This window comes from Fundulus heteroclitus, chromosome 13 (assembly GCF_011125445.2).
Source record: "Fundulus heteroclitus isolate FHET01 chromosome 13, MU-UCD_Fhet_4.1, whole genome shotgun sequence".
Taxonomy (NCBI): Eukaryota; Metazoa; Chordata; class Actinopteri; order Cyprinodontiformes; family Fundulidae; genus Fundulus; species Fundulus heteroclitus.
In genome coordinates, this window is record NC_046373.1 from 36753644 (window position 1) to 36868714 (window position 115071).

The window sequence follows — 115071 nt, forward strand, 5'->3', positions numbered from 1 at the left end:
CTATTCCTTAAAAGCAATGGATGCGATGATTATTAAGAGAAGGTTTTTGAAAACCTGTTTGCCAAACCCCAATGGCATTTCAATGACTCCTCCTTCTTGTCTGCTCTCCTGGATGGTTTCTCTGCTTGTTCCAAGTCTCTTTTATCTCCGTATGTTTTAAATAAAGTTCAAAAAATAAACTTGAAGGCTTTCCCAACTCTAGTTCCCACTCCTGCGGTCACATGGTTCCACCCACCATCAGAACACCACTGTTCAGTCTGACAGCAAGTTCCTTTATACAACAGGGCTCTAGATGGCGCTGGTCCACCGTCCAGGTCTCGGTGGAATGAAGCTGAAAGGTAATGGAAACAGCTTCTAAATGTTTCCTGGGTAAAAACGAGTCTGAGGAAGATCTGAAAATTGAAACAACTTTCAAAAGAGTCATCAACTAGTGTAGAATTAAGCACAACGCACTTCAACTCTCTTTGATTACGTGGGTCAGACTCAACGCTGATATAGCGACACATGCCATGCCTACCATAGACTTATCCAGAAGAACCTGCACAGACCTCACATGTATCAGGCCACGCAGCGGTTCCCAGCAGCGGTTCCCAGCAGTTCTACTTTGAGGTCCCCACTAAGAAATTCTCCAGTCACCTCACAGCTGGGCATGCTCAACAGTAAGCTCACAGGGGAGGGCCCATCTTTTGTCTAGAGACTACAGTAGTTCTGGGCCCTTCTGAGGGATTTCTTTGGCCGTTTCAACTGCTTGGCTTTAAAACTGTTGAAACGGTCTGTCCATGGGGTTCCTCAATATGCCCTCAATATGTGCATTGGTAGCATGTAATCATTCATTTTAATCCTTTGGAGTTGTACTTCTCTTATGCCAAAGAACTCCATTCACACAATCCCTAAAGATCCATTGTGAGGCTGTTTATTTGACAAAGCTACAACATTTTAGCACATTGAGGGCCCCAGGGGTGGGGCCACAAACCACCATATCTTTGCCAAGAACCTTCTTCCCTTGGCCAAAACACTAGAGATGGGGCATGAATTGGTTTCCCAGCAAAACAATGGCAGGGAATAAGCCACCAAGGCAATAATCGCTGGCTACACTCTATGGTCACAGTGCAGCAAAGGCAGTCATCAGACCTCAGTCCTGTGGGGAATTGTTGAAGGGAGCTGAAACTTTAAATTGCCAAATCGTAGACAGGAAACCATTTGAGAGTGTCTGGAAAGAGCACTTGGCTATAACCCCACATCAAATTGTCATCAACCACATGGATGTCCTACGTTTCTCAAATCCCAGCTCCTCTAGTGTGAGTGTGTGTGAGTGTGTGTGTGTGTGTGTGTGAGAGAGTGTGTGTGTGTTATGTTAAAGGGAAATGGCCTGTAGCCCTTGAAAGAGTAAACGTCTCATGGGCAGTCTTGATAAAAGGACAGGAGCTGTGCTCAGAAAGTCCCATGCTGTATGGGAGTCCCACAGGTTAGTATACTGGGTCCATTGCTTTTTCTGTTATATATTTACCTTCCTAACATGTTCACTTACTCAAATACTTTAATACACAGATGATCCTGTTCTCTTTGTGTCTGGATCAAACACTGACTCAATTAAGTCGTTAATTGACCTTCAGAAATTAAATTACTGGTTGCAAGATCACCACTTGAAAATAAATGTCTGGAAAGCTAAATGAATGTTTTTTCTCCCTCCTCACCTAGAAGGCATCTTATATCAAAACTCATACTTTATTGAATAATCCTCTTTCTATTGTCACCACTTACAAATATCTTGAAATTATTTTAGACTCATTTGACTTATCATGATCATGGTCCTGCGATAGACTGGCGACCTGAGCAGGGCGTACCCAGCCTCTCGCCCACTGACAGCTGGACAACTTCGTGACCACAGGGATAGACATTAGAAAATGGATGGATGATCATGTGCAAACTTAAAGCACTAAGCTGAAACAAAAAGTATATGTTTACTCTAGAGTCAGATCACACTTGATATTCTCTGTTTCAAATACTTACCTACACACCATAATACTATCAGTGATGTCTTGTTTGCCTGTTTGGCTACTTACTACAAATTAAATCTTAAAACCAATAGTGAGGCTCTATAATAGGGCTTATAAAATTCACAGTAGACTCCGTGGCTGTACACAAGACTGTATTGCTGTTTTTAAGGCGTTAACTTTTGAAAACAAAGTTTTCTAAAATGGTTCTAAATTGTACTTTCAGATCCTTCATAACACTGATGGTGTGGCTTTATTTGCTTTATCTAAAAACCATGAAAATGGCTCGTCCACTCGGCCTATCACAAAGGGACATTTGCCTCTGCTCTGCCAGCTTTTAAAAACTGTTACAGGCAGAGATCATTCAGCTGTCTACACCAAAGCTTGGAATACTATCCCACAACATATAAAGACTGGAACCATGGTGGCACCCTTTAAGAAAACCCTCGTCCACCATCTGCTGGACACTTCTCACTGCAAACACTGTTAGGTGGCCACTGTGTGAGATTTTTTCTCTACAATATTATGATTACGGGACAGATTTCTTTTCCAAAAAAGAAACACAATGCAAATGTCTTCTCAGCTAACATGTTGTAAATTGTTACAATAACCACTGTAATGTACAATTTGAAATGTTCCAATACATATGGTCTATATCATTCTGAACTAGTTATTCCAAAAATAAAAATAAAGTGTTATCCTTTAACAAGGGTTACCTTTAGTCTCTGTGATGCCTCTCTAATTAATACCCTCCTGGGAGTTCTGGTGGTCAGAACTGGCGCACACACGCACACACACGCACACACACACACACACACACACACACGCACACACACACACACACACACACGTGTTTACTAGCCTTGTAAGTACATACCAGACACAGGAATTATGTTATTCAGACAATTTTATTCTTTCAGTCAGGAGTCACACTAAAGTTTACTCTAGAACATGCAGAGAACCCATGTAGACTTGCTAATCTGATTATCACAGCAGAGTACCAATGTAGCACAATAACTATTAGAACATGTTTTACAGTTTTATAAAGCATGTCTTTGAAAGATGTATGAATTTGTATGAGTCACGATGAACACTGAAGAATCTCAGTCACTAAAATCTTTAATGGACTGATTCCTTTGTGTGCCTAATGTGGATTCCTTTCAAGTAATGGCAAGAACTAACTTTTACTCTGTTGTCCCACTCTTCACAGTTGTTAATTATTCTAAACAGCTGGAATTTCATAACTTATTGTGTACTTGATGCACACAATATTGGACTGTGTAAGATATGTGCATTGTTAGATTAATTTGCTCTCATAACATCACTGAGTGACACAGAAACAAAGGGTTGGAAACTGGGGACACTGAACTGCTCCATATCAAAATTCTAGATTCACTTAAACCCGGATTTGGATTGCTGTTTTACCTGCATGTAGACTGGATGTGGTGAAGATCATATTTGTTAAATAATTTGTTAAAAATACTTTACACACACATACACAATAAGTGTTGTCTGGTGGCTTTTAAAAGCAGCCATTGAGTTATTGTGATCATTGAAACACAATCCAGACTAAATGTTTTAAATCAAGTCCGTCTGTGACAGTCAGTCACTATACTGCAGGCAGATTAGGAAATATAGGACAATGTAGCAAATAAAAGTGCTTTACAAATATCGGACGTCTTCTCAGGCCAGAGCTTCATTTTCCAAAGTCCGCTGTTGTAAATGTACATTACTGCTGGACGGCCAATAGGAAGTCAGTAAGGAAACAAAACATCCAGGTATTGTGGCTTGTGTTGTCATTAGAAAGCTGCAATACCTTTTCAACAAGACTGAATGAATTGCTGAATGATTAGTGTTGTGGTGTTCAGGGGTAGCAAATATCTTTAGGAAATGCTTCATGATCTAAACAGCTCCAGGTAGAAAATTCTGACAGTTTGAAATTAAATGCATATTTGCTTTTGATTACTTTCTGCTTTTGCTAGTTTGAACTTCCAATCACTTAAATAACACAAGTAGCATTTAAACATCGACAAACCGATCACTTTGGCAAATATCTTCCAAAAGGTCTCCCATCTAAAATAGGTGTTCAGAGACCTTATGCTTTTGGATGACTGTTGCAGAAGAACGTTCCACATTCATTTGTTTATTCCTCAAAACAAAACTGGTCATAAAGCTGACTAGATCCCTTCAAGATTTAAATATTGATTCCTAAGCTTTTAATGGTGAGATTTTTAAAATCTGGTACTTTCAATTGTTGTGAAAACACAGCAGGTTTCCCGTTAGTACAACCAACATCCATGTGATGTCAGCATCCAAAAACCCAATTATGTGTTCAAGTAGACAGCTGAACTAAAACAGGCAAAGCAGAGAAAAGTCCTGATTTTGTATCCAACCGACAGGCAACAGCAATCAAAAACAAATCAGTTTACGTTTTCATTTTAAGTGCTTTATAGAGGGAAGGGTGAATGGACAGGTTCAGGAACACAATAAACTTACAAACTATTTCTTCCACCTGCTTAGTTTTCTACTGTCAGTTTTTGTTCTGCCGCAATGAGGACAACAGGGGGGGAAGTAGGTTGAGAGCAGGTCTGTGTTCTTGCACCCCCAGCGCTACTAGAGCCCCCGTGAGGAGGGAATTAATCCTTGGAAGGACAGGAGGCTGAGCTGGCATCACCTGAAGCAGAGAGTGGGAGAGATAAAACAGATTAACTCCACATACAGAACCTTTCAACAAAACAGAAACCATTTCACTTCAACTTCTCTAGCATCCACAGTATAGATGAAAAATTAGAACTCCACCATTTAACAAAACTTTAAATTGCAACATTAACTACATTTACATGGACAAAAGTAACCGGAATAAAGGACCAGTCGGAATAAATGTAAACACACCAATCTGAATATTGTGATCAGATTAAACTCAATTGGAATGAAATTGTATTCTGAATGAGAGGGGTGGTTTATGCTGATGGATAATCTGATCAGCATGCATCTAAACACTGGTCAGGCTCAACTTATTCTGAATGTGGCAAACTGACCCGAGTGAACATGTGTGCCCGACATAAACGGCATTTCCAGCACTCAACAATGTGGAAATACGGGAAGCAAAGCTGTCGGAGCTCCCGATACAACCTTTGTATTTGAAACATTAAAAGAGCTCAAATTTGTTATTTATTCAGTAACGATTCAACCGTACTTAGAACCTGGTGCAAGTCCAGCCTGGGCGCTTGGAAGACAAACAAAGTCGTACACTACTGCTTTGTTTACAGTATTTTTGTTGTTGTTCAGCAAAGATGGAAGTTCTTCTTCTGTGGTTTTATAGGAAAATTTGATAGCTGCGCACGTCAGAGTCAGGGGCATATAAACGCACATTATGATTGGTTTTCAATCCAAATACATTTCAATCCGATCGTGAAATTCTACTTCTGTTTAGAACCTTTACACACATACATGTGAATACAGAGAAATATGAGTATTTTGAATATTTCACTAAAGAAAACAACCAGGGAATATGGACTGGAATTGATCGAGGTCAAGGTAACAAATCATCATCATCATCATAGTCTTATATAAGAATGCTTTATTTGAAAGAAAATCTTTGTTGCATAGTAAATATATAACTGAAGAAAAAAAATCTAGAATAAAAGCTTATTTGGCAGTTCACTGTTTACCATGACAGACAACAGAGGTTGTGGTTGCCAAAACAGAAACTTGAGACATGGGATGTCCAAATCTATCACTATGCACAACCACAAAGGGTTTATACATGTGTTTGGTCAAGCTGAAGTAGGGGGGCCTTCAGGGCTTGGTTGTCTCTGGGTGGGTGGAATTCAGAGATGCTCTGGAGGGAGACTTTGGTTGACCTCAGAGAAGATGTACATGTTGCACAGTTTCAGCTACCTCCTCTTAAGCCGGGCATACACTGTACGAGTTTTTCAGTCGTGGTACTTATATACATCTCAAACTGTGCGACGGAACCGCGGGGTTTAAAAAGTTCACCGCTCACGATCTGTGCGGCGCGACGCTCGGACGAGACCGGACTGCTCACACTGTACGTCGTGCCCCCTCTGGGACCGCTCGCTGTGGTGGCAGAGGCAGGCGAGCGACGGTAGGTGACAGGGACCCAGAGCAGGGGTTCGAGCCCAGCTCTGGCGAGGCCCGCAGGAGGCACCGGGCGTCGGGGGAACGGAGGGGAGAGAGAGGAGAGACGAGACGCATCGGCGGCCGCGCGGCACGGCAGGTCGCCTGGCCCGCACCCCCCCAGCAAACGGAGGAGTGCTGAAACAGGCGGCCAGCGCGTTGCGCGGACCGCGAAGGAGTGCCGAAACAGGCGGCCAGCGTGTTGCGCGGACCGGACGGCTCGCCCTCCCCAACACCGGCCGGAGGTTGCTTCAGGGACGCCCGCTTCCCTCCCTCCGCTGGCAGGGACGGAGAGGAGGGCGCCCCCTCGTAGCTCTGCTTGAACAGCAGGATGCGCTCACAAAAACCTCACGACAGCCGACTGAATTTCAAACATGTTTGATTTTCACGATCGTCCGATTCCTGATCGGGAGGTAGTCGTGAGAAGCCAGTCCCCCCTCCTCCCCCCCTCTACGATCAAGCTGAAATTCGGCCCGATTCAAAAAATGCTCGCACGACTGAAGAATCGGCCCGAAAAGGGGAAAAACTCGTACAGTGTACGCCCGGCTTTACATGTTGATGGGAGACGTCTGCACGGCACGCAGTCCCAAGATGCCTAGCCATCAGGTTAGTGAGTATGAAGTGCAAATGTGGCCCTAGTGTAAAGCAGTTTGAGTGGTCGATATGGCTAGAAAAGGTAAACTGGTATATTTTCAAGGGGTTGGTGGGTAATGGCACAGAAAGAGGATTATGTAAAGCAGTGAAAGGAGCACATGGAGGAGCTCCTCAATCTGGTTTCTATGTCCTCAGCTGTCCGGGAAGAGTTGGAGGTCTCAGAGGAAGTCTTGTCAGAATTTAAATGCAGGAAATTTAAAGTCATCCAGCTTTTGATGTCATCAAGACATGACTGCAGTTGAAGTAACTGATTGGATTTATCAGGATTTATGGATAAATATAGCTGAGTGTCATCAGCATAACAGTGGAAATTAATCCCATGCTGTCTGATAATTTTGCCAATCGGAAGCATATATATAGTAAATAGAATTGGTCCAAGGACTGAACCCTGTGGTACTCCACAAGTGACCCTAGAGTTTGAGGAAGATTTATTATTAACATGAACAAACTGGAATCTGTCCGACAGATAAGATTTAAACCAGCCTAATGCTTTTCCCTTAATCCCTACAGTATGCTCAAGTCTTTGTAGGAGAATATTGTGATCAACTGTATCAAATGCAGCACTGAGATCTAACAGGACAAGTATAGACACAAGTCCATTATCTGAGGCCATGAGAATATCATTGGTGACCTTCACCAGTGCTGTTTCAGTGCTATGATGAGCTCTGAAGCCTGACTGAAACTCCTCAAGTAGGTCATTACTTTGTAAATGTTCACATAGTTGATTAGCAACTACTTTCTCAAGAATTTTAGATAAGAAAAGAAGATTAGATATAGGTCTGTAATTTACTAACTCATCTTGATCAAGAGATGGTTTCTTAAGTAAAGGTTTAATAACAGCTACTTTAAAAGCCTGCGGTACATATCCATTTACCAAGGATAGATTAATCATGTCTAAAATAGGACCACTGATCAGAGGGAATACCTCCTTAAACAACTTGGTTGGGATTGGGTCTAACATACAGGTAGAAGGTTTTAGCCTCGTGAGACCATCCTGATCTCGCGAGCTTTCAAGGTTTCACTCGCAGATCAGTCTGGCTACTCTCCGTTAAAGAAAATTTGGAGCCGTTCACCAAACGAACGTCCAATCAGCGTTGGCTTTGAGGCGGGTTGAGGTGTGACGCAACGGGAAGCGCGACAGTTCAGTCTAAGGAACATGGCGGCTTCAGCCGATGAAACTAGCGTTAGCGTGGCTATCGAGCAAGTTTTATCGGAATTACAGAGTATTTCTCTGCTGAGCTAACGAGCCTTTACCTGCAGCAGCAAGAGTAGCTTGGCATGTGGTTGTGTTTTCATCGTCGCTCGTAACAGAGCGACGACGAATCCGATTGGTTTATTTGGCCCGTCTATCACCAACATAGGCCAATCAGCTAACCAGTATTTTCGCCCCTTCCCAAAAATACTTAAACGGAAGGTTTCCAGATGGATATGCGGAGCAAATCTATCTGGCGGAGTCAGGTAAAGAAGGTTTAGATGAAGCTAAAATTTTAGATAGCTCAGAAAGCTCTACTGCTTTTAAACAGTTCAGACACTGCACAGGTTCTAAGGATTCCTCCAATGCTGCCTCACTTACTGAGGACGAGGTAATCATGTTTGGGAGGATGCCAATTATTTTATTTTTAATGGAATCAATTTTATTTATGAAGAATCCCATAAAATCATTACTGCTAAGAGCTAAGGGAATGGATGGATCAACAGAGCTGTGGCTCTGGGTAAGTTTGGCAACTGTACTGAAGAGAAATCTAGGATTATTCTTATTCTCCTCAATTAATGATGAAAAATATGCTGCTCTAACTCTGCGAAGGGTCTTGTTATACAACAATAGACTGTTCTTCCAGATTAGGTAGGATTGCTCTTGGTGTGTAGAGCGCCATTTTCTCTCCAATTTCCTAACATTGTGCTTCAAGGAACGCAGCTCTGAATTAAACCAAGGAGCCAGCTTCCTGTGAATAATCACCTTCTTTTTCAAGGGAGCTACATTGTCTAATGCAGAACGCAATGACGAAGTCATACCATTTATACAAAGACATCTATTTGTGAATTGGAAGAAACAACATTGCTGCCATCTACAGGGCATTTCTGCAATACGGAGGATATTAAAAAGGGGACAGACTCTTTTAAGTTTTGATACAGCATTATCCGATAAAGATCTACTATAATGGAACCCTCTTTTGGGGGTGGAGAACTCAGTTAGATTAAACTCAAATGTTATTAAAAAATGATCAGATAGGACAGGGTTGTGAGGAAATACTGTTAATTCTTCACAATCAATGCCATATGTCAGCACAAGGTCTAAAGTATGGAGCCAAGAGTGCGTCGGTTTATGCACATTTTGAGCAAAACCAGTTGAATCTAGGATAGTTTTAAAGGCTACACTAAGGTTATCACATTCTGTGTCAACATGGATGTTAAAATCACCCACTATAATAGCCTTATCAGTATTTAACACCAAATCAGATAAGAAATCTGACAACTCATCCAAAAACTGAGTGTAAGGGCCTGGTGGACGATACAAAACAACAAACAGAAGAGGTTTTATTGCTTTGCAGTTTGGATGAGGGAAACTGAGGGTTAAATGTTCAAAAGAACTGTAGTTATTAATTGGCCTGGGACTAATTAATAAATCAGACTGAAAGATGGTTGCCACTCCTCCTCCTCTTCCCACAGATCTGGGAATGTGGAAATTTGAATAATTGGAGGGAGTTGACTCATTTATACTAACGTAGTCCTCTTGTAGCCAGGTTTCTGTGAGACAAAACAAATCAATCTGTTTATCAGAAATCAATTCGTTAACTAACAAAGTCTTTGGAGGGAGAGACCTTATATTTAATAGACCACATTTAATTGTTTTATTTTTAGGTTCAAGGTGAACCGTATTGATTTTTATTAGGTTTTTATGATTTGTTCCTTTTAGATAAGTTTTTGATCTGTTAAGTTTTGGCCGTGGGAAAGACACCGTCTCAATAGGATAATGGATGGGTAACAGTACAGAAGCTGCAGAGAGGTGTGTTAAACTACGGCTCTGCTTCCTGGTCTGGACCCTGGGTTGTCAGCATTTAGGAGGACTAATAAATCCGGCCAGATTTCTAGAAAGAAGAGCTGCACCATCAAAAGTAGGATGGATGCCGTCTCTCCGGATCAGACCAGGTTTTCCCCAGAAAGTTCTCCAGTTATCAATGTAGCCCACGTCGTTTTCAGGACACCACCTAGACAACCAGCGGTTGAATGATGACATGCGGCTAAACATGTCATCACTGGTCAAATCAGGCAGGGGACCAGAGAAAATTACGGAGTCCGACATTGCTTTAGCAAACTCACACACCGAAGCAACACCAACTTTAGTGACCTCCGATCGGCGTGATCGGGTGTCATTACCGCCAGCGTGAATAACAATCTTACTGTATTTACGCTTATCCTTAGCCAGCAGTTTTAGGTAAGATTCTATGTCGCCCGTTCTGGCCCCTGGCAGGCATTTAACTATGGTCCTTGGTGTCTCTAGTGCCACGTTTCTGACTATTGAGCTCCCAATAATCAGGGTCGGCTTCTCAGCGGGTGTGTCGCTGAGTGGGGAAAATTTGTTTGAAACGCAGACGGGTTGGTGGTGAACTGGGGGCTGAAATCTAGAGCTATGCTTCCTACGAACTGTCACCCAGCTGGCCTGCTTACCCGGCTGCTCGGGTGCTTCTGGAGGACCACTAAGTGAACTAACGCTAGGTCTATGTGGCTCCGCGCTAGCAGAGGGGCGGCTATCAGCTGGTCTTTCCATAGCACGGAGCCGGGACTCTAATTCTGACACCCTCGCCTCCAAAGCTACAAAAACACTACATTTATTACAAGTACCATTATCACTAAAGGAGGCAGAGGAATAGCTCAACATCTGACACAGAGAGCAGGAGATAAGGGGAGACTTAGTCAGAGACGGAGAAGCTGAAGTAATAGTAGGAGAGGAAGCCATTGTGGAGCTAAAGCTAGGCTAGGCTAAAGCTAGGCTAGCGCCCTTCTACCACGCCAAGAGAGCAAACCGTGAAACACGAGGAGTTCCCAAGCGTGATGTGCAGCAACAGAAAATGTTTTAAAAGTGCTTATGTGTTAGAAACACACTAAACTTTTCTCACCCTTCCTCAGATTCAGGGGGAGCAGCATGATTTATTTTTGCTTTTTGTGGTCTACCTGGTGCTCATATAAATACTAAATGGCTTGTACTTGTATAGCGCTTTAACTAGGCTGAAGACCCCAAAGTGCTTTACACTACAGTTCAGTCATTCACCAATTCACACCCTGACGGCGGTGAGCTATGGTAGTAGCCACAGCTGCCCTGGGGAAGACTGTCAGAGGCGTACAACGGCAACACCAGGCCCTCTGACCACCACCAGCAGGCAATTCGGGTGAAGTGTCTTGCCCAAGGACGACGCCTGAGATGGCCGGAGCGGGGAATCGAACTGGCAACCCGCCGATTGCAGGACGAGCTCCCTAAGTCCTGAACCACTGTCGCCCCCAAACCTAAATAAGAGCAGAGTTTGCATTCTCATCAGCAAGTTGAGATTGTTCACAGACTCTGCCAGAGCTGACCTCCTAGCTGAGGCCGTTTGTGGGGTTTATGGACAGGAGGAGCTTTATTTATGAGAGATGAGGGTATCTGGTTGGAGAACTTATAGGTCTCATCTTTGCTTTTTGTAGATTTTTTGGTTCTGTTGGATCTTCTATCCCTGTTCTTTAATCCAGTATGAAGTGACCAGAATGAGAGTCACCTCCTCTAAGTTTGAAGCGGTAGTTTTCAAAGAAAAAGGTAGACTATTCCCCCAGGCTAGGGTCAGTCTCTACCTCAAGCAAGGTAGTTCAAACCATCTAGAAATCTTGAACACAAATGGTTTTAGGATAGAGCAGAAGATGGATACACAGAGTTGGGCTTTGTCTGCAGTAATGGCAGCGCTGCTCCAGTCCATCATGGAAAAGAAAGAGTTGTGCTAAAAACCAAAGCTCTTGATGTACCTGTCCATCTACCGCCTCAGCTATGGTCATGAGATCTGGACCACACAGAAATCTTTAGGTGTTTCATGCTTCGATAACAACTCACATTGCTTTAATCCATGTTATTTATCAGCTCATGTATATTTACACCAATGTGTCTCAGTATTCACTGCTCTCGCATGGAACACACAAAATGCTCGCTCCCACAAGTGAGAAAGTACAGTTATAAGATAAGATTCAGAGGCAGACTCTTTCTGTATCATCTATCGAAGCTAATCTACCTGCTTTTAGTGACCCTAGATCCACTTGTTATTTTTGTGGTTTCATCTTGTGAAATGTTGTGTAATAAGTATTGAAACATTGAGAAGTTGGAAAGATGAATTTAAAAACTTGGAGAAGTCTATTCAGTTCATCTGTAAAAGGTTAAAGTGTATTGTAGGCACATCCTAAAACTTCAACAGCATGCCAAGTATTCCTAAACTTTCAAGAGTAGACTCCCTCCTCTGAGATCAGATTTGAGTCCAAATTAGGGCTGGAAAGCATATAGATAAAAAAAGAAATCATGTTGGATCGAATCAACAAATTCAAAACAGATTTTAAGTGCAGCCCTGACCATTTTATACTGTTGCGTAGCAGCCTATTTTTAGATAAATAACACACACACACTGAACTGAAAAAAGAAAGAACGCATGCTCTCTGAACTCTGGCATGGGGCGTAATGGCTGTAATATTAACCTACATGGCTATAATGCAAAAGAAAGGGAAACTGTTATTGTAACTTTTTATTAACGCTTTTTTCTATCATCAATATATGTCTATAGATCGATAAATATTGTTATTGAATTATCGTCCAGCCCTAGTCCAAATATGTAAGGGCCAATAGAAAAGCATCATCCGCCACAGGTAACTCCTTCATCTTAGACTGTAGGTGTGACATGACAACAAGAAGTAAGACACATACCTTTTCAACTTTGTGACAATGAATGAGTCCATCGTGTCCAATGTAAAAAGTCGAAAATGCATCATATGACCTAGAAGAGATATTAGGAATGAGTGGGATTAAAGAGAAAAATTGTCTTTAAACATCAAAATCTGACTTTTACAAGTGATTGTTTATCCAAAGAATTCCACCTATGTACTGCAGACCTTCTCAATCTTCAAGGAAAAAACAGCAGAGGGTAATAGAACATGACTGGAATCAGAGTAAAAACAAAATGCTATAAGCAAGAAGTTCTGAATATTTCTTCACTGGACTGAGTACAGTTACATCTAAAAAAATTAAATATTGTGTAAAAGAGCAATATTTTTGTCAGTCATCTCAGAAAGTGAAACTCATTATATAGAATCATAACACAGAGTGAGCCATTCTAAGCTTTCCTCCTGTCAAGCCACTTCATGCTTCCCTCTGCAGAAAAGCTGTATGGAGATGCTGATTTTATTCTCCAGCAGAACTTCGTACCGGCCCACACTGCCAAAGGTACAAGAAGCTGCTCCAATACCAATATTGTTTTAAAAAGAATGGTATAGAGTGGCCAATGCGCTTTTGGTTTAGTGCTATGTGTCAACATTGCACCAAGCTTTCTTGATGCAAACTTTATTTCTGAAAGCTGGCATCGCTGCTGGCTATAGATGGCCTGAATGAGCATAGGCCGCTTAGAGGGGCTAGTCTTTGTCTTGTTTCCCATCCAGCATGAATCAGGGAGAGACTATTTCAGAGGACATTTTATCAGCTCAGCATTGTTCCCATGTACACCAATTTAGTCCAGAAGCTTCCCCTACAAAAATAAGTGATAACACTTGCAACAACTGTACAAAAGGACCAGTGCTGGAAACTTTGGACATCCAGTTCAAGTGTTGGCAGTTCTTGAACCAACGAGGCACATGTCTTTAATTCTGGCAACAAAAACTCAGACTAAGCATCGCTTAAATGTGTGAGGAACATTCAAAGCCATCTCCTTTTTATGAAAGGGAGACCATTTGATTACTGAAAAAGGCTTGTGTCTCTAAGAGAAACTTTCAAAGAATGAAAATAAAATGCAATTTATGAATACTGTGATGACTGTGATCATTTCCCTCAGTTCCTTTCCATCACCACAATGCTCTCACCTACGTTCCCAGACTTTTTGGTCTTATTCACTAGGATCAACATCAATTGTTGGTATAACTGCTATGATATGTGCATCTAAGTGGCCAAAAGTATGACTGGAAAAGCAGAAGTTCCATATATAAAATATTACAGCGTAACAAACATTGCCTCCTAGCAGTCCTTAGCAATTCTCATATTACAATGATAACAGTGATTCGGTTTACTGTGCAGTTCTAATTAAGAGGTGTCACAACTTCTTTAAAGTCACCTAAAAACATGAATAAGTAAATGAATTAATTATGCTGCGATCAGACCAAACGCGATTTGAGCATCAGAGGCGCCTGGTTTAGGTACAAACTTAATGGTGGATGTATCTCTAGGAGCGTCGAGAGGTCCAGTGGCACGTTTCACACGTCAGGTGCAGCACGTATTGAGCTTTGAGTGTCCAGGGTGGAACACGCTAGGGCTGGGAAATCTGAACTTTTGCAGCTGGACACAGGGTGTCAACCAATTAGAGCGACTCCGCTATGTAACGTAGTGGCGGATTTTCCGACGGGAAGGAAGGACCATGAAAAGCCAGGAAATTAACAATGGAGGACTATCTCGTGCATCTATGATCGAGCTGTCACTACAGAGACGGGAAAGGACCTTGCCAGGAGGAGGATTAGAGAGGAAGATGGGATCTTGGATAACTTATTTAAATATTTACCATGTTAAAAGTTTTGATATGTCCCTGCAATTGAGGACAAAAATCGGGTAGCTCCTCCCAACGGCCGTCACGAGTCTGTCCATACTTTGCTCAGAGCGTCAAAAATGCTCAGCACAAAGTGTCCAAGTTGAGGCGTTGGACGCCTTTTTGAGGCTCAAATGGCATTCGGTCTGAACGCAACATTAGACATAACCAAGTAAAAGGCGGGGAATAGCATGGGTTCTGAACAAGCTGTCACCTGTACAGATGGGATTTGTCTTTCTGGTAGAAGCGCAGCAGAAAAGAGTGAAAGGGAAGGCCCTTGATCCTCCAGCGAGCCTTGATGGTCCCGTCCTCGATATGCTTGGTGAGCTTCAGCACATCCAGCCGAGCCTCAGCGTAGTAACACAGGGACAGGAAGCGCCACAGGGAGAGTGTGAGCCGGTACACCAAAAGACCTCTACATTAACAGAATAAGCAGAAATCTACTGTCGTTGTTCAGACCATACTGTATCAAGACTATCCAGACTGAACATACAGTCACCTGCTTCTGATGTTTAGCAGTCCATTGATGAATTCCACATCATTTGAGTACATTGTGTAGTCGTGATTCGTCATAAAGAAATTTGGAAGCTGCAAAAAGTAAAGAAATACAATTCTTAGCGATCAGCCACAGCATCCCTACAGTTTTCAACTTTGGTACTGGCATAATTTAATTGTTCGAAATGACAAACACTTAATCCAACACTTATGGCCAAAACTTTACTTTAATGAGCTGTTTGATTTGAGGGCCAGAGTCCTCAAAAAATAAACTTCTTAATCAATCACTTAATCTGGATGGCATTAACTTGGCCTCTGGTAATAAAGTCAAAAGTCTTGGTGTTGTTTTCGACCAAGACATGTCATTTAAATCCCATATTAAACAGGTTTCCAGAGTTTCCTTTTTTCACCTCAGGAATATCGCCAAAATTAGAAACATTCTGTCCAGGAGTGATGCTGAAAAACTAGTCCATGCATTTGTTACTTCAAGGCTGGACTATTGTAATTCTTTACTATCAGGAAGTCCACAAAATGCAGTTCAAAGCCTTCAGCTGATCCAAAATGTTGCAGCAAGAGTTCTGATGAAAATCAACCAGAGGGATCATATTTCTCCAATTTTAGCTTCCCTTCATTGGCTTCCTGTTAAATCAAGAATAGAATTTAAAATTCTTCTTCTAACGTATAAAGCCCTTAATAATCAAGTTCCATCATATATCAGAGCTCTGATTACCCCGTATGTTCCTTTTTTTTTTTTCCTTTCTCCAGTGTCCTGTCTAGCAATGTGGCAATAAGAATTGATGTCTTAATGCCAAATAGAGCTCGACAGATTTTGCTTTCACAAGTGGAGCAAACAGCTTTCACCATAATGCTCCGCTTGATTTGTGCGTGTAAATAGCTTTATTGTGATTCCTGCAGGGAGAATTTCAAATTATATGGACACTACAATGGGAAAGTAGGAGAGTAAAGGAAAAACAAGAAGAGAAAAAAAAGAAAGAGAAGAGGTGAAAGAAAGAAGAGATAAAAGGAAGAGAATGATAAAACGTCCTCTGTCTGCTCCATCACCTGGAAAGAGAGATGTAAAAAGAACAGCACAACCAACAGACATAAAGCAACAGATACAATCGTGTAACACCTAGATGCCATTGCTAAATCATATGTATTATTATTTAAGCTGACATGTGTAATGTGATACCTGAAAAAAGAAAGTAAAAGAAAATAAATAAATAAATTATAGCCTTTCTGTATATAAGTGAACATTTAATACCTGGGACCCAGCACCTGTGGGAGTTTGTGAGAGTGCACTAGTTTAGGTGAAAATTATCCAGAAGGAAATAGTTCGATAGTGGTTGTGGAGAACCCGTATGTTCCTAACAGAGCACTTTGCTCTCAGACTGCAGGTCTGCTGGTGGTTCCTAGAGTCTCTAAAAGTAGAATGGGAGGCAGATCCTTTAGCTATCAGGCTCCTCTCCTGTGGAACCAACTCCCAGTTTTGGTCCATGAGGCAGACACCCTATCTACTTTTAAGACTAATCTTAAAACTTTCCTTTTTGACAAGGCTTATAGTTAGAGTGGCTCATGTTACCCTGAGCTATCTCTATAGTTGTGCTGTGATGGGCCTAGGCTGCTGGAGGACATCAGGGTCTAATTTTCTCTCACTATTGAGTTCTACTGTTCTTCAATTATGCATTACGTGTTGTCATTTCTGCTTTAACTTTCTGTTCTCTCTCTTTTATCTTCATAGTAGGTACACCTGGTCTGACGTTCTATTAACTGTGACATCATCAGAGAAGACAGATCACCCGCTCCTACCATCTAATGTAAAACAGATTACTGGATCAATGTGTGCTTCTGTGCTTTTTGTCTCTCTTGTTGTGTCTCTGCTCTGTCTTCTGTAACCCCCAGAAGGTCGAAGCAGATGACCGTTCATACTGAGCCCGGTTCTGCTGGAGGTTTTTCCTTCTCGTTAATGAGGAGTTTTTCTTTCCACTGTCGCTTCATGCTTGCTCAGTATGAGGGATTGCAGCAAAGCCATGGACAATGCAGACGACTCTCCCTGTAGCTCTACGGTTCTCCAGGAGTGAATGCTGCTTGTCGGGACTTTGATGCAATCAACTGGTTCCCTTATATAGGACATTTTTGACCAATCTGTATAATCTGACCCAATCTGTATAATATGACTGAACTTGACTTTGTAAAGTGCCTTGAGATGACATGTTTCATGATTTGGCGCTATATAAATAAAATTTGAATTGAAAATTGAATTGAATTGATTTGCTTGAAGCAGGTTAAGATTACACAATACTGAAAGTTATACCAATGTCAGCATCATCATCCGCTACCCGATCAGAATGCGGGATATGGGGTGTAGAGTGCTACTTTTGAATCTAGTTTAAAGATCATCCCCATTTTGCATTAAATCAGGCATATCACTAACATGTCCAGAGAAGTCAAGCAACCCTGGCGGCATGTCAGCAACTGACCAGTCAGTAATCACAAATTACCCCCTTACATGTGGAAGCTGCTGGCCTTTTACCTCCAAAAATATTGTCCGATTTTGCACTAAGGATGCATTGGTGTCAGAGGGATTTCATTAAAAAAAATTGGGGAAAATAGCTCAACGTGTCAGTGGGAAAAATGCAATTCAGAACCACGTTATCTCAGATGTTTAAAGGGTAGAATACACTTTATTTTTTTCTCTAGACCTAAAAGGAGTCTAGAAAAATTAGACTGGATACCGATAAAGGCAGGCGGCCGACCTGAGCAGATGAACACAACAGTGATCGACGGGAACTACGTCATGTTTGTCTGTATGAAGGCAACTCAGTTTTGGCCATAATTACATTGTATGATTAGTGGTTAAATGAAAGGATAATGTGCTGTGTTTTGGATATATATACACACAGTGGTGTGAAAAAGTGTTTGCCCCCTTCCTGATTTCTTACTTATATTTTACATGTTTGTCACGCTCAGTATTTCAGAACATCAAACACATTAAAATATTAGTCAAAGGCAACACAAGTAAACACAAAATGCAGTTTTAAATGAAGGTATTCATTATTAAGGGAGAAAAAAATACAAACCTACATGGCCATGTGTGACAAAGTCCAAAGAACTTGTGCAATCAAGCCATGAGGAAAAATCCTCCATGCTGCTTTGTGTTCGTCTCCCTGTATATTTTGTAAAGCAGCAGCACCTAGACCAATGAGGTGAGTCAGATTTTGTATCATCATACGCAGGACATGGCTGGAAACAAATTTACCGTATTATTACATATAACGCACATCATAATTTACGAATTACATCAACATTTTAGATATTTTGGTTCTCACGAAATTAGGAGACTAGGTGCATCCCGCTTTAGCTCATTATGGGACACGTACTTCGGATTCTAAATACGAGACGACTCCGTTTTTCAAGGAACAGTTGACAACCCTAGATATTAATGTTTGTGTTATCCGGTCCGCTCATTAACACAAAATATAACTTAAAAGTCTTTTTTAAATTAGCAACAAATGTTGCTAGCATAGCGCTATTAGCTCCCCAAATAACATCAGTGTTACAACCGAGTCAACGCAACTACAGTTAGTTTTAAACAGAATGCTTGTTTTCGTTTCACTCCACCATCGTTGGATAGTGCTATGAGCGTTCATCATTCATAGGGAAGATTTATGTCGATTTAATGTTTTGTATGATTTAGGATTAACCCATCAAGTGGACGATCGCTACAGTGCCCCTAGTTTCCCGGATGAATAATTGCATTAATAAAATCAGTGTCCTAAAAGGTTATTGATTTTACAGAGCAAATCATTCTTTAAAATGGTATTTTCTCAAATAATGTTTTGTTTTTCTTAGGATTTGCATTGTGAAAGGGCTGAAACACATTCCAAATGTTGTTCTAAATTAGTTGAGCTAATCTGATCTCATTCCACATTGTTTAAGATTAAGGATCTACAGTGAACTAGGATTCACTGAATCATTCTGATAATGTTTTTCAACTATCTTATTTGTCTTCTTTTGTGTGTACAACATTGCTTAACTTCTTTTTATCTTCATTTGGCTTAGTAGTAAAGTTTCACTAGCCTAGTAGCGAGGATTTGTTGATTGAAATACAGTGTTAATTCAGATAAACAGCATTCTATTAGTGGTGCTCTCTGGATGTTCATTTTATTTCTGTTAATAAATTCTTGAACTTGAAGAATGCCAGTGCTCGGATCACCCATTTAACTATTGTCCTAATATCAGCTGATATTCACCAGACAACGCCTAATAGACCGACAGTTATTTATTAAGCATTAATTAACTTAACAACAAACTGCAGGCCTCACTGCCTTGCTTAGGGTCAGAGTTCATGTCTCCACCGTCTGAAAGAGATTGGGCCAAAATGGCCTGCATGGTAGAGGTCCAAGACCAAAATCACTGCTGAGCTAAAAGAACAATAAAGCTTGTCTCAGTTCTTCCAGAACACATCTTAATCTCCAAGACTTTTGGGAAAATATTCTGTGGACTGATGAGACAAAAGCTGAACTTTTCAGAAGGTGTGCGTCCCGTTACATCAGGCATAAAGGTAACACCACATTTCAAAAAAAGAACATCATAGCATAGGTGGTGGTAGTGTGATGGTCTCAGACTGTCCCAGGACTTGGGAGACTAGCTGTGATAAATGGACCCATGAATAAATGGACCCATTTTGCTGTCTACCAAAAAATCCTGAAGGAGAAGGTCCAGCCATCTGTTCCTGACCTCAAGCTGAAACCAACTTGGGTTCTGCCTGACCTGAATCCTATAGATGCTGTGGCCTGACCTTAAAAAGGCAGTTCCTGCTGGAAAACCCTCCAATGTGGCTGAATTCCAACAATTCTGCAGAGATGAGTGGACCAACATTCCTCCACAGGGCTGGAAGAGACTCCCTGCAAGCAATCCCAAACGCTGATTGCAGTAGTTGCTGCTAAGGGCAACACAACCAGTTATTAGGTATAGGGGACAATCACTTGTTTGTGTTTACTTCTCTGTTTAACTTGTGTTGTCTTTGATATTTACATGTTTGATGTTCTGAAACATTCAAGTGTGATAAACATGTAAAAAATAAGAACTCAGGAAGGGGGCAAAACAAATTTCACACCAATGTATGTTGTACCTTCTGCTTGAATGAGCTGAGCCTTTGTTAGCTACAGTCAGTTAACATGACTGGTTTTGCACAAAGCTTTTAATCCATAGTGTAATGGAAACTTCCCAATCATTAAGCAGACTTTCACAGTGAATAAAGTCCTCTGATGACTACCATTGTTGGTCTCATTACAGGTGACGACGAGACAGAGAACAGACAGCGGATAGAGAGCTTTGTAGACTGGTGCCAACAGAACCACCTTAGGTATAAGGCAAGGAAAACAAAGGAGCAGGTGGTGGACCCATCTCATTGAGGCAGGTGAACATCCAGGGAAATCTTGGTATTTATCTGAAGAATAAACTGGACTGGAGTCACAACTCAGATGCTCTTTACAGGACGGGTCAGAGCAGACTCTACCTGCTGAGGGGGTCTTTTTGACTGCATGGGGCTCATCAGCCATCTTCTATGGTGTATGTTGGAGCAGCAGCTTATCTGTAGCTGGGAGAAAGCTGGAGAAGCTCATTAGGAGAGCCAGCTCTGTCCTGGTATACCCCCTGGACCCAGTGCAGGTGGTGGGAGACAGAAGAACTGTAAGAAAAATATTTTCTTTGTCTCAAAGTCTTTGTCTATTCTGGTGGCTCACACTTGAGCACTTACTGATGGAAAATGTCTCCCACCCATGCATGGAGTTGTTGCAGAGCTGGAGAGCTGTCAGTGAGAGACTGCTGCATCCTAGATGCACAAAACAGCAGTGGCGCCGGATTGATTTTTAAGGCGGGGGGCCATGGGGATGTTTCCTCAACTTGCAATCTACTGGTAGGCCCCTTTACTGTAAAGACGCATGTGCTCATTGCTGTCACACATGTAGCCTTTTAATCAATAAAAGAAGTTGAAAAGTGACTCCCCAGAATCTTCCATAATAAGCCTTTTTTCCTTCTCTGGCAAAGCAGTAGCTGCGGTGAACTTTGTTCAGCACTAGGCTGTCTGCAGGAGTTTGTGGATGTGTAGAGCTGATTAAGCTTGTGTTTGGACGTGGTGACCAGGGGAAGCTCTTTGGTCGACGGAGGCTGAAGAAGCGCCGCTCAGCTGTTGCATTTGACATGAGTACCGTCACCGACACGCCAACTGGTACAACAATGATAAACAGGCTGCTTTCTTTGCCGATGTAAATCGGATTTGGCAGCTGTAAAATGTTATCAAATTTAAAAAAAGAAAAAGTTTTTTCTTCTGCTTTGTTGTAATGTTGCTGAACCGTCTTTGCTGAACGCTGACAAAACAGCTGTTTTTGTTTTATAATACAAAATAATGTATTTAATAAAAGAAAACGTGTCCTCGGTTTCTGACTGAGATTGTGTTCAAAAAATAAAATAATAACCTCGACAGGCTGCCACGGGTCCTGGTTAGATTGTTCTTCTATTATTTTAAAGAAGTTCACATGAACATAGAAGCTCATGTGCCTGCATTTTCTCCACATAGCGCCTGCCATCGGTGCACAATGCGCAGCACTGTGGCACATTGCAGCTGCCTTTGGGACCATAATGACAGACTAATGAGTGCAGTTATTTGCAGTCTTTGTCAATAACACACTGTGTTGTTTAAACATAACCTGGCACAGCTTTGTTGAAGCAGACCTGTTAACTGGACGCCGGGTGATATTTGCTGCTTCTTACCTTTTTGCACATGTCTCTAGACAGCAGGAGCACAACATAAACAAGGAGAGAGAGAGATCCGTCACAGCCTCTCGGCACAATCTCATCAGGCTTGGGCAGGTCCGTAAAAAGTATGTGTTTGTGTGTGTGTGTGTGTGTGGGGGGGGGGTTCCTCCCGGCTGCTGCAGGACTCTATAGTCTCTGCTGCTCACAACAGACTCGATAAGCGTTTACGACATGCGACATCTGATCAGGAATCATTTACACCGTCTCTCATGCTCATGTCCATTTGCACAAGCTTCAGCTAACTCTGGGTGTTGCTATACAATCACACATTTTGCATATTTGTTTTGCAATGTTGTGTAAATCGGCTGCTGTTTTTTTTTCTCCGTTTAACTTGAACATTTCAGTTTTACCTGAATATTCCATATTATCAATAATTGTGCAATACTTACTCTGATTATATTTTTAATTGATTTTCTCTGTTGCTGTAGAACTAACTTTAGATTAGGGTTTTTTTTTTTTAATAATTAATAATTCAGTGTGTAACTCTGGCTAAATATTTTCTCACTGCTGAATTTCCTCATTGTGGGACAATAAAGAAATTTCTTAATTACTGCCATGGATATGGCAACATAAAAAAAAAAACATCTACTGCAGTAACTTTTAAGGTACAAGTTTTAGGTATAAGTTGGGTATTTAAACCTGGGCTTTATCATCAGTTTGTCCAGGGTTACCTTAAAATATTGTGACTGACTTGATGTAGATTTTTTTTCCCCTGTCTTCTTTGCCTTAATGTCGGTAGATGATGCAAAAATGCCTCACCTCTGGAAATGCTCTGAGCTTCACCATCACTGCTATACAATGTTTCTGTTTGTTGGAGCTTAGATCTGCCTGGTGTACACCTCCACATTACAGAGCGATCTTACAGTTGCCGCCAGCTTCCTCCTGCCACATGCCGATGTACCCTTGGGCAAGGCATTTAACCCCTAGATGCCTACCGATCTGCCTATGGGTGTTTGAATGTGTGCACAAATGTGAGTTCAACTGGGTGCACAGATGGTAAAGTGGTGAATTGCAGCCAAACTGCATGAGGATTCCTCTCAGACGTTCAATTTCACTTCATATCAGACTTTAGTCATAGATCATCTACATAAGCATTTAAACCACCGTGTTATTCATCCTTATGCTGGTGACACTTAGATATACATGCATATGGGACATTTCAAATAAATAAAAAACGCCCATAAGCCATCACATTCCTCTCTCCAATGATCACCAGGGCGACGTGTACTACAGATTGATAGATCATTGTGATCAAATATTTCCTGGCCAATAATGAGGACTGGCCAATATGCCTCTTTAGACTCCTTCACAGGTGCTGAGAGAGAGCTCCAGCCCCCAGAGCACAAAGGAGGTGCGCTCACCACTCACAGCCAGGCTGCGCTCAGCACCCATCGGCTTCCTAAAATGCTGTTTGCAATTTTTATTTTTTATTTTTTTTGTGGAGGGTCCGTTAATAATCGCGAGGAAACCTATCATTCCTCTCCCTCCCTTCCTTCCTTCTCTGAATGTCGGTTTCACACGGCGTCAGCACATGGATCTGGATTCGCTGCCACTGGGAGGGATTTCAATACCACATAAAATGGACCAGCTAATCAGGATCGATGGGCGGGATTTTCGTAGATGTGACGTATCAGAGAGCGACTGTTGGCAGTGAGGAAGCAAACAGTAACATTGATGCTGCCATTTCATCAGTGTTGTCCAATCTACCGAATATTAATTCTTTAAAAGAACACCAGAGAACGGCTATGAAGGCTTTTGTTAGTGGAAAAGAAGTTTTCACCCTTCTCCCGCCCGGGTTTGGCAAGAGCTTGTAGCACGTCAGTAAAAACGACGGACAAGCGGTTTATCCAATCATATGCAAGAATTTTTATAAGGCCCCTCCTTGTGAAATGCATCTACAATGGAGCAATCCCAGATGGATGTGTGGAGCTCGGCGGAACGAGATCCATCTGGTGAGAGCCAGGTTATGAAACACCAGCAAAGCTGTTGCTTTAATTCTACTAATCAATATACTTAGCAGGTCAGATGGACTCTGGAGGATGATGCATTATTCTCTCTGTGTACACAGATGGACCAAACAGCTGTACTGTGGTGAGAGTCAGGTTAGATGTTTAAAGCACTCAATGCATTAGGACAGCAAGAATTAGGGTCATGACACAGAGCCCGGTCATGGGGAAATCCCAGTGGATCACCTTGTATAGAGGGAAAGGACAAGGTGATCCATGATGGTGGGTTTTCTGGGTGCGTGCTAATTGTGGAACTAAGGTGTGACAGCTTACCTCCAGCCTCAGTCTTTCGTACATCATGGCTAATTTCTCCTCTTCTTCGCCTTCTCCTTCACTCACTTGGCCCTCTGCTCTGCTCAGGCGGCTGCACAGAGAGGTAGGTGGCAGCAACAGCAGTTCAGCAGTCATCCTGTTGAGTCCATTGCTGTGGCAGGATTTCAGTATTCTACCAGTTCCCAGATGCGTGGCAGGACAATGAAAACAATAAAACTGAGAGCCAAACATGAATGGCACAAGACAATCCTCTGTTATAGAGCAGCTTTTGATGCAGCCATTGGGTCGCTTTAGAACATCTGCTCTTTTCATCTGGAGGCTCTCGATGCTAATGTCATCTTCTCTGCTGCCATCCACAGTTGTCAATGGAAAGGAAAACTCAGTGTCACTGCTGTGACTCCCCAGAGTAATCAGATCTTCTGGCTGAATGTGACTGAAGGCAGGGAGCTTCAGTAGCATGTGCATTTTGTTCAACCTCTCCTGTGGCACCAGTACACACAAGCTGTGGGACTCCTCCCAGTCCTCCTCATAGCAATTTTCGCTCTGCTGGCTAGCATGGTGGAGTGGATGGGACAGCAGTGGTCGCCTCATCTTCTGATATCTCAGGCTGTTAGGGGGGGCCAGGGCCCAAGCAGCACTGCTCAGTGGACATGTCTGACAGATCCGTTGCCAGTGAAACGCCTGAAAAGGAGCAATGAGCATTTAACACCATTTATGGAAAGTTTTCTTTACACAAAGCTTAATATGCAGACATATAACATCTAGGGTCTCATTTATAAAGCTTGCATATGCACAAAAAGGGGCCTGAAGTATGCATTTGCCACTTTTCGCGCAAAAAAAAAAAAAATTGATGGGAAAATGTGCGGTCCTCATGGCAACTCAGACCCATGCATATGCTCATTTTGGAGACAGGCAATATCGGCGACGCAGATGGTAAAGTGGTGAATTGCAGCCTAACTGCCCCATGATTCCTCTCAGATCTTCAATTTCAATCCATATCAGACTTTAATTGTAGATCAACTTTATCATAAGCATTCAGAACCGCAGTGTCACACATAATTACGCTGGTGACACAATTATACAAAAGGACCTTTCAGATTCAAATTCCATCCCCCACTCACAACCATTTCACTCAAAGTATTCTTGGGCAAGAAACTTCACCCGAATTGCCTGCTGGCGGTGGTCAGAGGGGCCGGTGGCGCCGCTGTATGGCAGCCTCGCTTCTGTCAGCCTGCCCCAGGGCAGCTGTGGTTACTAACATAGCTCACCACCGTCAGGGTGTGAATGGGTGGGTGAATGACTGATTGTAGTGTAATGCACTTTGGGGTCGTTGGACTAGTTAAAGCGTTGTACAAGTACAAGTCATTTACCATGGATTACAAGATTATTGGGAACTTGTGAGGCGATCACTTTAATTGCTGTATACGGTCAAATGCACTTGTGCGTAAAGCTGCGTGGTCACTGCTGGAGGACCTTGTAGACAGGAGAATTGGGAGGAAACACAGTTTCAGGGATCAAATATTTCCTGGCCAATGATGATGACTGGCCAATATACCTCTTCATCCGAGCATTGAATTTTGGTGTAACCTATAGGGAAAGTGGCTACACCTGCCTCCAGGTGCTGAAAGGCATCTCTCCAACCAGTGCAGCACAGCGCTCACACACCCATGCAGCCATCAACGACCATCGGCTGTCTAAAATGCTTTTTGCAGTGTTTAGTTTTATGTATTCATCGCGTCGACCTGAGCGCAAAGCCTTAGAGGAATTTCAACACAGAGCACGGCTTTCATCTGACGTTGAAAACAGCCAGTTTAATTTTTTTCTTTTAATGTGGGCAACATCTACGCTTTTACCTCTGATTTTCTCATTTAATAAATGCCTCTCTTTAAAAAATGTCTTTGCTTTTTCTCCATAGTTGTCACGTCACCATGACAAAGAGCTGACCCATTTTTAACACACATTAACGTTCATGAGGTGCTTTGCGTCGACCATTTATGGTTGAATGTGGGCGTGCAGAGGGCAGAAGACAAGGAGGAACCAGGTACAGCTGTGATCCATAGAGGAAAAGTGTGTGCTGGTGTGTGCATGCATGGTTTTAGAAATCACAATATTTTTTGGTGTACGCAATTTTATTTTTCTTGGTGTATGTGCACTTTTAGTATAGATTCCACAAAAATGTTTTATAAATGAGACCCCTGACCTTTTGCTGGTCTAAATATTTTTACCCCCAGTCATTAATTAAGCAAATACTCTGCACATTAAAGCTATAGTTGGTAATCTTTTTCAGAAACACTTTTTGTTATACTGGGTAAAATGGATAAATACATAATATATTCAGAAAAAGGAGGTTAAAAATGTTTACTTCTGTGAAAGCTGCAGGCCAGTAAGAACTCTAACCAATCCCTGCCATTTGGTCCGAGTGGCAGGAATTGGTTAGAGTTTTGCTCCTGCCATCACCCCCCTCTGTCTCTCAAGTTCCGTGGGGGATCACCTTCTCTACCGGTTCTCCCATATGCTAGTCATTCTGATACGCTCACCTAACACCAGAGTGCATAGTTGTTCCTTGTTAGTTTCTGTTTGCTGACTGCGCAGGCACACTTGTAGTGTTTATTTATTCAGTTAGCCTAGGGTTAGCCGTTCATTGTAGCTCCGCTGCTCACACCGTATACTTTGAACATGGCTGAGAGTCACAAGAAGCTTGCAAACCATGTACAAGTTGATGAGAAGAAGAGGAAGGCCTCAGTAGAAAGAAATAAGACCAGAGTGGATTTGGGAGATGGGTCTTGCGCATGTGTCGTTATTTAAAAAGGGACTTCGGGAAGCTTCCGGAAAAATCGCCGACTTTAGCTTTAAGGGTTCCTGCTTTTACATAGGACTTAAACATGTCCAAAGTTTTACTCAATTTATTAATATTATCATCCTCGTCATTAGTAGTAGCAGAACTAATAACTAACAATACTAGAGTGGAGTAGATATAGTAAACACAAGTACTAAAGCAGTGTTTCCCGCAGGAATTTGCTTAGGCGAGGCGGTGAGTTGGGGGGGGGGATGGGGGCAAGTTTTGCACGGACCGACTCGCGGAGCGTGGGGGGGGGGGGGGGTCGTATCCATGTGTTTTATTCCCCTGCCATTCACTATATGCACGCGCGACAGCAACAACAAAAAACACGTGTTAACGTCAAATAAGCACGCAAGCATATCGAGTTAGTTTTTTTTTTTGGAATGTTGGTGAGGCGGTAGCGTGAGTTTGGTGAGGCGGCTTTGCAGAGTAGAACAGTCTCTTTGTTTTAAGAACAGATCACCCCCCTCCCAAGCATGGGAGGGACGCAGCCTTTAAAAGATGTATTCAGAATAGGAAAAGTTAGACAGAAATCTTTACATCACCATGAGCCAGGAGGTCAGAGCTTGTACTGAATACAACAAAATGGTAATGCAAACTCTGTCTCCATTGGGAGTTCCTAATGAACTAAATATGCATCTTACAATGTTTACCTCTGATCAATGTTTTATTCATTTACTGCCAAATCTTAAACCAGGGTAAGAATGGGCCTTCAGAGCTAAGCAGGAGAAGGCCGGTACATTAAATTAACACTTACTAACAAGAAATACTGTCACTTTTTAATAACACCAGATTCTAGGCTAGTACTGACTGGAACAATTGGAAGGCATTAACTTGGCCTCATGATCACAGGATATTGTGAAGTCGCAGAAAACTCCCATTAGTATATCGCATGATTTACAGACTCACTGCTGCTGTCTTCAGTTGGTGCTTGTTTGTGGGCCTTTCTGCCTTACGTTTTGTCTTGAGCAAGTGAAATGCATGCTCGATTGGGTTGAGAGATGTTAAACTCATTAGCTTTTTAGGCATAAGATCTGTTTGTGCAGAGGTAATCAGAAAGAGAAGTGGGATAGTTAAGCCAACTGCGAGAGTTGACAACACTGCCTAAGCTCCAAATGATACAGAATATAAAGATAAAGCTATAGTAATTTTACAATGGAACAGATTACCTGACTGAGACTTCGGCTCCATTTTTGAATGGGTTTCCTACTGCTCTGGCTGCAGATACAACCGTTCCAGAAGGCTACACCTCCTCTGCTCAGAGCCATTCAGTCAGGGTCCAAGTTACCCCAGGCACCAGCTGAACATCACCCAAGGTCCACCAGAAAGCCGGACTTCCAAAAACACCGCCAGGTATCCTGGATTTCAAACACCTGAGAGCACAGAAAAGTGTAGGAATTTATCAAAATTAGGTCTACTCCTCAACCAGAAGCGTAAACACTTGATTTCAATATTCTCCATGCAGGCATTCAGACTTTAGCGAGTGGGCCAATCAGAAATGCACTCAATGATGTCATTCCATGACTTAACACTCCATCAGCCCTCACAGTTATCAATAATGGAAAAACAAGTACACCAGAATATAAAGAAGTCCGTTTTACTGCTCATGTTTTTTTTTTTAAGAAGGTTTTATTAGTTGGAAAACTGGCAAATAAAAGTGGCTTATTAATGAACATCCACCTAACTGCTACACCTAAAAGATAAGCCATTGTTTTATTACAGGTTCTGTTGAGTTTCCTCAATGCAGAGCATTAAGCTAAACTAAACTTTAATCTGGGATATTACGGAGGGATAAGAGGAAAGGTTTCAGCAGAAAGATATCAGGAAAAAACTGACCTACTCTGTTCCTTTGGTATTCTATAATGGGGGATGTACACTGATTAGTGCTGGGGACTCTAACCAAGTTCTTTTAAAGCCTGTGCTCCCCAAAGTTTCATAAATTCATTAAGTTCCCAACCAGAGACAATAATACATTAGGTCAAGCTTACTGGAACATCTCAGGAGCTTATACAGCTGCTGCAGCCCCACATTTTGGTTCATCAGATCATCTCTGTGGACCTGATTCCTGTCTACAAGCCACTGATCTGCAGAACCAGACCGGTGACAAAAACCATTTAGGTTTTGACAGAAGAGGCCTGCTCAGCTCTACAGGACTTTTGGAAATACTGACTGGGATGTATTTAAAGAGGGTGCTGACTTAGGAAGCTACACATCATCTGTGCTTTCCTATATCCACTTCTGCATTGATGCTGTCCTCCCCACAAAGACAATCAGAGTGTTTCCTAACCAGAAACCATGACTGGACAGCTCTGCGCCATCCCTGCTGAAGGCCCAGGATGCAGCATTCAGATCTGGAGACACACTGGCCTACAGCAGGGCTACAGGCGAACCTAAAAAAGGCATCCAGAAGGCAATGCATAGATACAAGCAGAGCATCGAGGACCACTTCAGCAGCAACAATCCACACGACATGTGGAGGCATCACAAACATCACAGACATCCGGAACAGCAACCAGCAGCTCAGCAATGACCTAGCTCTCCATGACACCTTAAACAGCTTCTTTGTACGCTTTGACTCTCTAAGCAGCAGGGAACCTGAACATCTTCCCAGCCAGAGGATCATCATCAGCCTCTCGTCCTGCTGCTCCACCAAGAAGGTCAACACCAACAAGGCCGCAGGTCCAGACATGGTGTCAGCCAGGACACTTAAATTGTGTGCTGACCAGCTAGCAGGGGTCTTCCTGGACATCTTCAACCTCTCCCTGCAGCTCTCCACGGTCCCCGCCTGTCTGAAATCATGCATTATCATGCCTGTTCCCAAGAAACCAATCATCACCTGCCTCAATGACTATCGTCCCATCGCTCTGACCCCCGTCATCATGAAGTGCTTTGAGAGGATCCTCCTGAAGTACATCAAGGACACCATCCCTGCTGGCCTGGAAAGCCTGCAGTTTGCCTACAGGGAGAGGAGGGCGCTGTCTTGTTAGCACTTCACTCAGCTCTGACTCATCTGCAGCAGATCAACACCTATGTTAGGATGCTCTCTGTGGACTTCAGCTCAGAATTCAACACCGTGCTCCCAGACACGCTGGCCCTGAAGCTCCACAACATGGGATTATCCACACTTTTCTGCTCCTGGATCAGTGACTTCCTCCCCAACAGACCTCAGGTGGTGAAGATTCGGAAACGCACATCTACTCCACTGATCCTCAACACAGGAACATTGCAGGGCTGTGTCCTCCGTCCTGTTCTCTTCACACTTTTCACCCAGCACTGTTCTGCTGTCCACCCCACAAACACAGTAGTGAAGTTTGTGGATAAGGTCAGCAATCTTCACACAGTGGTGCTCCAGGAACAACCTGATCCTGAACACCAGTAAGACCAAGGAGGTAATAATAGATTACAGGAGGTCCAGGAGAACTCAACAAGCTCCTCTCTACATACAGAGGGAGGAGGTTGGAGCATATGGACAACATTAGGTTTGTGGGCATCATATCTCCTCCGACCTCTGCTGGACTGTGAACACCTCCCACCTGGTGAAGAAGGCTCAACAACGGCTCTTCTTCCTCAGGAAACTGAAAAGGTCTAGACTTCCCTCTAAACTGCTAAAGAACTTCTATAGAGCTACCATAGAGAGTGTTTTATGTATCAGCATAACTGTATGATATGGAAGCTGCACAGTCCAGGAGAGGAAGGAGCTAGCACGGATGGTGAGAACAGTGCAGGGGATTGTGGGATGCCGTCTGCAGGGTCTAGACTAAATTTATGCAGAACGAGTCCAAAGAAGGACTACGCATCTCCACCAGTGACGTGCAGTCAGGGGAGGCAAGTGAGGCCAGGCCTCACTTGCCATCATGGAAAAAAAGAAAATATATAATAATGATAACATAATATAAATTGTGATTCAGTCTGTCATTTGTAATAAGCTTTTTTATCTAATTTTTTATGATATTTTCTTTAAAATCGCAGACTTTTCACTATTTTCCACGTAAATCCTTGGTATCACTTGATAGTGAAGCCGGTGAGGCCGCAGCAAGCTTGGCCTCCCCTGGGATTGCGCTAAGACCATGTTAACTGCGCTGGCTTCCATTCTGTGAATGCATCTTCCTGTCTCTAGATCATAAATCCAGTTGTTCAAACATTTATGAACTGATTTTCCACAATCTAACGTATGTGGATTACGAATGGTGTTTTGCTCATCATACTGTGTGCAGGTAACATGTTTTCGTGCTGCAACAATAATAGTAAAGACAACAACAACAACAACAAAAATAACAATTATAATAATATAAGGGGCAACATTATATTATACATAGATTCAAGGACAAGTCAGTAAACCAGCAGATTAAATTTACTCACAAAAAAAAGAAAATTACCAGCATTTTTTTAAATTCTAAAGATTTGACATAAGATTTTGTCTCATTTTTCCAATGAGATATGACTGGTTTACATTTTAAGTAACGGCATTTGTGTAAATAAAATGTAACTAATAGAATTAGAATATTAATACCAACTTTATCTTCAATTTTTGCAACTATACCAAATAAGGCTACTTTTAGAGTAAAATCAGGTAATTGAATTCCTTTAGATTGGATCCACATCAGAAAATCAGGCCAAAAGCTTTGGACTACAGTGCAGTGAAAGAAAAGGTGTTCCAGACTTTGAGATTCAATATCACAAAAAACACAATTTTCAGTGTCAAACTTACATTTTTCTCTTAGAAATTCATTAGTAGGGTAAAATCTGTTAATAATTTTAAATTGAATTTCTTTCATTTTTTTTTTTAGGTACTGGGTATGATAGGAATTTAGTTCTGATCATCTTTTTTGCTTCTGTATCGAAATCTTTGAGAACATATTCTCTCTTTACGTGGTTGGAAGATGAACAATATGTCAAATAACACCTCAAAAATGTATTGTTACATTGAGTGCTGAAAAAATTAACGTCATCCATAAATAATTGTTTGAGTTTTGGAGAAATATCAGAAAATATTAGATCTTGTCCAACCATAGCCTGAAGAGGTAAAGGGAATGTTTTTAAGGTCTGATTATATTTACTTTTAGTACAATGGATTTGATACTTTTCACAAAACTCCTGATGAAGTAACAGGTTACCTCTATTGTCCATGAAATGAGAAACAGCCCATATTTCTTTTTTATACCATTCGTTCATAAATATAGATTTTCTATTACTTAGAACGTATCTATTGTTCCAAACAGGGGTGTTATGGGGTGTAAAATTATGATTAAAGATTAATTTCCAATAGAGAAGAACCTGTTTATGAAAATCAGATAATTTAAGTGGTAATTTGTTTATCTCAAAATCACATTGTAAAAGAAATTGGATTCCACCTATTTTTTTGAACACTAAATTGGTTATATATGACCAAATTGAAAGATTAGTATTAGGCGCCTGCCATAGCATTTGCAATGAGGAGGCAGGCGCCTGGCAGTGAGCTCCACTGAGACTGAGAGACTTTTAAATCTGAAGAAGATAAAGAGGACCGTAAAATGACCGATATGTTTGTGCAGAAAGAGCGCTGCATGGACTTCATTTCTAAGTAGAGGTAAGACAGTGATAATTATTCATGTTTTGTTTTTGTAATGAAATGTGCGTAATGTAGGTTATAGTTTTTAAATGTGTTACAAATGCAGAAATCCATCATAACTCATAAACTGTCTATACCAATCAAATGACAAATGATTTTGTATTATTTTTTCCATGTCTCTTGGTGGTTTCCAGTCTCCTTCAGCACTTTGCAATGAGTCTACTCTGTAGAGTGGATATATCTGTAAATCTGACTCTGATGACGTCAGTGCCTCACCAGCTATGAACCCTACCGCACGTCACTGATCTCCACTGATCCCACCCACCCAGGTAATGTCCCTCTCCCATCAGGTAAACGCTTCAGAAGCCCCAAAAAGCCAAAACAAATAAACTTAGAAACAGCTTCTTCCCAAGAGCTGTGAGGGAAATCGGCCCCTGATGGGAGACTGCAGTCCAATACTTTTAAATCCCCCCCACTGTTACTAGCCCACCATAAGTTACACCTTACTACCTCATTAGCTGTTACTGTGACTCATGAACGCTAACATGTGTGTAACCCTTGTTCATCGCCTGGTTGTGCCTCGTTATGTGTAATGTGAACCGGAGTGGCCAAAGACAAATTTCGCAGCGGTGACACATAAATATTCTTGAAGTCCTAATGCAGGAGAACAGCATGCTGTTGCAGTATGATGACTGTTTGGGCTATAGACAAATCAATAGGGCTTGAGATTAAAGTAGGAAGCTGCTGTGTTTTCTCTAGTCGTGCATATCTGGTTGGTTATTTTGGGACACACGGAAACACCATAAGCATCCAGCCCAGCCCAGCAGAGCGGGAGAGGAGAGGAGAGGAGAGGAGAGGGGCGGTCAGGGACGGAGCCCCGGCGGCAGTTAGCTTGGTGCTAAGCTAAGGAAGCAGTTGAGTCTGGTTTACTGACCTCCTGCTCTGCTCCCTTCCACCAACGGAAGCTGCTCACATTCGTCTGGAGGATTTTGCTCCTACCCCAGGAACACCGCAGAATCAGGAGGGCAGAGGCAGCGAGAAGCTCGCTGGCTTTAACTTTAGCGAATGTCACTTTCCTGAGGGCGTCCTTGCACAACACAACAGAACGGCGGTGCTTTCGCTGATGTAGGAAATTTGTAACTTCTTCTTCTTTTGGTTTTTATGGCGGTTGGCAACTAACTTTAATGGTGCATTACCGCCACCAACTGGACTGGAGTGTGGTACTGGAGTCTAACCTTTCCTAATAGGTTGCAAACAAATAAAACAAACTAAACTAAACTAAACAAAACAAACAAAAAGATCATACTAAATTATTTTAATTAGCCCTGTATTCCTCAGGAAGCCAATTACATAGTTTAAACTCATTTCCCCTGTGGTTCTTTGCAGAATTTTTTCTAGGTTTAGCCTCATCTGTTCTCCTTGTAATTGTAAGACTAGTCTAGGACTTCTCCCATCTCCACTTGGATAGCTGTTACTGGCGTGGTTTTGACAGCACCACAGCATTAACCTGACTCGTGCCAAACGTATGTCATGCGTCTGGCTTGAGTCAGGTTACCACAGCATACCCTTAACGCCTGATTTTGGATCACACCCAATTTATTCAGCCATGTTTTGGCTGCAGAGCTTCTTCTTGTTCTTCTTTTTTTATAGCGGTTGGCAAGCAACTTAATGATGTGCATCATAGACATAATATATGTCTATGTGCATTACCGCCACCTACTAGAGTGGAGTGTGAATTTGCAACTTCTTCTTCTTCTTCTTGTGGATTTTATTAGTGGTTAGCAAACAACTTGTGCATTACTGCTATCATCTGCTATGGAGTGTGGGCACTGAGCTATATAATATAGCTCAGTGAGTGTGGGACTATTTATTCTGCTCTCTGGTTTCTGTAGAGTGAAGCTCAGTGCTGCCACCAACTGGAGACTAAATCTAGTGCAAATGTCAAAACACCTCGGGTCCGTTCTTCGTACGTCGCTAACTCAGTTAGCTGGAACAATAGATACGTTCTAAGTAATAGAAAATCCATATTTATGAACGAATGGTATAAAAAAGAAATATGGGCTGTTTCTCATTTCATGGACAATAGAGGTAACCTGTTACTTCATCAGGAGTTTTGTGAAAAGTATCAAATCCATTGTACTAAAAGTAAATATAATCAGACCTTAAAAACATTCCCTTTACCTCTTCAGGCTATGGTTGGACAAGATCTAATATTTTCTGATATTTCTCCAAAACTCAAACAATTTTTTATGGATGACGTTAATTTTTTCAGCATCAATGTAACAATACATTTTTGAGGTGTTATTTGACATATTGTTCATCTTCCAACCACGTAAAGAGAGAATATGTTCTCAAAGATTTCGATACAGAAGCAAAAAAGATGATCAGAACTAAATTCCTATCATACCCAGTACCTAAAAAAAAAATGAAAGAAATTCAATTTAAAATTATTAACAGATTTTACCCTACTAATGAATTTCTAAGAGAAAAATGTAAGTTTGACACTGAAAATTGTGTTTTTTGTGAGACTGAATCTGAAAGTCTGGAACACCTTTTCTTTCACTGCACTGTAGTCCAAAGCTGAAACAGGTGTGCTGAAATCATCTTGGATGTCTCATTTTGATTTTGGATGTTTTTAACTGCGTTGCACAGGTTCTTGATCAGGGGTCCATTCTTCGTACGTTGCTTAAAATATCTGAGATCAAATGACACATCCAAGATGATTTCATCCGGCTAATCATGATCCGGCTAATTGGTTTCTTCAAACACACCTGTTGTTTATGATTAGTATGGCTGGATTGAGTTATCTGAGACAACTGCGCGTTCATGCGTTTGTTTAAAAGGGGAAATGTATCGATAGTAGAAACAATGATCAGCAGCGCTGCTATTGGCACAGACATGAATACGTAGACGCCGCGTCGTCGGGTGAGAGGCGTGCCGACAGAGCGGCCATCTTAGGTCAGACCAAGCTGCGCTCAGAGAGAATACACGTCAATTCAAGAAAATGTACTTTATGTTTTCAGACACTCTGAATCCGATGAATTCTCACCCGATTTCCAGATAAATCAACTGACTGAAAACGTCACCCTTTAGGGGCTACATGGGACCCATTGATTGAATTAAATGATTGTCTAACTTAATAAATAATTTAGATTTTGTGTTGAAAGTAAGCAAACGTCCAGAGCTCCGTCCCAGGAAGCCCGACTTTTACTCCGCTTATGGGTGCGCAAATAAAAGGACACTATGAACTACTTCCCTATCTCCTCCACTTATACAGCCGTAATCTAATCCTGTTTACGTGAAATAAGCCTGCTCGCGAGCAGGTTTAAACTTGCGCACATGTTGCTATGGCAGCAAGTCCGAGATGACTTTCCAAGAACCAAACGATCCAAGATCATGCATAATCGTCAACAATCAAATCCAGCTAACTGAGTTAGCGACGTACGAAGAACGGGCCCCTGGTTAGGAATTGGAAGCATTGTACAGTCCAGAGTCAAATTCCTTGTATGTATACACATACCTGGCAAATAAAGCTGATTCTGATTCATTATTCCACAGTATTTTTGATATATTGATAAACTTAACTATAAATTTAGCTTTTTTCATTTATTAATCTTGTGTGTAAATCTAGTGTCTTCCGTCTACGGCCACTGTCTGTCACACCCGAATTTACCCATAGGGCGGGGGGGATAAAGATATTCTATTCTATTCTAACTTTAATCAAACACATACGACTTTATGTCCTCAATGGCTTTCATAAGCTACAAAATGAATAAAATGTTTTTTTTTTGTTTTATTAAATGTAAGTTTTAAAAAAGGTCTTTAATGTAGAATAGGGCGAAGATTGGGGGAGAGGGGCTCTATAGAAGGTGCCCAGGATGGCTGACATGAAAGAATAGCCAGTGGACACGACAATTATTTCTAATCATCATATTACAGCAACAGGTCCGTCTCAATCGGACGGTGGGTGTCTTCCCTTTCCAACATGGCGCCCACGTTGACGCGTCGCTACGATTTGAAGCACACGTATTTCCGCCCGAATGTACGTTTGGCGACCAAATATTGCATCATTGCGTTGTTAGGCCGCAATACACGTGAGACTAGCGAAGCCCGTTTGCTAGAAATTAAAACAACGGGATTTTCCGATATCTTCACAGTTAAATTAACAAAATGCCTAAAAAGGCGAAGGAAGAAACGGAATGGGTGGACACTGATGTCGCTCCAGGAGCAGGTGAGAAACCGGACAGTGCGATAAGTTGGCTGAAGGCTATATAGCATTCAAGCTAGCAAGAGGAGAGTAAAGAAAAGTCAGTCGATTTCATTCTGGAGTCATTGGTAGTAGGAGCTTTTCATTAACATTAACATAAATCTGGTCTCTGATTTTAAAACGTTTAAGAGTTTTTCTTTTATCTGTCAGGTAAAGTTCAGGTTAATAAAAAAGTTAAGTGGATCTTCTGGATATGTTCTTTGTTCACATGTTTAATCTCTTCTCCAGGAGACCTCTCCATTCAGTAGAGCTGTAGATCAACAACTTTTAGTATGACAATTTAAACTGGTTGTTCACATGCAAAAGAGGACCATCAGCCCACCAACCCAGCTGTGCGCTTTTTGTTCCCAGGGAGCTGAGTCATGCTCATAATTCCAGCACTGTAGGAGGGGAACAATAGGGGGTTTTCAGGTGACGTCACGCTCACGTGACTACTCAGCGCGTCCGCCATATTGGGTGGCAGTCGTTTGGCACCGTTGACCTGCGTTGTATGACGCCTTAGGCAGTATTGGAAGTGAACAATGGGGAAAACGTGTTTAATGGTTGGTTGCACGGCCCGTGGAGGTGGAGATCAACGATCTTTCTATCGCCTACCAGCCGTAATAGTGAATCAGTGTGAAAAAACAAAACAGCTCTCTGAACAACACCGTCACCTATGGCTGACACGGATATCCAGGTCTGATTTGGACGGTGTTAAGCTGGAATACGCCAGAGTCTGCGGTGCTCACTTTGTCACAGGTAATTAACTGTTAAGTATTTAAAACATATAAGAAGAATATATTAATAATAGGGCTTGGGCGTTATGACTTATTACTTTCCGCGGCTGCCATGTTGACTGCCTCCGCCGCCTCTACTGCCTATTACTACCGCATACTGTACTCCCTCTCTCAGCCGTGTTTTAATTTGATTAATTTCACCTTAACTTGATTTCAACCATGGTAAACCATTGCTGTGTTGTGGGCTGTAACAGCGCAACACATGATCGCCATGGGAAAAACATAGAAACAGATTAATTTTCCACCGCTTTCCTGCCTGGAGGCGCAACCACGGAGAACAACTGTTAGCTGATAACAAAGAGTCGTCGGCTCGCTTGGATCGCGGCTGTAAGACGACCGAACATAACTTTCCACAGTATCCCGATGTCAATGAGAGTGTGTTCTAAACGTTTGAAACACATAGCAGCTAGTTAAAAGTACATTACATGCGTGAGTGGTTGTTAGCGCTAACGGTTAGCATGTGCCAGAGCCCGTCTGAGCACAGCTTACCTTTGAACGAGTTACTGTGTTCCCACTGTTTGCTGGCTTTATGATCTGCAGCTCCTACCGGCGCCAATACGGTAAATACAACTTAATTTTGCGCTGGTCATTGTTCTGCTTAAATAATTAAAGCCGCGAGCGGCGTCGATCGGCCCTGCAGCCAAGCGCCTTCGCACACCGCCGGCCGCCAGCCACCGCAGAAGCATGCGACGCATTTGCGTCGGATTGTTTACATTTTTACCATCTTATTAAAACTCACCCGTCCACGTATGATGGCGATTTCCTTGACGTACATAACTTCGACATCTCGTACCCAACCAGATGTGAACTGGTTGTGAGCCTCTAGACCCTTGTAAGCTCTCATTTCCTCAAGAGTGTGCAGAGGGTTTTCACTGAACACCAGGTAACGCACTATGTCGCCGTGCTCTACATTTGGCCAATCATCTGGATTACGGCTAAACAAGGCACCGTGGAGGGCATAGGGGTCCATATGGTCGATCACGGAACATTTCCTCAGATATACGTCCTTATCTGGTCGCTCTAGCGTGCTGGCGTACTTATCCATTCGCGATACGATAATACGTGTACGACAACTAGAGATAAGGAAGTGTGCCACCCAATATGGCGGACCGGAAGTTGGCCAGTGACGTCAGTGAAAACCCCCTTTTGGAGCCTGGCTTCCAACCCCTGTTCAGTGACAACTGGTTTCTCTTGACAAAAATGGCTTCCGTTACTCCCCCCTCTAACCAATGTTCCTCTGTAGCCACGTTGAGAACAGTGCCAGCTGTAGGATCCTGGCCTGATGAATTGGCTCTTCTGTCCTGGGCCATCCTGTTGGTCAGTGGCTGCTTTGTTTCCCTGATGTAGAACTGGTCACAGTCCTCCTAAGACTTAACAACATACACAGCATTGCTGTGCTTGAGCCGCGCTACCAGATCTCTGGGGAGAACCATCTTTGTCCTAAGGGGCTTAGGGCTGGCGACTGGCCAGTCTAAACCTTTCACCATGGTCCCAGGTGAAGTCCTCTGTTTGTTTTTGGTCATTATTTTGCTGCATAATGCAGGTTCTTGGTTTAGTTCAGTTGGCACAGTTGATGCTGACTTCGCTGTGTTTCACTGATGAGTTTGTGCGATTGGGAACACAAGAAGATCCTTTCTTTCTCCCAACATCAATTTTTCCATCATTTTGTTAAAGGTTCGTCTAAGTCTCATAGAAACTGGAACATTTGCCATGTTCCAGTCTGGATCTGCTATTCTTGCTAAGAAGTGGTTGCTTGCGTCTTCTGATGTACTCCCTCTACCTTAGTCCATAAAGTCTTCTGTGAACCATTCATTCTTCAAACTCTCACAATGTTTCAGCGATCGCCTGCTGTTGTCTTCCTTGGTTCTTGTGGTTTTCTTTCTTCTTCTGAACTTTCTAAATAGTTGTTCTGGTTACGGCCAACGTTCATCATGGATTAATAATGGGTCTGTTTTTTTTTTTTCCTTTCTGCTTCTTTATTTCTCGTTTTTTACTTGTTTGCCTTACACTGGTCCCTCCTCTGACTATAAGTACAGTGAAAAGACAAAGTAAAACTGAGAGTAGACCCTTAGTGCCTTGCAAAAGTATTCACCCAACTGGACCAAAGGTTCTCCTTTCAGCAGGACCTGACCTGAAGCATACTGCTAAATCAGCACTCAAGTGGTTTAATAGGAAACATTGAAATATATTGGAAGGGTCTAGTCAAAGTTAAGACCTCAATCCGACCTAGAATGTGTGGTTAGACTTAAAGATCTCTGTCCACCAGTAAAACCATCCACCATAGAGGAGCTGGAGCAGTTTAGCCTGGAGGAATAGGCAGAAATCCCAAAAAGTGCTGGATCTGCTGCTAAAGGCAGCTCTAGAGGGTACTTACCTTTGGGGGCTGAAGAGTTATACACGACACGGTGATGTTTTCTGTTTTCTCCTGTTTGCTGTTTTCTGTGCATTATTGCATTATTCATCAACTTTGAGAACACAAGTTTATTGAACATAAACAATGGCTGTTAAACAACATTTTCGTTAGAATTTGAAAAATGTTTGAAAAAAAAAATAGACAAAGTGAAACTTGCAAATACTACTGAATAATAAAAGAGGAATATAAAGTGCAAAAATGTACCAAATAAAAGTGAATAGAAAATTATAAACCAGCTATGTGGTGTTGAACTTCCACAACCCACTCCAATTATTATTTTACAGTTATTTTATAGTTAAATAATCAAGTCCAGCCTTTTAACTAGACCACACAGTTGTCCAGTCTCAATATGTCCCATAAACATTTTTGCAACTATCAAACCATTTTGAGGTACGTAAATTTAACTTAGCTGCCATAAAAGAAATCTAACAAGACACTGAAAATAATCTTTTTCAAATGAATAAATAAAAACTAGCTGGCCTCAGTCCTATGATCTTACCAAAGCTCAACACAATATGGCTACTGTAACCTCTTAAAGGATTTTAGGCAGAAGCACTAGCCTGTTTACATCCTCTGGCTTCAGAGATGCATGCAGGCGGTGACAACATCTCCACCTGTGCTGAAGAGAAGACCCTTTCTGATGCTGCACTTGTGGCTGGGATTCAAAGATATTTCTTTGCTAGGATGGAGAATTGTGGGAAGACCTTCTGTGATTGCTTGCACCTCTCCAATGGGTCCAGAGTCCCTGCCTGGAGATAGGCTTAAAGCTCAGGACCTCTGGCCTTGTCCAGTTGCAAAGCATGTCCTTCACCTGGAACTGTGGTGTCAGGGACCTTGAAGAAACTGCTTAGGCCTTTCTTTCTCTTCGTCTGGTTTGATTCATCAGCAGCAACCTCAGTGTCACCAGAAGGAATGTCTGCCAGTACTGTTTCCTTTAAGGGGACAAAACAGAGAGGGGAACCTGTTTTATCGGTCTCCTGTTTTTGGTTTAATGTTTAAACCTAAAATGACATTGACATTTTACTATATAATAATCTCTTCAGTTGTATACTGTCAAATGTATTTGTTGAATTGTGTATTTTCATTGACATGAATCTGATTTTTAACATTTGTATATTTACCACGATGGTCTTCCTTTCTGTTGTCAGTCTGGCTTTAATTGACTCTCGGTTGGCCTCACTCACATATCTCACTTTAAACTTTGGGTCCAGGGCAGTGGCCATGTCTCTTTTGTTGGTGGGTCGCCATATTTTTCATTCAGGTACTCCAGTATCTTTTTCTTCACGCATTTTGAGAGGTCTGTGTCATCCTCTTGCTCTGTCAAGATTGAGTTGTAAAAGAGGCGTAGTGTTGGTTTTACAAAAGATACACTCACATATTTCTTTCCTGAAAGTGCGTCAGTGACTTCAGATAGTCTTGTTGATGGCCTTGAGGATGTCAATGTCCTGCCAAGAGGGGATAAGGTGCCTACTTCCTCGGTCTTGGGAGAGGACCTGGGCGATCGCCTTCTGTTGCTCGAGAACTCTCGAATCTGTTGCCTGCCTAGATCCCCATTCAATTCAAATTTATTTAAATTGCGCCAATTCATGAAACATGTCATCTCAAGGCACTTTACAAAGTCAAGTTCAATCATATTATACAGATTGGGTCAGATTATACAGATTGGGTCAGATTATACAGATTGGTCAAAAATGTCCTTTATAAGGAAACCAGTTGATTGCATCAAAGTCCCGACAAGCAGCATTCACTCCTGGGGAACCGTAGAGCCGCAGGAAGAGTCGTCTGCATTGTACATGGCTTTGCTGCAATCCCTCATACTGAGCAAGCATGAAGCGACAGTGGAAAGGAAAACCACCCATTAGCAGGAAGGAAAAACCTCCGGCAGAACCGGGCTCAGTATGAACGGTCATCTGCCTCGACCGACTGGGGTTACAGAAGACAGAGCAGAGACACAACAAGAGAGACAAAAAAGCACAGAAGCACACATTGATCCAGTAATCTGTTCTACATTAGATGGTAGTAGCGGGTGAGCCGTCTTCTCTGGATGATGTCACAGTTAACAGAACGTCAGACCAGGTGTACCTTCTATGAAGAAAAAAGAGAGAGAACAAAAGGTTAAAGCAGAAATGACAACACATAATGCAAAACTGGAGAACAGTAGAACTCTATAGAGTGAGAAAAATAGATCCTGATGTCCTCCAGCAGCCTAAGCCTATAGCAGCATAACTATAGAGGTAGCTCAGGGTAACATGAGCCACTCTGACTAGAAGCTTTGTCAAAAAGGAAAGTTTTAAGATTAGTCTTAAAAGTAGACGGGGTGTCTGCCTCACGGACCAAAACTGGGAGTTGGTTCCACTGGAGAGGAGCCTGATAGCTAAAGGATCTGCCTCCCATTCTACTTTTAGAGACTCTAGGAACCACCAGCAGACCTGCAGTCTGAGAGCGAAGTGCTCTGTTAGGAACATACGGGGTAATCAGAGCTCTGATATATGATGGAGCTTGATTATTAAGGGCTTTATACGTTAGAAGAAGAATTTTAAATTCTATCTGGTTGGACGTTCAGTTTTCAAAGATTGTTCAGGCAGCTTCAGGGTCTTCTGTGCCTTTTTCAGCTCCTTCTTTTTTTCTCCATCTATAGGAAAAGGTGCTGACCACTTTTTTGCAGACCCTCATCACATGAAAGATCATGTGATCTTTCATGACCCTCTCTATTATAAAAAAAACATTTATTTACAGGATGATTATTATTTAGTTGTGTATGACAGAATAAGTGACAGTGTAACTCAAATTAAATGTTTTTGTATGAAGTTTATAATTCATGGTTATACTGTGGTATATGGGTGTGGGAGTGTGTTGGAACTGCAGTGTTTCCCCTACCATTCTACCAGGAGGGCGCCCCGCCCCCACAACAAAACTGCCTGCTGTGGAAAATGTTGGAATATGTCAATAAGTGCGCTCAACTATGAAGTTTAAAATGTCCGCGGAAGAATTTGCCTTGGTAGATGTTTCTGCGTTTCGTAAACGGGCTAAATTTCTGAAGATGGTTGCACTAAAAAGTCCCGCGGAGAAATGCGTTCTTTGTCAGTTTTTTTCTATTGTTACAACTGAAAAAGGACACATTTGTTTATTCCACATGGTTCCCTGGTTACTTCAATAGACTGAGAATGTTTGCCTGATACAAATATGAAGATGATCTGTTTAAACTCGATTATTATACGCTTTAACGCTCAATGCAGCACGTTCTCATCAAGTAAACGGCTTTATGGTCATTTTCAGATGTCCTACAAAAATACCATTTGCTTTGATTGTCGCAAATCACCAAAAATCTGTCTGTTGGAAATAAAAATCCACCTTCCTGAGTCTATCCCTGAAAACAGATGGGTCCTTTATTCTATTCTTTAATATTTTTTTGCTAGTTAGACCCCATGAATGGATCAGAAGCAGATCCAAAATTTAATAAAATTAGAATTGAATGAAGTTACACTCAAAAATAGTATAAACTCTGGCAGATCTAGATTTTAAACAGCTTTTCATTCAAGAAGTAGGAAGGGAGAACGGCAGGTAGCCTTCTGAGTATAACCATGTATAATTTACATGATAGAGATAGAAACATAAAAACAGAAACAGATGGATAAATAAGAGAGAAAGAAGATGGTTGCTCATATAAAGCTGTATACTGTGGTATTAATGGAAAGCTAAGTGTAGCGGTTCTACACCAAATTTAGCTGGTGGGCCAAGGCGGGGCCAGTGTTTTTTTTCATGTGGGTACAGAACAAAAAATTGGCAAAATATATATTATTTGATATATTAAGTGAACCAAAGAGCAAATTGTGGCTGTTGAACTGCAGGTTGCAGACTTCTGATCCTATCTCAATACGGCTGGAGCTAAACGTGAAACAGCGTAATTGTTTTTATTGTTAAAGGTATACTATGCAACCAGGGTTGATTTTCCAGAGAGGCTCCCCCAGAGGGCGAAAGTAAAAGTGCACTGTCATAAAGTTGCTCAGCTGTTCTGGTTTCTCCGTCAAGCCAGGCGCGGTTGTTTTGAGCTTAGCAGACAGGCGAACGCAACGAAAAGTGGAAAAAACGGCAGTACAAACAATGACTAACACAGTGAAGGTATGAACATCAGGGTTTCCCGCAGCGCTATCTTGGCGCCGTGGCCGCCTCGCCGCGGCCGCGTCTCGCCAACATTCAAAAAAAAAAAAAATAATAATAATAAAACTCGATATGCTTGCATGTTTATTTGAGGTTAACACGCGGTTCTTTGTTGCTTTCGCGCGTGCATATAGTGAATGGCGGGGCAAAAACACATGGAGTTCTCGCCGTAAAGCAAGGCCGACTCTCGCGGTCTTGCACGAGACTTCTGAGCCTGTGTGTGCGGGCCGAGGGCTCCTGCAATGGCGTACCGCGCACGTGACGTCACCGACTCAAGAGCAACGCCCCTTTTGCCGCTTAGGTAGGGCATACAGGTAGAGAAAGCACGGATAACCCAGCTATTACACGCACAACAGAACCAGCGATATGACCGACTTTGCAGCCATTAAACTTTCCCAAGACGATGTCCCAGGCGCACGGATTACTGGTCGCACTGTCGAAGAACACACCAACCTTCAGCTCAAACGATGGCTTGAGGTTCGAGGGTTTAAAAAAACGGAAAACGGGCCGACTTGATCGAACGGTAAGCTTTGTTTTGTTTTTTTTCCTTCGCGGCGGTCATGGCGTCATCGGCCGTTTTTTTGTTTGTAATCACCGTCCAGGAATCGGTGTTTAATTTTTGTCTTATTTGAAATGTTTTTGAGTAAGCTATCCTGGTAGCAGGGTATCATGTTAGCGCCTGCTACCATGATAGCCTACATGCTATCATAGTAGCAGGCGCTACTTTATTAACATGTCGGCCACCAAAATACTCTTACCTTGACTTGATGTCGCTGGAATTGGGTCAGGATGTTCTTCGGTTGGGCCCTTTCCTCCAACAAAATGCTTGCTACATATGTAGGTGAATTTGGTAACTTTTTCCGGGTTGAACTGTTGTGTAGGCCGACCGCACCGGTCCCAGCGCACACATTTCTCCTTGGCAGTCTTGAAGAAAACATCCTTCATATGCGGCCGATCAGCGTACCTCGAGTCGCTGTTGCACGTTCCATAGCAACAATGTTTAAAAACCATGGTCTTAGATTTGGAAAAAGCAGTCGTTTACCGAGTAAAACCAAGGGTAACGCACGTCTCTTTTACAGCGACACAGCGGCGGACTATGCAAGCTTGCCCTACTGCGTACCACGTGATGTGATGTCATCGTGACGTTACGTTTCTAAAAATAGCTCGCTCGCGGTACGCCATTGCAAGTACGGTATTTCCCCCACAGACCACCAGGGTGGCCGAGAAAACCTTTGTTCGACCTGAAATGACTCATTTAATCATCCAAAACGGTATGGAACATATTAATTAACTGAAAAATGTTGCATAGTGTGCCTTTAAAGTAAAACTGTAATGGTAAAAACATAATTGGTCCAAGTGACCAACCAGTTATATCTTTATCAGCATATGTCATTGTAAGAAATGTGTTTAATATCATATCTGTAGTACAGAGGCCATAATGGTCAGGACCTTTTCTACAGGGACATTGGCCCCTGTCTACAACATACTTTTTATTCAGTGGTGTTTTAGCCTTTTGTAAATACATAAAGTTTTATAATGTCTTTATTGCTACATTTGTATAAAATATTTATTTTATACAAATACTTTTATGTATTTTGTTTACGAAATGTTTAAAAAAATAAACCAGTCAGTGATCATTATTTGTTTATTACCCTTTTGTTTGATTAAAAAATAAGTATTGATAATGGTACTGATAAAATATCGGATTGATAAGCAGTATTGTTAAGAGTAGTAGTATCAATTAATCCTTAATGATACCCAGGGGTGCCTGCAACTGTACGCACTGTGCGTAGCTTTGGATTTGCGTTTATTTTTTTCCATTTAAATTTTTGACTTATTGTTGTTTTTTTACCCCCTTTTATTATGATCAATATTTAAATTATAAAATGAATGATATTTTTTGTCCAACCACTCAGTAGGTACATATGTGTACGTCTGTGCGGTTGGGCGCATGCAGGTACATCTTAAATTGAAATTGAATTGGTTAGATGACTTTTATTTTTACCACAAGCTAAATGTGACTTTCCTGTGAAGCCAACTGAAATAAAAAAGCAGACTTTAAATAGTTAAATCTTGCTGAAACCTTTGCTAAAAACAATCAAAAAGAAGCAAATGTTATCGCCACCTCACAGCTACCGACATCAGTCATTTTGGGCGATGTCATTTTTTTGAGCCAACAGCAATAGTGATTTGAAATTCATTGCAATACACTCATTAAACCTGAGGAGGGCGCCACACAGACTGTTTTAGACAAAAGCAGGATTTCAACAAATGTGCAGTAAATTGACAAAATAATGACTGGGACATGTAGAGGCAACTATTAAACAACCATGTATACAGTTTATTACACCATTTAGGATTATTATCTGCAGGTTTTATATTGCTTTATTCAGTGTTTTTAACGATGTTGTGTAGATTGATTTCCTGTCGTATGTTGCTGCTTTCCTCTTGATACCAAACTGAAGGTCATTGTGTGGATCACGACATCAAAGTTTCTTGAATCCTTGAATTGAATTGGGTTCCACAGAACTTCACGTGAATTTGACCTGCTGGAGTGTTTGACGTTAAAAAGAACTGTTATCCTCTAGTCTACAATTTGTCTACGTCAAATTTGCATTGACTTACACGTGTAAAAAGGTACTTAGGTTTTTGTTTCTCTAATGGAGCAGGCAGATGCTCTATGCCAGATTAGCAGGCCTCCTGACACGTGTCACCTTCTGGTGACTAAAAGTGGATTCTCTGCTGTCTTTGCTTTTTAAGAGTCTAACTTTATACCAAATCTTCCCACAGAGAAAACAGTCAAAAAGGGAAAGAAAGACAAAAAGGGCAAAAAGAGTGTGAGTAAATCTTTATTAGCTTTTCAAAAGTTTGATAGTTGTTCTTTTCCTTTAAAAGCTTAATTTTTGACATTGACTGTATTGTGGCAATGTTTTTCCAGTTTTTTGAAGAACTTTCAACTAACAGCAAACCTGAGCAGGTTGAAGAGGCTGCAGGAAAAGACAGTAAAACCAAACAGGTAGGTAACTGTAGCTGTTGTGGGAGGGTATGTTTTCCATTTTCTTGTGATGAGGGGGAAAAGGCTTTGGTTTTATTGAGCTCCCTTGATGAGGATGCAAAGGTCAGGGCTTCTTGGGTTTTATCATTATTAGCACACCTCAATCCACTCTGGCTCAACAACTACCCAGGAGCCTCAGTGATCATTTGGGATCTCTAAGTGGTTTTCCTATGCATTCCATTTATTGCATTTCTAACATATATAAATATATCTAACACCTGTCAACCCTACAGCTGGGCTCACCGACATGGGCCAAACTTGGCACACCTGTCTATGCTGCATTCACTTGCATTGGGACAGCTGTTATTTACTTATTTAATCACTGGTTCAGACAGCATACGTTACACACCATGTGATTAAATGTGGTAACCTTTAAAACACTTTTTTCCCGTAATTAATCAGCCAAAAGTTACAAGTTAAACTTAAAGGTATACTATGCAACCGGGGTTGATTTTCCAGCGAGGCTCCCCCCAGAGGCCGAAAGTAAAAGTGCACTGTCGTAAGATGCTCAGCTGTTCTGGTTTCTCCGTCAAGCCAGGCGCGGTTGTTTTGAGCTTAGCAGACAGGCGAACGCAACGAAAAGTGGAAAAAAACGGCAGTACAAACAATGACTAACACAGTGAAGGTATGAACATCAGGTTTCCCGCAGCGCTATCTTGGCGAGGCCGCCGCACCCGCCGCCGCACCCGCCTCGGCAGTTTTATTATTATTATTATTTTTTTTTTTTATGTTGGCGAGACGCTACCGCCACCGCCTCGCCAAGCCGCAGCCGCCGCCGCAGTAGCGTCTCGCCAAAATTAAAAAAAATAAATAAATAAATAATAATAATAATAATAAAACTCGATATGCTTGCATGTTTATTTGACGTTAACACGCGGTTCTTTGTTGTTGCTTTCGCGCGTGCATATAGTGAATGGCAGGGCAAAAACACATGGAGTATTTCCCCCACAGACCCCCAGGGCGGTCGAGAAAACCTTTGTTCGACCTGAAATGACTCATTTAATCATCCAAAACGGTATGGAACACATTAATTAACTGAAAAATGTTGCATAGTATGCCTTTAAGGGAGACCAAGAGAGTGTAACTGTATGACCTCTAACCAACAGGCCATGAAAGAAAGTCTGAACCTTCAAGCCCTGGCAACTAAGCCACAGAAACACTAAGATTGTTAACCTAAAGAAAAGAGACAACTTTAACTTATGCTTCTGCAAAATGAAGGGTGCTTGCAGAATTTAAGGTCACGTGATTATAATTTTGTACTGTTGTTTAGATCAGGGGTTCCCAGAATTCCCCCAGAATTGCAGCGTCAGAGACTGGTGACCCCATTTTATCAAGCAATGGGGGGGGGGGGGGGGGGGGGGGGGGGACAAATGTTTTTATAAGAACTCATGGGAACCCCTGGTCTAGATACAGGGGGTGGGTCAACTTACCCCACTCTCCCCTACATGCTGTTTTTTTATTATATTTTCTTAAATCGGTTTCTGATGAAGCCAGAAATATGCTTTTGTTCTCCATTTGATTTCAATTTAAATGATAATAGTTTCTTCCTTTTTTCCTTTAGTGAAATATGTATTGGTTGTAAGGCTGGATGTTTAATTCTGAAAAGCCAACAGGCTTAAAGTCTAGTTTCTTAGTCCCTGTTGTAGTAGCAAGGCTTGGTGTCATGGCAACCCCTGATGTGTACTGTGTGAATATTCAGATGATCAGATTCTATCAGTGTCTGTTTGTAAACTGTTGTTTTTAGCCCCAGAAAAAAAAAGAGAGACGGAAAGGAAAAGGTGCAGATGCCGCTAAGAATGATGATGAGGATGTGATGCTGACTTTGAAAAATCTCTCGGTACAAGCAAGTGATGAGGAAGATGAAGCAGGTATGATGTTTTTGTCTGATTCCCAGGAGCTTATCAAAGTAGTCCATTGTAAACATTCATGAGCTTTACTTGTTTTCCCAGACATCATACCGAGCAAAAAGAACAGGAAAAAGGTTTGTGACAGGATAACTGCACCCAATGGCTGCTGTGATACATGTCAACATTAAAACGCCTCTGTGGTGTCTTCTAGACAGGGAACATCTTTGCTGCTCTCAGCCAAGATCAGAGCGACAACGAACAAGATCTGGATGATGATGATGATGATGATGATGATGAACCTGCAATAAAGGTACTAGTAACTGATGACATACCAGTTATTAAGTTTATGAACTTATCAGTGGGCATCAATTGCCTTCAAATGGTGACAAAAATATTAAGAGCAATACATCTTTTTTATTTCTCACCACTTATCAGTGGACATCTTAGATGGCTTCATATTTGGTTTGTGTCTTTTTTTTTTTCCTCAGTTACCATTCTTAAGACTCTATCACTGTTAAAAAAGTAATTAAAATGATCTTTGTCAATGCAAGGACATATACCCGTAAATCATTTTCTGTCTCCTCGTCTGATAAAGTATTTTTATGATTTCCCTCTGCAGTTCCTGGGCAGAGTGCTTACATTAATAAGCATGCACACATGCTTATTAATGTACATTTTCCTAGTCAAGTAAACCAATTAAACAAAACCTCAAAGGAGGTCATCATAGATGAGATGGTCCCCTCCGGTTAAGGAAAGCTTAGTCCACTAAGCTAACTGGACATTTGCTGTTAGAAAAGAGAAGAAAAGTACTGGTATCTATTTCTGCCTATTAAAATTAATGCTAGGGGTGGCCTCAGAATTATGTTATGATTATTTCCAAAATAATACTGGAAATGACATTAATAACTATACAGAAAAAATTACATTACAATTAATCTGAAAGAATAAATTACTTAACGCGGACTCAAATTACAAAACAAGCAAGGCTGGGTGGCTTAAGAAAGGTTGGCGCTTGGTAGGGCTGAACGATTTTGGAAATTAATCTAATTGCGATTTTTTTTTTCTTAATATTGCGATTTAATGCAATTTTTTTAATTTTATTTGTAGTTTAATTTATCACGTGTTTTAAAATGTATACAAACAACAACACGCCATGTGGATTAGTTGCTAAAAGACCCACAGCATCTAAACTCGGAGCAGTAATGATTGCGTTCTGCCTACAATATATTTCAACCAAAATTGCAATTTTGATTTTTCTCCGCATTAACCACAAGCAACAAAAATGGCCTCTAAATAAAGATGTTTGTAAACAAGGACTATTTTAAATATGAATTTTTAATGTTTCTATTGATCAGAATATTATTCAAGAGAACAGCTTTTAATTTATTTGGACATCAGTCCTTGTTGAACATAAAGTGCAAAGTCCAACCAACAAGCAAGTCTATGTATTAAACTGATTGACCTGTACTTAATGCTATGTATGATTATATAAACTCTAAAACAAGTAATAAAATTAAATTACCTCACTGCTGCAACTGCCTTCCCTTCCATATGGAGGAAAACCCACTTCAAACATTTTACTAACACCTAATGGACGTGTCTAATTCCCTGATTGTTACATAGCCAAAAATTGCAGACCTCTGTGATTTGGAAATTGCGTTTTTTCCAAATCACAGCGATTATATTGAAAATGCGATCAATTGTTCAGCCCTAGCGCTTGGACATGCTGATAATCTGGCCTTCGGGGTGTGGACCCACTGGTCGCAACAGAGCGAGAACTGCTGTGTGAGGTTGAGCAATACCAACGTTGTGGAGCTGTCATGGTTGACTCGTCTCTTCAATGTCACATAGGGGACTTGAGCTGCGTTCCATTTATCCTTGGAAGTATGAATATCCGACATCAGAGTAGGGAATGTCTACATTAGTAGATAAATGAGCAATGAACAACAGTGACGTGCGGTAGGGTTCATAGCTGGTGAGGCACTGACGTCATCAGTCAGATTTACAAATATATAAACTCTACAGAGTAGACTCGTTGCAAAGTGCTGAAGGAGACTGAGCCAAATCAATTCACCAAGAGACATGGAAAAATATTGACTAGAAGTGTGCATGGGCATTTGTAACACATTCACCCACGTAACCTACATTACGCACATTTCATTACAAAAACAAAACATGAATAATTATCACTGTCTTACCTCTACTTAGAAATGAAGTCCATGCAGCGCTCTTTCTGCACAAACATATCGGTCATTTTCCGGTCCTCTTTATCTTCTTCAGATTTAAAAGTGTCTCAGTCTCAATGGAGCTCACTGCCAGGGAGGAAAGCCTTCCTTGACCAGTCCTGTTCCAGCTGGATGTTTAGAGTCTTTTTAACTGCTTTACTTGTTTAGCATAACTCGCTAATAATACATCCATAACTTGCTGTTACTCTACAGTTTTAGGATCAGGAGCGGTGCGCCTTGAGCGCCCCCTGCCTAGAGGCCAAGGAACTGCCGCCTCACCTACAACCAGTTCTCTGCTGGTTATGATCGGCCAGCAGCACAAAAACATCTTACCTGCACACAGTTTGATGAGCAAAACACCATTCGTAATCCACATACGTTAAATTGTGGAGAATCAGTTCATAAGTGTTTGAACAACTGGATTTATGATCTAGAGACAGGAAGATGCATTCACAGAATGGAAGCCAGCGCAGTTAACATGGTCTTAGCGCAATCCCAGGGGAGGCCAAGCTTGCTGCGGCCTCACCGGCTTCACTATCAAGTGATACCAAGGATTTACGTGGAAAATAGTGAAAAGTCTGCGATTTTGAAGAGAATATGATCAAAATTGATTAAATTAGATGAATAATTAACTCTTTATTACAAATGACTGATTAAATAACAATTTGTATTATGTTATTATTATATATTTTCTTTCTTTCCATGATGGCAAGTGAGGCCTGGCCTGACAGCACGTCACTGATGAACAGTCGCCCCCTACTGTTGTTTAACATTTCATGTTTTGTTGAACAGTTCAGCACGGCTTAAACATGAAGCTAAAACGTGACTTTAAAAAGCATTTTCAGGTTTGCTCTATTTGTACGGTTAACAATGGCTTTGGTGTGAGTGTCCATGTTTTTTTCCTACTGTCAGACATGTGAGAAACTGGAACACAATAATCTGAGATGACATAATCTCCGATTTCCCTGTTTCGAGTTCTGAGGTAAATGGAATGCTGCCAGAGACTGTTCCTTAGGAGTGGTGTGAATAGTTGGTCTGAACTGCATTTCTTTATTCAAGGGGTGACACTTCTCAACTTCTATGGGATAACCCTCTCTAAGGTGATGGAAAAGAGGCTCTAAGGATCAGCTGACCTCGGTTTCAAGAGTAGCCATGTGACTTTTGTCCTGATCAGTGGCCTAGAACTTTACCGTTGCTGAGTTGGCCTCCGATGAGTCATAGTTGACCCGTATCATCATGTATAAATAGACGTTTATTAACTTTATGGAGCAAAATGCATTATACAGAACGTCTCTTTACATTTCACATATTTTTACTTCTACAGAAAGGAAAAGGAAAGGCAGCTAGGCAGCAACCAACTATGGAGGATAATAAGGATGAAGAGGAGGAAGACGGTGAAGAAAGTGACAATATGATGGTACGTTTGGCCCCCACAGCTCCTCTCTTACCTGCTTGTGTTCATTGTGTAATTGTTTCTTTTTCTGCTTTCACCAGCAAAGTGCTGAGGATGTAATTGCCCAACAGGCCAAAGAGGCAGCAGATGACCCGTTAGCTAATCTGAGCAAAAAGGAGAAAAAGAAGATAAAAAAACAGGTAGCTATCATAAAACACTTTTTATGAAACTTTTTATCCAATTCCATTTTCTTGGTCGTCTCCAAGTTGTTTCAGTACTAGTGTATGGAACTTGGCCGGTACTCCCTAGAACACGAGATGCTGTATCTCAATGGGACCAGCCTGGCTAAATAAAGGCATTATTGGTGTTATTATTAGTTATTTTCTGATCTGGAACAGCCACTCTTTGTGCTTGCTGGCTGTTGAAGCTGCGCAGCGCGAATACCCAATGTCCAATCTAATACTAACTTCACCGCAGTCTCACAGTAAACCCTTCCCAGCTGCCTCAAGATACTAACGGCAGGACAATTGGTTGCTTCCAGGTAAAGTTACCAACAATACATATAAAGTTAGTAGGTTTGTTTCTAGCTGCTTTTTTGAAAGAAAAAAGTCACTATAGGGTTTGAATAGTGCAACAGTGCTCTCTATGGAGGCACAAGATGGAGGGAGCTGTTTTTATCAGCAGAGCTGCCGACGTCACTAAAACAGAATTACGTCAGGTCGACCAAAAGCAATGTTCATTCAAAATTCACTACAAGACCACCATTTAACCCTAGGAGGGCACCACACTGACCATTTTAGACACAAAAGCAGGACTTCAACAAATATGCAAACATTTTTTTAAAATAATGACCAGGATATGTAGAAAGTACTATAAGAACACATGTTGACAGTTTATTGGCTAAAAAAGTTGATTTGGGGGTGAGTTACCCTTTAAAAGGCTTCTGGTGTTGCATGTCTCTGATGTTTCTCCGAGCGTCTTCTCTCACAAGGTGGTGGGGTTTAGGTGCTTTATGGATAGAAAATAGCCAGCACTGCAGTTGGTTTTAGCTTGCGAGGTTAACGTTCACCTGTTGTCATCAATTTTGTTGGTACAAATAACTCAGTCTTCAGAAGAGTGAGATTCACCTCACTTTTTCTGATGTTCTTTTGCTTTGAAATTACAGCAAACAGCGACACCATGTGGCATTGTCTAAAATTACACCAGTAAAACATAATATATTAAAAAACAACTTACGTAATGTTAAAGCTATAGTTGGTAATCCTATTCAGATACACTTTTTGTAAATTGTCCTTACATCCTAAAAGTAGTTGATACATGATATATTCACAAAAAGGAGGTGAAAAACAATCATTCTCTGTGGGAGCTGCAGGCCTGTAAAGACTATAATTAATCCTTGTCATTTTGTTTGTGCTCTCACCCGTAGACGTTATATACTAACCTCCCTCTGTCCCTCAAATTCTGGGAGAATCCCCATATCTATTGCTTGTCTCACGTGCCAATCATTCTGACATGCTCACTTAACGCCAGTGTCTGTGCTCTTTCCTTCCGAGTTTCTGCTTGCTGGCTGCACATGCACACTTCTAGTCTTTATGAATCCGGTTAGCCTAGCGGCTAGATTAGCGCTTAGCCATTCATTGTAGCTCCGCTGCCCTCGCTATATACTTTGAACAAGGCTGAGAGTCACAAGAAGCACGTTCATGTTTATGAAAAGAAGAGGAAGGCCTCAGTAGAAAGCAATAAGACCAGAGTGGAATTGGGAGATTCTTTTTACACGAACCCCCAGAAGAGCAGAAGAGCAAGGGAAGATGGTCTTGCGCATTCACAGTTATTCAAAAAGGGACTTGGGGAAACTTTCAGAAAAATCGTCCACTCTAGCTTTAACCTTCCTTTGTTAACTCTGTAAGTTCCAGTCCAGTAGGACCTAACCGTGTCATCAACCCAGCATGCATTGCGCAGGTGAAAAAATGCTGATGCGTGAAAAAATAACAAAGAATATACAATTTTTAAAATAATTTAGTTTTTACATATCACAAACAGCAATTTTTAAGTTAATAGGAAAATTACAACATATTTGGACGAACATGTTAAACTAGTCATGGCTCTCTTTAAGACTTCTAATGAACCAAGAGGTTTTTTGTGCTTATAAAAGGCTTAAAACAACAACATATTTTTTTAAGTAAAGGCGTTTACTTATCTTAAACAGGTGGCAGCAAACAGATTCTGCTTAGTATAAACTAATATAATTTAATTAAAACCTTGAAAAAGTCCTAGAATTTGATGTGCAAATACCCCATTTCTACTACCCCTTTTTAACCGAGCCAAGACCAGTTCGAGCTCGGTAACTGAGATAACTATCGAGTGTAAATGGAACGCAAACTGAACTGAACCGAGCCAGACACAACCGGACCGCGCTAAATCTAGACCAACTCTCGATTTGGATGTTCCTGCTGTACTACCTCGCTACCAGAGCCGATATCTACCCAGAAAACTGTGGAACTATTCATGTGAATCTGCAGTTGCAACAGCGTTTTCGTGTCGGCACATATGTGTGCCGAATAAATGCAGGCATAATGTTTTTTTTTTTCTGAACTGAAGAGCAGAATTTGGCTGTGCTAAGAAGTGACACTAAAACAAAGCAGAGAAAACAGCATTTTCAGCCACAAAAAGCCCCTCCCCCTACACAAAACTAAATGACTCACCAGAGCCAACATCCGGCTGAGCACACTTGTCATCATTGGTACGAAGAAAAGGAGGTTGAAGAGAAATCCAGCTACCCGTCACAGTCAACCAACCCCAACTACCAGAGAAGTTCTCCTGGCAGCAGACAGGCCATCGCACACAGCGACCGGGTCGATGTGGTTGTCTGGTGAGAGCGCTTTCCCAGTAGGTTTGCTTTTTACACTGTATTACAGTACAACTGGTACACTGGATTGTTTTGTCAAAACAACTTTAAGGTGATTTGTATGTTTTTCTACCAAATTTTGATGTTAAATGGCTTGTACTTGTATAGCGCTTTAACTAGTCTTGACGACCTCCAAAGCGCTTCACACTACAGTTCAGTCATTCACCCATTCACACACACATTCACACCCTGACTGTGGTGAGCTATGTTAGTAGCTACAGCTGCCCTGGGGCAGGCTGACAGCGGCGAGGCTGCCATGCACCGGCGCCACCGGCCCCTCTGACCACCGCCAGCAGGCAATGCGGGTGAAGTGTCTTGCCCAAGAACACAACGACAGAGACAGTCAGAGCAGGGGATCGAACCGGCAACCTCGACAAAACCTCGACAAACGGTTGACGATTTATTATTTTTTTCCGCTGAGTTTTGCGGGGTTTTTTTTCTTGTATCGGCATTGGTCGATATGTACATGCATTGGCCAATCCATTGGAACATTTAGCAGCCATGCCTTAACGCCACGTGAAGCACATACATTGCTGCTTCCTCCCTGGCAGAGAGCGGCTGGTAATGTAAGACTGGTTGTAAACCAGAGTAATTTCTTAACTTTTATTGTATTTTTAACGGTCTAATTTACCTGTATTTGCCCTTTGAATGTCTTCATCTGTCACTGGAGGACACAGTGCCTATATCACTCATCCGAGCGGTGCAGAATTTTTTTACTTTCACTTTCACTCATGAAACTTGCCTGTCAAAATGTCAATATAAAACTCCTTTCCCACTGTCTAAAAGCTGACTATCTCCAGCTGGCCAGCTGCCACCGCGTTGCTATGGAGAATAATACATGTGCATGAAAACAATACCAACCACTACTCATACAGCATCTAGGTTTACAGAAAATGTCCATATGCAGCGGTGGGGGGATTTTTCTCCACTGAACAAGAAGTTTGATTTCTCACTGTGACAGGTTCGTTAATTCTCGTTTAAGAGTTGTAACGCAGAGTTTTTTCTGTGCGACTCGTTGAAGCTCATTGGCGACAGCTGGGCTGTGTGCGGGTAGTTGCATGCGTGCGTCCATCTCTCTGTTTCCGTCGTAGACGGTTCTTTTGCTTTTTTTGTGTCCTGTCTGGCAGTGTGGTAATAATGCCAAAAAGAGCCCAACAGATTTTACTTTCACTTTCGCCATAGTGCTCTGCTTGATTTATATATATGCAAGAAGCTTTATTAGAATATATGCTGGGACTATTTTATGTTTAATGGACACAGAAATGGGAAGGTAAAAGAGAGAAAAAAAGGAGGGAAACACATAAGACCAAATGCAAAAAGGGAGAAAAGGTGAAAGAGAAAGAGGAGAGGAAAAGGAGAGAGTAATCTAGCATCCTCCAATACTGGACCTGCGTGTGTTAAACGGATGTTTATGCAAGCATACATTCAGGATGCTAATACATAAAACACTGTGCCGCTCTATCCGTCTGGGAGATTGGTTTGTAACCATCAAAATCACAGACGCATACTTTTACATCTCCATTTACCCCTCACATCAAAAGTTTCTCAAGTTTACTTATCAAGGCGCAGCCTACGAGTTTAAAACCATCCCGTTCGGGCTGTCATTTGCCCCAAGGGTGTTCAGCAAGTGTGTGGAGGTGGCGCTGTCTGAGGACTAGTGGAGTCAGAATATTTTCGTCCATACACGACGACACACACTGGATTGTGAAGGCTATATCTCTGGCATATAGGTGTGCCGGCTCAGAGCCCCCTAAAGGGGTGAGGGCCCATTCTAACAGGATCATGGCCACCTCTTGGGCTTTGTTCTGCCGTGTGTCTGTACTTCAGCCAGTTGGGCTACACCGCACACATTTGTGAGGTTTTACAGGCTGGATTTGAACCAGCCATCGCTAGTGCACACAGTGCCTGGTGTAGGGACGTCAGGGTAAACCTGAGGCCTGGATTGGGATTCCTATCATGCAAGGCTTTGGGGTCAGCATGCAATCTGGGAGTGGGCCACATCTTCCATAGTGAAGTGGGGAGTGGGAGAGACTGCCACTCTGGCTCCCTGAGCAAGACCCTTAACCCCAGATTGCTCCCCGGGCACCGCACAGTGGCAGCCCACTGCTCCCCAAGGGGATGGGTTAAGATGCAGAAGTGAATTTCTCCATTGTGAGATGAATAAAGTTCAGTTCATTATGTTCATATTATTAGGGTTCCAAGCCCACAGCACAGGCGAACGGCTATGCTGTTCGTCTGCACAGAGAACCCTATTGTTTTTCGTCTGTTTTAAAATTATTTATTATTATTATTATTATTATTATTAATAATAATAATAATAATAATAATAATAATAATAATAATATTGTTATTATTATTATTATTATTATTATTCTCCGCTAAAACGCGTTGTGCGGCCCAAGTGGACTTGTAACAAACAGTAATCAGGTATCCAAGTACAGAATGCGCACCGCTACTCAAACCCAGAAATTCAGACCCCTCAACAACTAGGGGGTGCTATAACAAAGGACAATGCGTTTCGGCCTATAACCACCAAACTACTTGTCCCACACTCAAAAACTTGACATCACTTTGTTTATTGGATGATTCTGCAAAATAAAGGGAATTGGCACACCTTTCGTTTCCCAGCTAGTTTTCGCACTACATGGCTACAAAGGTTAAACCTTTCTTGTTAAACTCCTCCTACATTTTTGTGCAATCTGCGCAAAACTCCATATATAACCGTGTCATGGACAAATAAAAAAGTTAACACTGCAGATTTTTTAATTTTGACTTTTTCGAAAAATAACGCTAAAATACGTGATTGTTAGCTAGCTCTAAATGTAATTGCTGATTATTCTAAAACCATAACAGATTTTAACATGTCCTTCATAACCCATAGTCCAAATAAGATTTTGCACACCTGACCCGCGTTTGAGGATTGTCCATCTCTAGGGGGCGCTGTGATGTCAAGAAATCTACTACGCAAGAATGGCTGATCGGATTTTTACAAAACCTTCTTCCTTCCCTTCCAGTCATAGCCCTGAACTAAAGTATTAAATATGGTAATGATTCAAACAAGTGGGCGGGGCCTATTTCCAAAAGTGTGAAAAAACCTGGAGAATAATAAATACAATAAAGAAAACAATAAAAAATGCTTTAAAATCAATTTTTTGAGCTCAGATTTTCAGGATGTATTCCTTGAATAAGGTGTAACAATTCTCTCACTGCATGTATTGAGGTTTTTGAAAGTTGCACACTCTGTTTTGTTAAAGGTTTGTAAGATGGAGAAATCAATGTATTTTCCACAAATATTGTTCTAGGCCAATGGAAATGTGGACATTTGTTGATCATATGGAGTCTAAACATGGATTTCAGTTTGGTAAAAATCCAGGTGATTTTGAACTATTTGCAATTAATTGAAATTTACATGTAAAAGACTATAAAGTTAATTTTTTTTTCTAAAACCATTTTATCAATGACTATGAATATAATCAAGTGCTTAGAGAAGACATTCTTGGAGATCCGTTAATATTTTCAGAATTTTAGAGCAAATCGTTGATTTTTAATGAATATTTTCCATATTATGTACCAACATATCAAAAAAATAATTTTCAGAAAATGTTGGCTGACACCTGCTGGTGAAACAAATGTAATACAATTGGTTGCCGCATGCGGCGGGTGCACACTGCACCGTCAACCAAAGGATTCCGGAAAGGTAGAAATTAGTGCTGTCAGTTAAACGCGTTATTAACGGCGTTAACGTAAACGTAAACCCATTTTAACGCCGACAATTTTTTTGTCGCCGTTAATCGCGCGTCAAAACACACACACCGTTCCCTAATGTTTTTCCCCCCGGCGCTCTCTCCGGACTGTGTTTCTTTTACCCTCGGCGCTTTCCGTAGTTTCAAGAGTGCTAGAAAACTGTAGCAAAACAGACCAGCGCTGCGCTCACTGTTGCCAACAGTGAGCGCGGAGTTTCTTTTACCCTCGGACACATGCGACTTTGGGCTTCTTTTTTCTAAAAGGGCTTCTTTTGCCCAACAAAACCAGGGTTGCGGTTTTGTTGGGCAGGTTTCTGAAAGTGAAATCGCTTATTTGTGCTCAAAAATAAGTCACGACATAGGGGTTATTATGAGACCTGCCTGCACTACATTTGAGTGTATCCAGCTGAAATATCCCTCCGCCATAGGAGCCGTCGGTAGTAAAGGCAGACAGAGCAACTCTGCCCGTATTTTCTGCAGTTTACGGTGCAATAACCGGTGATAACTGCTGAAAGTAGATTACATGGTGCAGATCACCATTTTGAGCAGACATTGGTTCTGAAGATGAGTTTTTACACGTTGATAACATTGCAGAAATCCAACCCATAAACCGTACTTTAATGCTTATTAATTTGTTTTCCCTGTATTTGACAAACCAAGGATGAATTACGTTGCCAAACGAAGGACCTGGAGTTACTAAACAGTTGCTAAACAGTCTCATTCAGGGTATTAAGCTCCTGCCCAGTTACAAGCAAAGTGTAAGACTGGAATGACCTGGAGATTTAAAACCTTTTTCCAGGCTTAAACTCTATGAATATGGATATAAACAGCAAGCAAAAATATTCAAAGAAATTATTGTTGTTGGTGTGAAAGCTCAGAATTAGATGAGAGAGAGAGAGAGAGAGAGAGAGGAACAAAACTTATGACTTTATTGAAATGTACAATTTTTATTAATTTATATGTTTATGCATAATACCATGTCTATCTTTGTTTAAGAGGAAAAAAAATATATCGGCATGAAAACAGGTATTTATTTGTTTACACACTGTGTAAACATCAGGGCATCATGATTAGTCATTTAGCCATTATAGTCCAGAGTTTAACATTTGGCACCAGGATGTTTTCATTCCAATTCTGAAAAGTGCTTGAAAAATAACAAAATAAAAATATTTTTTGTACAAGCATGTATTTTATTAGTGTCATTTATTGCAACATTGCATATTAAAATGCCCAAACAGGCTATTACACTTTCAGAAATAAAAGGACAAAACATGCAATTAATTTGCAATTAATCTCGAGTTAACTATCAACATTATGCAATTAATCGCGATTAAAATTTTTAATCGTTTGACAGCACTAGTAGAAATACAATGGATCCTATTCTGGTATTGGAACATGAAATTAGAAAGGCACAAGTTAATAAAGACAATGTGGTAGATATCTTTTTTGGCAGTTTGTCTGGAATCAAGCTGCTGCCGCTTTGCATTCTCAGACGGTCAGTCTGAAGAACGCATGCACGGCTCCTATCTTCGCACTCTGTGCTCCATTAACCAGCCTTGGAAACCGTGACGTCAGACCACTGTTGTGAATTCGTATTCTCAAAGAAAAAATCTGTATTCTCAAGCAGCCGCTGCTGTTTGTGTTCATCCATCTATCCATCCATTTTCCAAACCGCTTAATCCCTCATGGGGTGCGGGCGTTGCTGGTGCCTATCTCCAGCGTTCACTGGGCGAGAGGCGGGGTACACCTGGACAGGGAGAACATGCAGAAAGACCCAGGGGTGTACTCTAACCCAGGAACTTCTTGCTGCAAGGCAACAGCGCTACCCACTGTGCCACTGTGCAGCCGCTGTTTGTGTTCATAAAGAGTAAAGCACAAATTTAAACTTGAAATTTGTATTTATTAGTTATTGAAGTTGAAACTATTTAAACTGTATTTTGTATCTTTTGAATGCGATTTAAATTATTATGAGTTTACAAATGTTTGTTATGCACAACTTCTGACTAATATGGACACAACTATCCTTTTGTGTACAAGTCTATTTAGGAAGTGATCTTACCCCATACATCAGCTTCAAAAATCGGGCCAAAAAAATCGGCTCCAGGTATCATATATCGTATACATGTATATATTTGCCTGATGTCAGAATAACCTGTATCGGCCTTAAAATAACTTGTATCGGTTAACCTCTACTGCAGACATTTTGAAACTGGCCATGTTTTTGAAAGCTAAAACATTTTTTATGAGATCCAATTTTTGCTAGGAAAGTTTGACATTCTTCTTTGTTTGCTGTTGAACAAAATGTAAAAAGTTATACACGTATGTTATACTATCAGTATTAACAATTAAAATATGTATAGATACATTTTCTATGCAACAGCTACAGTTCTACCCACCAATTTTATCGTAACGTAAGCCTATAGAGGACAGTCACTAAAAGTGTGATTTTTATTTATTTATTTCTTTTTGTACCTACTGTTACACGCCTAAATAATACCAGAGGGTACATTCTTGCCTTAATTTGGTAAACTAAGAAACTTTTGAACTAGGTTGGTAGGTTAATGGAAATGTTGGTCAGCTGTTTCTCCAGTGCAGAGGTTATCAAATAGTGGGGTGTGCCCAGCTAGGGGGGTGTTAAGGCATGATGGGGCGAAAACATTTTTCATTCTTCAAAGGGGGAGTGTAACAGAAGATATTTGAGAACTACTGCACTAGAAGCATTGCTGCCAGCTTAGCAGTTAGAACCCAGTGAGGCTCTACATTCAGGCTGAAGGAAAATAGCTGACTAAGGAATCACCCATATCATAGAACAGCCAGAGATGCTGCTCCTGCCACAGGTGGTGTTTGATCTCCTGACACAGGAAGGAAGATACTGTTTCATTAGCATTGGGATTAGATAAAGACCTCTTGGTAATGTGTTGTCATATTTCTTCTACAGATGGAATACGAGCGTCAGGTGGCAAGTGTTCGAGCTCAAAACGCTTTGGAAGGAGATTTCTCTGTATCTCAGGCTGAGATGTCCTCCAGGCAGGCGATGCTAGAGAATGCATCAGACATTAAGGTAATATATTTACCTCAGCAACATGTTAACCTCATTTTCCCTTGCAGTTTGTAGATGGACGCAAGTTAAGACATTTATGTAAATCAAATCTATGTAGGGCAATGTAGATTTTTCCTAAAATTCCTAAAAACAAAACAAAAAAAAACAGTTATTTCTCCACAAGAGAAGGTAAAGATTATCTGTACACTGGCAGCAGTCCTGAGCTTTTGTTGAAGGTTTCTGTGTTTTCAGCTGGAGAAGTTCAGCATATCCGCTCATGGCAAGGAGCTGTTTGTCAATGCAGACCTTTTGATTGTGGCAGGAAGACGGTATGGTTTGGTTGGACCAAATGGGTAAATACCTTTCTTCTATTTGATGTTAAAATTGAGCTGTGTAAAAGTAAGATCATTAGAATAGAATACAAATATCCTTTTATTTTCAATGGGTTTGGAAGAAAATCCTTTTTTGTTTTTTTGCTGCTAGGAATAAAATAAAAACATTTTCTTGACTAACAAAATACATTCAACCCAAAAAGTCAGGAAAATGTACTACTTTCCAAATGTCTAAGACCCTTTTTTTGTGCATACAGTGATTTGTTCTTTTCTTCTTTGTTTCATTAAATATTGCATGTTTAATTTATTGCTGGGTAAACAGAAGAGCATTTATTCCCAAATGATTTAGTATTTTTAAGTGTAAAATAAAACGAAGGCCCGCTGAGTACTTTCAGCTTGGTGATTTTGGCCCAGGGTGCAGAAGGCTTGGAGCCACTGCTCTGAGGTTGTGTTTAAAGCTGAAGATATCCCTGTGGTGTCAAAGACTGATGCAGGTTTTCATGTGGTAACCTGGAGCTAGGCTTCAGGGGGGTTTAAATGCAGTCAGTTGTTCACTTGATTTTCCTAGTATCTTATTCAGGACCTTTTTTGTCTTTTAGCAAAGGAAAGACCACATTATTGAAACACATAGCAAACCGAGCTCTCAGTATTCCCCCCAACATTGATGTATTGCTGTGTGAACAGGGTAAGTGAACTGTCCCCGCGTGTCTTGGATCATTCTCTCCTGTCCCGACGCATCCCGCTGACTCGGTGTGTTTTTGTTAGAGGTGGTAGCCGATGACACTCCAGCAGTGCAAGCTGTGCTGAAGGCTGACACCCGCAGGTTGAAGCTCTTGGAGGAGGAGAAGATGCTCCAGGCTCGTCTGGAGAAAGGAGAAGACAGTGTGGCGCAGAGGCTGGACAAGGTGACTGTTTTCTGCTAGAAGACCTTTGCATACATTCAGAAATGTTGCTATTTCTATTTAACTGTTTTTTTTCACACCAGTAAATCATAAATCTTTGGAAATCCAAAATGAGCTCTTTTGAAATTTAGCTTGAAATGAGTAGAATGCCCTCTGATAACTTAGATAGCCATCAGATGTTCGTCGTGGACAGCACAGTACAATGATGGTAAGCACTGTGGCCTCATGCCAAAAAGGAAGGAAGCAGCCATGTTTCCACTGAGAACCTGAACTTTTCCCTCAGAACTCTTTCTTTTTCTTTTTCTTTCTTTGTGGACGTTTTAACCGTGTAGTCCAGACCAGTACCTTGCATGTAAAATAAGTCCACTTATCATAAGCTGATAGGTGACTCCTCCCACCGCAGCAGCGTAGGCAGTTGTCCTGTTCAACCATTGAAGAGATTGTGATTTTCACCAGTAAAACTAACCACCGTTTCTGTCACAGTGACCACGCCTTAGTTGTCATGAAGAAGGTCTGAGGGATTTGGGTTTTATACTAGGGTGACCAAACGTCCGTATTTCACGTCCTGTCCCGGGCGTCCCGGGTTTTTTTAGAAAGTGAGGAAATGTCCTGTTTTTTTTAATTACCTTCATTGGACCATTAAATTGACAGGCACTAGGGCACTGCGCACGGCGCTGCGTGTGACCTAATCCCTGAGCCGCGTCAGTGCGGGCAGCCCTGTTCTTAATCAGAAGATAGATAGCGTGGCTGTCAGTACGCTAACAACATACCAAAGCTCAAATGTATGTTTACCGACGATTTACAAAAGAGTTTCCCCGCTTTCAGACCGGGTCGAGACAAATGGGAGGCCTTTATTGTGCTATTCATTCATTACAGGAATTGTTAAGCATTTTTTAATAAATACATTTTGAATAAAATTATCATTTGTTATTGGAGTTATTGCTGTTGACTTTTACTGAAAAGCATTTTTAATAAACCAACTGTAAATATCATGTTATTGTAGGATTACGTAGGCCTATGTTAAGTGAGTGCATGCCACAGACGTCTCTATGCATGGGAACAGAGATCCCCCCCCCCCCCACCCTGCTCCAAGGTGTCCTGGTTTTCCCAAATGAAAATATGGTCACCCTATTTTATACTAGTTGTCATGAGCTGCTTTTAACATGTTTGTTTATAACATGAACGTGTTATGTTGAGAGCAGTACCAATTTATTTCAGTCTATAGGCTGTCATGTGAGTGCTGCAAGCTTGTAAAAGTTGTAACAAGATAGATCTGACTGATTTTCTTTTCTGAGCCTGAACCTTGGTCTGTACTCTTTATGGCAGCTTTGATCATTTAAAGACAGAGGGAATAAAACATTCCTATACAGTCTTAAACCTAGAGTCTGTGATTTCTTTTTTCTGGCAGTTTCCCAAGTCCTGTTTTGAATAACTGAATGCACAAGACGTCTTACCTTGCTCTTCTGCTCTTCAGGAAGTGACCGATCACTTCTCTTCGGTTCAAATGGCTGTGATTGGTTAAAGCTTTTACAGGCCTGCAGCTCCCACAGACATCCATTTATGTTTTGTACCTCCTTCTTCTGAAAGTTTTTGAACAGGATTACCAAGTATAGCTTTTATGTATAATAACCTCACAAATGCTCCTTGCTTTTCTCAAATTTGAGCTGTGTTGTATTTCTTGATACAAAACCTCCTTTCTTCTCGTCACTAGGTCTACGAAGAGCTTAGGGTGATTGGAGCTGCAGCAGCGGAGGCCAAGGCCAGAAGGATCTTGGCTGGTCTGTCATTCACTCCTGAGATGCAGAATAGAGCCACTAAAAGGTTCTCTGGAGGGTGGAGGATGAGAGTTTCCCTAGCTAGGTATGCCTAGGTCCTGCACACCCTGTTTTTCTGTCCTGGTTCATGTTCTTTTTCATTGAACTCTTCTTAATCTGTGTATCTGCAGAGCTCTTTTCATGGAGCCCACTCTACTGATGCTGGATGAACCCACCAACCACCTTGACCTGAACGCAGTAATCTGGCTGAACAAGTATTACAAGCTTTCCTTTGATGTGTCTTCTTGACTCATAGCAGATCTAAAGTTATGTTGGAGTTGTTGACAGGAAGCCAAATTGTATACACTTGCAAAGGTCTTCATACCCTCTGAACAACAAGCACAGCTTTTTAGATTTTCTGATGGTGTAACTGAAGTGGAAGGGTAGTGAGTGTGCATTCAGATGCAAGCCTGACTCAATACAAGGAGTCAAGAAAGTTTTTTGTACGCTTTTTCTGGGTTTTTTTGTGGCACTCGTTTTTTCAAAGTAGGCCTCCATCCCTCTTCCACTGTGGTTTTTGGGGCAATGCGCATGGTTAGATTCCTCCTCCTATTATTTTACATGTAGGCCAAAGTGCACCATCTTCCACATTTTGTGCTTATGCACGACTTGTTGCAAACTTTAACTGGGCCTTATTTTAGCTTTCGTTTCTTTCTGCCACTCTTCACAAAGAGCGGATTTATAATAGTTGACCTGTAAACAGATTCTTTCACCTCAACTGTGGATCTGTGCAGCTCCTCCAGAGTTACCTTCATCTTCTTGCCTGCTTCTCTGTTTGCTGCTCACCTTGTCCAGCCTGTCAGTCTAGGTGGACATCCGTGTCCTGGTAGGTCTGTAGGCAGTCCATCCTCTCCATCTTCAGTTGATGGATTAATCAGAGCTCTGGGAGATGTTCAAAGCTTGGGATGTTGTAGAACCTGACCCTACTTTAAGCTGAACCAGAACTCTCTCCCTGACCTGCCTGCTGGGTTCCTTGATCTTCAGAATGCTGGTTGTTCTCTAATGTTCTCTAGCAAACCTCGGAGGCCTTCATAGAACATCTACATTTATATTGAGATCAAAGTTGACTGATCTTTGTCTGGTGAAGCCATTTGGTTTCACTGGATTTTCTTTAAGGGTATCAGAGTAAAGTGGGTAGAATGCTCCTTAGATTTATTTACTTTTGTTAAAATTTTTAAGCTAAGTATTTTCTCTCTACTTCAGAATGATGTTCAACTTTGTGTTGGTCTGTCAGATAAAATCCCAATAAAATACCTTGTGGGATTTCAATGTGAAAAGGTTCAGAGGGTATGTATATTTTTGTTTGCCACTGTCGGGCACTCTTGAATTTAAATTTAAACCAAACAACACAATCAAGCTAAACTTACTTTGAGTACAATCCGTAACTTTTTTTGCCTGCATAACAATCTAGTCAACATAAACTTCTTTATTTGAAGCAAAAGGATTTATTTTTCCCCGTTCGATTCATCCATTAATCGTAAAAATAATTGACCGATTAATCAATTATTAAAATAATCGTTAGTTGCAGTTCTTTCCTTCCTTTTTTGCTGTGAATGTGAAAACCCATCTACAGCTACCTTCAGAGCTGGAAGAAGACTCTCCTCATCGTGTCCCATGACCAGAGCTTTCTTGATGATGTGTGTACTGATATTATCCACCTAGACAACCAAAAGCTCTACTATTACAGAGGCAACTACTGTAAGTATCACGTCTGCCTTATTCATGACTACATCTTTCTTTCCTCAGCTGTTTTTGGTAGGCTTGCTGAGTAACTAATGTCTGGCAGAGGATGATTTCCTTGAAATATCTTATTCCTTCTGTGTTTTAGTGACCTTCAAGAAGATGTATGTGCAAAAGCAAAAAGAGCTGCAGAAGCAGTATGAAAAACAGGAGAAGAAACTCAAAGAGCTGAAGGCTGGTGGCAAGTCCACCAAGCAGGCTGTGAGTAGTGGTGTCCTCAGAGTTGTATATGATTGTCCTGCAGTTTAATGGTTAGAATTTCATACCATAGAGAAATGCAACATGATCTAAAAGTTCATCTCTTGTTAATTAGCTTGTCAGAAAATAAGTTCCCTTCATATAGTTCTATTTGCCCTCCTCCCCCTGCTGAGTGTTTCCGTTCCACTCACTCTGTCATGTAGTACCGAGCTTTGCTACATGGTTCTGGTTGCCTTTGGCTGCTGACGCTTTGATTTCATTTTTTAGGAGAAACAGACTAAGGATGCTCTGACCAGAAAGCAGCAAAAAGGCAAAAAGAAGGGCACTCAAGAGGAGGAGAGCCAGGATGCTACAGAGCTGCTGAAGAGGCCAAAAGAGTATACTGTCAAGTTCACCTTCCCCAACCCTCCTCCACTCTCCCCACCCATACTGGGGCTGCACAGTAAGAACCTCCTTCTGCAGACCAGTATGGCGCACCAGTCCTGCCATAATTAACAAGACTTATACAAAGAAAGAAAAGAATGTATTTTAGGGGGAAAATGTGTTGAATATTTTGGTTGGTAATAATAAATAGTTAGGAACCTTTATTCCTAACTTTTTATTTAGGTAATAATAAAAGGGTTAGGAAAAATAAACAGCAACAGCATTGCTTGTAATAAAGGAAACATACAGCTTTGAAGGAAAACCACGGTTAGCCTTACAGTTAGCCAGCCTGCACTCTGCTTAACAGACATACCACTCTAGACTTTAAATATTCCCACCTCGGTTAAAAAAAGGCATTACCATAGTAACTTTGAGTTGTGCAGCATTTTATTCAAACGATTTAAAACAGTGATAGTGGTAAAACTAAACATTTAAATGTTCTTAAAACTATATATTTTTCAAAGCATAAAAAATAACGAAAAATGAAAAATAATCAGAGGAGGGAGGACAGATTGTGGAAACATGTTAATATGGGAAAAAACAAGTTTGTTTCTGTGTGCTTACCATGCCATTTCTGTGTGTGTGTGTGTGTGTGTGTGTGTGTGTGTGTGTGTGTGTGTGTGTGTGTGTGTGTGTGTGTGTGTGTGTTTCTGTATACAGGTGTTGACTTTGGCTATGAGAGCCAGAAGCCTCTCTTCAAAAATGTGGACTTTGGCATTGACATGGACTCCCGGAGTGAGTATCCAAATTCTGTTACTCATATTCAGATACCGGTGCTACTTAAGTCTTGATTATAGAGGCTGGACACTATGTATGAGTTACCACTTTATTTATAATAAGGTGAAAATGGACGTTGTGTACCAAAGCATTTTGTTGTTTGATTTGCTCTCCCCTTACTTTTCTTTACCTTTTATTAGTTTGTATTGTGGGACCCAATGGTGTTGGGAAGAGTACCCTGCTACTGCTGCTCACAGGCAAATTAAACCCTGTAAGACCACGTCTATGAAAGGCTAAGCTTAAATTCTACCTCTGTACATTGCTAAATTAACAGTAGACTTGTCTTTACAGATTAAGGGTGAGATGAGGAAGAATCATCGCTTGGTGAGCAACTTTTGACTTTAAATCTATGTTTTAGATTCAGACACACTGGGTGTGAGCATCTTTAAGCTGGCGGTAGAGATGAGGGCTCACCAGTCCATCATGTCCCGGCATCAATTAAAAACCAGCATGCACATCCATACTGTGTCCACAGCCAGTGCACTCTACAGCCAGTTTGCTCTGACAACACGGATATTCAAAACAAACGACATGCAAGCTCCATTAAAGTTAGCCAGCTGGGATATTAAGCAGCAACCTTCAAGCTGGTTAGAAACTGTGCCAACCACCAGAAGCAGCAATGATGAGCCCAATATACCGTTTAGCTTTAAGGAAACTTCAGTCCATACCTGCTTTTGCTAACGCGTAACTCTTTTTGTTTGCCATCTCCTCCAACACTCTTGGCTAGAAAAAGAAATGATCCCAACAGCTTGCTGTAAACTTCAGCAGAAGCTGGTTAATGTCAGTCAGTAGAAACTGGGTGCAGGGAGGCAGGATATGTCTAACATATGCAAGAGAGTATTTGATGAGAACTAAACATTAGTTGTGACTAATCCTGCCGTTTTTCAGGATGTTCTAAAGGATGGGATGGGTGTAATGTAGCTACTAATGTCCTTTTGTTCTGGTCTCAGCCTTCCCAGCCCTTGACTGTTTGCTCCTGTCTTTTTGTCTCCTACAGAAAGTGGGCTTCTTTAATCAGCAGTATGCTGATCAGTTAAACATGGAGGAGACAGCAACAGAGTACCTCATGAGAAAGTTCAATCTTCCATACCAGGATAGCAGAAAGTGCCTGGGACGTTTTGGTCTGGAGAGTCACGCACATACCATTCAGATTTCTAAACTTTCTGGTATGGACCTAAACAGCTGCCACATATTAGTTAGTTTGAAAGGAGCTATTTTAATCACATCTTGGCTTTCTCCTAACAGGTGGTCAGAAAGCCAGAGTTGTGTTTTCTGAGTTGGCGTGTCATCAACCAGATGTACTTGTCTTGGTAAGAGCTGCTTCCTGTCTAAATGTCAAACTTATCTATGGTTGTGATCAGCTTACAGACGGTGCTACATGCTGTCACTGCACCAACCCTGCTGCTGACTGTGGAGAGCAGGATGTGCCTCATGCACATGTCTGCTGGCACTCTCACAACTTGTCCCAATTTTGAAAAAGAAATTGAGAAGATATTGGGGTACAGCACCCCAAGAACAATACTGGCATTATATTTTGGTTATGTAATGGGAGCAGGGATTCAGAGAAAACTTTGAGATTTACCTATTTAAAATTTTGCTGGCAGCAGCAAAAAAGCCATCACATGCCATTGGTACAAACAACAACCCCCTACAGTTAAAAACTGGACGGACACTGTCAAAGGAATTTACAGCATGAAAAGACTTACTTTTCAAGCAAAATATGAAGATTTTTGGAAAAACTGGACAGTGTATATTAATGTTAACTGACCACCGCTTCTGTGAACGTTGTTTTGTTTGTCATAAGTTGTATCTTTACACACAATAAAATACAAGTGAGAGAAAAAACCCACTTTGATGCTGAATAAAAGTGTCCCAGTGACATCCTCAGTTGATGGCACCAGAACACACAACAGTGTCCCCACCTGGAGTTAATGCTACTTAGGAGGATAGATGTTAGTTGCAGGTCTGAATGAGGTCAAATAAACAATTCTCTGTTGTATTTTTCCTTTTAGGATGAACCTACTAACAATTTGGACATTGAGTCAATAGATGCCTTATCAGAGGCCATTAATGAATACAAAGGAGGTGAGTGGAATTATTTTTTATTGGCAAAGCTGTGAGGAACTGTGTAAGGTGTTTCTGCAGGAAAGGAGTGGCTATTTTCCAGAGTAATTCAAATCAATTTAGATAAGTTTATTAAATAGCCCAAAACCAATGTCAGTCAAATCAAATAATGGCCCATTGAAAGCAAAAACCCTGAGTACTCTTACCAGAAACAAGAAAGGAACAAAGTCTCTGAAGTATAATGGCTGAAATTTTAGGTTCAACATAGCCCAAATATGGTTTCCAAGCCTCAGGGAAAAAATCTCCAACTATTATTCTAATCTTTTGCCAATAGTAAAATATCAAGTTTTTCTGCTCACTTATATCACTGCCACATGTAGACCTGGCAGTTTTGCCTGGTCTAAACTGGAGCCAACAAAAGCACATTAAGCAATAGATTTAAAGCATAGCTCTGGTCTAAAGGCGTCCATTTCTCACAGGGAAGTTAGATTATAGAGCAGTGTGGACATGAAGCCCAGCTTCACAAATACTGCCACTGTGTGTGAAGTTGCTTAAAAGCTAGAAAACAAGGAGCAGGCCTTGTAGTTTTAACACCAACAACAACTGTAATCATGATGGGCTCGGAAGACGTTCAACTGAGAAGTTCAAATGACTGAATGGGGGGGGGGGGATTTGTCAATATAATTTAAGTTTTAAAACAGCTTAGTTTAAGAATCTGTCGTCTGAACAATGCTGCTGTTTAAAAGGCACTTTACCTTTGAAGGAAAAAGTAACTCCTGCAAAAACGCATCAAAGGGGTTTCATAGTAGAACTTTACAATAACTAAACTTTGAGATTTTTTTAAATTTTTTGTTAATTTCCACCTAGTTATTTATCTACAGGAGCCTGCTCATTCCCCTTCAATATAAACAAGCTATCTTGAAGCAGAGAATCATTTCAAACACCCAGGCCAGTGTGCCTCAGCAGGAGGTTGAAAAAAAACCCTAATTATATCAGTGTTTTAAAAAGGCCTTCCCTGTGTTAAAGGATGCCGTCTGATTCTGCTCCAAGCTGGTGAAATTCTCATTTCTACACATTACTGGGGCCCGTGGTCTGGGATGCCAGAAATCTGCTTTATATCCAGTCGTTTAGAGCTGTGTCTGTCTGTCTGTCTGTCTGTCTGAGAGAGCCCCACTTTACAACAGTGTTTCCAAGCAATATTCCTTATGCTTTTGTCATTTAATTGACCATTTTAATATTCATGAGTAAAGGCAAACCAGCAGTCATGGTAAAAAGAAAGCTCACCATGTTAGTCTCAGGCTCTGGCAAACACTAGCTGGTCTCTATCTACAAAACTCACATCACAGATCCATCATCTCCTTTATTAAATAAGGATGAAACCAAAGTAAAAGTTAGTTTAAAAAAGTCCACCCTAAAAGCCTGGGAATGAATGTGGCGTATGTTCTTTGTTAGCGTAACTGTTGTAACGTTGTAACGTCATAACGTTGTAACGTAACGTTGTAACGTAACGTCGTAACGTAACGCAACGTCGTAACGTAACGTCGTAACGTAACGTAACGTCGTAACGTAACGTTGTAACGACGTAACGTTGTAACGTAACGTCGTAACGTAACGTCGTAATGTAACGTAACGTAACGTCGTAACGTAACGTTGTAACGTCATAATGTTGTAACGTTGTAACGGGAGCACTAACAGCGTGGCCCTCTCTGAGCAGCTGTGATCATCGTGAGCCACGACGCGCGGCTCATCACCGAGACTCAGTGCCAGCTCTGGGTGGTGGAGGACCGAACAGTCAACCAAATCGAGGGAGACTTTGATGACTACAAGAGGGAAGTGTTGGAGTCCCTGGGAGAAACCATGGTCAACAAGGTCAATCCATGATGAAGTCCCTCACCTCTGGATCATTTACAATCATTCCTCCCTGCTCACATATGCAGGAAGATTAACTATAGGATCTGCTGTCAAAGCTTAACAATAAAACAAGATTTTAAATGCCTCCTGTGTAATTTGCTTTATTTGACAGCTTCCAGGTTTTGTACAATGTTCAAGCATGTTGAAGTATATGATTATCAACATCTGTACAGAGTCTTTAATGATTCTACGGCTTTAAATAAGCCTTGTATGTCTTCTTGACTTGATCCACCTTACTGTCATCCGGCGTTATTTCTGCGTACCATTTATACCAGGGTTGACTGGAGATGAGGAACGGTGGAGGCGGCGTGACTCCAACAGCATCATGACTGTTGGAGTAGTCCTCCCCTGAAAACTCCACACGTGGAATATGAAAAGCAAGTAGACCTGCAAGGAGAAATGCTCATTATTTAATTAGGTTTTTCAGCTGCTTGTCACAAAGTTGCTTTTCTGTAACTTCCACTTTTCCATGACACTCCAGTAAAAGGTTACTCATAGAAACTAATAGTTTTACCTACATATTACCATCATATACTTTATGAAAGATTTGATTTATTTTGACAGGTTACAAGCTAATGAAAAATATTGTAGGTTGTGTTTGTACGTTTTCATATTTTCCAATCAAAGCACAGGACTTCTGCCCTCCCTCAGCTGATGCAGCTGCCGTGTGACTTGAGGGAAGCAGATGGCAGCTCCAGATCAGCCTCCCTGCATCAGTCGCCACCGAGCGCAAATCTCCAATATTCCACCTCAAACTAACTTCACCAAAGAGGGGTGGGAAAAAAACTCCCTCGCGAAGGACGAGACGATTACAGAAGAGTTACTGAAGACTTTTTAGTGACCGTATTAAAAATAAACCTTCTGTATGAAAACGGACGGTGGTGACCACACCGCTGTCATCACCCATAAGCAGACCTCTGGACTTTCATCAGAAGTTAAAAGTGACATGTTAATTTTCAGGGGGCAGGATTGAGCGGACCCTGAAGGAGCGCTCCAGTCAACTGTCTCATTTTTACCTGACCACACATGGAAGTAGACATGTTTTACTTTGGTTAAAAAGTGCAAGAGAAGTGTTAACACGTTATTGTTCAGTTAGTGGGTTAAAACTAAAAAAAATGTTTTAAATAATACTGCATAAAATAAAGTAGTTTTATGTTATTGGCCTTTTTAGGAATGGAGAACTGCTTTTATTTTCTGAAAGTGTCCGATGCGTGCAGAGTGCCTTAAGGCTCCACTGTTGGCTTCCTCTCTCTTTACCTCATCCCTCAGGAGTCGCTTATAAGGAACACGTGTTTAGCCTTCTGTTTTAAGCAGAAGACAGTCTGCCTAAACAGTTGCTCTAAAATAAACTCAAACGTTTATGTTGTTTGGCTGCAATGATGTCTCTAACATCAGTGTTGACCTGGGTCCTTAAAGTCAGTGTCTGACATGCTGCTACAGACCTGAGAGTAAGACTTGAGAATAATCAGAACTTTGATGCTCAGTTAAAATCTGTGGTTCAGTTCAGCTTTTTCACACTGAGACAGCTGACTAAAGATTTCAATCTATGCTTTAATTCAAACTTGCTTCCATTACTGCTCTGCACTTCACTCTGGGCTTAATAAAACTCTAGTTGCTAGACTGCTGCTGCTCTTCTTTTAACTGCTACCAGTAAATGAGAGCACATTTCTCCACCTTTAGAAGCAATTACTATTGGCTACTGGTTCCCATTTGAATTGATTTTAAAATGATTTTATTTGTTTTTAAATATCATCATGGCCTTGCTTTCCAGTATGTGTCAGACCTGCTTCTTCTGTTTGCTCAGGTCTGCAGAGAAGTTCTTCTTAGTCATCCCAAAAAGAGTGCAAACAGGCAACACTCTGGATTCAGGCCGGCCATTTCACTTTCTGGGTTTAATGTTCCCTTAAAACACACTTTGACATGTTAGCTTTAGAAGTTTTTATTGTTTTTGTGGATCTGCATTCTGTTTTACATTTTGCTGTCTTTAACTTTTCTGTTTTGAATTACTAGTTTATATATTGTATAGAGAATGTTAATAGGTTTTAAAAAGGGGGAAATATGGTTGCTTTGCAAACAGAAGTTCTTCAAAAATGGCTCAACACCATAAAAATCTTTTTTTCACTGACTTTAACAAGAAAATATTGTAGATGATTATGAAAGGCACAATCTGAATGATCAGATTCACATCCAGGCAATGAAAACACTACAGATTATCATTAATCTACAGATTTGTTTATCAATGTAGGTGTATAACCTCATTGGTGAACGAGGCAGAGTTTCATCAAACCTGTATGCTTCCACATTTTCCCCTCAGCAGCAACACTTGAAGCACTCAGAGGTCTTTATGCATGATCCAGCTGCTGATGTCTCCCTCTTTTCAGCTCCATGCACTTCTAGCCTGTTAGTTTATAATCATCATCATCACCCTTCACAGCGACAGGTTTCCCATCTCCGTTTCCACGCTGACCAGGCAAATCTCCTTTATGGCGCTCTAGTGGTTAATTAGGCAAGCCGGGCTGACTTTGAACTTGTTCTCTGAGCACGTTTTGTTTGTGCTTGGAGCGGACAAAATTACTTTCTGCTTCGCTTTTAGCCCACTAATAGTCTTCAATGGGGAATCCTATAGGAAATATAGAACTTTTTATGCATTGCAACACCAGCATTGATGAGTATAGGCGTAGCTTTTCAAGCTCTGCGATCACTGGTTCCTAAGTGACGGTAGAACAAAACGGCTTTTTTTTTTGGTAACGTCTGGTACCAGCATAATTTATACTTATTGATAGCGGTTTGAGGCGGTGAGGTGGGCGGATTTTACCCCCGTTGGTGCGCTGCATGCTAGGGATAAACACCGATGAAAAATGCAGATATAAAGACTGTAAAAGCCTCCTTTAGAGGGAAGAGGAGGAATAATGGGTCTGAGCTGAAGCCCCTGATGTTACAAGTTCCTTAAAATGACCATTAAGAATGTGCACCTACATTAAAAATGTGCACCTACATTAGGAATGTGCACCTACATTAGGAATGTGCACCTACATTAGGATTGTGCACCAACATTAAAAATGTGCACCTACATTAGGAATGTGCACCTACATTAGGAATGTGCACCTACATTAAAAATGTGCACCTACATTAGGAATGTGCACCTACATTAAAAATGTGCACCTACATTAAGAATGTGCGCCTACATTAGGAATGTGCACCTACATTAGGAATGTGCACCTACATTAAGAATGTGCACCTACATTAAGAATGTGCACCTACATTAAAAATGTGCACCTACATTAGGAATGTGCACCTACATTAGGAATGTGCACCTACATTAGGAATGTGCACCTACATTAGGATTGTGCACCAACATTAAAAATGTGCACCTACATTAGGAATGTGCACCTACATTAGGAATGTGCACCTACATTAGGAATGTGCGCCTACATTTGGCAATTGGCACCTGGATTCAAGCACAAGGCAGCACGCCCACTGAAGCACCACTGGTTTTGTGTGGTTAAATAAATAGCATAATAAGTGATGGCTCGTCTTGCTCCTCTGTTAACATGAATAATTACTGATGGCCACAAACTGTGAAAGCAGCTGAACCAGCTTGGCAGAAGGCGGGGTTTAGACAGAAATCTTGATGGACAGCTGTGAACGCATCATCAGCAGCTCAGATGGCCTTCGTTATGTTGATGGGTGAGAAATGCCATGTGCTGCGTGTGAAGGAAGTGAAATGTGTGTGTCACACGGCCAATACGGGAGAGTTGAGAGCTCTGCCCATAAGTTTCTTTCATTTCTAAATACTGTCAAATGTCAGAAAGGTGTGATTGTAAGTGAAAAATCTGTCCAACATCCTGCAACACAAACACTTCCACCAGGCAGGATAATGGATTTGGCCTGACAAACAACAAGCTGATGAGATTTTTGAAATGAAATTCTTTATATTGTTTGGTGTTCCATTTTTTACCAGGCAACCATAGAGTCCTTTCTTATATATGGGATTACTGGTTAGTTTGGAAAGCTCACAGTTAAATCAGAACCCAAATGGAGAATGTGATGAAGATGTAAGATCATGAGCACCCTGCACTAATTCTCCCTACATCTGTTAGAGCAGGCGACCATCAGGCAAGCTGAGAACATCACATGTGCTTACATCAGAATATGTTCTATGAACTGGGGGAGGAGGTTCAGAGTTCCTCTGTAAATACAACCGCTCTGATTAATACAGCCTGATTAATGAATGATTAGCTGGACCTGAACAGAGAAATACCAGTGTGTGGATATTATGCACCTTTTCTCTTAGTTCACTTTCTGGATTTATTGTTACCCATTTTGTTTGAATTATTGTTTGTCTCTGTTGTGTTGCAGCGTTGTCCGTCTTCTACGACAAATTTCTTTCATGGGAGTCAAATAAATGATCTCATTTCAGATATTAAGGACCCCTTCAAATCTCCACTGCAGTCAGTGGTAGAAACTTTTTTTAAGCACTACATAACTTATAAGACAAGAAATTTGGATTTTTCAGCAATTAAATACGTTTTACTTAATGTCAATTCATAAAGGCTTAGAATTTCATACCATCATCTCTTGCTTTGTCGATGGCTTTGTTAAGCTTCTTCTGCTGTTTCATACACACACCTGAGGAAAGAAGACCCACAACAAGTGTAAGTGTATAATCAGCTGCTAGACAATGCATCAAAAGATCAAAAGACAACTTACCAGTTAGAGTGGGATCATACACCATTCCTGTGTGGGGACTGATGAACTGCTGGAGCAACTTGACATTCTACAAACAAAGATGGCAGGGCTTATTTTGGTCCCTACCACCCCATCACAACCCTCTGGTGCTCTAACCAATCTGTTGGAACTACAATGTCTCCTCCTGCATGATGCTCACACCTGCAATCTGGAATCTGGCTGCTCCTCTTTCCACGCTCACCTCTTCATAATCTTAATGCAAATGTTAAGTTAGGCAAGCTGAGTTTCATAACTCTGCTCTGGAGAACTTTTGTTCGCGACTTATGGAATTTACGGGCAACTTTAGGAAGAAAAACAAGCAGACAGTACCACAAACGAGTTGACACGGTGACCGTAGCTAGCAGCTAGCAGCAGCTTGGTACCAAATACATTGACGACATGTTTATATCGTCACATTTATGACACTCCACTGCTTCGGTAGCAGTTATTATGCGTTTATATTTCAGTTAGCACACCACTAGATGGTGCACCAGTGTGAAAATCTAACACACTGGGGCTTCAACATATAAAAAGATTTTTATTAAAAGACAGGAAAAAATGTCTCCAGTGTAAAAAAAAAATTTAAAAATGATATTTCTTCTGTATAAATGCAGAGAATGTGATTTGAATTGGTTAAGCTGAATAGATTTGTGTAAATAGGCCTGACCTCCTCCTCTATAAACAATCCAGCAAAAACCACTGTGTGATATCCATAAAAGTCAGCCGTGCGCTACAAGAGGAGCTGCTTTAAAGCGTTGAGGTGGCATCTTCCAAATGAATGGGGCATCAAAGCAGTTTTATGTAAAAAAAAAAAAAAAAAAAAAAAAAAAAGAGTAACTTAAAATAGAAAAATGGATTTAATTAAGGAACAAATTCAAATCTGGAGATAAATTCACAGATGTTCACCTGAAGCATTAACAATTTGTGAAATAATGTATTACATAAGCAGAGAAATGTCACCTACCTGATGATGGACAATAATGTTAGGATCTCTACAAATTGGACAGGGGTTCCCACATATCTTGTGTCCTCTCTGCAAAAAAAAAAAGAAAAAAAAAAAGACTTGTGATTTGAAATTAGAGAACCTAGAGAGATAGTTGGTGCTGGGGAAAGCGTTACAATGCAGGTCTTGCGTGTGGTCTGGGGGGGGATGCCTCCTTTATGGCTCCTCCTGTAGCCTGTCCACACCGCACTGCTGCCATAGCGCTCAACATACTCTGCCAAAAACACGGAAACACTGTACAGCCAACAGGAGCAGCACTGGCCAATCATCGCTTTCCTTTTCAGTACCTTCGCTCTCCACGTAATCCCACGGTCTTTGCTTGTACCGATCCAAAGCCTGAGCGGCCTGGACCTCTGCGTCCTTCTGCCGGAATGCCGCTGAGCTCCCAAACGGATGTGAGAGCAGCGCAGGCTGGGGGACCGGCCTCTGCAGGGGGACCGGTCTCTGCAGGGGGACCGGTCTCTGCAGGCAGGACTAAAGGAGACAGGAATCACATGAGAACCACCTCCGTCTAAGCCGCCACGGAAACCTTTTCACATTCACTGAGCACATAGACACATCATACCCGACACTGACGAAACTGGAACGAAGCTGATGTCAATTGACCAGAAAAGATCCTGAACATGTTCAACATGTGCGCGGCCATTTTGTCTTCACGCGGGGTTTAAGGTGAAAGGTTAAAGGTCGTGCTAAACAAACAATTATCTAAAGCTTTATTTAGAAGAAACGGGTTTTACTCATATTTATTGTCCGATAAAACAAACCATGGTTATCTGTGAGGTCTGCTGGCAGAGAATAATGGAGGTTGTTTCCTGGATGACGTATCCGCTTTCAGCCAGGGGCTGCGCACCATTTTTTACCCGGAGAGACGATGGATGCGGCGGGAAGGGGAGGTTTGCACAGCCACAAACCATAGACATATATAAAGAGTAGACCCCGCATCGACCGCTCTCGCCTATAGGCGCTGACAAGATTTAGGGGCGCCATCTTGGAGCGGTCAACAACTCCGCTCAGTGTAATGTGTTAACCAGGGGTCCGTTCTTCGTACGTCGCTAACTCAGTTAGCAGGATTTCATTGTTGACGATTTGGCATGATCTTGGATCGTTTGGTTCTTCGAAAGACATCCTGCACTTGTTGTCATAGCAACATGTGCGCCAGCTTAAGCCTGCTCGCTAGAGCAGGCTTATTTCATGTAAACAGTATTATATCGCAGCTTTAGAAGCGGAGGAGATGGAGAAGTCTGCCGTAGCCATGTCCATTTTTACAACAGCAACCTGTTGCGGAAGGTGCAAGAATAATTTGCAGAGTTTTTCGAATTAATCGCGTATTGCGCAATAGACAGGATCCTTTAGCGCAGCGCGACAGTGTAATTGTAGAGAGATTTTTCTTGATGGCTGTTATAAACAGACAAACACATCATTTAACAGTGGCTTTTAAAGAGGTAAAAGTGATGTTAGAGACATAAATCTAAAATATTTAAGTTATTTGATGATGTTTGCTTTTTATTTTTATCATATTCAGTAAGAAGATTTGTTCAGGCCATTTTATTGTGAAGTTTAGTTTTACTTTGAAAGGCTTGCTTCCTGTCGAGCCGTATATTGTATTAGAAAAAACTATGGACGGATTATCTAGCCACGGAGCAATACAGTTTTACCGTGTAAACTGTGGATGACTTGGAAAAGGAAAATTTTAATTTTTTATGGATAAAGCCTTTTTTTTGTTAAAATTCCCAGTTTGCATGCGTCCTTTACTTCCAGTGTCTAAGGAATGACACTGAAATTTGGATCTCTTGACATAACAATAAGTGCCTTTTTAAAATAAAGTATAATAATTAAAGGCTACCATTTTGTAGAATATTCTTGTATTTCACTTTTACTTGTCCACATGTTCTAGTGGGTCCCATGGAGGCTCTGATATATAAGAACAAAATAAATATGAGATTATTAAAATGCAAAAATTCATACTGTAGAAAGTGATAGAAACATCTATCATGGACAGTATTTACACATTAATTTGTCTGCTGCTTTTTGCCAGCCCTCTCTCCTGGCTTTAACAGACTTTGAGGTGTTACCTGTCGTTTTAATTAATGACTCAAATTTGGCATATATGAGCAGCACTCTCCCGCTCCCCCTCCCCTCTCGTACATGGCTCAGCGGCGCTAGCCAATCAGCACGCAGGCTCAGCCTGGCCCGCCCACTCAGCTCTCACACAAACTTAATACACAAACAGCTGAGAGAGACCGCAGCAGCGAAAAAAAACATGAACAGGGGAAGTAGCACCGTTTGGCTTTATTTTAATACCGTAAATGAAATCAAGCTGTATGTTTTGTAAAAAGCCGGTTCATTTCAGTGGAAACACAACAAATTTATCTAAGCACGTGAAAAAACATGAAAACGTCGAGCCCCAGAAACGGAGAGAGGAGACGAAACTTCTCTCATTGCCCCGACAGACCCACAGACGTCTCTGACTGAGGCGTTTCAGTCCTCCAGAACATCCAGGTAGATCAGTGGATGGATGGATGGATGGATGGATGGATGGATGGATGGATGGATGGATGGATGGATGAATGGATGTTACTGGAGCCCACACATAACATGTAATTAAGACCTTGAAAGAACCCAGTACATATATTAAAAAGTGTTATTTAAGATAACATTAGCTAATCCTTTTTTTATCCCACGATGGGGAAATTTATAGGATTAAAGCAACAGGCAGGTGCACACAACACAGACAAAATTACATAAGGATTGAAATATATAAGAGGTGGATTAGCGAAAAAACACTGAACATAACATTATTATTATTATTATTATTATTATTATTTAATTGTAATAATAAAATAAAAACCACAAAACCCAAAAGGTCAACAGTTTCATGATACATCAAGCTTAGGGACTGGCTAATATACAGCAGGTCAAAAAAGGCCATATTTTGGCTGCAGTGCTTGCTGTTCTCTTATGAAGAAAAGATCAACTAGTGCACTAAATTCAATAGATGGGTTGAAAATATCCAGTATAAAATAAGTGCTACAAATGTTACAACACTTTTGTTCATATGGCAGCAGAACATTAAAATAAAAGTGCTCTTTACACTACTTTTGAATTCATTCTTGGAGTTTGTAAATACAATGCGATTAATCGCGATTAATCAGGGCGATTAATCGCGATTAAATATTTTAATCGTTGCCCAGCCCTAATATATATATATATATATATATATATATATATATATATATATATATATATATATATATATATAGATAGATAGATAGATAGATAGATAGATAGATATAGATACAGATATATATATGTATATATACATATATATATAGATAGATAGATAAGAGGTCGGACACTGAACGTCTGCCTGCTGAGTTTGACATTACGTAACAATGCTTTAGTGCGGGGAAAAGCCATGTAGATTTGACCGATGCAGTAAAATGCTAACCAACCAATGGGAAGAAGTTGAGCCCTTAAGACACAGCCCCTCCTCATTTGCATAATGAGGCAGAAATGCATACAGAAATGTAAAAAGGACAGGCAGAAATAAATGCCATCACAGAAATATATAGGGTAAAAAAATACAAATGAAGAATGCACATAAATAAATGCTTAAAAAAACAAGTAATTCATAAGTAAAGTTGAAGATTATAATGGACAATAAATAAATAAGGTAATTATTACAAAAGCGAATAAATAAAGAAGCTAATTAAAAGAGATATATACATTTTTGTCTCACTGTATAATTTAATTTCTACCTACATTTATGTGTTTATTGTATTTTTGGTGGCAATTCTATGCTTATTGAACATTTATTTATTTCTGTATTTATTTTTAAATATGGAAGACTTGGGGTCCGTTCTTCATACGTCGCTTAAAACATCCAAGATGATTTCATCCGGCTAATCCTGATCCGGCTAATTGGTTTCTTCCAACACATCTGTTGTTTATGATTAGTATGGCTGGATTGAGTTATCTGAGATAACTGCGCGTTCATGCGTTTGTTTAAAAGGGGAAATGTATCGATAGTAGAAACAATGATCAGCAGCGCTGCTATTGGCTGTTCAGCATGGCCAAAGAACGCCCACAGTTTTTCTCCCAGCAGAACAAGAGCTTTTAATGGAAGGTAATGCTGAATTTGAGTCATTAATTAAAACGACAGGTAACACCTCAAAGTCTGTTAAAGCCAGGAGAGAGGGCTGGAAAAAAGCAGCAGACAAATTAATGCGTAAATACCGTCCATGATATATGTTTCTATCACTTTCTACAGTATGAATTTTTGCATTTTAATAATCTCATATTTACTTTGTTCTTTTATATCAGAGCCTCCACGGGACCCACTAGAACATGGGAACAAGTAAAAGTGAAATACAAGAATATTCTACAAAATGTAGCCTTTAATTATTATACTTTATTTTAAAAAAAAGGCACTTATTGTTATGTCAAGAGATCCAAATTTCAGTGTCATTCCTTAGACACTGGAAGTAAAGGACACGTGCAAACTGGGAATTTTAACAAAAAATTATTTATCCATAAAAAATGAAAATTTTCCTTTTCCAAGTCATCCACAGTTTACACGGTAAAACTGTATTGCTCCGTGGCTAGATAATCCATCCATAGTTTTTTCTAATACAATATACGGCTCGACAGGAAGCAAGCCTTTCAAAGTAAAACTAAACTTCACAATAAAATGGCCTGAACAAATCTTCTTACTGAATATGATAAAAATAAAAAGCAAACCATCATCAAATCACTTAAATATTTTAGATTTATGGCTCCAACATCACTTTTACCTCTTTAAAAGCCACTGTTAAATGATGTGTTTGTCTGTTTATAACAGCCACCAAGAAAAATCTCTCTACAATTACACTGTCGCGCTGCGCTAAAGGATCCTGTCTATTGCGCAATACGCGATTAATTCGAAAAACTCTGCAAATTATTCTTGCAGCTTCCGCAACAGGTTGCTGTCGTAAAAATGGACATGGCTACGACAGACTTCTCCATCTCCTCCGCTTATAAAGCTGCGATCTAATCTTGTTTACATGAAATAAACCTGTTAGCGAGCAGGTTCAAGCTGGCTCACATGTTGCTATGACAACAAGTGCAGGATGTCTTTCGAAGAACCAAACGATCCAAGATCATGCCAACTCGTCAACAATGAAATCCTGCTAACTGAGTTAGCGACGTACGAAGAACGGACCCTTGGTCCTCCATAATCAGTGCCGACTGACTGTATACATATACACCTGTCTCTTTCCTAATCACCTTCATTCCTCCTAGCTGAGATCCTGCCGATATCTATTTGTCCGATTGTTGAAAACCATTGTGCGAGTCGCTGTCCAATGTTGTTTACGTTGTCATCTTCCTGACCCTGTGCCTGTTTGCTGGATTTTCCTGTTTCATCTTACCCTTGCTTGGGCAGCTCATTGGCTCTCTGATTCTGGACATGACCTGGATTTTTTTCCAACCACCATTCTTACCCTGCCCAATGGACCTGTCTGCTATTCTCTGCCCGCCTTCTCTATGTAAGGCAAGGCAAGGCAAGGCAAATTTATTTATATAGCACAATTCAGTACAAAGACAATGCAAAGTGCTTTACATGATTAAAATATAGGAAAATAAAACAGAATAAAAGCAAGTAGGAATAAAATGTAAATAGAAAATAGAACATAAAAAACACTAGTGGTGTTTCAGTTAACTAGAACAGTCAAAGGTAATTTTAAACAAATATGATTTTAATCTCGATTTAAAGGAACTCAGGCTTTCAGCACTTTTACAGTTTTCTGGAAGTTTGTTCCAGATCAGTGGAGCATAGGAACTAAATGCTGCTTCTCCTTGTTTAGTTCTGGTTCTAGGTTCTGCAGAGCAGGCTGGAGCCAGAAGACCTTAGTGGTCTGGAGGGTTGATGCACTGATAACAAGTCTGTGATGTATTTAGGTGCTAATTCAGGGATTTATAGACTAACAGAAGTATTTTAAAGTCTATTCTCTGAGATACAGGGAGCCAGTGTAAGGACTTTAGAACTGGGGTTATGTGCTCTACGTTCTTAGTCTTAGTGAGGACGCGGGCAGCAGCGTTCTGGATCAGCTGCAGCGTTCTGATCCACTTTTTAGGCAGACCTGTGAAAACACCGTTGCAGTAATCAATTCGACTAAAAATAAACGCATGGATTAGTTTTTCCAGATCCTGCTGAGACATCAGTCCTTTAATCCTAGAAATGTTCCTCAGGTGATAAAAAGCCGACCTTGTAATTGTCTTTAGATGCTTTTGGAGGTTCAAGTCTGAGTCCATCACTACACCCAGGTTTCGGGTCTGATTAGTGGTTTCTAGCTGAAGCGACTGAAAAATCAGTGGTAAATAAATTAGCATAATAAATAAGCTGTATGTGTCTGCAGCTCTGCATTAGGTCCCCTGTGTACAAAGCAGCAGTAACTGGCATACCTCGCCTCACCTTGTTGGAAACTAGGAATCTTTAGTTTCCAATGGGCAGCAAAGCTGTGGAGCGAAGCTCCTGTGGAGCAGGTCTGACAGAGTCAGCAATGTTTGATAGACAGTTAAATAGCATCTTGTGTGTGTAAAGTGCTGTAAAACAGAAACTATTAGTGGACAATAAATATGCCGACTTGTTTTAGAGACATTAAAGCTTCGTCCTTTGAGGAATTCAGGGTGGGGAAAAAACCTGACCGTTTCTGACCTACTTTTAAAGCATGATAAAAAATGGGCAGGCATAGCTCTGCTCACACTAGTACCGGTATGAACTGGTTTAACAGGTGGTGATCCAAAGTTACATTTCTTTCAAGGTTTTTTGATGTACACTGCTCTGTCTGAACTGAAGGTAACAGTGTTATATGCTGCAGACTGTTTGACTTTAATTACCGCATTATTGTGTTTTTGTATTATTGTATAAATGAGTACATCATGCGCATTGTACAATTCAGAGTGAAATTTGCATATATACCATGCATACTACGTCTAACCTGACAACAGCCAGATGTGTGTCGCTCCGCCTAGCTCCACTCACATCCATCTGGGACCTCTCCATAGGAATTGCCTTTACTGAAGGCTGGGCCTTATCAAAAATCCTTGCATATGATTGGATAAGCCATTTGTCTGTCATCTTTATCAACGTGCTATTTCAACCACTCACACCGAAGCTAACCCGTGACGCTGTGAGAGCGACGCAGGAAAAAACAAAACTTTTTTTTTAATGTGTTTGTGGCTCTAGTGGCACGTGTTTTATTGACAGTGAGCTGACAGGAAGAGGGGGGAAGACAGGCGGCAAAGCCGTGGGTCGACTCCGACCCACGGCTTTGCCGCGTCAAGAACTAAAGGCCTCCTAATATGGTTCACGCTAACCGCTCCGCCGTGGGCGCTCCCCGGAAAACAAAACTTGCCAAATCCGGTCGGGAGAAGGGCGAAAACATGGTTTCCACCAACAAAAGCCTTCAGAGCCGTTCTCTGATGTTCTTTTAATGAAACAATATTTGGTAGATTGGACAACATGGAAGAAATAGCAGCATCAATGTTAACGCTTGCTTCCTCGATGCGAGCCGCCATTGCTATCTGAATCAAAACAGTCTCACGTCACGGTCACTTCTCCACTACGTCACATCTATGAAACTCCAGCCCTGCGTCCTGATTGGCTAGACAATAAAATTGGTTGGAGAGATATTATTGTCCATTTATCACAGCAGGCCATACATTGTTTGTGGTTTACAGGTTTTAATAGGACATGTTCTGTTGCCATGTAGCCAAGTGGTTCAACATCATGACTTCTTGAAAGCAGACTCATAGTTTATTTGTGAAGATGGACTCAACAGTTAACTTCTGCGGCTCTGCCCCTTAGTGAATGTGGGTACACACAAGGAATTTGACTTCACATTCCAACGCTTGCATCACGTATAGAATAGGCAGAACAGCAAACTACAATCTGTAACAGAAAAAAATAAAATTTTACTGGAAAAGGTAAGAACAGGGGCAGTACAAGAGCATTTTGTTTTTTTCCACATAAATATCTGTAAGTATGTGTATTTATATATCGGTAGTAGGTACACATATACACACAAGGGATAAAAAGCTGCCGATATAATGCAGTTAATTTTTCCCCCTTGGGGATATAAACTGGTTTGGTGTTGGCTCGTTTTAGTCATCAGCACTCTGTAGCGCCACACTGAGGGTAAAAGTCTGAATGACCTATGACCAGGATGTGTTGGACCGACAGCTACTGTATGGTAGCTGCCCGTTTTACTGGTCCTGGACCTGTAGCTCACGAATGGAGGACAGGTCAGTCCTGATGAACCTCTCTGGAGCTCTAATTGTTTGTTGTAGTGTGGATTTGTTTTTGGTTTTTGTTCTTTAGATGAGCTTATCCATACAGAGATGGATGAGCACAAGATTAACTGAATGATGGTACTGTAGAAGATGATCAGTAGCTCCTGGGGAAGGTTGTACTTCTAGAGTTGCCGCAGGAAGTCCAGTCTCTGCTGGATCTTAGCTCAAGAATATTTGCAGAATGGGATAAATGGATATCAAGGTTTATATGGAAAGGGAAGAAACGTAGGCATATCAATCCTTCAGTTCTCAGAGGACAAAGGAGGTCTGGCTTTACCCACACTCGAGGAATATTTCTATGTGGAAAAAATGTAACCCCTGAAATGCTGCTGAAATTATGAATATGTCTCAAAATGGAAAAATCTAGAAATGGGTATAAAAGATAGGCAAGAAAGAAATATAACAGCACACATAGATAAATTAAGTAATAAGTTGGACTTAGTAACTAAAACTACAATTGAAATATTGTAGAAGTAGTTAATTTTTGCAAATTAAAGAAAGAAACAAGGAGCTTGAGTTGGTTTGTGTGGGACTCAACGTTCAGAACCAGTGTTTATGATAAAGGGTTTAAACAGTAGGGTGATAAAGGAATCACAGGGATCTTTTAAATGGTAGAAATGTGTAAGTTGCAGAGTTTTAATAACTTATAGAAAAAACATTGGTCAATATTTATATTTACAGATAAGAAACTATTATGAGAAAGCGACTAAATCAAACACAAGCAAAATTATTGAGATATTTTTGAAGGCCTACGATGAGAAAAATGCAAAGTAGTGTCTGGTCTGTACCAGGAGATGATGGCAGGTAGGAAAACATCTACTGTATATATGCAAGACAATTGGAAAAACAACTGGAGGAAAATATAAGTGAGGAAGAATGGTTTGTAAATCTATAAAACAGTGCAGGACCGCTTTAGCAGAGAATCCAGTTAGAAAAATACAATTCGATTTTTCATAACGATTCAGAAAGATGGTGTCCAGCCCAGCCTTGCTGGAGATCTTGTGGCAAGATGGATGTGGATCTCACACACACATATTCTGGTCTTCTCAACAGGTAACAGGATTCTGGGATGAAATATGTTTTTTTGTGAAAAATAACCCATAACATATAGAACACTCTATTTTGGGTGTGTCACACATGAGAAAGATTGATATTGTTATCAGCTAGAAAGAAAGCTATTACAAGATTTAGTATAAAGTAGAACCACCAACAGTGGAGCAGTGTGGACGAGATAGCTGTGATGGGAAAACGTATAAAATGAGATTGCAAGAAGGCCAGTTTTGTCACGTTCTGGTTTATGTTTAAGGTATTTTGCCCTCCTTCCTTAGGTTCTCTGGTTGCTTTGAGTTTTGTCTTGTCTAGGTTCTTGTTTACTGTTAGTTTATCCTGTTTTGTCATCAGTTTTAGTCTTAGCTTTATTTTCTGTTTTAGGTTTGTACTTCAGGGTTGTTTTGTTCTTTATTAGATCGCGTGTGTGTAGTTTGTTTCTGTCCACTTGTCTTGTCAGCTATTTATATTTGTCTGATCTGTTCTTGTTTTGAGCCTCAGCACTGATGTCTGGTCTAATTACTTATTCTGCACACCTGCCTAACTCCACCCCTGCTGCAATCACTTCTCACCGGTTTCACCTGCTTCCACCTCCATATAAACTGTTGAGACCAGACATCAGTGCCAGGTCGTCTGTTTGAGTATAGGTGAGTCTCCTCCTGCAAGTTTGTTTATTGGTTTGCTTTTGGATTTTTGACCACTTGTTCCCCAGAGATCTGAGCCACCCTGTTTGTCTGTTCCTGCCCAACTGGACTGTTGGTTTCTCTGCCCTTTTTGGTTTTTGTTAATAAATATTATTTTACCGAACCTCTGCTGGCCTGGCTGAATTCTGGGTCCCTTGCCTCCGATTCATGACACAGTTTGATGAAAAGTAGGAAAATTGTCTGATTATTGAACGGAAGAAGACACCAGCACCACCACCAGACAATTTGGACATCAAAACTGAATATTTGTATAATGATGTAATCATGCTGTTATTTCTCCACTGTAATTGTTCAAGAAAAAGTTAAATAAAAATAAGAAAAAAAAAGACAAAAACATAAACATTGTCAGGGTTTTGTTTACCGATGAACTCAGGACGCACACACGGGACTAAAAGTTTGAGTTTTTATTGAAGGAAGTATGCTGGGTGGTGAATGATGAAGACTGGAGGTTCAGGACTGCAGAAGGTCAGGGATGAATGTGATGGCAGGAGCTGACGGCCCGTAGACAGTCCACACTTGCTAGGTGCTGCTCGGCTAGCAGGCCTCATAGCACTCAGGTTAGCAGTTCATTGGAGACACCAGGGCACAGAGCTGAGCTTCTCCAGGGCGGCTAGTCAGGTTAGCAGAACTTGAGAGACACCAGGGCACAGAGCTGAGCTTCTCCAGGGCGGCTAGTCAGGTTAGCAGAACTTAGGAGACACCAGGGCACAGAGCTGAGCTTCTCCAGGGCGGCTAGTCAGGTTAGCAGAACTTAGGAGACACCAGGGCACAGAGCTGAGCTTCTCCAGGAACAAACAGTGAACGAACAGTCTTTAGAGTGACTGGCAGGACTAACCTTAACAACAGGAGCACAACAAAGCTTCCAAGGCAAAACTGGGACTGGCATGGAGAGGTGTGGAATGATGACGGCCCAGTGCTGAACTGAAGACAGAGGGAGGTTTAAATAGAGCGCTTCACAGGTGGAACAAGGGTCTGACTAATTAACTGGTAATGATTATCAGGTGTGACTGACTGCTGAGGAGGTGAAGTGAAAATTGACAGAAAATAACTGATGACTGAAAACTAACAATAAATAAAGTCAAACCTAACCCAAAAGAGATGAAAAAAAAATGAAAATAACAGAAAAACAAAGCCAAACCAAAACTCAACCATGACAAACATGATAACAGGAAGATCCTTTTGTTGTATTCAACATCATTGTCTCTAAGGCTACTTTTTATGTTGTAGTTTTATCAAATGGCATTATTTTTATTTCATAAAGAGGGGACTGAAAGATTTATACAACTACTTCTTATATTTTTGGTAAGAAATGTTTAACATCTTAATACCAGTATACACAAACATATTTTGTATTGACTCTGTCCCCTTATTCAAAACCAGACTTAAAGGCATACTATGCAACATTTTTCAGTTAATTAATATGTTCCATACCGTTTTGGATGATTAAATGAGTAATTTCAGGTTGAACTAAGGTTTTCTCGGCCGCCCTGGTGGTCTGTGGGGGAAATACCGTACTTGCAATTGCAGGAGCAGTCGGCCCGCAGTCACAGGCTCAGTAGTCTCGTGTGCATCGCGAGAGTCGGTCTTGCTTTACGGCGAGAGCTGCTACACGCCCGCAGTGAAAGGCATGCTCGTTTGTAGCGCAGTGGCGATATTTGTGCAGTTATCATGGCGGAACCAGTGAGAAAACAGCGAAAGCCCATGTTGGAGCAGGCAAGAAAGAGGAAAAGGGCTCTGGACAGAGAGAGGAGTCGTACACGGGTAAACATAGAAGGCTGCAAGGCTGACGCGGACCTCGCGTTTCTGCTGATGCAATTGTAAGTAACATTGTAGGGTTTCCCTCACGCTACCGCCTCGCCGACATTCCAAAAAAATAATAATAAAAAAATAAAACTAACTCGATATGCGCGCCGCTCCACTCAGCCGGTCAGCGGCGCAAAGTTTGTCCCCCCCCCCGCTCCGCTCCGCTCCGCTCAGCCGGTCAGCGGTGCAAAGTTTAACGTCAAATAAACATGCAAGCATATCGAGTTTTATTATTATTTTTATTATTATTATAATCTTTTTTTTATGTTGCCGAGACGCTACCGCGGCGGCTGCGGCTTGGCGAGGCGGTGGCGGTAGCGTCTCGCCAACATAAAAAAAATAAATAAATAATAATAATAATAAAACCGGCGAGGCGGCGGCGGTCGCGGCTTGCGGCAGTTTTATTATTATTATTATTTTTTTTTTTTTTACGAGGCGGCCGCCTCGCCAAGATAGCGCTGCAAGAAGCTTGATGTTCATACCTTCACTGTGTTAGTCATTGTTTGTACTGCCGTTTTTTCCACTTTTCGTTGCGTTCGCCTGTCTGCTAAGCTCAAAACAACCGCGCCTGGCTTGACGGAGAAACCAGAACAGCTGAGCAACTTTATGACAGTGCACTTTTACTTTCGGCCTCTGGGGGGAGCCTCGCTGGAAAATCAACCCCGGTTGCATAGTATACCTTTAAAAGCCACCTGGGGTCCGTTCTTCGTACGTTGCTTAAAACATCCGAGATCAAATGACACATCCAAGATGATTTCATCCGGCTAATCCTGATCCGGCTAATTGGTTTCTTCCAACACACCTGTTGTTTATGATTAGTATGGCTGGATTGAGTTATCTGAGATAACTGCGCGTTCATGCGTTTGTTTAAAAGGGGAAATGTATCGATAGTAGAAACAATGATCAGCAGCGCTGCTATTGGCTGTTCAGCATGGCCAAAGAACGCCCACAGTTTTTCTCCCAGCAGAACAAGAGCTTTTAATGGAAGGTAATGCTGAATTTGAGTCATTAATTAAAACGACAGGTAACACCTCAAAGTCTGTTAAAGCCAGGAGAGAGGGCTGGCAAAAAGCAGCAGACAAATTAATGCGTAAATACTGTCCATGGTAGATGTTTCTATCACTTTCTACAGTATGAATTTTTGCATTTTAATAATCTCATATTTACTTTGTTCTTATATATCAGAGCCTCCACGGGACCCACTAGAACATGTGGACAAGTAAAAGTGAAATACAAGAATATTCTACAAAATGGTAGCCTTTAATTATTATACTTTATTTTAAAAAGGCACTTGTTATGTCAAGAGATCCAAATTTCAGTGTCATTCCTTAGACACTGGAAGTAAAGGACACGTGCAAACTGGGAATTTTAACAAAAAAAAATCTTTATCCATAAAAAATTAAAATCTTCCTTTTCCAAGTCATCCACAGTTTACACGGTAAAACTGTATTGCTCTGTGTCTAGATAATCCATCCATAGTTTTTTCTAATACAATATACGGCTCGACAGGAAGCAAGCCTTTCAAAGTAAAACTAAACTTCACAATAAAATGGCCTGAACAAATCTTCTTACTGAATATGATAAAAATAAAAAGCAAACATCATACAAATAACTTAAATATTTTAGATTTATGTCTCTAACATCACTTTTACCTCTTTAAAAGCCACTGTTAAATGATGTGTTTGTCTGTTTATAACAGCCACCAAGAAAAATCTCTCTACAATTACACTGTCGCGCTGCGCTAAAGGATCCTGTCTATTGCGCAATACGCAATTAATTCGAAAAACTCTGCAAATTATTCTTGCAGCTTCCGCAACAGGTTGCTGTCGTAAAAATGGACATGGCTACGACAGACTTCCCTATCTCCTCCGCTTATACAGCCGCGATCTAATCCTGTTTACATGAAATAAAGCCTGCTCTAGCGAGCAGGTTCAAGCTGGCTCACATGTTGCTATGACAACAAGTGCAGGATGTCTTTCGAAGAACCAAACGATCCAAGATCATGCCAACTCGTCAACAATGAAATCCAGCTAACTGAGTTAGCGACGTATGAAGAACGGACCCCTGGGTGTACTCTGCCTCCCGGTTAATGACTGCTGGAGAGACAAAAGACCCTGTGACCTTGCCAGGACAAGGGGGTAAAGACCCTGTGACCTTGCCAGGACAAGGGGGTAAAGACCCTGTGACCTTGCCAGGACAAGGGGGTAAAGACCCTGTGACCTTGCCAGGACAAGGGGGTAAAGACCATGGATGCTTCAGGTTCTCTCTGTAGATAACTTTATCCGCTGGAAATACGGCAACCAGCAGAGGACGCACTCAATCACACTGAATCTTCTTTTTTTAAAAACAAAACAAAAACATATTCAGCATTTTTGTTGTATTTACTTAGTTTTCTTGATATATCAATACAAAAACATACATTTCCACAACTGTTCACAAGTGTACAGGCCTGCATGCTGCAGGGCCAAATGATACAATCAAATCCAGAATAGACTAATTTTCGGTTAATTTCCGCCTCCATGAGAAATTTTGTTTCAGAATGTTCCATGTCAGCAGCTCCTCTGACAGATTACGCAGTAATTAAATTGACTTTGGTATTCGTAAAGGTATAGTAGGATATTGGAAATTTAATTCAAGCTTACTTAAAAACAAAGATTTTGAAAGTGGAATTCTTTCTCTGATCTCTGAGGTAATGTCAGATCTGTCTTTATCTTCTCAGTCCGCCAGATGGGAATTCTTAAAATTTAGAATACGCAAATTTTGCATTTTCTTTGCGAAAAAGTTAAGTAAAAATGGTAGGCTTTCTGAAATGAGTTTAATTAAAGATATAAACACTTATTGCAGTAAGACTTCTCCTACTGAAGAAGATAAACAAATATTACAAAATCTGCAGACTAAGCTGGATGGAATTTATCCTCATAAGGCGAAAGGCGCCTACATTAGATCTCGTGCTAAATGGATGGAAGAAGGGGAAAAAAGTACCTCTTATTTCGGTCAGCTTGAGAAAAGAAGGCAGGAAAAAAACTCTATTAAAGCCTTGAAGGTGCATGACCAAATTATAACTGACCCTATTTTGATTTCCAGAGAAGTTTTCTCCTTCTACAACCATCTTTACTCCTCTTCATATTCTTCTGATAATGCTTCTTTCTTTTTCAGTCACATCCTGAATCTTGTACCTCGCATTGATGAAGAGTTTGCAGTTTTGTGTGATGCTGATATCTCTATCAATGAGTTGGATGTAGCTGTCAACAGTTTATCTTTGAACAAATCTCCTGGGTGTGATGGTCTTACATCCAATTTTTACAAACATTTCTGGAACCATTTAAGAGAACCCTTTTTTAATATGGTTAATGAAGTGATGGACAATTTGGCTTTCCCACCAACTATGAAACAAGGAGTAATTATTTTAATCCCCAAACCTGGTAAAGACCATAGAATTCTTGATAATCTCAGACCAATCACTTTACTAAACACTGACTACAAGATTCTTACCCTAATTTATGCCAACAGGCTGAAATCAAATTTGCATAAAATTATTAGTGAATCCCAATCTGGTTTTATCCAGAAAAGGTCCATTCACAATAATATTCGCTTAGTACTTGATCTCCTAGATTATAACTATTTAATAAAAGATGATGGCTTTATTTTGTTTCTCGACTTCTATAAAGCTTTTGATTCCATTGAACATCAGTTTATCTTTAGCTGCTTAAAATTTTTAGGATTTGGTCCCAAATTTCAACATATTATTCAATCTCTTTATAAGGACACAAACAGCTCTGTCTCCTTACCAGGTGGTACCTCGCCTCGTTTTACTATAGAACGCGAAGTGAAACAAGGTTGTCCCATCTCCCCATTTCTTTTTTTAATTGCTGCGGAAATGCTTTCAATTTTTATAAAAAATTCTAATATTGCTCCTTTAGATGCTCTTGGTATGCCTTTACTTATTAGCCAGCTAGCTGACGATACTACCATCTTTATGAAGCAGTTATCAGAAGTCCCAAAGATACTGGAAAGAATTCACATATTTTCTAAAGCTTCAGGGTTGAAACTCAATTTAAATAAATGTGAATTGATGCCTATTCATCAAACACAACTTCACCTAACAGAAGCTTATGGCATACCCATAAAATCTACTGTGAAATATTTAGGTATTACTATAACCAAAAACTATGCTGACAGAGAAAATGAAAATATTTGGAAAGTAGTAGATAATTGCCAATCTAAGCTCAACTTGTGGCTGCTGCGTGATGTTAGTTTACTAGGTAGAGTCTTTTTGACTAAGATGGAAAGTATTTCAAGATGTATCTTTCCAGCATATTCTTTAGCGATCTCCAATAGAGCTATTAAAAGAATAAATCAAATTAATTTCAACTACATTTGGAGGAAAAAAACACATTATATTAAAATGACTTTATTATCTAAGAAATATGAAGATGGAGGGTTAGAAGCCATTGATTTTGAGTTCATGAATGGAACTTTGAAAATTAACTGGTTAAAATCACTTTTAAACACAAATAACATCTGGTTTCATATCCCCAGGCAAATCTTTAAGATGCTGGGAGGCATTGATTTCTTACTTAAATGTGATTACTTAATTCAAAAATTGCCCATCAAATTATCTCTCTTCCACCAACAAGTCCTTTTATATTGGAAACTTCTATACAATCATAATTTTACTCCACACAATACCCCGATTTGGAATAATAGATATGTTACTATTAGAAACAAGTCTGTATTTTATAAGGATTGGTTAGATAATGGTATTTGGTCTCCAATTCACCTTGTAGATAATAGTGGCCAGCTTTTAGCATTTAATGACTTCTGTACTAAATATGGTAATTTTACTAATCTAAAAACATTCAAGCTTATTACCAAAGCTATTCCACACTCTATTTTGATCTTGATTAGAAGTGTTTTATCAACATCCACTAACCTTATCCTTCCTCAACTTCCTCTAATCTTAATAGGTGATTGTGATTTCAGAGAGACTCCAATTCAAAATAAAACTATTCGTTACTTATTCACTCGTATTTTGTTTCCATTTCAATCTTACAAAAATTCTATCTTAGAATTCTTTCCTAAAGATATTGTGCCCTGTTTGAGAACACAGTTTTTGAAATTTCCTATTCCCCCCAAAGCGAAAGAAATTCATTATGGTACGTTGAATAATATATATCCCTCCAATGACTTTTTACATAAGCGTTTTGGATTTGAAACCAATTGCTGTTGCTTCTGCAATACAGATTTTGAATCTACTGACCATGTATTTTTTCTCTGTAATTTCTCTGATGCTTTTTGGCAAAATGTTTTCATATGGTTACAACCTAGTTTTCCTCAGCTGGAGATTTTTTGTCAGAAAGACATTATTTTTGGTCTAATCTTGGACTGTAAAAAAACATCCCTTCTGATAAATACTATCATAATTCTTGGAAAGTCATACATACATAAGTCCAAATGTAAGAAAATGCCTCCTAAATTTTGTACTTTTTTCAATGAGTTTCTACTAAAAGCCCTTAAAATAATGGTGACTCCTATTGCTAAAAAACTTCTCAACATTATTGTAGAACATAAGTTAGCAGTCTTGTAGTTCGTAACTGCCTTGTTTTCAACGGTTTTAATGTATTCTTTTTTTTTTTGTTGTTGTCTGTCCTTTTGTGGCTGTTCTGCATCCATGCCTCTCATTTCTGTTTTGTATTGAAACACCTTCTGATTTGCTGCCTTGTGGTTTGTATAATTCTTTCAATAAAAAAAATAAAATAAATAAAAGTAGACGCCTGATTACATGCTGGAGCGCATTCTGCGTTGCCGCCATGTTGGATGGGTCTCTCTTACGCAAGGCTGGCATAGCAGCCAATCAGAGTAAATGCAGAGGGAGCAACTTGACTGGATTTTCTGCAGTTTACGGTTGCAATAACCGGGGATAACTATTAAAAGTATATCACGTGGTATAGATCACCATTTTAAGCTGAGATTGGTTCTGAAGATGAGTTTTTACTTGCCGAGAACAACGCAGAAACCCAACAGATAGACCATAAATACGCAGTATTTGACCAACTAAGGCTGAATCATGTTGCCAAATTAAGTGCCCTGGAGTTACAGAGTGCCAGCAAATGCAAGAAGCTGCTTTAAACAGTTATTTTTTAAAGTTCTTAAGCTCCAGTCCTAGTTGCAAGCAGGGTAGTGTAAGACACTGGAATGACCTGGAAATTTTAAACAACACTTTTCCAGGCTTTCAAAAAAAAAAAGAAAAAAAAAAAAAAAAGAAAAAAAAAAAGAAATTATTGTTGTTGTGTAGAGAAGGCTAGGGATTGTACATGTGAGAGAGAATGAAATAAATTTAAATGAACAATCCAACTTCTCTCTATATTAAAATGTACAATGTTTTAATTCATCATTATGTAATACCACACACCTCTTTGTTTAAGAGCATAGAACAGTATCTCAGCATGAAGCACATATTCATTTACATATTTAATAATATACCATAGCACATGTCTCTATTTGTTAAATAGCATAAAACAAAGTAGTTCAGTATGAAATCACATATTTATATATTATATGCCATATGTATGTAAGTTGAAGACCATACATTTATGAAATATGTTATTAAAATAACATATTGGAGCATGAAAACATGTTTTTATGTGTAACACCGTCCTGTATCATAAGAATATCTCTGCCAATTGTAACAAACCTAACCGTGAGAAAATCGGTTAAAAATTCAGGGAGTTATGATTTATTTTAGTAGGGCAAACAGCTTCCTCAGTACAAATAAATGCACTGGGGTCGCGTGAGAGACCCATCCAAAATGGCAGCCGCACTGAGCCGTCAGCTGGGGCGTCTACATCTATGTATGTGACGACCAAACCAGTCGCCATCTTGAAACGACATTATATACTAAATTTCTATATGAAATCTTGATTACAACCTCGATGCAATCATCAAAATATCAGAGTAGTTTTATTGGGTACAAGATATTTCAAAAAGAAGCAGGTTTAAAATGGTGTCTAAGCCTTTGAGAATGTTTTTTTTTTCCACCATGTGAGATACGCCATTTCGTCCTTGAGCAAAGAGGCAAGGTCGGTTTTCCACCATTTTGTTTTCGCTGCTCTAGACAAAAACCATTGGTCGTGACGTCAAAAACGTCATGCAGTATAAAACGTAAGTCCCTCCTTTTCAAGCTCATTCCTGGATTTGGTCAAAGGTAAGTGAAGACAGCAAAATATGGGGAACGAGAAGGCGTCAGTGGTTTTTAAATACGAAATATACCGCTGATCAAAATAAAATATCTTAATGTTATACAAAGACGGGGTTGTTTTAACATTCAGTTGAACGTGAATTTGTGTGTTTTTGTGTATTTCTGCAGGTTTGAATTTGCTTTGCCGAAGACTAAGCCGTCGAGGACTTCAAACAGCTCATCTCAATTTCAGTTTTTTTCCCTTCAAGTAATGGACATTTGATTACTCTTTTTGCCTCCAGTTGGTCCAGAAGAAAAGGCTAGCGTTTAGCTAGCACAGCCCAACCCATAAGAAGTCTTTGATGATAATTAAAACCATGAAGGTTGACGACATATAAATGAATTATGAGCTATAAGTGCTTGAAAAAGTACATCATAATATAGCCGAGACGCTGAGGATCTATAGTATCAATAGTAAGTTGACTTTTGAAGTTAAATCCAATGACATTGTTGTAGGTTATGGCTAGCTGTCGGTAGCTAGCTACCAGCTCGTCTTAATAGTTTGGTTCTAGTATGAGCTCACACACTAAAGAGGACGGCCGCCATTGCTCCGCTTCTTTGTGTGTGAGACAGGATGGACAAATTGTTCTAATAAAAGTTTAAACAGGATATTTGTAGTATTTTCATAAGCAATCTGTTTATAAAGATTGCCCCAAGCATAGAAGGAAAGCAAATTACACGAATTCGGACATTACTTGGGAAAAAAATCGTTTCATAGAGGTTCTTCCAAGGATCGAACAACTACCGCAATCTGCACATAAAGATTGCGGTAGTGTTTGGGTTGTGGACACAATATAAAGCCTTTTGATAAATGTAGGACATGGACACTGAGCATGGTGTAGTCGGCAATCTGTGGATAAAGATTGCAGCGGGATGGTGACCCAGCCGTACATCGAAGCACAAACATTTGGATTGGCCAGTATTTGCTTTCCGTCCTCGGACAACTCGCCGCTAACTTTCCGGAGGAAGATTTTGATGTTTTTTTTTTTTTTCTTAAGGTTTTCGGAACGAGCATAGACTTCTCTGGGGTGTAGTTCGCTGATCACTGGTATCGGCCATCCCCGTGTTGGCAACGTGAGCCATTATTTGTGAAGGGACTGCTGAGCGGCGGAGGTGGTGGAGGGGGCGGGGCTTATGGCGCTCAGCCTGCTGAGCAAGGGGCAGGCTGCTGCTGCTAGGCTGCTGGGGCAGTCAGGGCAGCCCCAGCCTTTACAGGATAGGAGCATGGAGCTTCGTTCACTGTAGTTGTTTGATTCTATGTGTCAGGGGAAAACAATCATTTGTCTTGATGTTTTAGCCATTCTAATTTTACAAACTACTAAGGTTTATACAGTTAATCCACCCAGATTATTGAAATAAGTGCAGTACCTTCACGGTGTGATCCAACTTTTCCCCACCTAACTGGGTCATGTTTTTTTCTCACAGTGGCATTATGCATTTGTGTAACAATTGTGACATTTACAGGGTGTCAGGTATTTGCAGTGTTGTGGAGATGTGAGACAATATAAAACTTCTACTACAACAGTAACACGGGTAAGACCTGATTAATAGAATCTGACATTTCCATTTCAACTAGTTTCCTGCAGGACTACAGCTTCTGCACCTGTAGACGTCTGCACAAAATAGTTAAGTTATGAACAATCAGAGACAAATGCATGCTTTTGAAGCATCACCTGCATAATGACATCTTATTTTAACGTTGTCAAATCACTTAAAAACCCTACTTTGGTTTCTAAATAGGTATGGCAGCTATTCATTTGAGGCTTTTTAGACCGTTGCCTTGAAGTGTTTCACTGCAAACTACATTGGGAGTTACTTACTGTGTCCCTTTAACATGTACACTAAAGTTGAAAAGTATTCATACTCTTGGCAGATGAGATTTTAAATCATTTTTACCTGACCAAGAAGTTTGTTGAGACTGGTGTTGCTTAACAGATGAAAAAAAGTGTAAAAAGCAGGAATTTTGGAAAAGAAAACCTTTTATTTAAAAAAAATAGCATGTTGAACACTGTTATTAATCAGAAAACTTGTTGGCATTGCAGTAATCAACCAGTTTAATTGTTGGCCTGCTTTTTGTAGACTTCCACTGGTACTTTTCCCACTGATCTTTGATAAAAAAGCCAACTGTAAATGTGCCTGGAGTGTGGATCACTTGGGCCTAAACTAGGTGGTGACAACAATTTCTCTCTATTCCTAACAGTAACTACGAGGCACTGTTGCGTAATGTGGATAAGCATTCCTCCTGATCACAGCAGACTCGTACAGTTCCTGATCACTTTAAAATGGTAATTATCAGATCAAAGTGGTAGATCAGCGGCCTTCATGCTACCACAATCTTTATGCAGGCCGCCTGTGGGACCCATCTGGTTTTCTCGCCCTGCCGGTCTGAGTAGCTGTCAGACCAGCAGCACTAGATGTGTTCAGCTGAAAGAAACCCATTTCAGCTTAGAACTTGTTTATTAGAGAACTGTCAGTCATTTGTTAGCGTTTTACATCAAAACTCAGAACCATTTAGGCATTAAAACTTAGCTGGGAGGTGTGCCGAAATTCTTGTCCTTGTATCAACATAAAGAGTGAAAATAGATATATTTTATTCTTGAACCTTCTAAATAAAAAGTAAGCTCAATAAATGTATGTTTGTTGGATGTGATTCATGGATTGGTTTTCTAAACACTGCGTTGTCTCTCATTTTGTGCGTTTAACCTAAAGTGGAATAAAAATGGTGCTGTCTCTCTCACACACACACACACACACACACACACACACACACACACACACTGGATGGGTTGCTCTCTGGCAGCAGAGATGGGGCGGTGATCTGGACCGCTTCCTGCTCAGCTGATTTTCCTAGAGTTTAGGCAACATCTGGGATGAGCTGTAGCACGAGGCAACGCTGCAGAGTGTTGTCAGCAGCAGGGTGTTATGGCTAGGATGGAAGAGCTGTCCGTGGATGTTTCCCCTGGCTGGCATTTAGATGCTGCTGCTGCTGTGTGTGACCGGGAAAGGCTCTGTGTTTTAGAGGGTTGGTCTTGTGGAAGGTGGATCCACCGTGGCACCTGCTCTGAACCAGAGGGGACGAGTTGGTGCGCTCAGGCAGCCTCCATCTTTGGGTACCGATGGATTCTCTGATGCTGACATGTTATTCTGTTCTGGTCTCGGTCCGACTGACTGCTGGCTTTTGTTTGTTTTACACAAAGTTGTCTCTATATGCTGGAAGAGAACAAGATGAACATTTTCCATCTATGGTCATACATATTTCATTTATAGTCTGTTTATAGCATGTTTGGCAGGATATAGCCAAGAATCCTGTGTGAGCCGTTCAACATTTGCTGCTTTTTCCATGTTGCCGCCTGTATTTATTGTGTGAAGTGTGTGTTTCAGACATGGCGAAGGGACCCGTTGACCCCAGGGAGATCTTGAAAGGTGTCGAGGCCCTGCTGGGAAAGGACGGAGAGCTCCGCAGCCTGGAGGGCGTCCCCAAGGTGTTTAGGTGAGGAGCTCACCCCTCCCTGACGTAACTGATCCCTGCTCCGGCTGTTTCAAAGGGGCCAACACCTTTTCACTGCTTTGTTTTTCACTGCAGCTTGATGAAAGCCTCTACTAAGATGGTCAGCAGGTGTATGTACCTCAACGTGTTGCTGCAGACCAAGTCCCACGATGTTCTGAACAGGTATGACTGCTACACAGGCTATCTCCTGCCAATGATAATCCTGCATAAGAGGAGCTGGCTTCCTGTCGCACTGAAGCACTTCCTGCAACAACAGCCCATGTAATCCTGTTCACCGTCTCAGCCGTGATTTTAAAACGAAGCCCTTCCTTCATCCAGGTTCATCAGAGTTGGCGGCTACAGGCTGCTCAACTCCTGGCTCACCTACTCCAAGACCACCAACAACAGCCCTCTGCTGCAGCTCATCCTGCTCACGCTGCAGAAGCTGCCTCTCAAAGTAGACCACCTGAAACAGGTAAAGCCTGCTTTGGCCCACGGCCGGCCTCAGGTCCAGCCACATCTAGGTATCTCATCAGCGTTCCTTATTTTCCAGAACAACACCGCCAAGCTTGTGAAGCAGCTGAGCAAAAGTGCAGAAACTGAAGGTGAGTTTACTGTAAGGCTCCATACTAAAGACATGTTGGTGTGTGTGTGTGCTGCAGCATAATTTACCAGAACCTTTGTTTTCAGAGCTGAGGAAGTTGGCGGCTGTCCTGGTGGATGGGTGGATGGCCACCATTCGTTCCCAGAGTGTCTTGAGCAGTGGCACATCCCCTGCTGGTACACACCCACTTCCTTTTGGTTCAACCGCAGACTGAAAGCTCTACCGCCCATAACACTTTCCTGCTGTCTTTAAGATAAGAAAAAGAGGAAAGAAGAGAGCAAGGTGCCGGTGAGGGATGTGAAGGAAAAGAGTGGAGATGAGAGCAAGAAGAAGGAGAAATCCAAAGCTCACGCCCCTAGCCATACAAAGATCCGATCCATAGGTACGCTTGACTTAAGCAACAGTGATGCTGTGGGATGTGTATATATTTTTTGTGTCTAACAATGATCTCTGTGTGTCTTTGTTGCTCAGGACTGGAAATGGAGGCTTCTAACCCAGCCCCCCCTAAGAAGACGCCCTCCGCCCCACAGCTGGGTGTGAAGTACATCATACGCCCCCCCCTGCTGAAGAGGCCGAGGTAAGGACCCGTCCAGCTGCTGGCTTGTTGTCTCGCTTCATTTCTGGATGGCGTGTTGTCATAACCAATCTAGTTCTACTGTCAGTGCGCTGGCTTCACCGCTGATCATGTTTCTGCTCACCTAGCTCTGGTCCTTCAGACGCTCCGCCGCTTGAGAAAAAATACAAGCCTCTAAATACGCCCTCAAACTCAACCAAAGAGATCAAAGTGAAGATAATTCCAGCTCCACGTACGTTGAACACACAAAGCAAAGCAGCTTGTGATTTCTAGTTGATGGAGTAGATGTGTTGATGGGGTGGTTTGGTTTCATTGCAGCAATGGAAGCTACGGGCTTCCTGGATGCCCTGAACTCAGCCCCAGTACCTGAGATCAAGATCAAGAAGAAGAAATCCGTGGGTTCTACTAGTCCTGCTAACACCAAAGCTGTCTCACCAACATCCACCAAGGTACTGACTAAGTGTCCTAAAGCTGCACACATGTGAGCTGGCCATCAGCCCCAAAGAGCAGAGCACATCTGCTGCTGCCCCACATCTGGCAGGGAGTCTGAAACACCCAGAGTTAAACCCGTCCCCCCGTCCCGTCCCGTCATTTGGACTGTCCTTAAAAACTCTGAACTAAAACTTGTTTTTACCACCAGCTGCTCACGCCTTCTTCTGTCCTCAGGCCAACCCATTGGACAGCAAAGCTGCTGGCTACCCTCCATCCTCAGCTAGACCGCCATCTCCAGAAGCAGCTGCTTCCACCACCGCTGCTGATGAGAACCAGGAACCAGAGCAGCCTTCCACCCCCGTTCCTGCTGAGGACCCAGAGACCGCCGACAACAGTATGGCCCAAACCATTTCATCCATGTTATCAATGTGTGCTTTGACCCGGAACCACCTCAGTCTAAAAATGATGTCAGAACAAAGCCAACTACCTGGGTGGACCCTTGGTTTGTGAAAGCCTGCTGGCTACCAGCCAGGGATAAAAAGCAAAATAACATAGCCTGTCTGTCTGTTGTAGCTGAGAAGCCCAATGCCCTGGCAGAACCCCGCCCAGAGGAAGAGGGCCTGACCAAGAAAGGCAAGAAGAAAAAAACGGTTCACTGGGCTGAGGAGGAGCAGCTCAAGCACTACTTCTACTTTGACTTGGATGAGACAGAGAGAGGTGAGACATTTGTGTGTGAATAAAAGCGATTTTGCAGCAGCAGCATAGGAAGTACGTGTCCTGCTGCTAATGGCTGTGCTGGAGTTCTGGTCCTTCAGTCCCTTTAAACCATGCAATTACGTTTCATTTCTAGTCAACGTTAACAAGATTAAGGATTTCGGCGAGGCTGCGAAACGAGAACTTATGATGGACAGGCAAACCTTTGAGATGGCTCGTCGGCTTTCACACGATGCCATGGAGGAAAGGGTCCCCTGGACCCAACCAAGACCGCTGACCCTGGCTGGCAGTTTGGTCACCCCTGGAGCCAACAGCACAGAGAAACACACCCAGAGAGAGCGTGAGATGGGCATCCTGCAGGAGATCTTCCTTAGCAAGGAGAGGTACGGGCACAGCTTTTAGCCTTTTTAATCAATATACATCTATAGAGTTCATACTGAAGAGTCTCTACATGTCTTTTCTTTTCATTAGTGTACCTGACAGTCCTCATGAGCCAGACCCAGAACCATACGAGCCCATGCCCCCCTGTCTCATTCCTCTGGACGAGGTTAGCACACAGGTAACCAGAAATAATTCTTTATTGTTGGCATTTCTTATCTAGTCCACTAAATGCTGCATGTGGTCTTCCCTACAGGACCCCTCTATGGTGGATGACGGCTATGGTGAGCCTGCAGACTCGGGACTGCAGCAGGCCCAGAGCGAGCGGTCCAAGCTGCCGCCTGTCCTGGCCAACCTCATGGGGAACCTGAGCAACAACTCCCGCAGCCCCCAGGCCTCCACTGCCACCGCCAACCCCGCAGCTCCAGTTGTCAATGTTCAGGAGTTGCTCTCATCCATCATGGTACACAGGAGATTTTACTAACATGCTAGTTTTCAGCTCTGCTCAGGCGCCACCACACGGTGGTCTCAGTGCGGTGCAGAAGACGTGGCTGTGTCTCAGGCTAACACCGCTTGTCTGTCCCCAGGGAGCCTCTGGGAGTCAGTCTACCGAGGAGCTGATAAAGCAGCCAGACTTCTCCGACAAGATAAAGCAGCTGCTGGGTTCTCTGCAGCAGAGCCAGAGCCAGAGTGAACCACCTCCAGGTAAACACACTTCCTCATGGCCCATCCATGCCGTCGCCCTCCAGGCACCACCTAATGTTGGCTTCCACCTCTCCAGTCAACCAGGGGCTCCTCGGACACGGCCCGGGCCCCAACAACATGGCCAACATGCACATGCAGGCGCCCATGAACGGAGGCTACCCGCCCAACAGCTCGCCAGGTCCTCGCTTTAACCACCCCCCTCCCCCACACAACCACGGCCCGCCTTTCAACAATGCCGGAGGTCCCCGCATGATGGGGCCCCGCCCGGGACAGGGTAGAGGAGAGAATGGAAATTACTGGGGAGACGAGCCCATGAGAGGAGGGCCCCACAGAGGAGGACACTTCCACCGAGGAGGCCGGGGCCGCGGAGGAGAGCTGGGTTTCAGAGGCAGGGGCCGCGGAGGGCCCAGAGGAGGACACAACAACATGAATGGTATGTGGAGCCAGGTGATGGCAGCAGAGAGCAAGTCAGCCTTCTGTTTGCCTTCTGCTGACGCTGCTCTGACATGTTCTACTCAGCGTACAGCAGATTGAGCGAGAGAATTACGAACGGCCGCTGTCTTGTTCTAACCGTCTCTTCTCTCACAGATATGTCCAAACGGCCCATATGTCGTCACTTCATGATGAAAGGAAGCTGCAGGTATGAAAGCAACTGTGCCTTCTACCACCCTGGCGTCAACGGCCCACCACTACCACCAAACTATTCTAACCAGCACGGCCACTAGGTGGCACTGTTGCTGGCCCAGTTTTCCTCTGAACACGCAGGAATCACCAAGATCTGCATCTGCTGACGGCAGCCGTGAGCAACAGCAGCTCTCCCAGACCTGCAAGATGACCAGAGAAGAGACTACAGCCTTCTGGTTCTCATTGTCGCTTTTTTTTTTTGAACTGAGACTGAAACAGCCCCCCCCCCTCCACTGACCACTATGTTTGAGTCGCTGCAGCTATTTATTGACTTACCCTGCTCTGCACTTCATGCCATGAATATCACTGACCAAATGAATTTTGGCTTGTTTCCATGTAGTTTCAGCCAGTATGAGAGGTGAAGCAGAGCTGTAATAAAGCTGAGCAGGGTTCCATGCACACTTCTGCATGCAGCTCATGTTGGTCTCAGGATGTGCAGGTGGAACAGCACAATCATGGCATGACTGCTCATTATCCTGGAGCTACGGCCTGTAACTTGTGTACTCATGTGTTGTCAGTGTTAGAGACCATGGATCCGTCTGTGGGTCACCTATAACAAGTGTTTTCTGTGAAAACAATTCTTTTTTTTTGTCTCTTGTGGGACTTTGAGAATGTAATGTTAAATGTTGCTCCCTCCTACCTTTTTTTATACAGGCTTGGCCTTTGAACCTCTGTTAAATGTCTTCATTTTTTGTCAGTACATATTGGTATGAATACACAACACATTCATATATATATATATAATAGAGAGAGAGAGACGTTTTCTTTTTCAGTTAGATTTTTGCACACGATATGAAGAATTGTTCAACTCTTGACTATTGGTTTTTTACATTTAGCCTCAGATTATAGACTGTTAAATCCAGAAATATTTTGGTGTCCTCAATTTTTTCTTTGGTTTTTAAATATTTTACTAAAAATGATTAAACATTTGATTATTTTGAGGCCTTATCAGGGCTTAGATTGGTTCGTGTGCACAATGGCTGGTATTCTGAACTAGAACCTTTGTACATACGGAAAATGAAGCACCAGCTGTGGAACAAAAGAAAGGTCCTGGAAATAACTTCTATATTCAATTCAGTTGTGATTTATTATTTCCTTCTCTAAGCCATGGATGTGGAATTCCCTACAAGATCAGGACATGAAAATGAATAACAGATTTAGTTATTGCAGAGAAAGCCAGTTAAAGGAAATGGCTTCATGGAGACCCAATTCAGCTGTAGTTGGCTTTAACAGCAGAAGTTATGCAGCAGCTCATTAGAGACGACATTATACAGTTTATTAATCCGGTCAACTTTATAGCCATGTCAGAAACTTGGATCAAGCCAGAGAAATGGGTGAATTTACAAATGGATTGTTGTGAATTGAAATATTAGAACAGAGCAAACAAGTGGAGTATATATGGAGAGAAAAAATCAGGTAGTGGAGAGTATGGCAGTAGCCATTGATGATCTGTTGGGACGCATCACTGGAGCTCTGGATAGAAAATCTGAAAAATATTGTTACTGGCTGTGTTTATAGGGCTGAAGGATCTGGTGGGGATGTAGTTAAAGAGTGGATGGAAAACGTTTATGTGTAGAGATTATTAATCTGGTTAATTCAAAAAATACATTGATAAGAGTTTATCAAGAGTATGTACAGTTTGGGCTCATATCCAAAAATCACCAGCCCCAATATTGTGCTACATTAATAGATCACATAAAAATATTGTGACCAATAATGTACCAAGTGGACGCCTGTATTGTTATAGTGATCAACTTCCTGTTTTTATTGTCTATGACGATAATGCTAGAAAAGTAGGGGGAAAAACAGCCACTTAAATTTCTACAGTATAAAAAAACACAAATGCATTTAAAATGACCTACTAAAACAAAACAGGGATGGAGGACACCAACAAAGCATGATATAACATGTTTATAAGGATATTTGTATTGACCGGTGAACCATGTTATTTGACAACAAACAGACAAGCTATGCATTGCTTCAGTTGTAAAAGTTAACTGCCAAGAAAAACGGTCTTTACAAACAATAATTAGAAAAAGATTGCAAGTACAAAAAAAATTTAAAATAATTTTCGAATCTCCAAAAAGGAATAATATAAAATATATAAGAAGGAAACTATTGGACTTATTTTGAAAGTATAAAAAGAAACTAAATAAATGGAAATAGTGCGTTTAATACATTTTTGTAAATGTTGGCCCAGTGTTGTCTGGGAAAAAAACTTTTAAATGTGACATTAGCTTTGAGAGAGAAAGTTACCAATGGCTGGCTGCCTTCAGTTGAATTTTCCGTCAGGGTTTTTTCTTTTTTTTTTTCTTTTAGGAAGGAGAATCTTATTTTCTCCAGTTGAGTAAAATCCTGCCAGGATTCCAGAAGATCTGCAGCAGCTATACCAAATAGGCCTGACACATTTTTGTATAATTGGAATATTTCTCTGGGGATCCTGATGAAGCATCCATTCAACTGGAGATAAATTGGGAGAATTAGGGTATGAAAGGTTGTTCTGTATAACACAGCTACAGTACCTGCCTGTAGATGTTTATAGGATTGTGATCTTGGAATAAATCTCAATAAATTAGAACATGCACTTCCAAAAGGCTTTTTTTTGTCAGATTAAAGGTACCTTTTGAAAAACAGTGCAAACCTTTAAGCAGATATTAAACATACTTTCTATTAAGCCCCCATTTCTGCATGAACAAGTTTGCTTTTTTTATTGGTCTAATCTTTAATGTGTTTTTATTAGCTGGAGGTGGAAAAAATCATAACAGAAATAAAGGCTTCAAAACATCATTCTGTCGTAATTTATAATAATAATAATATTCATATAATGTGTTTCTATTGGTGAATTGAATTACTGAAATTAACTTTCCAAAAATATTTCAATTTATGGAATATGACTGTACATGTTCTCTGTATCTGTTCAAATTATGGAAATATTTCATCTATGAACATATTTGAGAAGCTATGGATTCCTTTCTGTTGCCATTTTACTCCAAGTTATTTTGATGCAGTCAGAGTTTAGAGATAAATCAGTGATAGCAAACTGCTCTTTCTTCTAACAAGGTCTGTCAGCCTGCACGGCTGCTTTTTATATTTGGGGTGAGTTGTTTACCTCATTATGGGACTGGCCTGGCAGACACTAAGTCAAGAGCTTGTTGAGCAGCGAAGGAGGAGGTTTAAGGCTGTCCTGTAGTGAGGGCATAATATGAGTGCATTTAAGTGCATCACTATGCATCAATAGCTCAGGTTACCGACAGAGTTAAAATGACTTCAGGATGAAAAGCCGCGTCCACATTCATATCAAAGGGTTGGTTTGTTGGATACTGCTATAGATCTGCATCTGGTCATATCTCCTGTTTGTGGGATTCATGGACAGGTTCTGAAGGCCCAGTCCTAGAGAAGAGGGCATCTGGGCTGGGTTACCTTTCAATAAATTCACAGGTATCCAGATGAAGAGTTCATCTCAACATCTTCCCACCACTGCAAAAACACGGGCCATTTCCAACACAACACAATGTGTGGAATAACATTTTTTATTATTTTGGTATAACCCTGATGAAGGCCACAAGCTAAAACGCATTGGTCAGCAAATAAAGTTATTTCCCTGTACTCCAAGTGTTGTTGGGGTCTTCAATTTACCAGAACTTTGACCCTTTTTCTTGGTGTCCACATTACTGCACCAGAAGAAAAAGGAGGTGAAGGGAAAAACGGGCTAGAAATGGATTAACACTTACTTTTGTGAATCTGTTTGGAAACTGTCCTACTTTGGGTGAACCTACAAACACTAATTTGTTGTAGCATATTGTGGTGGCAGGTGGCATATTCAGTTCAGTGGCCCTTATCTTTACAATGTCACGGGGAGGCTGGTGCCTATCTGCAGCGGTCATTGGGCCTGTGGGAGATACATTATCAAAGTCCAGCAAGAGTTACACCCAGGACGGTCCATCAGAGGGCAGTATTTAGACCCACAAGACAAACAACCATCCACACACTTGCTCTACCTAAATGCAAGGATTACCCTATGAGCCCAACAGAAATGTCTTTGGACTTTGAAGTTGGAGTACTCAGAAAACCCATCCATGCACACGGGCAGTGGTAGACTTAGCAATTTTAGGGCCCTTGGCAAACATTTGTGATGGGGCCCTCCTCCAAGTCTGCCCTGAGTGGGAAGGGTTCTGCAGGGCTTCATGCTCTAATACTGTCTGTGAGCCAGACATTAGCGCAACATTTTCCTGTAGTCCCTCCCCAGGCCTCTACAGCTAAAGACTCAGAGACGTGAGCCTACAGCATTCAATAATAAATGAGCATATTCATCAGGAGGGAGACGTCAATCAACAAGCAGGCTCACCAGCGTTCCCAATACAATGTTTGATGCTCCTCAGTCAGCAATGCTGCTGCTCTGTATAGGAGGCGTGGCTTTTAGCGCCTTAGAGGAGGGCATAGGGGCTAACGTGGGTGAAATATCCCTCCATCTCTCCTTGTTTAGGACTAGATATGGACTATACCTTATAATTGTGATATAGAAAAAATATTCATAGTACTACATTTGTCTCAGCCATATACACTGTGCAGTAAATTATTGGGAATCAAACCAAAGACGTTTTCTATCATTTTAAATGCTTGACATTTGTTAAAAGTAGTTGAATTGAAGGATGAAGTGACACAAAGTTTAGGACATTTGACTGAAGGAGACAATGACAGCTTTCTGGGATATTTAGAAAACATTTGCTCATTTTGCTCTTCCGCTTGACAACATGTGTTCTTAAACTAAGAGAAACACAAAAAACGTTTATAAAGTTATAAACAACTGCTACTCCCTTTTTACCACCATTTTTACAATCAACTTAAACCTTTAGCCTGTAGAGTCAACAGGCTAAAGCTAGTAATAACAGTAATAATAGTAATGGGTTAGTTTAATTTCCCTGAGAATTGCTTAGTCTGACTTCGAGCTGAGATAGCTGGGATGTATATTTTTGGAAAGAATTAACATGTTCCACTGGTTTTCCATCTTGTTCCCTGTAGAATTTTACCCATAGCCACAGCTCTGTTGATCCATCCATTCCCTTAGCTCTTAGTAGTAACGATTTTATGGGATTCTTCATAAATAAAATTTATGCCATTAAAAATAAAATAATTGGCATCCTCCCAAACATGATTACCTCATCCTCAGTAAGTGAGGCAGCATTGGAGGAATCTTTAGAACCTGCGCAGTGTTTGAAATGTTTAGAAGCAGTAGAGCTTTCTGAGCTATCTAAAATTTTAGCTTCATCTAAACCTTCTACCTGTATGTTAGACCCAATCCCAACCAAGTTGTTTAAGGAGGTATTCCCTCTGATCAGTGGCACTATTTTAGACATGATTAATCTATCCTTAGTAAATGGATATGTACCACAGGCTTTTAAAGTAGCTGTTATTAAACCTTTACTTAAGAAACAATCTCTTGATCAAGATGAGTTAGTAAATTACAGACCTATATCTAATCTTCTTTTCTAATCTAAAATTCTTAAGAAAGTAGTTGCTAATCAACTCTGTGAACAGTTAAAAAGCAATGACCTACTTGAGGAGTTTCAGTCAGGCTTCAGAGCTCATCATAGCACTGAAACAGCTCTGGTGAAGGTCACTAATGATATTCTCATGGCCTCAGATAATGGACTTGTGTCTGTACTTGTCCTGTTAGATCTCAGTGCTGCGTTTGATACAGTTGATCACAATATTCTCCTACAAAGACTTGAGCATACTGTAGGGATTAAGGGAAAAGCATTAGGCTGGTTTAAATCTTATCTGTCAGACAGATTCCAGTTTGTTCATGTTAATAATAAATCTTCCTCAAACTCTAGGGTCACCTGTGGAGTACCACAGGGTTCAGTCCTTGGACCAATTCTCTTTACTATATATATGCTTCCGATCGGCAAAATTATTAGACAGCATGGGATTATTCATGCAGCATGGGATTGGGGGCGACTGTGGCTTGGTGGGTTGAGTAGTTGTCTAGCAATCTGAGGGTTGTGGGTTCGATTCCAGCTTCCCCCTGCCACATGTCGATGTGCCCCTGGGCAAGGCACTTAACCCCAAGTTGCCTACCGAGCTGCGTCTCGGTGTATAAATGTGTGTGCGTTAGTGAGAGCGACTGGGTGAATGTGGCTATAGAGTACAGCGCTTTGGGTGGTCAACATGACTGGAAAAGTGCTATATAAGTTCAGTCCATTTACCATTAATTTCCACTGTTATGCTGATGACACTCAGCTATATTTATCCATAAATCCTGATGAATCCAATCAGTTACTTCGACTGCAGTCATGTCTTGATGACATCAAAAGCTGGATGACTTTAAATTTCCTGCATTTAAATTCTGACAAGACAGAAGTTGTAATCTTTGGGCCAGAGTCTTCAAAAAATAAAGTTCTTAATCAATCACTTAATCTGGATGGCATTAACTTGGCCTCTGGTAATAAAGTAAAAAATCTTGGTGTTGTTTTCGACCAAGACATGTCATTTAAATCCCATATTAAACAGGTTTCCAGAGTTTCCTTTTTTCACCTCAGGAATATCGCCAAAATTAGAAACATTCTGTCCAGGAGTGATGCTGAAAAACTGGTCCATGCATTTGTTACTTCAAGGCTGGACTATTGTAATTCTTTACTATCAGGAAGTCCACAAAATGCAGTTCAAAGCCTTCAGCTGATCCAAAATGCTGCAGCAAGAGTTCTGATGAAAATCAACCAGAGGGATCATATTTCTCCAATTTTAGCTTCCCTTCATTGGCTTCCTGTTAAATCAAGAATAGAATTTAAAATTCTCCTTCTAACATATAAAGCCCTTAATAATCAAGCTCCATCATATATCAGAGCTCTGATTACCCCATATGTTCCTAACAGAGCACTTTGCTCTCAGACCGCAGGTCTGCTGGTGGTTCCTAAAGTCTCTAAAAGTAGAATGGGAGGCAGATCCTTTAGCTATCAGGCTCCTCTCCTGTGGAACCAACTCCCAGTTTTGGTCCGTGAGGCAGACACCCCGTCTACTTTTAAGACTAATCTTAAAACTTTCCTTTTTGACAAGGCTTATAACTAGAGTGGCTCATGTTACCCTGAGCTACCTCTATAGTTATGCTGCTATAGGCTTAGGCTACTGGAGGACATCAGGATCTATTTTTCTCACTCTATAGAGTTCTACTGTTCTCCAGTTTTGCATTATGTGTTGTCATTTCTGCTTTAACTTTCTGTTCTCTCTCTTTTCTCTTCATAGTAGGTACACCTGGTCTGACGTTCTGTTAGCTGTGACATCATCCAGAGAAGACAGATCACCCGCTACTACCATCTAATGTAGAACAGATTACTGGATCAATGTGTGCTTCTGTGCTTTTTTGTTTCTCTTGTTGTGTCTCTGCTCTGTCTTCTGTAACCCCAGTCGGTCGAGGCAGATGACCGTTCATACTGAGCCCGGTTCTGGTTCTGCTGGAGGTTTTCCTTCCCGTTAATGGGTGGTTTTTCTTCCCACTGTCGCTTCATGCTTGCTCAGTATGAGGGATTGCAGCAAAGCCATGTACAATGCAGACGACTCTCCCTGTGGCTCTACGGTTCTCCAGGGGTGAATGCTGCTTGTCGGGACTTTGATGCAATCAACTGGTTTCCTTATATAGGACATTTTTGACCAATCTTTATAATCTGACCCAATCTGTATAATATGATTGAACTTGACTTTGTAAAGTGCCTTGAGATGACATGTTTCATGATTTGGCGCTATATAAATAAAATTGAATTGAATTGAATTGAATTGAATAGAATGATGGACTTCAGATAGTTTGAACATTTCCTTCAATAACCCTTTCCAGACTGCTGTTTCTCTAAGATGATTGCTAACGATCGCTAAAGACTTGGGAGCAACTGTCTCACACACACACACACACACACACACACACACACACACACACACACACACACACACACACACACACACACACACACACACACACCATCAGATCCGTGTTAACAAGGTGGGGCTGCAGCTGATGAATGTGAAACGTTATTAGGCGTATCTTAACCGGTCCAAGCCCATACGAGCCTGGAAGAGCAAATATTGACCATGGTACTGTTAGAACAAACAATAAACCGGACTGAAAGGAAGAGTTAGGACACCTCAGCACATCCTGTTACAGGTGAGCGTTACAGGACAGCATTTGTTTGTTCTGTTCCTTGATTGTTGAAGAGCTGCATCAGAACACTTGAATACTTTGATGTATATTCAGAAAATAACCAACTGATAAAACAAAACTGGAGAGGAGATGTAAATGAAAGAAATCTTTTTAATGTGTTGTTCATTCAAGTAACCAGGTCCTTCTGTGGTGTAGTGGGCCAAGTTACATCATGATATGAGGGACACAAGCGTGAATCCTGATTGTGGCAGGAAGGGGATCTGCTGTGAACTCTATCCAGTCAGTGTGTGAGTTGTAATGACCTCTGATATCGGAGCAGCTAAAAAGATTCACTCACAATTATTAAAGTGACCGAATGACTCCAATCCCAGCATGCAATGGGCAGGAGGTATTCATTTATTCTACCCAAGATCCAACAAAGATCATCCATTTGAAGATGCTTCAATCTTTTTTGTCCCCTCCATGTTTAGGTAAGAATACCCTGAACAATGATTACTCAGGTAGAGCGTGAGGGATCAAAAGATTACTGCAATAGTTTAACATTACAAACAATTACAATTCTAATCCAGTATTTAACAGCATCCAGTGTTTATCAGCACTCTTAAAATGTAGTGTTTATTATTTAAATTGAAACATTTATCCTACTATATTTTATCTCCATTCTATTTTTCTTTTTGCATTGTGTTTATGTATTTTAGCATTCAGTTTGTATCTTATACTCTGCAACAGTGATTTCTGTAGAGCACTTTGGTCAACCCCGGTTGTTTAAAATGTGCTTTATAAATAAAGTTTGAGTTGAGTTAAGTGTTTATTTCTGGAAAGCCTTACCTGCCAATTCCCATTCTGACCTTTATTTTATTGGATTTGATCTTAGTTTGGGAGAAGCACAGCAGTCTGCCACTGAAACTTCTGCAGGACCGTAAAACATCATGTGGAAGTTATCATGACAGACAGGTTGCATGTCTCCTGCTATGTTCATCCTTGTACCATCTGAGAAGAGATCCAGAAGCATGAGAGTGAAGGCTGATTGACTGTTAATCAGCTTTTCTCATGGCAACTGGGCCTGTATACCATTAACATGTTATGGTACTTATTCATTGTTCTAATTAGCTACAGATTTGTGATATTCAGTTCTGTTTTTATGTGACACTGTAATTAATGAATAGTTGAAAATCATTCATTAAAGAAATAATTAATGAATTCATTCATTTGTTCGTTCATTCATTGATTAGTTTTCCTGTTAGTTCATGCAGTTACAAAGATCCGGTTAAGGATTTGCTCCGCTTGATAAACCTTTCATAGGGTCTGCCAGACTGGAGCTGATGTCGTCCATCGGGGAAATATAAGCAACAGTCTGGAGTTTCTAAAAATGATAAAGACAACTTCATGGCAGCAGGTGTTCAGACTGTGGCCAAAGGTACTGGCATGCTGGAAAAAGAAGAAAAGAATGGAAGGAGTGGGTAAAAGGCAGATTGGATGTCCAGGGACTGACTGCAGCCTGAAGAAGAACAACACACCCATTGAGCAGTGGCGCCGCCGCCGGGAGGTTTGGGAGAGGGCTTTTAGTGCAAAAGCTGCTCCTGTAGCTGCCACTATATGTCATTTTGTTCTAAACTGGAACGATTCTTCTGGCCTTCATAATAAATGGTGTCGTTTGCCTGCAGCTTTCCTTTCAGCAGAGAGGACTTGTCTTTGGAGAGGTAGCAGTATGTAAGCCTGAGAAGAAATGTCCATGTAACAGCAGTTTCTTCTTCTCCGCATGATAGAGAGGAAGAAACTGCTCATGACTGTCTGTAGTTGTTAATACAACCTTATTTCAATACAAGCCTATATTAGAAGGCAAATTGCTAAGTCCCACATTGCATACTTTTAACTCAGCTTCTAAATGACAGCAGCATTAAAAGAGCTGAGAGCCTTTTGGAAAAGAACAGTGATCCCAGCTGGCTACCCCTGTCA

At 41.2% G+C, this 115071-nt stretch overlaps 4 protein-coding genes across 8 annotated transcripts; 2 read left to right on the forward strand and 2 right to left on the reverse strand.

The window, feature by feature from the left end:
- Positions 1-2883: 2883 nt before the first annotated feature.
- c13h6orf136 (chromosome 13 C6orf136 homolog) lies at positions 2884-33611 on the reverse strand. The gene is made up of 7 exons (XM_036145648.1): positions 33490-33611; positions 28177-28380; positions 24169-24849; positions 15075-15163; positions 14790-14990; positions 12718-12787; positions 2884-4668 (listed from the first exon to the last, which is right to left on the reverse strand). Exons 2-7 carry the CDS (start codon positions 28273-28275, stop codon positions 4525-4527), a joined length of 1284 nt encoding a protein of 427 aa, XP_036001541.1. The 5' UTR covers positions 28276-28380; positions 33490-33611; the 3' UTR covers positions 2884-4524.
- Positions 33612-36611: 3000 nt separating this feature from the next.
- Positions 36612-72623, forward strand: abcf1 (ATP-binding cassette, sub-family F (GCN20), member 1). 2 transcript variants are annotated; one of them, XM_012853701.3, is made up of 24 exons: positions 36612-36786; positions 46960-47006; positions 47108-47185; positions 48969-49092; positions 49174-49205; positions 49283-49381; positions 52621-52713; positions 52791-52889; positions 62276-62398; positions 62630-62730; positions 63309-63394; positions 63475-63614; positions 65323-65471; positions 65557-65640; positions 66999-67123; positions 67254-67366; positions 67631-67805; positions 68447-68521; positions 68704-68774; positions 68855-68887; positions 69561-69729; positions 69809-69873; positions 70576-70648; positions 72342-72623. In XM_012853701.3, the coding sequence occupies exons 1-24, from the start codon at positions 36726-36728 to the stop codon at positions 72506-72508; spliced, it is 2382 nt and encodes a 793-aa protein (XP_012709155.2). In that variant the 5' UTR covers positions 36612-36725; the 3' UTR covers positions 72509-72623. The 2 variants fall into 2 exon arrangements, with proteins under 2 accessions (XP_012709155.2, XP_036001543.1); XM_036145650.1 differs by lacking the exons at positions 46960-47006; positions 47108-47185; positions 48969-49092; positions 49174-49205; positions 49283-49381 and having other exon boundaries at positions 36635-36786.
- Positions 72613-79146, reverse strand: mrps18b (mitochondrial ribosomal protein S18B). Of its 2 annotated transcripts, XM_036145651.1 has the most exons (8): positions 78835-79146; positions 78729-78743; positions 78557-78692; positions 78386-78483; positions 78231-78299; positions 77249-77315; positions 77108-77167; positions 72613-72925 (listed from the first exon to the last, which is right to left on the reverse strand). In XM_036145651.1, the coding sequence occupies exons 1-8, from the start codon at positions 78913-78915 to the stop codon at positions 72726-72728; spliced, it is 726 nt and encodes a 241-aa protein (XP_036001544.1). In that variant the 5' UTR covers positions 78916-79146; the 3' UTR covers positions 72613-72725. The 2 variants fall into 2 exon arrangements, with proteins under 2 accessions (XP_036001544.1, XP_012709157.2); XM_012853703.3 differs by having other exon boundaries at positions 78557-78743; positions 78835-79144.
- Positions 79147-97269: 18123 nt separating this feature from the next.
- Positions 97270-105917, forward strand: ppp1r10 (protein phosphatase 1, regulatory subunit 10). 3 transcript variants are annotated; one of them, XM_021311212.2, is made up of 19 exons: positions 97270-97358; positions 97521-97805; positions 100761-100881; positions 100975-101061; positions 101218-101353; positions 101432-101483; positions 101569-101658; positions 101736-101864; positions 101954-102059; positions 102185-102288; positions 102375-102505; positions 102723-102882; positions 103062-103205; positions 103339-103585; positions 103674-103749; positions 103837-104043; positions 104168-104285; positions 104362-104718; positions 104874-105917. In XM_021311212.2, coding segments are annotated over exons 2-19 (2403 nt in total). In that variant the 5' UTR covers positions 97270-97358; positions 97521-97804; the 3' UTR covers positions 105011-105917. The 3 variants fall into 3 exon arrangements, with proteins under 3 accessions (XP_021166887.1, XP_021166886.1, XP_012709152.1); XM_021311211.2 differs by having other exon boundaries at positions 97271-97358; positions 103674-103761; XM_012853698.3 differs by having other exon boundaries at positions 97271-97358; positions 100773-100881; positions 103674-103761.
- Positions 105918-115071: the final 9154 nt, after the last annotated feature.

What these genes read in the sequence shown, in the direction of transcription:
- c13h6orf136 (XM_036145648.1), bottom strand. Translation starts at nt 28,275, where the DNA reads ATGGCTCTGAGCAGAGGAGGTGTAGCCTTCTGGAACGGTTGTATCTGC. An exon ending in CTGCTAAACATCAGAAGCAG is followed by an intron (nt 14,991 to 15,074) that starts GTGACTGTATGT and finishes CTGTTAATGTAG; the next exon opens with AGGTCTTTTGGTGTACCGGC. An exon ending in ATTGTCACAAAGTTGAAAAG is followed by an intron (nt 4,669 to 12,717) that starts GTATGTGTCTTA and finishes TCTCTGCTTCAG; the next exon opens with GTGATGCCAGCTCAGCCTCC.
- abcf1 (XM_012853701.3), top strand. Translation starts at nt 36,726, where the DNA reads ATGCCTAAAAAGGCGAAGGAAGAAACGGAATGGGTGGACACTGATGTC. An exon ending in ATGAGAGTTTCCCTAGCTAG is followed by an intron (nt 65,472 to 65,556) that starts GTATGCCTAGGT and finishes GTGTATCTGCAG; the next exon opens with AGCTCTTTTCATGGAGCCCA. An exon ending in TCACAGGCAAATTAAACCCT is followed by an intron (nt 68,775 to 68,854) that starts GTAAGACCACGT and finishes TTGTCTTTACAG; the next exon opens with ATTAAGGGTGAGATGAGGAA.
- mrps18b (XM_012853703.3), bottom strand. Translation starts at nt 78,915, where the DNA reads ATGGCCGCGCACATGTTGAACATGTTCAGGATCTTTTCTGGTCAATTG. An exon ending in GGATTACGTGGAGAGCGAAG is followed by an intron (nt 78,484 to 78,556) that starts GTACTGAAAAGG and finishes TGTTTTTGGCAG; the next exon opens with AGTATGTTGAGCGCTATGGC. An exon ending in CGACAAAGCAAGAGATGATG is followed by an intron (nt 72,926 to 77,107) that starts GTATGAAATTCT and finishes TTCTCCTTGCAG; the next exon opens with GTCTACTTGCTTTTCATATT.
- ppp1r10 (XM_021311211.2), top strand. An exon ending in CAGTGGCACATCCCCTGCTG is followed by an intron (nt 101,659 to 101,735) that starts GTACACACCCAC and finishes GCTGTCTTTAAG; the next exon opens with ATAAGAAAAAGAGGAAAGAA. An exon ending in TCTCACCAACATCCACCAAG is followed by an intron (nt 102,506 to 102,722) that starts GTACTGACTAAG and finishes TTCTGTCCTCAG; the next exon opens with GCCAACCCATTGGACAGCAA.